This window comes from Urocitellus parryii, chromosome 7 (assembly GCF_045843805.1).
Source record: "Urocitellus parryii isolate mUroPar1 chromosome 7, mUroPar1.hap1, whole genome shotgun sequence".
Classification (NCBI taxonomy): Eukaryota; Metazoa; Chordata; class Mammalia; order Rodentia; family Sciuridae; genus Urocitellus; species Urocitellus parryii.
This window is the reverse complement of record NC_135537.1, coordinates 146,289,428-146,433,606: the sequence shown is the minus strand read 5'-3', so window position 1 is coordinate 146,433,606 and position 144,179 is coordinate 146,289,428. Positions and strand designations below refer to the sequence as shown.

The 144,179-nt window shown below is 40.4% G+C and overlaps 1 protein-coding gene and 3 pseudogenes across 1 annotated transcript; 1 reads left to right on the top strand and 3 right to left on the bottom strand.

Moving 5' to 3' along the window:
* The first annotated feature begins 61,866 nt into the window (after window positions 1-61,866).
* LOC144256202 (bifunctional 3'-5' exonuclease/ATP-dependent helicase WRN-like) lies at window positions 61,867-120,230 on the top strand. Its single transcript, XM_077801271.1, is given in 17 exon segments — window positions 61,867-62,011; window positions 63,256-63,404; window positions 64,089-64,238; window positions 65,422-65,491; window positions 70,737-70,851; window positions 78,924-79,344; window positions 84,115-84,195; window positions 85,095-85,233; window positions 87,926-88,001; window positions 92,878-92,945; window positions 93,222-93,330; window positions 95,104-95,172; window positions 100,212-100,294; window positions 104,624-104,730; window positions 114,723-114,779; window positions 114,781-114,929; window positions 120,176-120,230. Coding segments are annotated over 17 exon segments (2,043 nt in total).
* LOC144255805 (lymphoid enhancer-binding factor 1 pseudogene) lies at window positions 81,724-84,035 on the bottom strand (annotated as a pseudogene).
* Window positions 86,930-87,195, bottom strand: LOC144256263 (centromere protein W pseudogene; annotated as a pseudogene).
* An 809-nt stretch (window positions 120,231-121,039) lies between the features above and the next one.
* Window positions 121,040-137,553, bottom strand: LOC144256201 (schlafen family member 2-like; annotated as a pseudogene).
* Between the last annotated feature and the right edge of the window lie 6,626 nt (window positions 137,554-144,179).

Sequence of the window (144,179 nt, the reverse complement as noted above, 5' to 3'; positions counted from 1 at the left end):
GTGCTGTGTCTTTGGCTTGGAGGGAGCCTCTGCCCCAGTTTATTTGGTGAATTTGAAGACTCGCCAAGATTTCTTGGGAATGCAATGAACCCCAACCTAATCCAATTTCCCACAAAACCTTATGCATACATTCTGCTCTTTATTCGATTTGCTGAGACTTGTTTGTGGGTTTTTATCCACCTACACATGTTAGAAGTTCCCCTATGGAAAAGCAGGAGCTGTACTAGAAACAGGCCAGGGGGCTCCATTAAATAAAATGTCTACCAGCAAAACACATGCACATGTTTTTGCACCCAGGCTTATGGGAGAAATTGCTGTCAGAGTTACAAGACAATGCCAGTGTCTCTGATGCCATGCATGGAGACCAGGAGATCAGAAAAGGGGACTGTGCAAATCAACCATCAGTACATACACACAAAGTTGCACGGGATGGCAAATGTAAATGACTCATGGACCAAAGACTCTATGTGGGCATGAGAGTGTGAAGTCCTGAGCTGTTATATGGCAGGAAAAGGGGAGGAAGGAACCAAAAGAGCAAGTCCCTCCTAAGGGCAGGCAAGAGGGACTCTATATCATAAAGGAAACCAGTTTTCTCCAAGAAAGTGGGACCCTGCCTGGCTGACTGCTGGAAATAAAGGCCAAGACTGTCAATGGCTACTCCCATCACTTAGCCCTCTAGAATAGGGGTCCAGCTCCCTCTAAGCAACCTCATGGATCTCATGAAGTGGACGCATTTCTTGACTGATCAACCATAACTGATAACCCCCGAGGTCTGCTTCTGTTGCTGCTTTGCCTGCAAAAGTGGTATGGTCTGTGTAACACAGCTGGAATAATGGGCACACTTTTTAGACTGCACTTCTGGCGTTTTAACTCCATGCTCAAACCCATCTGGCCTTCTCTGTCATGTGGTCAGTTTCCTGTTGATGCCTTTGCAATGTCTTTCCCAGTCATACTTTGCTCTATGCTTCCATAACCCAGGGGTGGCTCAGACCCAATATACTCAAACCTGAAATCACCTTCCTTCACATCCTCAAGCTTAGACCTACTCTCCAAATTCAAAAACATAGGAAAGAGCCCTAATTTCTTCTTTCTTTCATCTACCACTCACCAGCCCTGTATAATTATAGCCACAAGGAAAAAAAAATACACACACACACACACACACACACACACATCTATATATAGATTTGTGTGTGTGAGTGTGTGTGTATGAAAGAGAGAGAGATACAGACAGAGAGATTAGGTTCAAAGCTCAAGCACATAGCAAAATCTATTGTTGAGACAGAAATGCCTTAAGAATATGATCAGAAGAACCACATTCTGCCTTTTTGACAAAATTCTAACGAATACATGTCAAGTTACTCAGTTTGTCTAAGAAGGCAACAATGTTGAGGGAAGAGCATAAGCTTTGGGATAGACAGAACATGGGTGTGCAGCCCTGCCTTGCCCTTCCCGGCTGTGTGGTCTGGAACTGAAGAAATCGTGGATTCTTGGTGGCCTCTAGAGTAAGAGTTGTGCTAATAAGCACTTCCCTGCCTTGTAGGCAGTAAGGTAGGTGCCACCATGAGCTCCCCCTCCAGGTGAAAAGGCTTCACATGACTCAATTCAGACCCAAGTTTTCTAGACTCCAACACTATAAATACAGCCCCACCCCTCCATTGACCTTATCTCCTTGGTCCCAAGTTTTTATCTATAAAGGAGTCAGGTGAGTCTTGTAGGGTGAGTGTGAAGAATAAATACTACAGTAGAAATAAGACACCTACCACACTATGATGCTGAGTGCCATTTCATCTAAATGTTAGGAGCCCTTTGCTGTTGACCAGCTGGTGGTGCTAACTCATGGAACTGAGTTTCCTGTCATTTCCCTGCCAGAGCTAGATTTGTATCTCTTTTGAAGTTTTCTAATTTTCTGTTTCCTTCTTTCTTTCCATTAGGCCTTTGATTTGGTTTATTGTAGTTACTTGATCAGAGGTCAACCTCTTCCTACCGAGCTTTAAGCCCCTCCGGGGTGCCTGTCATTGCTTAATATATCCCGTCATCAGCCTGTGCAGGACCTAGAATGAATACCTACCTCTGCCTGATGAATAAGTCAATTGACATTTTACACACCATTTATGTTTTTACCTCTTCTATGAGGCAGTGTCTTCTTAGTCATAACGTTCTGTGCATGGTAGGAAAGCACCAGAAATAGTCAAAGCCTGTTACTTCTTTTGCTCAACAATAGGCATGTCATTAACCAAAGACTAAAGCACCAATTTTGTGCATTTGCACCTCCACCAACAAACATTTCTGAGTGCCTGCTTTGTGCCAGGTGCTCTGTTAAGACTTGGAGGCTACAAATGAATGGGAAACGAAATCCATCTCTGACTTTGGAAAGTACACAGCTTTATGGGGAAAAAAAATAAGAATGAAAATGAAATCGCTTTATTACTCCCAGAGGTCTGTAAAGGACTCAGTAGAGGTGGATGGGAAGGATGGAGCCCATCTTTGGTGGGGGAAGTGGAGAGGAGAAGGGCAAGAGCACTTGTGGAAGGTGCCAGAGAGCTCATCAACAGGTTCCCTTGAGCATAACTGTAGGTCTGAGAAAGACAGGACCTGTATGTTGAGATATTTGCTATGCAAAGAGGGAGGGCCATTATATTCAATATTCATTATAGAATACCTCACCCAATTTCTGTGAAGTTTTGAGAATGCATCAAGTCATTTTAGAAAATAATTGTCAGTCTTCAAAGAAAATAAACAAGGCTCATCCACTTTGAGTAATACCTGCAGTCAGCTGCTCATAGCAATTAAGTGGTTCCATCCCATATAACTGACTTAGCACACAAGCCACCTCAAGTATTTATTTCCCGGGACTTCTGAAGCTACAGCAGTGCTGAGAATCACATTTCTATGGGAGTTCAGAGACAAGTGAGGGGGTGATTTATAAGGTGCTGGTTCCATCCACATCTTTCCAACAATGGAAATAAATAATGTTAAGACATCAAGAATAAATATCCAAAAGGCTCAGACGAGTGTCAAGACACAGGCAAGATGCTCTACTGAGAAGAGCCCTAAATTCAGAACCTAGAAACAGGAGCTCTGATCCCAAGCTGTCAGGAGCTGCTTCTGTTGACTTGGAGGTAAATCTACTAGCTCTCTGGGGCTCTGTTTTTTCTTTTATTTTAATCTGTTAATATATATTTGTAAGATGAATGAATTAATGCATGAATGTAAGATGAGGATTATAATACCTGCAACACCTACTTCATAAGAGTTTTAAACAAGGTAATTAATTATGCATTGGAAAGATAAAATGCTTCAAGACACTTACCCTCCTATTTTTAAATCAGCAGCAATAAATATCACTTCAAGGATTTCAGAGTCTGAGAATATACAGATTCTTTCATCATCCAGATTTGCCCTTGACCAGAAGAGAAAAAAATGTTAACTGGCAGAGCAGGTGTTATATTGCATTTTTATTAGATAATTAGCTGGTTAGAAACTCCAAAAAATCTAACTTCCTTTGGACCAGATTGAAAAATAAAATTTAGAACTCATAAATAATGGAAATTTTCCAAAAGCACTTTAATAATGGCAAATCATCATCATAATCTCTCATGTAGGTATCATACTTAATATATATAAAATTTCTTGCACTTTCACAGTTGATGCTATTCACACAAAAGACACAGTTTGATAAAGTCATGGTGCAGAGTCATGTCTTCGGGACAGCATTTTATAGTGGGAAGAACAAAAACTCTAGAACAAAAGAGGCCTGGATTCAAATCTTGATCCGGTCGTCAGTGGAATGGATTTAGCCTTCCACACCCAACATGAGACAGTGATCACAAGAATGAAATGGATTGTTAGTCCTCACCTTACCCCTCCTATAGAAGGCAGAGGAGGGTCTTACCTTTTTGGGTGCCATGGCACAAAAGAAGAGGTTCATATTGTCTGGAAACTCAGTTTTCAAAAAAAGAAGTTATGCAAGCCTAGTGAGGTGACACATGCCTGCAATCCCAGCAGCTAGGGAAGCCAAGGCAGGAGGATCACAAGTTCAAAGCCAGCCTCAGCAACTTAGCAAGGCCCTATCAACTTATCGAGACCCTGTCTCTAAATAAAAAGTAGAAAGGGCTGGAGATGTGGCTCAGTGGTTAAGTGCCCCTGGGTTCAATCGCTGGTACCAAAAATAAGAAAGAAAAGAAAAGAAAAGTTAGGCAAGTCCTGCTCACCAATTTTGCTTTCAATGCCTCTTTGTCGGAACTCTTCATGAAGTCTTGGCACCTAAACAGCATTAACCTGAATCTTACCACAGACTGTCTCTCCCAAGGCTTGTGTGTGTGTGTGTGTGTGTGTGTGTGTGTGTGTTCTCATACACAAACAACTGTATATGGACGGTTTCTTCTGGCTTTATAAATGTCCCTACAGAGCTCTGGATGTGGCTCAGCAGTAGAGCCTTGAGCGGCATGCATGAGGCCCTGGGTTTGATCTCCAGCACCAAATAAATATATAAATATTCACACAATATTTCCCTTTTACGTCCTTCCTCTAGCCTCACATCCCTTCCCTCCTCTGTTGCCCCTTTATGCCCTGCCAAGTGCCTTGGAGGAGCATTTCCTCTACCGATACCCCTTGCTTTTCAAATGCCATCTCCCAAATTGTCTCAATTCTTTGTGCCACTAGAGTTTCCTAACATTCAGCCCACATTACACACAATTATTCTTTATGCATTCATTTTCCTCGTACACTAGGAGAGCCTTGGACAAGGTACCTAAAGCACTTGGCCCGGGCACTTGGGCATGTGTAAGCAATGGCTGGGAGACTCTAGCCAGTCTTTTACTCGACTCTGAGTGCTTTACTCCCCAGCAGGGCTGGTGGTGGGCAGAATAGCAGGGGTTTCCCTGAGGGCTGCTGTGGAGAAGACCAGGGACATCCGTGGTGCCCTGTCCCTGCACCACCTGACCTCTGCTCTTAGATAGCTTGGCCATATCTGCCTCCATACTGTGAGCCCTAGCTGTCCCCTGACCACCTTACAAGTCCTATTTTACCAGCACATTTGGTCCTGGTTCCTTTTCCAAAGTGCTTTGACATAGAGCCTCTCACTAAATTTACAAAGAGGTCATGGCATCTTGGGGAGAAGGATCCCGGGAGGAGTGATGATATTTTTCCTTGACAGTATGTGTACCTTAGCCAGCAAGAACGGCAGCTGAGAAATGAAGAACCCACCTTCAGCCTGCAGTACAGAAAAGCATAGCTTCTTAGGCCAAGTCGACAAAGGCCATAGTGATCCTATTTATGTTCACTCACACAGCCTCTTCCCAGCTGACAGGTGAAAACATATGTTAAAACATAAACCTGCACTGAGAGGTGTGTTGGTGGTGGCTGGCATCTAACGCTCTACATCTTATTTAATTTTTTTTTCTCCTTTCTCCTTTTATCTCTCATCCACCTTCACCATCAACACCATCTCATGTCTTTATTTGTGATCTTCCTTCTTTTATGCTTTTATGTGACTAATAATCATTCATTCTCTGGCTTGAATGTCACCTCTGTGACCTTCCTTTCATGACCCTTCTTGGTGTCCCAATAGCATTCTATTATTTCCTACAGTGCTTCGCATTAGCCTTACCCATTCCGTTGGTTAAGTGTCTGGCTCCTCACCTGACATGAAGATGGATATTGGATGTTCAGTATTTTTTGTCAAATGTGTCATGTTCCTAGAGCACTAAAACTAGATCACTGTTGGGAATTGGTGGTGGAGGTGTTCACCCCTCCCACTCCTCCATGCCCAGGCACCTGGGAGGTACAGTGGAAATGCTTATTTCATCAAATTGGAAGTCACCTGCCACAAAAATGCCCTTCTTAGAAACCTTGTGTTCTCTTGCCTTAGGCTCTCTTTCTTTCAGGGCCCGTGCTGGGCCCAGGTTTAGCAGAGGAGGAAAGCCCGATTGCTGAATGGGAGCAGGAGCTATGGAGGACTAGGGTACTGTATTGTCAGCAGACCCTGCTTCCTTCCACCTCTCACATAAAATTTTAGCACACAAATATGGGCCAAGATAAAGTGGCCCCAGCCCTATGTAGAAGGGGATACTGCTGCTGTCGACGTGATGATGTAAATCTGGGCCATGATACAAGGCACAGTCACAACGGAGAGGCAAACCTCGCTGCCTTCTCCTCAAAGGACTCCATGTCCCCAGCACCTGTGACTCTCGGTGGTAGGCTGTCATCTCTTCCAGAGGCAGGGACATAGACTTCCCGCATGTTGGGGCTGGTATCAGCCCCGCGGTTCATCCCCTCTGAGTAGCTGATGTCCAGATGTAAGAGGTTAATGCGCAACCCCCTTGAGCAGCTGAAGCACAGCGCAGATTCACTTTGCACTCTTCTGAGAACCCTTTCACACTCTTCCTAGAAAAAGGTGGAGTCGTGGGAGTAGAACCCCACCCCAGAGCACAACCTCACACTCAACTTGGCCCCTGGAAAACTCTCTGTGACAGAGCGGAGAAATGGGAACTTGTCATGTGGATTCTGTGCTGATAAATTTCCCCCAACAAAGTCTGCTTTTGCATGACACCAGGATGGTTGCCACTGCCCCCCAGGCCCCATTAACTACTTTTCATTCCCTCAACGACCATACTCATTGGCCCCGCTTAGCAGCTGAGGTGCCTGGAGCTCAGGCAATTGAAACCACTTGCATAAGACCTCACAACAAGGGGAGAAGCAAAGATTCTGCACCAAAGCCACATTGCCTGTGCCACTTGCCTCACACAGCGCCTCAGGCTCCTCATGGGGACAGGAGAATGCACTGCTGATGGAAGAAGTTCTTCTTACGGCCTCTGGCCAGCCCCTGATGCACACACAGACTGCTGGTCTCTCTGAACCTTCAGTTAAAAGGGAAATGAAACATCATGGCCCAGATTTACATCATCATGTCGACAGCAGCAGTATCCCCTTCTACGTAATTGGCATTGTACAGATGATGCTTTTCAGGTGTGGGCAGAGAATCTGAGGAAGGAGTTGGCTCCATAGAGAGTATTTCTCTTCCTGTTTTTCCAGGAAGACTTGGAACGGGCTACGTGCAGTTTTGCTTTATGAATTGAAGTTTGGGGTAATCTCTGAATCATCCCCATGCATCATCTGCCACTTTTCAAAAGGAGAGAATATGCATTATAAAGATTTGTTCAATCTGAAACCTGCCTCTGAGCACCCAAGATCAATGTGGAGACTGATTAAGTTGTGCTCTATAGATTTCTGCAGTCAAGTTCATCAAGGCACCCATTTCTCTTCCCCTAATGATGCTGAACCCCCAGCTCTTTTCTGAAGTGCTTTAATTTTCACTCGGTCATTGCGGAAAGACAGTGACTTAATGAACCGCAAATGGGAAAAGAAAGTTCCATAAATCATCTTTGTATCCTTTCCTTGTGGTCTTCCTAACAGTGTTCTCTCCTCATTACGGTGTCTCCCGTGGCTTTCCTGTTCTTGGTGGTGGAAATTAAATTATAAGCCACATTTTCAGCAATGTACCACACCAATAAAAATGTAAAATCATTAGGATAAATAACAAAGATAAATTAATGTCAACACAGCACAATATCACCTTACCCTGTGTTACAAAAAAAAAAAGTTCTCCCCGCTGATTCTAGTTAGATCTCTTAGAAGATAATTGTCTTCTAATATATACATACATATTTCAGGACTACTGGCTTTCAGTGCAGATTTTACAAAACCATCTTCCAGGAAGAGAATACTATGCACTATACTTTTTTATGTTCTCTGGCCAACCGTCCTGCCTTTCAAAATGATCAGATAATGAGTTTGTGGTTTGAACATAGCTCTGTGTTTGAAAGGTAGCATTGAAAATTAAAGTGAAGTATTAATTAAAGATTAATCAAAAGTGCTGGACCTCTAGTAAGTTCAGTGCTTTTTGCTTAATTCCGAATGGCCCGCTTTGAAAGAGTATTTCAACTTAACTAGAATTTTAATCAGCCGGCTAGAAGTTGGGGCACAGGAGAGGGGGAGAAAGAAAAAGAAATAATCTTGAGGGTGAATGTTTAAAAATGCATCAAAGGCTGTTGGAAAATGAGCTCTTAATCTGTGTCATGGTAAAGGGAAGGCATGCAGCATCGAGGGCCCTATGTTGTGGTGTCTTCTGGCCTCCATGGTGGTGGCGTCTCTAGAAGGCACCAGTGAGAATGGCCAGCCAGTTGTCCCCTGGGATAAGCTACTTTTACTAATGCTCCATGCAGAAGCCTGATATCTGAAGACTCAACCGTCATCACCCAGCAGAGATGTCAAAGGAAGAGCACAGGAATCTATTGCTATGTTTGACTCCGGAGCACCTCTCGAAATCCAGCTCCTTTCCCTGCTAGAAACATAAAAGACTCCATCCATTTCAGAACCTGCCATGAGGCTAGTCCTATCTGCCCTTCTCTTTCACGCAATCTTGAGTCTCAGAACACGGGATCAGCCAGCCTGCCTTCATTGACCCTGTGCCCAGGGAAAGCAGGAGCCGAGAGCTGCTGACCGCCCCAGCCACAGGAAACACCTGTGTTCAAAGCCTCTCACCTCACCGTCGCTTAGCTCACTCTGTGCGTTCTTCTGTCTCTTGTTCAACGTTTCTCTCCAAGAATGGGATCCTTAACTTCAGCCTCTGGGAACAAAACATAGATGTGAAATGACTCTTTCACAAGCCAGCCTTGCCGGTATTTAAAGCCAGCCAGCCTGATGCTCTTGGCTTCTCTTCAGGTGAATCCTCCGTGGTCATCTAGCAATCTGCTGTTGACCTTCACATCCAGTTTGCAGGTGCCCGGGCAGAATGCAAAGCCCCCAGGTAGACCTGGACAAGTCAGTTCCTTCTGCCCTGGAATTTATTGAGTGTGTCTTCTGGTACATCAAGGCTATCTATGAGCCTTTGTCTCCTGAACTCACCTGATATGATTCATAGAACATTTTCCAACAACACACTTGTAAACACACACATGGCAAATACCTCATTTTATAAGTGGAGTCGAATGACTTCTATGCTAAAGTCCTGGGTTATATACATAGGTTATCAAGTGACCCTCCCTAGGAGACCATGTATCAGAACACCCCCAACACATACTCCTCCTCCTTCTCAACCAGTTGTCACTCATCACGTGCCAGGAACTGTGTATCATTCCAACATTCCCTCCTTGCAAAAACCAAGAGACAGGGCCACTGATATCCCTGTTCTACAGATAAAGCAAAAGGAATGAGAAAGTCCTTGCCATGTCAGAATGGGGCACCTGTCAGGGCCAGGATTCCATCCCAGGTCTCTGTGACGATGGGTTCAGCTGAAGGCTCTGAAGTGGAAGTGACCTGAGGGAAATGAGAGTGGGAATCTGCTAGGAAGGCTCCCTCATAAGGAGTATAATCCCATCACCAGCTCTGGCCAAAGGGAGAGCAAACAGCGTGTGATATTGGTGGACATCAGCTGCCCACCCCACAGTAGTCCCCTGCCTCCTTTCTTAGTAATAGGATCTGGGTTTCCCAGCCCCTGGGAGTGAGTTGAGGTTAGTAGGAGTTTTTTGTGGTTGTCACTTTGCACTTTGTCAGTTATTTTCTTTGCAACCAGAGGTGGCCTTATTAACTCTGTTTTGGTCAGTGAAAAGATCAGAGGCAGAGAGGACAAGCTTCTAGAAAATATTTTATCTTTAAAAATAAAAGAAGAAAAGAAGGAAGGGCCTTCATGCTCACTCTATCTGAAGTAACAAAATTTGAAGATGTGATATCTGGAACCATTGACACTCATCCTAGCCAGTGACGGTGACCAAGAGGCAACCCAGCTTCACGTAAAAAGTTAACACCCAAAATATGGGCAGATGGAGGCCGAATCCTTAATGTTATTCTAAAGACCACGGAATCATCAATTTCCACTCCTGCTTCTTGTCACTTGACAATTCCAGTTAAAAATCTGAGTTGCAAACTACAGTATCCACTGTAGTTTGTTCAAGTTAAAAAAAAAAAAAAACAGTTGATTTTGAAAGAAGGTTAAGGGAGCTCAGACTCTCCAGGATAACCAGAGACTCAGGCCTTGAAACTAGAGACAAAGGCAACATCCCATGATGCCTAAGGGAACTGTCTTAGTGAAAGCAGCCTTCACAGTCATTGCCACTGGGTCCCAGTGCTGCTCATACCTGGGCACTAGAAGCTCTGCCTCAGCTCCTCTGAAGCCTCCACCATGGTGAAGACCAACATGGCAAGTGCCCCTCACCTGGCCACCTCCCCATACTGCTCCCCTTTGAATCTGAGTCTTATATATGGGTACAGTCCATTCATGGAACACACATATCCAGACCTGTACCTAGCTGCAAGAGAGTCGGAAAATATCCATTTTCTAGTTTCTATCTTCACTATCCGTGGAAGATGGATTCCAGGACTCCCATGGATGCCCAAATCAACAGATGCCCAAGTTCCTTACATAAAATGGCACAGTATTTGCATGTAACCCATGTACATCTTCCTGTATACTTTAATCAGCTCTAGATTACTTGTAAGACCTCATACAATTTAAGTGCTCTGTAAATAGCTGTATATATTATTTAGGGGGATGCTGACAAGCAAAGCAGTCGGAATATGTTCAGTGAACATGTCATTTTTTTTTCTGAGAATTTTTAATCCCTGGCTGGTTGAATCTTCATATATAGAAACAGTGGGCGTGGGAGGCCAAGTGTGCAATCAAAATATAAGGAGGCTGTGGGGGATATTCCCAAGTGGCGAATATCCAGTAGAGTGAGATACACGTCACCATCCTTTAAGCCAGGGTCTGTGGGTCTCTGCTTCTTGGCTCTCTCCTCTCTATCAGGGGTGATGGAAGCAGAGAGGTTGCTTGCTGGCCCTTAGAACACCTGGGACCCAACCCCATCAGCTCAGGGATGTGAAAAAGGTCATTGAATGAGGTGAATTCCCCAAACTCTTCAAGGATGGCAACTTGCTGGGATCAACTGGGTGTAAACTCTTTGTGAATAAGAAAAACAGTAGCTACAAAACATGAGAGCATAGAATTTCAAGGCTGGAATGAAACTTGAAAATGGTTTCTTCAAAAAATAATAATTTTTCTAAAGCAGGGACATAGGACAGAGAGAGAGAAGGGCGGAGTGGGAGGTTGCAGTTCTTCTACATACAAATCTTATGCATCTTAAGAGGCTGCCTGCTCATAAGAATCTCAGCCTGCTTCTTACTCTCAGTGACCCACAGGTAAACTCTCTTTTGACTTCTTTATGTCCACTTTGACCTTTTGTCCCTGTGGGTTGGGATTACTTCTGAATGCTATGATGGAGTCCCTATCTCCTTTTGCTCTGGGAAAGAACAAAGCCCTGAAATCCAGCCTAGCCTGAATTCTAATTCTGTCTAAGACTTTGAACAGATCACTCACCCCTCCAAACCAGAGTTTCCTAGTTTGTGAAAATGGAGGTGATAACTGTAAGTACCTCTCCGGGCTAATAGAAAAATCAAAATGCTCCTGTGCCAATAAAGGCATCTTACATAATACCAGGCACCTAGTTAGTACCTGAGTACCTATTAAGAGTAGCCCTTCTGGTTAGAGGGTGCATTGCTTCTCCATTGTGTACTTCCCTCCTGGCACCTTTTCTAGAGCAAAGCATCCTGGACTTTAGCTCCCCACATTTTTAGACTCTCTCAAATAAATTGCACCCCAGAAACAAATATGAATTAAAAACTAGCCCAAGATGCTCCAAGAGCAACTGGCGTTTGAGAAAAACAAACACTGAAAGCCAAAGTATCTTTCATCCTTCCAAAGAGATGGTTTCATAGCTAAATACACTTTGTTCATGATATAACAAAGTGAAGCTTTAAATGTAGCTCCTCACGGCTGCCTTTAATTGCATGGAGCTGTCTTTGCAAGATGTCACAGGAGGGATCCTCCGATCGCCTGTTGAACACACCTCGGCCCTCTGCCCTCAGCACCTCGCCGCTCTGTTTCCCGCAGCAGCTTTGACGATCCATATATGTCATGAATCTTTACAGTCAGGGAAGCCACAGGCCCAGGGAAGATTTCAAAAGCTTTAGAAATCACAGGAGAAAAGGCTGCGAAGGGCTGTTCAGAGGATTCTGAACACATCCATGGGGAGCAGTCTTCCAGCTGTTGCCCTCAAGCACAGCCTGGCAAATGTTTTTTTATAAATGACCAGAGAGGAGAGATTTTAGGTTTTGCAGGATGCATATGGCCTGTTGCATATTATATTCTCTTTTGTTCTCTATTTTTACCCCTTAAAATGATGCAATTGCCATTCTTAGCTACAGGGAAGCACAACCACAGGCCATGGGTGGGACCTGACTTAGGAGACACAGGTGAGAACTAGACTTCTTAATGGAATAGGGAAACAAAACCCTTACCTAGGAGGTAACAAAAACAGCTGATGTTTAGTGAGCACTTACTATGTGCCAGACGATATTTTAAGCACTTCATACATGTTAATTATTTATGCACTATCTTGTTATTATTATTCACATATTACAAGTGAGAAAAAAATATTAAGCAGCTCAACGTAATCTTTGATTTATTTCCTGAAATGCTGGGAAATGCTGTTAGTTGTGTTCCCAGGAAGAAGTGGAGCTGGGCTTGGTAAATAGATCGCCAGGCTCTACCACAGAACCTACTCAACTACCAAGTACTTGGGTCTTCAGGGCTAATAATAATTACCTGTCAGCAAGACACTCGCCATCTGTTCTAGCTAAATGACAATGCACTAATAAAAGAAATGCACAGGTGTATATTGCTGGCTGATAAGAAAGAATTGGCCAAGGTAGCGCTCTATTCCTTTGAGGTGTTTCTATCCAAAAAGCATGCGTCAGTCAAGAAAACTTTTAGAAGATAATGCATACTATCAGTCCATCAATTCTAAGACCAACATCTTTTTCACATTTACACATCTTTGAAATCATTGCTCAATCCATAGCTTCTTATAATTAAGTACATTGTGTGGGGAGATCTGTCCTAGTGGTATATACATTAAATGCTTTCCAAAGTCCTGCAGATTGAAATTAAAAGGAGGAGTATGTGGTGATGTCGTCTGTTTAATTTGTGTTTCCCAGAGGTAGATGATGCATTTTTTTTAAATGTCACTTACAAATGTCTGGTAGACTGATATTTTGTCCCATGGCAAAACTGGTAAAAGAGAGCTTTGAGTTCAAGGCAAGGTGTCTTAGCTGTCTGCTGGGTTGGGGATGCTTGGAAGACCTCAGGGAGAAGGTAAAACCTTGGGGAGTTGAATCAGCAGGATCCCAAAAGGAAACAATGACACAGGTAGGACTTCAGCAGGGTTTGATGGAGAGGCTGTTGCCAAGGGCTGGGCAGGGGGTTAGAGAAGCCAGAGGGAGAGGCGGGGCCCAGCACTCCAGTGTCGCTGTCCTTGGTGCTGAAGGAGAGGGCCAGGTGTAGGGGGCTGACTGGAGGCAGACAGCAACCTCAGGTGAGGGACACACCTGGCCCAATGAGACGGGGTCTGGGGAGGGGACAATGGAGTGAATATGCTGGTCTCTTGCTCTTTCCTTACCACGGTCTCCTGCCCTGGCCCCTCTGTGGCCAAACCCAACCAAAAGCCAGAGTGAGGGGGCCAGTGCTGATCACAAAGGTCCATCTCCTGGAGCAGGAGCAGGGTGAGAGGGTGGCTGCAGGCTCTGAGGACAAAGCTCTGTACATGCAGCACAAGTGGACACTTGCTTCCTAAACTGCACCTGGCTTCTTATGTTAGAAGCCCTTCCACATCTTTCTTTTGCTGTTCCAACAACCTGGGAAGTACGCAGAGCAGGAGTGATTATCCACATTTGCCCTGGAAGAAGCTGTCTGTCACGTGTTGGGGCACTGTGCCAAAGTCACACTGGAACTTGAAGGGGGAATTTCCTGGAGCCAACCTGGTGCTACTTCCACCACGTCAGTGACCCCCGCTGCTGATGGTGTCCCAGAAGGTGATCCCCATGAAAGGATGCTGTCATTAGGCATTTCCTACTGCACTTCTCATTAGAGAGTGCCCGTCACCTCTTCCATATTTATATAGCACTTTATTCTTTCCATCTACTGTATAGAAAGGTCAGGGGGATCCACAGAAACCTCTGACTTCCCGGGAGCTGAAAGTCTGCTTCTCCTGGCAGACTCCATGCATCTGTTTCCCCCTGCAGCAAATACTTATTAACCGTGCTGTTTTGCACAATGCAAAGATGAAATCCATACAGTCGATCAAGAGCAAGCACAGAACACATGTGTGGGGTAAAGCAACCATAGAACACTTCAAGAAATTAACAAAAAAAAAATCCAGTGCTCCAGGGCATTCCAGGAAGGATGGAGTACTTCCATCTTGGTGTATTAGGGAAAGCAACACAAAAAAAGCAGCTTTTATTGGAGCCTTTGGAAAGGCTAGGGTCAGGACAAGCAAAAATGACAGAGGAGCATGGATAAGACAGTACACCCATATGCAGTGCTTATGCAATTTGTAGCAAAAATAAATATTTGCAGAATTAAAATACACAAAGCCAATAGATCTACATAGCACACAAAAGTCTTATTTTTCTGGTTAAAGACCTGAAGTCAGACTTCCAGAGTTAAGTCCTGGCTCTGATGTTCTCCCTAGCTGTGGGCCTTGGGCAAGTTCCTTAACCTCTCTGTTCCTCTGAGTCTTCATCTGTACGAGGTAAAAGGGTGGTCTCAGAAGAACTGGAGGAGAAGAAGGATGAAGAGGAAGAGAGAGACACAGAATCAAGCCTGATAAACCTCCACTTTGGGCACCAGGATCCTGCTCCTGTGTGCTCTCACCCTGTTCTGTTCTTCTGCACATGGACACAGCTCACAGGCGAGCATGGCCAGCCTCTCTGATGGACTTGGTGAAGCGCTGCTTTTGGGGCACCTGATGGCTTTCAGTTTTGCTTCAGTTTGATGAGATTTTAAAGTTTCCTTTTGCTCTCACTAGATTCAGCACCTTCATTTCTCTGTTTTCTGCTTTTGTTCATAAAATAATAACAAAAATGCACACACAAAAAAAAAAACCCATCCCCAGGTTGAACTGGCAGTTTAGACAGGAGTTTTGTCACAAAGACTTGATGGGAACAAAGTGGCCTGAAGAAGGAGAGATTCAGCACCCCACCTGGTGGATGCAGGACAGGGCTCGGGGTGTATCAGCATCTTAAGGAAAGAAAGGTTCATACATGGCTGGTGGGACTGCGAGTTGGTGCAACCACTATGGAAAGTGGTAGGGAGATTCCTCAGAACAATTGGAATGGAACCCCCATTTGACCCAGCAATCCCGCTCCTCAATTTATATCCCAAAGACTTAAAAATCAGAATATTACAGTGACACAGCTACATTAATGTTTATAGCAGCTCAATTCAAAAGAAAATGTGGTTTGTGTATGTATACATATATAGGAGGTGGGACTACACACACACACACACACACACACACACACAATGGAATATTACTCGGCCTTAAAAAAGAATGAAATTATGCCATTTGGTGGTAAATGGATGGAGCTGGAGAATATCATGCTAAGGAAAATAAGCCAATCCCCCCAAAACAAAAGCCAAATGTTTTCTCTGATACGAGTATGCTAACTCACAACAAGGGTGGGTGTGCCTAAGGAAGAATAAAGTTACTTTAGATTAGGTAGAGGGGACTGAAGGGGGGTGCATGAGGGTAGGAAGGATAGTGGAATGAATCAGACATTATTACTCCATGTGCATATATGACTATACTACTGGTGGGACTCTACATCATGTACAACCAGAAGAATGAGAAATTATACTCCATTTATTTATGATGTATCATAGTGCATTCACTGTTGTGTATAACTAATTAGAACAAAAATTTTTTAAAAAGGTTAAAATTTTTTAGAAAAGACTCAAAGCTGTTCTGAGCCATGGGACAGCCAGAGGCAAAAAGAAAACTCAGCAGAACTGATCTCATCTTTATTCAAGATGTTGAAGTTTTCTTCATTATGAATAATTTTTGGCATTCAAATTTTCTTATTTTCTAAAATTAGTGCATTAAAATACTTATTTGATTGGCGGATTTCTTTAGCCTCCTTTAAATTTTCTGTGATGACAGGTGCCTCTCTTAGATCATTGTAGATCTAGCCCTGCTGGAGTGGAGGGCACCCGAATGGACACATTAACAGAGATGTCCTTGAAGTCAGCTGGCACAAGCCCATCCCTGGCTCAGATTACTCTCAGCTGCCTCCTGAACGTGCTCTCACTGCCTCTTTCAACGCTTCCTATTTGTCTCAGAAAAAAAAAAAAAGAGCTCTGTAACCCACTCATTCATTCATTCATTCATCTATCAACAGATATTTGTTGAGAACCTATTATGTGCTGGAGGCCCAGGGGACATGAAAGTTAACAATTTAAAAGTCTCTGCTCTTAGAACTTTTTCTAAGTCGTAGCTGGAGAGAGCAGTGAGCAATTCAAATAGATGTGTGATTTTATGTAGCACTTGTGATAAATGCTTAGAAAGAAAAAAAGACACCCGCGTTAGTGACAGAGTGACGGTGGCAGGGCAGGGAAAGGAGGTAGGACTAGGGCAGAGGTCTGTTGAGAAAAGTCAGTGAGACTGTGGTCTCTGGAGTGTGCAGCAGAGCACGCAGCACCTCCCGATACTTGGGACATGGTGACTGTTCCTGTAGAGGAGGAGGAGACTGTAAAGGCAAGTGGGGACCCAGGGACATGTCTGGGAGACTGAAGCTCCAGGCTTCTGGACCATTCCACCACTGAGTGCAGAGATACAACGTCAAAGTCCTGACAGCTGACAGTGGCACCACTGAGGTCCACCCCGAGAACAGGCGGTCTCAGACCCTGTGACCTGGAAAAGGCAATGAATGGAAAAGATGCACCTCTTCTTCCTCCATAGTGAGCTCAGGTGGGTTTCATTCTCTTCCTTATGGAAATAACCGTGGAGCAAGAGCAGATGTGCAGGAGGGAGGGACACAGGGCAGAACCGGAAAGGAGCCCCTCAGTCAGTCATCAGTGTCCCAAAGGGAATGGGATTCCTTTCCAGAGCAGCCTCCAGCCGCGGGTGGAAATCTCCAGCAACTCTGCCGTCGCCCTTGGCAGGAGCTGGCAGCCGCCCCGCGCTCTGGTCTGCAGCAGACCACGGAGCGCGTCCCCCTCCCCCCCCCCCCCCCCCGCGGCTCCCAGAGGCTCAGCCGACGCCGCCTGGCCCAGCCTGCCGGGCCCTTTGCCAAGGCTCTGATATGACCGTGCTGGCCCATCCCCAGCTCATTTCATGGTGCTTGGGTTCCTGCAAAGCAGCATGTAAAGAAAGAAATGAAAGCCTCCCCCTTCTTCATATGGACTCTTTCTGCCTGTTAAAAACCAAAGAAAACCCAACAGAAACCCAACAGAAACAAAGGTAAAGAAATCAGAGTGCCTCTCAGGTTAGAAAGAGCAGGTCTCTGGAATAGATTTCAACACGTCTCTGTTAATGACACCTCTGGCAGAGGGTTCAGGGGCAAGAAAAGGTGAGGGAGAGGCGGCTGGGGAAGGCTGTCTCTTTACACCGTTGGGAGGGGATTCTAGATGTCACTTCATCCGGAAGTTCCCCAGGTGAGCCATGTCTTGTCATCCCTTTGGGTCTTTGCACACAAGATTTAGACCAGGGTTAAATACACCCATCTCTCCTTTCTAATTAAGATCTAAATCAGATCTTCAAAACTCAGAGCAGGTCATCCCTTCTCCAAGAGGAGCTTAGGAGTCCCGTCAAGTCCCGTGAGATGCCCCTTCCAGGTTCGAGATACACCAAGCTTCACGTTCATCCTGTTTACATTTATTGAATGGCTACTATGTGCCAAGTGCCGTTCAAGATACTAGGAATGTATCCGTGAGTCTGACAAGCTTCCGTTCTGTGGTGTGGAGGAGAGTTAAACAGCTAAGCAACCCATATACATCCAGTGGTGCCAAGTTCTTTGAAGAAAAATGAAACAACAGGGTCATGATACTGGGACAGTGTGGTCCAGGGTGGGGCTTTTAATATGAGATAGGAGCAAAAGCCTAAAGAAGGTTTGATCCCAGTGAAGGTTTCCAGAAGGGACTACTTGAGGCCAGGCTCAGTGTCAAAGCGTCTATGACAGCCCTATGGTGGGCATGCATCAGGGGTAGTCAGGCAGAGAAAGGCGGATATGCAGACTGAGCTAGGAAGACAGTGGCAGCGGGAAGAGAGTAGCCAGTGCCAGTCTAAAATCTCAGACTGGACTGAAAAGGTGTAAGTGGGAAGACCGGTTAGGAGGCTGTTCTTACTGCTCTGGGGAGAGTAGATAATGCTTGGACTAGGGTCAGATAAAGCGTGGTGGCGGGGTCAGATCCGTGATGCATTCTGAGGTTCAGGCTGACGTGATTGGAGGATGAACGGTGAGAAGTAAGAGAAACAGGAGTCAAGAAGATTGCAAGGCTTAGCAGACCCCATTACACACTGCCCCTTCCCATCTGTTGAAGGCACTTGACCTATGCCTAGTGGTCGGGGATCCACCTGTCTCTGTTTCCTTCTTAGTTATGGGGTCCATGAGGGGAAGGAGCTCTGTCTCATATGGTTCTGTGTATCCAGAAGGTAGCATCTAAACAACCAGTGTTTAGCATCAGGTGCCTGACATGCCATAAGTGCCCAATAAATATTTGAAGATGGAAGGAAAGAAGAATCTCAGAAGGACTCAAATAGCCACAGCCCTCTGGTTGGTAGTTTGACATGAAAAAAAAATCCTCCAGATTTCTGCAAGATTTGCTGTTCAAAATTAATCACTGCTCAATGATTCTGTGCAAAAGAAACATATCTGCCACCAGCTTGCTGTTAGTCAGAATAAAACCTGGCGTACAGGTTGATACAGTGTGTTTTCTAACTTTAAACACCCATGCAAGCCTGGGAGGGTCTGGGTGAGCAAGTGCTACTCTCCCCCATCTTACAGATAGGAGAATTGAAACACAGAAATCTTGAGCAGATTAGCAGAGATCACAGCTGATAGGTTACAGAACTGAGACTCCAACTCAGGTCTTCTGACTCTACACTCCAGGTTTGTCTTCCCTAGTAAGGTGACTTGGTGTTACAGAGTCTTCAGGTATAGGTAGAAATTTCCAAATAGGGTTCAGAGTAAAGAAAATGACTTTCAGTTTCTGTGTCAGAGATTTTATCTAGCTATGAGAGTAGATTTCCCAATAAACAGAACTACCAAGAAGAATCTAATAGGTTCAAACCTTGAGCTCAACTTTAGGCAAGGAACTCGAGGTAGGGACAGGGGGTCCCCAGATGTGTCAAGCAAGATCATCACCTTCAAGAGGATGACAACCCAGAGGCATCCAGAAAACTGCCTGAAATCCTGGTGTCCAGTTGGGGGGTCCAGGCACACACACACCAGGTAAGGACACTGAACTGAGAAACTGAGGGTGCTGGAGAAGAGCTCCTAAGAACTCCGAGGGCAAGTCTGGATTGCACGGAGTCTCAGCTTCAGCTCTGGAGGCAGCTGTTACAGGTTCAAATTCTGGCTCTGTCATTTGCAAGCTTCTGGGACTTGGGACAAATCCCCCAGCCCCTCTGCATCTCATCTGTACAGCAGCAAGGATGGCAGGAACCACCTGTGAAGGTTCTTATAGTGATGAGATGAGGGAGTGCCTGTGAGATCTTGGCACAGAGTCAATCCCCAAACCAGGAGAGACAGGCAGACAGACAGACAGACAGCCAAAGAGAGAGAAGAGGCAGAGAAATGGAGAAAAAGAGAAACGGAAAGGCAGAGACATACAGAGGGCACTGACTCCTGGTAGGGAGCAGGATTCAAGCAGAACTCTGAAGGTGGGATCCAGGTGCCAGAAAATGATGGACAGCCCACCACTGGATGGGATGGGCCTGTCAATCTACAGGAAAAGGAAGTCACCAAGACATCTGAAGCCCCTCCCATTTCCGAGCAGTCTCAGCTGGGGAGGAAGACCTCACCTGGGCCACTTTCCCCTGGTGGAAACGTGCACACAGGCTTTGGCATCTTAGAAAACGCTGGAAAGTCGCTTTATTTTTAGGTCGCAGTTCTGCTAAGTGACTTCAAAAGGTGACTGCATTTCAGTTCCATTAGCTCATCAGCAGTTTCTTAATGAGGCTAATTAGCCCTGAACAGCTCCCACCCCCACGGGGCTCCGCTGAGAGCTGGGCTGTGTGTACCCTGTGAGCCTGTGACCTCCATCCCAGGCTGGCTGAGAGGCCCAGCTTTGGGGCATCCACCCACCACAGCAAAGCTTAATGCTTAAAGACAGGCAAGCACTTGTGGTGGCCCTGGGTCCCCAGAACCACCAGGTACTGAGGACCAGCCCTGTGGCCAGGAAGAAGACTGCTCTGCAGGAAGATGAAAGCAAAGGGCCAGTGCAGACACCTGACCAGAAAGAAAGCATCCCCAGGAATTTTAATTCAGCAGGTGTGAAGCAGCTGAATTAATTCACCAGGTGATTTCCTCAGTACCCTTATTCACTGACACCAGAACTTGAAATAAATATATATCCAAACTCCTGGTTAGTGATACCAAACAAAAGGCTACAACTAGTAAGGATTTCCTGGTTTGACATTTTTTCTCAATCTCAGAACTGGGCAGATAGCAGCTAATGCCTGTTTCTTCGGCATCCTTTCTGTGGATCTCAGGATGATACGTCACAGCCTCTTTCCTGCTCCGTGAGTGGATTTTCCGAGGTGGTACTTGATGTAGGATCTTGCCTTAGGCTACTAGAGCAATAATTCTCATGACAGCCAGCATTTATCAAGTCTCACTATGTGCCTGAGGTTTTATTTCATACTTTATCTCCATCATCTTATTTAACCTCTCAACATCCTGTGAGATAAGGACTCTTAGGACCCTTCTTGTACAGTGGAGGAAACTAAGATTGCAGGAGGGTAAGAAATGAGCCCAAGGTTCCATAGTTTCTTAGTGGCAGAAGCACCATGCAAACCCAGGTCTCTCTAAAGCTGAAGCTGGTGGGTTTCATGTTGCATACCTACCCGCCCCCCCGAAAAGAAAAAAAGACACATCGATTGTGACTTCCATGCTTGCAAAACTACCATCAAAAACCCAGGTTCTGAACAGGAATCAGTCCCTACTTCAGGAACTTCAGGCGGCAATGAAGTCACATAGGGAACCCATGTCCATTAGGAATCAAAGATCAGAGTTCTCATCTCAGCTCACACTTCCCAGTTGACCTGAAGCAGATTGTGAACCCCTATTTCCTCAACTGATAAAGAAGAGTTGCTTTAGAGAGACCTCTTAAACCCCCACCCAGCTCTGGCATTATATTATTCTATAATGTGCTGATTTATGGGATGCAAATGCACTATATTTAAATAAAGAAAAGAGAGCCAGATGCTAATTTTGGCAGCTGTCAGTTTTGCAAACCTTTTTAAGGAAAAAAAAAATAACATTTTTTTTTTTAGAACGGAGACTTTTAAAAAGAAAAATCCACTCAGCTAATTTATTTCCTTTCTTCTTTGAATGAGTTCTAAATTAGTGAGGTAAAATGACAATTATAACTCTGTTTTGACAGTGGAACCGAGGCTCAGAGAGGTTAAGTGATTTACTTAGGATTATAGAGCAATTCAGCAGCGGAGGACAAACAAGGCTGGTGTGTCATCTGAAAGACGAGTCTGGACTGAGCTACTGCAGAGGCCTTGTCACAATTATAGTCGGTCCACACCTGCCGTGGCTCTTAGTGGTGATTCTCGAAGGGCCTCGAAATCATATGCAATGCTACTTTCAATTAGAAGTTATTGAAAATAAAGAGGTTGCGCTTCCCCCCTCGAATACCAGCATCTACAGATGTCTTGGAGATCCAGGAAACTAAGTCTGAGAACCCTCTGACCCATTATCTAAATGTGCCGACAAGTGATAGAAGAGGGCACAGATAGAAAGTCCCATGGACAAACTTGGGCCCAGGCCCAGAGAGTCACATGGCTTCACCTGCAGCCCACCCACCACCCACTAGGCCCCAGGGCTCTACCAATCCACAGTAAGAGGAAGGAGGGGCTCCTATGAATGTCATCTGTGTACCAGGAATGAGGGAGAACCGCATGGTGGTGAGCCCCAGAGGTCCTTCTCACGTAGCAGAGGCAGGATGCGAACCCTGACTTTCAGGCCACCGGGCAGCATTCCACTAATGTGAACTGTCTCATTCCCCAGGCACACCGCTCCGTCTCACTTCTGTTAGTCCAGCGTCCTCCACATCAGCACTTTCAACATTCAGGGCAGGAGAATTCTTCACCATGCGGGCGATCCCCGCTGGATCATAAGATATTCAGTGGCATCCCTGGCCTCTACTTACAAAAGGCCAGTAGCACCCTCCAGTTGTGACAGCTGGAAATGCCTCCAGACACTGCCACAAATCCAGTCACATGTCACAGACAGGCAGGAGCAGGGGTGGCGTGGCCCCGGTTGAGGACTACAGTTTGGGCCCCTTGACTTCATCGTCGGAATTTAGCATCTAGAGAATTGTCTCTGGAGTGTTCAGAACTCAGAGCAAAGAGCTAATGAGACCCCAGAAGTTATATTTCTCATATGAGATCCTTTGGGAATGGAAAGACCAGGACACAGATGCTCCAACACCTCTTTCCCTCCCTCCCCCACCTCCACCCTTTGGTTTGATATCTATCAAGGGAGAAGTGGGGGGAGTCTGGGCCAGCCACACCATTGAAGTCACCTGGTCCAGGCAACTCAGCACTTCCTTGGCAACAAGAAGTCAGTAGGGACTGGAATGGTTGAAAAATAGAGGCAGTCCTGTCCAGTTTGTTTTGAATAGAGGGCGGGAACATGTTTCTGCTATCACTGCAAGAGCTGGTCCTCCTGGCCACGTGACCTTGATTGAATTGCTTGTTCAGATAATACCAAAGTTCAGTTCCACAAATCACGAGGTCCAAAAAGAAATCTAGTTTAATAGGTGTTTGGAGAGGGAAGGTTCTCTTTCATGGTTATATGTTTTAGCAAACACCATTTAAATAAAATGAAGCAGATTCCATTCCTGCAGGACTTATCAGAAATTTTCATGTGTCATGTACAGAGGACACGGAATCCAGCATTCCCCACTTATCCCATCTCCAGGGACTAAAGCGCTCCCAAAACACTTTATATAAAATGATTCTGGATCCTCTCCTGGTCTCAGAGTCACCATGGAGCAGTACTATCTGCTTTGCTGGCCTTCCAGAGCTGCTGGGAGAAAAAAAAATGAGAAAACACTTGAGAAAGTGCTTTGTAAACTCTGAAGAGTTATAAAAGTTTCAGAGGTCATTATTAATGCATATGTATCAATAATTTACTTATAATAAAATTTTCCCTGCCTCACTCAGATGTTGAGTTGATGAATGTGATAATTGAAGTCACCAAGGTCCCCAAAGGTTAAGGGCTTGCCCAAGGTCACGCAGCTAGAACTAGAGTCACAGTGCAGATTAATAAAGATGACAAACCCAGAAGCAAGCAGTCTGAGCCAGAGCAAGCACGCTCCATGGGGCCGGTTTGCTTTTGCTATCAGGATGGTTGTGATTCTGACTAGTGACAAACACGGCCATAGGAAATCGGCAGGTGACATGAGCCACTCAAGAGTCAAGAAGCCAAGGGAAAAGAGCATTAGAGGTGGAGTGGGAATGCTTGAGCCTCTGCAATCTCCAATCTTCCAAGTGGGAATTTTACGTAATAACTTCCAGAATGGTTGGAAGAATGGGCACATTTCATGAGGTACCAGGATTGGTATGGGCATGGAGAGAATTTGGAGGGGAGATTGCAATGGCACCAGCTTTATGGAGAATGCTCTCTGATGGGCAGGTCCCTTCCTAGGAAGGGAAGAGAAGCAGGTGAGATGACCCTAGACCTCCAGGTAAAAAGTGCCAATGATCATGCAAAATAACACTGACTCAAGGACTGGAGGGTTCCTGGGGCTCTGAGCAGGGCCAGGTCATCTGGGAGGGCCAGATGGGGGAGGTCAAGCACGTACTGACCACCTCTCATTTCACCTGGAAGCACTGGTGCGGCCCCTCCCACACCTTGGACCTCACCTTGGCTGCCCAGGTGAGAGGTCTGGGAGCTCTGGGGGTGGGGTGACCCGTGCCTGATGGAAACCAGTGGTTTAGGCCAAGACTGCAGTGCTTCTGTCTCCCCTTTCAGATTCCCACGGTGAGTGCTTAATGAAGTCACAGGTGCCCCTGTAATGGCACAATTATGACTCAGCATTGATGCAGGACTTCATGCTTTTGAAGTATTTTACAATGATTAATTACCTGGACTATTAACGAGCCAGACACCATCACTGGAGGGCTCTGCTGGCTGAGAGTGTGTCCCTACTGCTTCCTTCCCTGTGGTGTTTTTTCTCTTCCCTCTAGTGGGGCCTGGCAGGCAGAAATGAGGGGGCTAGAGACCAGAAGCAACCCAAAGAGACTGGGATTGGAGAGACACCCAGCAGGGGAGGGAGAGCCACCCCACACAGATTGCTTCCTACATCCTGAGGGCACCTACTGGAAGAGAAGAGAAGAGAACTCTAAGAGTGCATTTTTTTTCTTTCTTTTTTCTAACTTTTTTTCTCTTTCTTCTTTTCTTTGTGCTTTTCTCCCTCCTTCTCTTCCCCTCCCAAACTCCCAAGCATTACTACTTCTACTACATATAATTTACTAAATGCAAATAGGTGAATGTTTCTAGGCTTTTTATAGTCCTCCTAAGTACTTCCCTACCCCCCAATACTCCTGTCTACTCTCCTGTTAATATCCCCCTTCATTAGAGCTCTCCTCCAAAGTAGCTAAGGCATACTAACCCCCATATCCTCACATCTTTCCCCCTAAACACAAAGTCCTACTACCAAATGTAAATGTTCTTTCCCTATTCATAAAGCTTCTGCTACTATCACCACTCATGGATTCATAGGATGCCTCAGTCATTGCCATAAAACTTTAGCTCCAAATAAGAGACTCTTCTTACTGCAATGGTACACCAAGATGCAAGTCATTAGGGTTGACAAGGGACTCCAGGAGATTGGGGAGTGGAAGCTCCAAACCTCAGTGCTTGTGTTCCAAAGAAAGAAAAATTAAAGGCAGACCCAAAAAACCATGCAGGAGAGCTTCATTATAAGTAGAGTAAGGCTCAAACAAAGAGCACTCCTGAGAGAGTGGGTCCTCTCCCAGCCGAAAACAACAAATGAAACAATGCTGTCTCCAAATGGATTGGTGTTTTAGGGGTGCCTTGAGAACTGCGGCCCACCTTCAGCACTCTTTGCCAATCAGGGTTCAACTCCTTCATGTCAGGTGGTAGAGTTTTGGGCCCTAGTTGGTCCTTTCCAAAACTGTCATGGTGTCCACCTAGGGAGGGGAGTGTTATTTACAAGTCAATCCTATGTTAATGTGAGAATTGGGACACCTGTGGCCATCAACTCTAGCTTTACAATGACCTCAATTGACCCTGTCAAGAGTTAGGAATAGCCCCCATTAAACCTTTGATGTATTTCTTAATTGGCTTCTTTTGTTCTCTTTATTTGTATACTTGTTGTTTTCCTGCATTATCTGAGTACCCACTTGCCTTAAAATTAATTTAAAGAAAACCTTAAAAGTAACTTAAGGAAAACCCATGATCATTTCATTTCTCACTACTCACTGCTACTTAACATCTCCCACTCTTTGAAACTGGCAGACTGCATGGCAGATGAACAGCAGTCCCCCTGCCTTCCACAGGGACCATACAGGAAAGCAGGTAGAGGGTGGGGGCAGTCACATAGGCAAATTTGGCAGGGTGCCCCACTCCTCAGCTATAGACCAGCCAGACTTCGTTGAACTTCATAAATTTCATCACTGATTTTCAACAGCCCCATGGCACACTGGGCAAATATTCTCACAGATGAGAGATTAAAGCAGAGCACAGCAGTCAAAGTGCCTAGTATGAGCAAGTAAGGGGGCTGGAATGCAGGTCCCACCCCCCTGGGTCAGGGCTCCTATCTACTGGGTGGCAAAGAACCAGGGACACATGGGCACTTCCCTGGTCAGGCACCACGCTGTGGCTTCACCAGACCGAGGTTCTAACAGAGTTGATGTCTGCTGCAAAGCTTTAATTCAACATGTAAACATTTAAAAACAGGAAAGCATGAATTCTAATCACCAAAATATCCCCTTTACTAACAATGTTACTGTACAAAATTCTGATGTCTTTTTCAGATTTAAAAAAAATGTAATCACATCATTAAATATTATTACAGCATAATATTAGAAACAACCCCAAATGCAAACATGACATTCAATTTCTCACAAAACATGTTTATTCAGATGTATCCTTTCTATATATTTACAGGGTATATCATAGCAATTCAATATATGTATACAAGTTTCATCATGCAACACTGAATCTGCCCCCCCCAGGAGGTCACTATAGTGTAATCTCCCTTTAGTTTTTTGTGATTAATATTTTTGGATAGAATTCACACTGTGGCAGAGTCAGAGAGACTGTCTCTGAGTATCCATCAAGAATGGGGACATTCTAGCATTTCAAGCAGGTATTGATGTAGGACAGAGGAGGCTGGACACTTGAGAAATGTGCAGGAACAAGGTTTATTTAAGCTGGTGTAATCCAGAGGGGCTAATGCCAAAAAATCCCTGGACCCCAGGAATGGAAGTTCTCTGGGATTTCTATTCAGTGAGTGGTTACACAACACAATGTTGTTAACACAATAGTTACTTTTTATTCCATGTTTTTAGATTGGACAGAGGTTTCACAATAAGAAAAGAGAAAGAGTAACTTTTGTACATCAACAAGCTTGATTGCAGACATAACTTTTGTTTTTTTAGTTGTAGATGGGCACAATACCTTATTCTATTTTTATGTGGTGTAAGAATCAAACCCAGTGCCTCACACCTGCTAGCTAAGTGTTCTACCACTGAGCCACAACCCCAGCCCTGCAGACCTAACTTTTACAAGAAAGCGAAACCTGACCTTTACAATAAAGAGGAGCTAAACTACAATGAGCTCTCTAGAAATCCTGATGACTTAAAAAAAAAAAAATCTTGTTTACTAGGAGAAAGGCTTATATACTACAATTAAGGTGGGGATCTTTTGGACACTACATCATTTGGAGTATTTGTGATACATCATTACCCCCTCTGATGCTCATTATTTAACCCTTTAAATCAAAAAACATCATCTTCTAGGCTTAAAATTTTATATAATGCCATAATCTTAATTTCTCCCTCCGTGTTTCCCTCCCCCCACCTCTCTGTCTGTCTGTCTGTCTGTCTGTCTCTCTCTCTCTCTCTCTCTCTCTCTCTCTCTCTCTAACAGCTGCTTCTGTAGTTGACCCAATGTTTCATTGTAAAGGGGAGACAAATATGAAAGCATTAAACAATAGCATAATCCATACTATGTCAATTAAACTTTTGAATCCACCAAGAATAGAAAAACCATCCTCCAAATAGTGAGCTTGGTTCCCAAGCCTTAATGCCCTTTCAGGTTTGAACTAGTACATGTGCTAGTTGGGTTTTTTTTTTTCAATTTAATTAATAAGTTTAAATTTTATATAAGAAAAGTGTACATATTTTATGACCATTAAAGTGTCTAAATTCCTTTTAAGACTTAGACCTTTATGAATTTTTTTTCAATTAGTTATATATAACAGCAGAATGCATTTTGACTATTAAACACAAATGGAGGCAACTTTTCATTTCTCTGGTTAGACACAATGCAGAGTCACCCCATTCCTGCAATCATACATGTACATAGATTAATAGAATCCACCTCATTCCACCATCCTTCCCACTCCCATATCCCCTCCCCTCCCACACACCCCTCTGGCAATCCAAAGTCCCTCCAATCTTCCCTTGCCCCCCCATTATGGGTTAGCTGTGTGTTTGGTTGTTGTCAGTCCTGTAGGAAAGACCAAGGAGAGGACTGTGTATATGACAGAAGGAAGGGGTGTCAATGCACCACAGTATGAGAGCCCTCTTACAGGATGAAACAGTCCATTCGACCTGTTGCTTAGTTTATTTTCCTCCTTTCATTGATCAGCCAGCCCTCAAGTGGCTGAAGCAGGGCTGCTGTTTCCTCAACTTTGGTGTGTGCAGGCTAGTCAGCTTCCAGAGTGACCAGAGCAGGGCTGGTGTCCTTCTGATCCTCAAGCTTCTCTGGTGTTTCCTTCTTCCTGATGGTCAGCTGAAGGGGAGCAAAAGAATGTATATGAGATTCTATTTCAGACAGTCTAAAAACAAACCAAAAAGAACAAAATATTATGTAATACACTATGTATATGTGTGTGAGTATATATATGTGTATGTGTGTGTGTGTGTGTGTGTGTGTGTGTGTGTGTGTGTGTGTGTATAATATAATCCTGGAAGATTTGAACCACATAGATTTATCTCAATGTAACTTTAAACAAATTTGAAAACAGCTTTTAATTCCATGAGCCTGACCCAACATTTCATGCTTCGGTTTATGATCTTCCATATATTATTATTTCATCTAAAAACATGATATAAATTTCAACTCCCTACCTCACAGGTCAGTTGTCATCCAAAGGTGCACTTCTAGGTGTGTCACCTTTAGTCTGAGAATATATTTCTGCATGGAAATATTGCTGAATGCCTACCTGACTCCCAAGGTGAGGTAATGCAGAACAACTTGATTTGCTCATGGTTTATTGCCAGGAGCTGCCTTGGATGCGGATGCCTTTAAGTCCTGATGCACCGGGTTCTGAACAATTATTGCATTCAGTCTGGCAGGGCAGTGCCAGGTTGCAGTAATGTGGGCATCACCCCAGCTCAGATAACAGGGCATGGCTCCAGGTGTAGGCATCACCCACTGGGGTTGAGTTACACTCATCTGTTCCCTTGTATTCCGACCCCTTTGCCCTTTTTGGGATAAAATGTTCTATGAACACTCCCCTTGTGTGTCTCCTATGTAAGAATAAAGAATTCCAGTGGCTCTATGTCTTTCCATGGGCCCTTGCGTTCACAGAGCCACCCCCAGAGATTATTGAAAAGGTACTTCTGTGTGGTTGTGGGCCTTCTTTGTCATTTTCTTAAGTTATTGGAATAGTCAGATTTATGAACCACGCATTAGGTCTCCAGCTACGACAGATGGTGATAGCTTATCATCCTCACCATCTTTGTTTTACCAGATGCAAAACCAAGGTTGTACCTAGTTCTGGACCCTGGACAAGGTCACCCAGTTAAAAGGCATGTGAATTCAGCTCTACCAACTCTGATACCTTTGCCTCTCCCCACACTACCCTTTGCAAGACAAAACTAGGTAACTTATTTTTCCTTTCTTGATAATCTCATGGAAGAAGCCAATGTCAGGCTAAGTTTGGTAGATCTAGGAGGGTATTTTCCCAAGAGGGGGCTTTTCCCCAGGTCCAGGTGGGTGGAGTCTGTCCAGTCTGGCTCATACCACTGCCAAGAGCCCAAGAGCCCAGGTGGCTTTCTCTGGAATCCAGAGTCCCCTTCAGAGAGGAGTGTGAGGGTGAGGTAGGAAGCTGCTTCCAGGCTGGGCTCCCAGAGCAGCCAGAGATCCCTCTCCAGCTTGCCCCACAGGGTCAAGGTCCAGAGGAGGCCAGTAGCTCCACCCCTGCCCCCTCACCAACAGGCTGGACCCACCTAGCCCCGCCCACTGCCTGCTCTGAGGACTGCATCCTTTGTTTAAAGTACTCACTTGTTTTCCTTGGATGAATTCCCTGAGTTAGCACAACTCCTGCTCAAGAGCCCAGAAGGACTGGTGGGTGGTCCTGGGGGAGGAAAGGCAGGCGGCAAGTGGTGGGCACTGATGAGGCGACTGGGATGGAGACTGCCCGACTTCCCAGCTTCTGTGGTCTTGGGCAGCACAGCAGCATCTTTGGGATGGAGTCGCTGAAGAGACATCATGGAGTGGGTAGCATCTGGTAGAAGCAGTGGCAACATGTAGCTGCTTCAGGCATAGGGCACCAGGCGAGGGAGGTCTGGAGTTGACAGTTGCCGTGGGGTTGGCATATGCCAAGGTGTTGGCATCCAGCTGCAGTTTGGGAGATCCCTTGCTGCATACTCACAGTGGTGGTGGCAGCAGAAGAGTCCAGAAGCAGCTGTGGTGACAACAGAGGGATGTTGCCATGATCATTTCTGTCCAGAATTGTCACAGGAGCCTGGCTGCAGTGGATGAAGTGGGCATCCAGTGCCGAGTATCGCTGTCTTGAGTCCATGATGGAGTCTGGTGGTGGCGGCAGCAACATGCTGCTTCATCCGGGATCCGGCATGGGGCACTGGAGTCAGGCATCATGGCGGGGGGTGAAGGGCATTGACGTTGGGCCCTTGGTGGGCACCATCACAGTCCAGCTGGGGTTTGAGAGTTTGGTTGCTGGACTGTGGCGGAGGCACCAGTAGAGTCCGGAAGCGGGGCTGAGGACTCAGAGGCGTCCTGTGGTGAGCATCTTCATCTTGCTGGGGTATCAGGAATCCTGCTGCAGTGGCATCTGGTGACCATGTGGGGAGTCCGGTGGCTACAGTGAGGAGCTCCAGGCTGGGGCGGCAGCGAGGGCGCAGGGCAGTGAGCCTCAGAGTGCAAGGGCGATGAGAGGCTGGAATGGCCTCTGCAGTGGCTGCTCCAGGCCCTGGGTCTTGGTCCAGGCTGAGCGGCCTGTTCAGGAAGCAGCAGGTGGGAGGTGGCAATACCCAGGCAGCTGCTGAGGACCTTAGGCTGCCCACACCGGCCTCGCCTGGCACTGGCCATGAGCCCACTGGGTGGCTGCTCGCCCCATCCCCGATGTGGCCTCTGCAGGAGAACTAGGCCATCTGCCAGGTGGGGCAGCCATGGGAGGGGACCCCCAGCTTCCCAAGAGACATCCCACCTGGGCTGTGGGGAGAGAGAGCAGAGGAACTAGGACCTCTTCATCCTCAAAGTGCATTTCTGATTGGAAGCGTTTCCTCTCAGAACTGGAACAGGACAAGGATGCCCTCTCTCACCTTCTACTCTGCATAGTCCCTGAAACTCTAGCCAGAGTTTCAACTATACTGCTGTCTAAACTCCACTACAGCTTAGACTGCACGACAGAGCTGTAGATGAAAGAAATTAAAGGGATAGGAATAGGGGAAGAAGAACTCAAACTATCCCTATTGGCTGATGATGTGATTCTACACATAGAGGATGCAAAAAAACTCCACCAGAAAACTTCTAATATTAACAAATTCAGCAGTGTCACAGGATATGAAATCAATATCCATAAATCAAATGCATTTCTATATATTAGTGATGAACCCTCTGAAAGAGAAATTAGGAAAACTATCCCATTCACAATAGCCTCAAAAATGAAATATTTGGTAATAAATTGAACAAAAGAGATGAAAGACCTATACAATGAAAACTAAAGAAACTGAAAAGAGTTTCAAGATGGAGGACCAGAGGGAAGCAGCATCTGTGTTGCTTGTGATCCAGATCTCTCCTAGTAGGAATTCTGCATCTCTGAGAGTGTTAGAGGCCCCTGTCCAGCTTCTCTCTACAGAAATGACCAGTGCTCTGACCCCGTGCAGTGCTCCGAGCCTCAGTGTCCGAGCAGGACCCAAAGCCAAAGTTCAAGTTCACTTAAGACAGAGCCTTAGCAGAACCACCTACCAACACATCTGCAGAGGGCTGAGATTCCGCTCCCCTCCCACGCAGGTCACTCAGGCTACCTCCCCACAGCACAAGGCCATAGGTTCCCCTGACATCTCCAGACACCCCGGCTCTGGAAGCACACCTACTACATCTTGGAAAGCATTCCTCACAATTTTGGGTGGGCATGGCTATCAGATCAGTCCCCTTTTGAGCAGATACCTGATTTCCAATTCCTCCCTCATGGAATAAATATTGTCAAAATGGCCACACTACCAAAAGCCTTATACAGATTTAATGCGATTCCAAATAAAATCCCAATAACATTCCTCATAGAAATAGAAAAAGTAATCATAAAATTCATTTGGAAAAATAGACACAGAGAAATCTTTATTGACAAAGCAATCCTTAGCAAGAAGAGTGAAGTAGGAGACATCACAATAGCAAACCTTAAACTATACTGCAGATCTGTAGTAACAAAAACGGCATGCTATTGGCACCAAAACAGACATGTAGACCAATGGTACAAATTAGAAGATACAGAGAAAAACCCACATAAATGTAGTTATCTCATTCTTGACAAAGGTGCTGAAAACATACATTAGCTAAACGATAGCCTCTTCAACAAATGGTGCTGGGGAAACTGTAAATCCATATGTAGCAGACTGAAATTAAACCACGACCTCTCACCTTACACAAAACTCAAACTAGATCAAGGACCTAGGAATTAGACCAGAGACCCTGTACTTAATAGAAGAAAAAGCAGGCCCAAATCTTCATGTTGGATTGGGTCTTGACTTCCTTAACAAGACTCGTAAAGAGCAAGAAATAAAATAAAGAATTAATAATGGGATGGATTCAAACTTAAAAGCTTCTTCTCAGCAAAGGAAACAATAATATGAAGAGAGAGCTCACAGAGTGGGAGAACATCTTTACTACATGCACATTAGATAAAACACTAATTTCCCGGATATATTAAAAAAACTCAAAAACTTCAACACCCAAAGAATAAATAACCCAATCAATAAACGGGCTAAGGAAATGAACAGACACTTCACAGAAGAAGATACACAGTCGATCAACAAATATATGAAAATATGTTCAACTTCACCAGAAATTAGAGAAATGCAAATCAAAACTACTCTAAGACCATCTTACTCCAGCCAGAATGGCAGTTAACAAGAATACAAGCAACAAGAAGTGTTGGTGAGGATGTGGGGGGAAGAAGTATACTCATACATTGCTAGTGGCATTGCAAATTGGTGCAACCACTCTGGAAAGAAGTATGGAGCTTCCTCAAAAAACATGCAATGGAACCTCCATTTGACCCAGCAATTCCACTCCTCAGTCTATACCTAAAAGACTTAAAATCAGCATACTAGAGTGATGCAGCCACATCAATGTTTATAGCAGCTCAAGTCACAGTAGGTAAACTGTGGAACCAACCTAGAAGTCCTTCAAGAGCTAAATCGATAAAGAAAATGTGGTATATGTACACAATGGAATCTTAGCTTTAAAAGAGAATAAAATTATGACACTTGCAGGTAAGTGGATGGAATTGGAGAATATTATGTAAGTGAAATAAGCTAATCCCCCAAAACAAGGGGCTGAATATTCTCCCTGATAAGTGGATGCTGATCCATAATGGAGGGGGGCAAGGGAAGAATGGAGGAACTTGGAGCGAAGGGGAAGGATAGGAGGGACGGGAATGGGGTAGGAAAGAGGGTGGAATGAGACGGATATCATTTCCCTAGGTACGTGCAGGACTACACATATGGTGCAGCTCTACCTCGTGTTCTACCAGAGAAATGAAAAGCTGTGCTCCATTTCTGTACAATGAACCAAAGTGAATTCTGCTGTTATGTACAACTAATTAGAGCTAATTAATTAATTTTTTTAAAGTACATTTCTGTGTCTAAGGGCGGCAGAAGACCAAGACCAAGGGCGGCACGTCTTGGGGTTCCCTCTGCCATCTCTGCCCTCCACCCTTGTCCTGCCCCAGGGATGCACTTTGAGGGGGAGGATTTGTAGCCCCACCCCCCACTGCCTCTGCTCTCAGTGGCCACAGCCCAGGGGAGATGTGGCTGGGGAGGGTGGGTGTCCTCTCCAAAGGCTGCCCCCGCTGGCAGCGGGCCTACTCCCCTGCAGAGGCCGAAACCCAGGGAGGGGCAGGGAGAACCCGGGGTGGGGCGAGCAGCCACCCGGTGGGCTCAGGGCGGGTGCCAGGCGCCGCCTGAGTGGGCACCATAAGGTCCTCAGAGGCTGTGTGGGCACCACTGCCTGCCGCGTCCTGCATCCTGAGCAGACAGGCCCTGCCAGGAGCAAGACCAGTGGCCTGGGACAGCCACAGCACAGGGCACCCCAGCCTCTGTCGCCCTCTGACTCTGAGGCCCGCTACCCTACGCTCTCGCCATCGCCACAGCCAGGGCTCCACACTGTGGCCACTGGAGTCCCGACCTGGCCACCAGATATGCTGCCAACACCTCCACTGCACTGGAAGCAGAATCCCACCACCGCCCCTGGATGAGGATGCTCCTATTTGGATGCCACTTTCCCTGCAGCCACCGATTCAACTGGACTCCACAAAGTGCCTCAGGGTGCCTGGGCTCAATGACCAACGCCCTGCCCCCAGATGGATGCCGCTGGTTGCTGGGAACCTCCAATGTGGAACCCTAATGTGGAACATTGAGGATGGCTGCTGTTCGCTTCCACCCTGCACCTGGACTCCTCCACAGGTGCGGCCTACACCTCCAGGCTTGGGGAGGGTGTGGGCACCCCATTTTATCTGTGCCACCTGATCATCCTGCCAGGGAATTAATTCACTCATTGGCTTTAGTTCTCATAACAGGATCATTTCCCCTCTCAACCTTCCTGCATTATTGTCTCACCCATGAGCTTTTGGTGGACACCAAGAAACTCAACCATATCACGTCTTCATCAGATAGCTTAGCAAGATCTTCTTCATGACTTGCTGTAGCTTCTACATCAGCACTTGCTGCTTCACCTTGCACTTGTCTTATATGGAGATGGGCCTCTTGACTCGAACATCATGAACCAAATTCTGGCACCTTCAGACTTCTTCTGGTGCTTTTTCCCTTCTCTTGGCATCAAAAAAATCTAATGTTATGGCCTTATCTGGATGCGGTTTTGGCTTAAGGGAATGTGGCTTGTTTCATCTGTTCTCCAGACTATGAAAACTTTATCCCTCCCTATCAGCTGCTTTGCTTTCTTATCATTCACATATGCCCTGGAGCAGCACTTTCATTTTCTTCATGAACATTTCCCTTGCATTCTTATTGGGACTAACTATTCAAGAGGCACAGCTTTTTTTTCCTTTTCTTTTCTTTCTTTCTTTTTTTAATAGTTTTAGATCAACAGCATGCCTTTCTTAGTTTTTTTTTTTTTTTTTTTTAGTTCCAGGGATTGAACTCAGTGCCTCATACATTCTAGGCAAGCACTCTGCCACTGAGCTACAGCCCAGCCCAAGGCACAGCTTTCTATTTGGAATGCAAAACATGGGACTCTTCCTTGTATTTCAACTGTTCAGTCCATTACAGACTTATTATCTGGTCTAACTTCAATATTGTTTCTTAGGGAATAAGAAGAAGGTGAGACATGATCTGTGGAGCAATAAGAAGACACATATTAAGTTTGCTGTCTTATATGAACAGGGTTTGTAGTGTCACATGACATCTAACCTAGTTAACATCACAGAACACAGTAGGGCATAAAATGCCCTGAAATCCTCACCACCCTTTAGGCAGTCATCTCTGCTCCATGCACAGGGGACTCTATCTCACTTCCTCTAAGATGGCCTGTGTGTGTCCTCCCCACAGGACCCATGTGCTCTAAGGGGGCTCCATCTTCAGCTACTCAGTTCTGGGGGTGGCACAGCTTGGTGAATGGATGGAGCACTATTGTGTCAACATAAATGTTTATTACTAATATACTTACAATGCCATCCCAGACATTTAAAAAAACCACCATCACAAAAAATAAAATAGACAGTTTTAGTGGGAGGAGGAGGATCGCTGTGGTGGGGCATCTGGCACAATGCGCAGGTGCTCACATGTGGGAGGTGCCCTCAAGGACTTTAGAACTAGGGCACAGAGAAAACATTCTAGGAGAAGTGGGGGCTTCTGTTCTAATCGCTTCTTGATCCCCTGCCTCTGGCATTTGTGTGTGTGTGAATTTTATGTAGCTGCCCGGGAAGGTGGCTGACTTTGAAAGAATGGGATGGCAGCTTGGGTCACCACCTGTACCAACTGGAAGATAATGTTGTAAAGGGCCTCTCCTTCAGCTGGAACCTCCCAAGGCCCCCTGCATGGGGGGCTTCCCTGAGAGTGTCCAAGCGGGTCACAAGCAGCAGAGCAAAGGGGGCAAAACTGTGAGGCACATGTGTGGGTAGGATTCTCCCCTTCACTTGCTGACCAGTCTCTATCCAAAAAAGCATGGGCAATCCAGGCTGAGATTGTCTGTGCTGGAGAGGGATCCTCACAGGGCCTGGCTCTGAGGCTCCAGCCACGCCCCTCTTCATTGGGTACCCAGAATCCCACCACAGCTTGCTTTGTTCCTTCTACAGAGTAAGCCCCAGACCTCTAAACAACAGGGTAGACCCTGAGGTCTGCCCAGCCATCCTCGACAACAGCCCCCCAAGTGACCACTCTCAAGACAGGACCCCTCCCTCTTGGCCCAAAGACCACTCACTTCTTGTCTTGAAGGTACTTCTCCTCAACATCTGCCTGGAGGCATCCATACCTAGAGAAGACCAGGAGGCTGTGACCTCTAATATCCTGTGTCCCTCATCTGTCCAGATGCCTGGTGGACTTGACTAACTTCCTGACAATAAGGGAGCTCAGGAGGGCTGGGAGAATTTGTCTGCACTGATTCCTAAATGATAGGCCAAGTGCCTGCCAAAGGTAGGTGCTTCATATATATTTGAGCCATGAATGAACCCAACCACCTGCTGCCTGGCTACCTCAGGGCCAGGACCCTCTTAGTTGACCCCAGGGGTCCCTGTTCCATCTACATTCAGGTTGGAACCCTCCCAGATGCAACCCACAGACTCCTTCCCAAATGTGGAAACTGCTTTTCCTGAGGCCTCAGAAGAGTGAGGTCTGAGGCAGAGAACTTCCTCTCAGGGAGGGAACAGGCCCCCAGGGGAAGGCCAGAGCCATCGCCAGCCTGTGTCCCAGGACCACTCTGAGGCAAACACTCCTAGGGCTCATCCTACTTGGATTTCTAAACACCCAGGCAGAGTTCTCCTCTGAAAAACCCTACTTTCCACAGAGATGACGGAGGTTCAGACTGATGCCCAGCATTCCCAACACCAGGCCAGGAGATGGCCATGGGCCAGGGCTTGGAGGTGATACACACCTTTTACACAGCAGCTCCAGAGCCTTCTGGGTACTGGCCGAATCTTAGTACAAATACAAAACCCCATGGACATAGGGGGTGTTCCCCTGCTGCAGTGCAGGCACAGGCCTTCCTGGAGCTCCCAGAGAAGTGCTGTGAGGGTTTCCACAAGATAGGACACATCCACTGATGAACCTTGGTCATCTTCTCCCTAGGATGGGCAATCAACGAGGGACAGTTCAACAGGAAAATGGTAGCCATTTGCAAAAGGAATCACTGCCATACGTCAGGAGAAAGCAAAATATTTTCCCTCCATATTCTCAGGAGACATCACACACACACGCGCACACACACACACACACAAACCTTGTGAAATCTGGCACTATTGAAAGGGGAATCTGAATGTGGGTTAAACTATGGACACCTGTGGTGCCCTGTCTTGTCTCACTTCTGGTCTCCTTGGGAAAAATTGCCAGAGTCGTTGGGACACAGCACTGACCCAGCACCTCCACACTCAGGAAAAGCCCTGAGGCTTAAGCACCCACAGATCTGTAGACAACAAGAACTCATGGCTCTGGGCTTGCTGTCTCAACACCAGTGAGCAGACTGGGACTGTTTGTGGACTGTGGGTGCCTCGCTACCAGGTAGGTTCCAAGTTCGGTGAGTTCCATGGCCAAGGAAGTGAGGTCACTGTCCCTGGAAGTCTTTTCCTGAGTCCCTTTCTCACACAAGATGGTTCCAATGGCCCACTGGGCTGCAGTCTTCCCATGACATAGGCACAGGTGGACCCAGTTACACCAACACACCCTGGATCAGGCCCTCAGACAGGCCCGGGTGTAGCCAGCTCCCTTGGTTGGCAGGGCATCAGGCAGAGACCCAAGGACCCCATGAAATGGCAAGGAGCTGGCATCTCTGTGCCTCCGTTTCTACACGCCTCCCATAGGTGAAAATGCTAGGGCTAAAAAAATCACTGATGCACAAAACATATAAGAAGCAAGGATGGTGTGGAGTGGCCAAGAATTTGTTCCATAGCATGGCCATGACCACGGGACGGACTTCTCTTTCTCCATGTCTTTAGGGAAAGGCGAAGCCACTTCCTTTTGTTTTGTGTGCAGTTTAAAGCAACAGTTTCCTCCTATTCTTCCAACTAAACTTTGGAGGCAAGATCCCAGTAGTATGAACAAGAAGCATCTCAGAAGCAATAGTACTCAATAGCTGAGGCTACTGGAGCAGAGAGAAGGACAGACAATTCAGCTTTGAGGTCTGGAAAGGGAATAGGAGACCAGTCCCTGCAGGGGACACTCACTAACCTAATGCATGTTCACTGAGCACCCTGTGCTCACTTTGAATGGAACAGGAGGAGCTGATGTCTTTCCATCTCCTAAGGAACTTCCAGATTTAGCTAGCCATCCCAGGAGACTCAGGACCATCGTCCTTGTGCACACAGAGCTAAGTGGCTGCTCATTACCTTCCCACCAAAGGTGAGAGGCAGGTGATGCTAAGTTCTTTGAACTGATACTGAATTTAAAAATATTTTAATTGTATATGCTTTCCTGAAAATACCAATGAATTCATCAGCTTCAAATTACTATAAGAAAGAGCTAAAGGGGAGAAGATATGTTAAGCAAAGTAAAGATATGACAAGAATTCAACTTCCAAATGACCTAAATGCACTTGCAGCTTCTGTGCTATTTCCTGTTGCTTCTAATACACAGCAGGTTTCATATGTGCTGATAGTGCCTTACAGGCTCCTGGCCTAACAGGAGAGGCTTTCCTCACACCACAGCAGCTTCACCAAGCATCTGGATTTACACAGCTGCAAATTTTGAATAGTAACTCTAAATGATATCTCTCAAGATAAAGATGTCTGCTCATCAGCCGCTTTTGCAAGCGGCCGGCACCCGGAGCGGCTTGGCCCGCCCCGCCCGAACCGGCAGTCGGCTTCCGCCATCCGGGCTCCCCTGGGAGGCTTAGCTCTTGCTCTGGGAGCAGCCGCCTCACCTGCCCAGCTCCTAACCACGCAGCCGAAGCTACCCGGCTCTACAGGTGGCCCCGCGGCGGGTGCAGAAATCAAGTCCTGCAGCCAGCAGCCGCTTTTGCAAGCGGCCGACACCCCAAGCAGCTTGGCCCACCCCACCCAAACCGGCAGTTGGCCTCCGCCATCCGGGCTCCCCTGGGAGGCCTAGCTCTCGCTCTGGGAGCAGCCACCTCACCTGCCCGGTTCCTAACCACGCGGCTGCAGCTACCTGGCTCTACAGGTGGCCCCCCCGGCGGGCGCAGAGGTCCAATCCCGCAGCCACCAGCAGCTTCTGAAAGTGGCGGCGGCCCGGAGTGGAGTGGCAGCCCAAATCGGCAGACGCCCCCGCCATCCCGGCTCTCCCGGGAGGCATTGCTCTCGCTCTGCAAACAGCCAAACCACCCGCCCGGATCTTAGCCACGCAGACACAGCTGCCCCGCTCTTCAGGCGGCTCCTGGTGGCCCGACTCAGCTAGAAGGGTCCCCGCATGGCCCAGCACATGGCCATGCCCTCCGGGCTATGCTAACAGCCCCGCCCACCTGGCGAACAACCGGGAAACTTCAAAATCTCTTCGTGGACATGACCGCAAGGACCAAAGGACTCTCGATCCCCAACTCCCCCTACTTCCAGAGTCAGGCAGACCTGAGACCCACCAGCGGAACAGGCCTAGAGGCTTGCCAGCATGGTAGACACGTCACTCCAGTTGGACTAGGGGCAGAGCAGAGCAGCCACCCACATCTGGATCAGGCCCAACGGCCTGAGGGGGTGGTAGTCACATCGCCACAATTGGAGTGGGGGCAGAGCAGAGCCGCCACCCACACCCGAAGGGTGGGCAGAACCGCGAACAACCAGCAGAGCAGGCCTAGCGGCCCACCAGCATGGTAGACAAGTCACCCCAATTAGAGGAGGAACACAGCCACTGCCCGCCCTGCAAGGGAGATTTTTCAACTACACAAGAGCAATATAAATAATTAGGGGGAAAACCTCATAAACACAACAGTTTCACCAAGCAGAAAGAAACGTGAGCAGCATGAAAAGACAAGGAAAGAAAGGACCACAAGCAATGCAGGTCAACTCAACTTTAGAAGAGGTAATAGCTGCAACAGAGGGAATGTCAGAGAGAGAGTTCAGGATATACATGCTACAGATGATCTGGAGTCTCAAGGAAGACATCAGACAGCAAAATCAGACAATGAAAGATCACATTGACAAACAAATCCAGGAAGTAAAAGATCAATTTCACAGGGAGATAGAGGTAATAAAAAACAAACAAATAGAAATCCTAGAAATGCAGGAAGCAATAAACCAACTTAAAAACTCAATTGAGAATACGACCAGCAGAGTAGATCACTTAGAAGATAGAACATCAGACAATGAAGACAAAATATTTCAACTTGAAAAGAACATAGACAGCTCAGCAAGACTGCTAAGAAACCATGAGCAGAACATCCAGGAATTATGGGATAACGTTAAAAGACCAAACTTAAGAATCATTGGGATACAGGAAGGCACAGAGCTCCAAACCAAAGGAATAAACAATGTATTCAGTGAAATAATACGAGAAAACTTCCCAGACTTGAAGAATGAGACAGAATCCCAAATCCTAGAAGCCTACAGGACACCGAATGTGCAAAATCATAAGAGATCCACACCTAGACACATTATAATGAAGATGTCCAACATACATTATAAGGAGAGAATTTTAAAAGCTACAAGAGAAAGGAAGCAGATTACATTTAGGGGTAAACCAATCAGGATAACAGCTGATCTCTCAACAGAGACTCTGAAAGCTAGAAGACCCTGGAATAACATATTTCAAACACTGAAAGAAAATGGGTTCCAACCAAGAATCGTGTATACAGCAAAATTAAGCTTCAGGATGGAAGATGAAATTAAAACCTTTCACGATAAACAAAAGTTAAAAGTATTCGCAGCTAGAAAACCACCTCTTCAAAAAATCCTTGGCAAAACACTACAGGAAGAGGAAATGGAAAATAACATTGAAAACCAACAGCGGGAGGTAGGACAGTAAAAGGGGGAAAGTAATCAAAGAGGAAAACAAAACAGGTTTAGTAACATTAATAAACAAATATGGCTGGAAGATCAAACCATATCTCAATAATAACTCTAAATGTTAATGGCTTAAACTCACCAATTAAGAGACACAGGCTAGTAGAATGGATCACAAAACAAGACCCAACAATATGCTGCCTACAGGAGACACATATGATAGAAAAAGATATACATAGACTGAAAGTGAAAGGTTGGGAAAAATCATACCATTCATATGGACTGCGGAAACAAGCAGGAGTATCCACACTCATATCTAATAAAATAGATTTCAAGCCAAAATTAATCAAAAGGGATAAAGAGGGACACTACATACTGCTCAAGGGAATCATACACCAATAAGACATAACAATCATAAATATATATGCTCCAAATAATGGTGCAGCTATGTTCATCAAGCAAACTCTTCTCAAGTTCAAGAGTCTAATAGACCACCATACAATAATCATGGGAGACTTCAACACACCTCTCTCACCACTGGACAAATCTTCCAAACAAAAGTTAAATAAGGAAACTATAGAACTCAATAACACAATTAATAACCTAGACTTAATTGACATATATAGAGTATACCACCCAACATCAAGCAGCTACACTTTTTTCTCAGCAGCACATGGATCCTTCTCAAAAATAGACCATATACTATGTCACAGGGTACTCTTAGACAATATAAAGGAGTAGAGATAATACCATGCATCTTATCTGATCATAATGGAATGAAACTGAAAATCAATGATAAAAGAAGGAAGGAAAAATCAAGTATCACTTGGAGAATGAACAATAGGTTACTAAATGATCAATGGGTTTTAGAAGACATCAAGGAGGAAATTAAAAACTTCTTAGAGTTAAATGAAAACACAGACACAACATATCAGAATCTATGGGACACATTGAAAGCAGTTCTAAGAGGAAAATTCAGTGCTTGGAGTTCATTCCTTAAAAAGAGAAAAAACAACAAATAAATGATCTCATTCTTCATCTCAAAATCCTAGAAAAAGAAGAGCAAAACAACAGCAAAAGAAGTAGAAGGCAAGAAATAATTAAAATCAGAGCTGAAATTAATGAAATGGAAACAAAAGAAACAATTGAAAAAACTGACAAAACTAAAAGTTGGTTCTTTGAAAAAATAAATAAAATCGACAGACCCTTAGCCATGCTAACGAAGAGAAGAAGAGAGAGAACCCAAATTACTAGCATACGGGATGAAAAAGGTAATATCACAACAGACACTTCAGAAATACAGAACATAATCAGAAATTATTTTGAATCCTTATACTCCAATAAAATAGAAGATAGTGGAGGCATAGATAAATTTCTTAAGTCTTATGATCTGCCCAGATTGAGTCAGGAGGATATAGACAACCTAAACAGACCAATGACAATAGAGGAAATAGAAGAAACCATCAACAGACTACCAACTAAGAAAAGCCCAGGACCGGATGGGTATACAGCAGAGTTTTACAAAACCTTTAAAGAGGAACTAATACCAATACTTTTCAAACTATTTCAGGAGATAGAAAAAGAGGGAGAACTTCCAAATTCATTCTACGAGGCCAATATCACTCTGATCCCTAAACCAGACAAAGACACTTCAAAGAAAGAAAACTACAGACCAATATCTCTAATGAATCTAGACGCAAAAATCCTCAATAAAATTCTGGCGAATCGGATTCAAAAACATATCAAAAAAATTGTGCACCATGATCAAGTAGGATTCATCCCTGAGATGCAAGGCTGGTTCAATATATGGAAATCAATAAATGTTATTCACCACATCAATAGACTTAAAAATAAGAACCATATGATCATCTCGATAGATGCGGAAAAAGCATTTGACAAAGTACAGCATCACTTTATGTTCAAAACTCTAGAAAAATTAGAGATAACAGGATCATACCTCAACATTGTAAAAGCAATCTATGATAAGCCACAGGCCAGCATCATTCTGAATGGAGAAAAATTGAAGGCATTCCCTCTAAGATCTGGTACAAGACAGGGATGCCCTCTCTCACCACTTCTGTTCAACATAGTCCTCGAAACACTGGCCAGAGCAATTAGACAGACGAAAGAAATTAAAGGCATAAAAATAGGAAAAGAAGAACTTAAATTATCACTATTTGCAGATGACATGATCCTTTACGTAGCAGACCCAAAAGGGTCTACAAAGAAACTATTAGAGCTAATAAATGAATTCAGCAAAGTGGCAGGATATAAGATCAACACGCATAAATCAAATGCATTCCTGTATATCAGCCATAAATCCTCTGAAATGGAAATGAGGACAACTACTCCATTCACAATATCCTCCAAAAAAATAAAATACTTGGGAATCAACCTAACAAAAGAGGTGAAAGACTTATACAATGAAAATTACAGAACCCTAAAGAAAGATATAGAAGAAGATCTTAGAAGATGGAATAATATACCCTGTTCATGGATAGGCCGAACTAACATCATCAAAATGGCGATATTACCAAAAGTTCTCTATAAGTTCAATCCAATGCCAATCAAAATCCCAACAGCATTTCTTGTAGAAATAGATAAAACAATCATGAAGTTCATATGGAATAACAAAAGACCCAGAATAGCAAAAACAATGCTAAGCAGGAAGTGTGAATCAGGTGGTATAGCGATACCAGACTTCAAACTATACTACAGAGCAATAGTAACAAAAACAGCATGGTACTGGTACCAAAACAGGCAGGTGGACCAATGGTACACAATAGAGGACACAGAAACCAATCCACAAAACTACAACTATCTTATATTTGATAAAGGGGCTAAAAGCATGCAATGGAGGAAAGATAGCATCTTCAACAAATGGTGCTGGGAAAACTGGAAATCCATTTGCATCAAAATGAAACTGAATCTCTTTCTCTCGCCATGCACAAAAGTTAACTCAAAATGGATCAAGGAGCTTGATATCAAAACAGAGACAAGGCGTCTGATAGAAGAAAAAGTTGGCTACGATCTACATACCGTGGGGTTGGGCTCCAAATTCCTCAATAGGACACCCATAGCGCAAGAGTTAACAACTAGAATTAACAAATGGGACTTACTCAAACTAAAAAGTTTTTTCTCAGCAAAAGAAACAATAAGAGAGGTAAATAGGGAGCCTACATCCTGGGAACAAATCTTTACTCCTCACACTTCAGATAGAGCCCTAATATCCAGAGTATACAAGGAACTCAAAAAATTAGACAAAAAGACAACAAATAACCCAATCAACAAATGGGCCAAGGACCTGAACAGACACTTCTCAGAGGAGGACATACAATCAATCAATAAGTACATGAAAAAATGCTCAACATCGCTAGCAGTCAGAGAAATGCAAATCAAAACCACCCTAAGATACCATCTCACTCCAGTAAGAATGGCAGCCATTATGAAGTCAAATAACAACAAGTGTTGGCGAGGATGTGGGGAAAAGGGTACACTGGTTCATTGTTGGTGGGACTGCAAATTGGTGCAGCCAATTTGGAAAGCAGTATGGAGATTTCTTGGAAAGCTGGGAATGGAACCACCATTTGACCCAGCTATTCCCCTTCTCGGTCTATTCCCCAAAGACCTAATAAGAGCATGCTACAGGGACACTGCTACATCAATGTTCATAGCAGCACAATTCACAATAGCAAGACTGTGGAACCAACCTAGATGCCCTTCAATAGACGAATGGATAAAAGAAAATGTGGCATTTATACACAATGGAGTATTACTCTGCATTAAGAAACGACAAGATCATAGAATTCGGAGGGAAATGGATGGCATTAGAGCAGATTATGCTAAGTGAAGCTAGCCAATCCTTAAAAAACAAATGCCAAATGACTTCTTTGATATAAGGGAAGTAACTAAGGACAGAGTAGGGAAGAAGAACAGGAGAAGAAGATCAACATTAATAGAGATGAGAGGGGGGAGGGAAAGGGAGAGAGAAGGGAAATTGCATGGAAAGGGATGGTGCTCCTCAGGGTTATACAAAATTACATACAAGAGGAAGTGAGGGGTAAGGAAAGAATAATACAAGAGGAAGAAGTGTTTTACAGTGGAGGGGGTTGAGAGTGGAGAGGGGAGGGGAGGGGAGGGGAGGGGGGATAGTAGAGAATATGATAGAGAGCAGAATTCATCAGACACTAGAATGGCAATATGTAAATCAATGGAAATGTAATTGATGTAACTGATGTGATTCAGCAATCTGTATACGGGGTAAAAATGGGAGTTCATAACCCTTTTGAATCAAACTGTGAAATATATCAAGATAGATGTAATGTTTTGAACTACCAACAATAAAAAAAAGATATCTGCTCAAAAACAAATATTAAAACTAGATAAAATTCTACTAGAATACAAAAATGTAGAAACTATGATGACATAACAAAATATTTATTAAACTCTAAGCATGTTATTTATTGACCCCCAAACAAATATTCCTATAGCATTTCTAAAAGACATCATCCTTATTCTTCCTTGAATTGCTTCTATCCGTCAGAAAGATGTCATGTTCTTAAGGCTGGTTGATTTATTGCCTTCAAATCTGAATCTATTCAAATGGAAATGAAATGTCTTAAAATAAAAACCCAAATCTCCAAATTCCACAAAACAATTTATAAGAAGGGAAAATGTCCTCCATCATCCAATTCACAATGGTGAAAAAAATCCCAATAAAACCAGAAACAGCCTATGAGAAGGTTTCATAAGAATTGCAATTGGCTATACAATGATATACAGAAACCAGCTTTTTAAACACTTGAAAGTGCTCCTCAGCCACATCAGAAGCAACTAAGATATTTATTTACCACCTATTAACTCAATTTCCACAAGGAAAAAAAACACCATCTTCCTCATGCTAAACATGATAGATGAAGGAAATGCAGTGTCAAAGAACAGCTCTCTTTGGTCATCAGCTCTGCGCTTTCCAGTTCACACTGAGGTTGACTTTCATCCTGCCCACATGGACCAGGACACTTAATTAACACACAGTCAGGGAGCCTGCCCTAGAAGGCTACTACTCCCCAGAGACTAGTACAGGTTCTCCTTTGGCTTTCCTGACACTAACAGGTTATGAGCATCCTTTCTTCTTAAAGAATAGGCTGATGGGGCTGGGTTTGGGTCAGTGGTAGAGTGCTTGCCTAGCATGTGTGAAGCACTGGGCTCAATCTTCAGCACCACATCTAAATAAATAAAGGTCCATTGACAACTAAAAAGCAGTATTAAAAAAAAAGAATAGGCTGGTGAACACAGCACATCAGCTGTTTCATGTGAGGACTGATATCTATTAGTTATTGATAGCTGTCCCATTCCCAGGGTTACCTGCTATTAAAAGGCAAGCTCACTGGGGAAGCACTGAGGAATCCTATCCTAGCCTCCTGCTGAAAACTTCAATTGAACTCCTGCTTCAATCCTAAGCCTGCTGCTTCCCCAAACACAGTCTATTGCATGATTTTACAAAGAGGGGGAACTGATGGAAATCACTGAGGGGCTGGAACACCTGAAGAAGGTCAGCCTGGCAAGTGACTAGGTCCTCTTCCAGTCTGACCTCTTTGAACAATTTGGAAAAAAATGATTTCTAGACAAGTCACTTGATAACAAATTTATAGTTTCCTATTTGAAAGCACCACCAATGAAAGCTTTAGTTACCAGTCAAGGTATGTAGTTCATGGGTGTGTCATTATGAGAAGTAACCAAGAAAAGGGTTGTGGCTGAACTCGGACCATAGAGAACCCTCAGTGATCCACAGTGGCATTGGTCAGGGGAGAGGTAGGGTCAATATGGGTAAATTAAATGCTCAGGACAATATTAAGAAGACTGTTAGATTAATTCAAACTATAATCCCCAGGCCTTACAATAACAAACCATCCATTTAAGATCCACTCTCCCTCCTCCTGGCCATTTCCTAACAAAAGTACTAAGAGGCTCAGATCTGGCCAAAATGAAAGGCCCAGCAGGGCTTGGAGGCACACACCTGTAGTCCAAGCATTAGGGAAGATGGGACAGGAAAATATGGAGTTCAAAACGAAGCTCAGCAAATTAGAGAGGTCTTAAGCAACTTAGCTAGACTCTGTCTCTAAATAAACATATTTTTTAAAAAAAAGTCTGAGGATGTGTCTTAGTGGTTAAGAACCCCCAGGTTCAATATCTGGTATAAAAATAAATAAATCAATGACTCATCAAATTTTCAGTCCTCCAGATGGTTCTGTATTTTCAGCAGTGCCGATCAGGAACCATGGCAATGAGGTTACTTTCTAGAAAGCCAATCACATTATATATCCCCACATCCAATACTGCTCAAAAACCTGCTCCCCTGGTTTGGATTCATCTCAATGAAATGCCTGACTGTGCCAGCAATGCTCCTGTGAAATGACTGTGAAGCACTTGAAAACTACTACCCTTCAAGGCAGGCAAGGCTGGCATCTGGCACCTTTGAATTCAAAGGCGGGAGAGTCCAGGTTCTGGCAGGGACTGCCCTGGCTTACTCTCCCCTGTGGGTCTTTTCAGTACTTGGGCACCATGGGTCCAGCTTTGGACCTGCTATGACACACTAGCTATGGGTGCTTCTAATTTTAGTGCCATCTCCAAAGTCATCCCAAGCAGAAACCCCTCAGATCAATGCAGGGGACCAACACCACCCCCCAAAGAAGGCCACCTGCACTTGAAAGTCCATGCTGTGGCATCACTGGCTTCTAGGACTACAGACTTCCCTCCAGATGTGATACTGCCCTTTGGAGCACAGAGCATCTGCTCCAAAAAAAAAGAGGGACTCCAAGCACCAGACAGCAAGCCTGGAGCATGAAAACCTGCAGCACCTCTAACCAGAGCACCTCCAGTGACCAAGGGACAAAAGACAAGCAGCAAACATGAGCAGGGAGTCATCGATGCCCCTCCATGTAGTGCTTGACACAAAGGCTACCCAAGCAGTAATCCCCAAGTTCAACTCAGGGGCCAGCACCACCCCAGAAAGACCAACTTGCATGACTATGCCCTTGGCAGTGTCCTCAGTGGAACCTGGGAGCAGAGAACCTGGGAGCAGCCTGTGTGTGGGTAATGAGCCTCTCCTTTCTAAGAGGAGGGACCCTTGAGCCCCAGACAGACTTATAAGGCAAGCTTAGGCCGGACTCTCTGTGGCCCCCACCACCAGAGTATTTCTATGGTGATCAAGTTACACAGGACAAACAGCAACCATGATCTTGGAGCCACCTAGGCCCCTCCTTTCAGTGACATCCCCAAAGGGCCCACACAAGCACAAATGCCCAAGTTCGCCTCTGGGCACCAGCACCACCATGAGCAAGGCTGCATCTAGGTGCACATCTGTGCTGGCCTCTCACCCTGGCAGCTCTGCTGGACCAGCCACCAGACCATCCTCTTCCAGGGCAGGACCCACTCCTGTGGGGTCCAAGAGAAAACTCTTTTGCTAAGATGACATCCACCTTCTCCCACATGGGACCTGGTGGCAGCCTGTTTAGATGCACAGCACAGGACTCACACTGACCTCTGTGATCCTGGGGTAAAGTGGAGGCTCAGAGACAGGACGTCCCCTTCCCTCCCACTCCCCGGCAGCTTTGCCCTCAGAGTTGGGTAGCAGGAAGCTCTCATTTTACTTGGCTCTCTGGTCAGGTCCTCACTACCACAGAGGCCCTGGCCTGCTCTCTTTGGTTTCCTTGTTGTTTGAGCACCTTGGAGTTCTCTGTCCTTAGGTCATTTGCTTGGATGGGGAAATTTGAAATTGACCTGTGGTCCAGATAATGAGAAGGGATATGCGGTGCACAGAGGAACCACAATGTTTGGAAGGTCTCCTTCATAATTTGTAAGTATGGGGAATATTAAGCCCAGACTACTCACTAGAAAGAATTTTCATGGAGTGCTCTGCTTGTAGCTATAAATCTGAGACCAAGAAAAAATGAATTTCCCACTCTAACAGAGCATGGCCTCTGTATGGGCCAGAATCAAGAGAAAAATGGCCTTTAAGGAGGTCACTGAATTATTAGTCTTATGCAAATAGAATTGTTTTGTCAAAGACCAGGAAAAAAAATGGGATGAAATACGTAATTTTTCTATTCTACATAAATAAGCCTGTTCTAGACTCCTGGTGGGAAGACCTCCAGCCCCGAAACAGAGGCCTCTGCCACCTGGTGGGGGAGACTGGAGAGTCACAGGGTGGGGTGGGTGAGCTGAGCCAGTGAGGTGCATGGGCTGCAGTCCTCCTGGGACCCTGAGTTGACCTTCACAAGAGAATCACAGAGGACAGGGTGGCTGAATCAGGAAGGCTGGAGGGATTTTGGGGTGACTTAAAAATAAATCTCACTGTGGGGAAGTGGGGCAAAGAGGAGGTGAGTCAGATGCCCCTGGGCTACCACTGGACAAAGGGGAGTGAGCAGAGGAAGGGTGTGCCACCCTGCCTGCCTCAAGGTCACCTGGGGTTATGGAGCTCAGGCAGAGGCCTTCACAGGCCCACATTCCCAGCTACCTAGACCACTGGACCCTGAACCCAGGTTCCTGAAGGTGACAGGAGTGGGGGCTCACCTCCTGCCAGGTACCATTCTGCATGTTCCAGCTGATACCAGCAACTCAGGTTTCAAGCTCAAACCAGGACATCACCCCTTATAGAAGCTTCCTAGACTTTTTATACCCCAAGTGAGGACCATGTGGTGCCCCATCCACGTTCTACTAACACCTCCTCTTGTTACTTGTCACAAGAGCCCAAACTGTCATTCAGTTGCTCAGTGTCTCTCCAGTGTCTCCTGCATGCCAAGTGAGATAGAAAGACATAAACTAATCCATGTGAAGGAATAGACAGTGGCAACCTGAGGCCAGTTCTCTACAGCAAAGATCCTGGGTCCTCTGAGAACAAATAACCCAAAACCAGGCCTGACAGGGTAGTAGAGAGTGCAGGGAGGGCTTCATGGAGGTGGTGATAGCCCAAGGCCTGAAATAGAAGTAGGAATTACTTCTCTGGGCCTCAGTTTCTCCAGCTCTAAAGCAGGGAGATCCTGTGTGTCACCCACCACTGCCCCTACAGAGCCGACCTGGAGTTCAAGTTAAGACAGATGTGGGGACAAGGTGCAGGGAAAAGAGCTACATGGAAATGACCTGCAGCTTTGAGCTTTTTGACTTGTTATGGGTGAGGCTGGGAGGAAGTGAGAGCTGGGAGGGGTGAAATAGGGCCAGTGGAGGCAGTGAGAAGGGAGGATTTGGGGAAGTTCAAGGCACAGACTCAAAGACAGTTGGAGGATGGAGCTGCGAGGGGTGGTGTCTCCCTGCCACACCTGGCTCTTTCCATGGTGTGGCCCAACCTTCTTTTCCTTCTGAATCCCGTCCCCCTCCGTCCCTGCACTCCCAGCTGCTCACAGGTCATTCCTCTGCCTGACCCACACACTCCTGCTGCCTGGCCTTGCTCGTGCAGCCCCCTCACTTGATCCCCTCCCTCTCCTATTGGTCTCCCCCTCTGGATGGATTCCCCAGCCACACCCATCTCTTCATTCTTCTCTGAGCCCCCCACCCCAATTTGATGGGTCCCCCCCCTTCCAAGCTCCCGGCATCAGGCCTCCCGTGCAGGGTTATGCACATGAGGCTCTGGAGCCAGATTTCCAGAATTCCAGTCCCAGCTCTTTCAGGCAGGACCTTGGCTAACTCATAATTCATGTCCTTTCCCAGAGCCTCACCTTTACCACCAGGGAAATGGGTGATATGATTCCCTCTGTAAATATATGCAGCCTGGTTCATGGAGGTATTGATGCTCTGAGGTGGAATTCAGGGTTCCTGTAAGGGGGCACCTTTTGGCACTTAAAGGAGTGGCCCTCATGGCTCCAAGAACAGAGTTGGTTTTTGTCCCCTGTAAAGTGATCACTATAGGGATGGTCTAGTTAGTGGCGCTGAATATGTCGGAGCCCCAGTTACCCTGTAAGTGCTGTCTCATGCTTCTCTTTCTTTCACTTGGGGAGGAGATGAACAGAACCCCAAAGACAGATATGAGACCCGGGAGCTAGTTGGGGCTCCAAGGTTCCTTGATTGCATGGGGACCAACTTACAAGTCGAGGTGGCCTTTCTGAAGGTGGTGATGGTTCCCCCCAGGAGACCTTCAGGGGTTCTGCATGGTCAGGCTTTGGGGGATGGCATGAATTGCACAAACATCAGTGGTTGCTTGCCCTGGTTTGTATTTTCCCTTCCCTCCCTGGGTCCTCATGGTGGTGCTCTGCCTAGGGGCAGGCCCTGGAGCTGTTCTGTCCCAAGCTTGCCCCATGGTGTTCTCTGGTTTTGGGGGTCCCTCTACTTTTTTAGCAGTTGCCCATTTCTGCCATGGGAGATGGAAAAACTGGGGACAAATCTGTCCTCCAAGTTGCAATTGAGGCAACTGACACTGGCAGCATTAAGGGGGATGAAACTTGGTTGTCCCATGCTGACTGGGGTTGCCTGTTCATGGGACAAACACTGTTTGAAGGCCCTGGCCTCTGAGTAGCAGCTGCAGAGGCTGATGGACTAGTTGCTGCAGTGGGCCTTGCAGCCTGGCTGCCAGCAGAATGTGTACAGGTGCTGGCACGGCCCCCACGGTGGGATTTCTATGTCTGTCAGCACAAAGGGCTGAGTGGCTTAGGCTGCCCCAGGCTGGGGGGCCTGCTATGATGGTGGGAATGGAGCTACCCCTGGACCTGGAGCTCCCAGGTGTCCAAACTACTGACAGCAGGCAGGGGGCGGGGGGGTGGCTCTGGGCTTCTTCCTGTCAGAAACCCCAGGTGGATGGTGGCTCCAGGGATGAGGGGCTGCTTCCCATGGGGAGCCTGTTTCTTTTTTTTTTTTTTATTGGACGTTCATAACATTACATAGTTCTTAATACATCATATTACACGGTTGATTCACGTGGATTATGAACTCCCGCTTTTACCCCGTATACAAATTGCTGTATCACATCAGTTTCCCTTCCATTGATTGACATATTGCCTTTCTAGTGTCTGATGTATTCTGCTGTCTGTCCAATTCTCTACTATCCCCCCTCCCTTCCCCTCCCCTCCCCTCCCCTCCCCTTTTCTCTCTCTACCCCTTCTACTGTAAATCATTTCTTCCATTTGTATTATCTTGTCTTGCCCCTCCTTTCCTCTTATATGACATTTTGTATAACCCTGAGGATCGCCTTCCATTTCCATGCAATTTCCCTTCTCACTCCCTTTCACTCCCACCTCTCATCCCTATTTAATGTAAATCTTATTCTCAAGCTCTTCGTCCCTGCCCTGTCCTTGTTTACTCCCCTTATATCAAAGGAGTCATTTGGTATTTGTTTTTTAAAGATTGACTAGCTTCACTTAGCATAATCTGCTCTAATGCCATCCATTTCCCTCCAAATTCTATGATTTTGTCATTTCTTAATGCAGAGTAATACTCCATAGTATATAAATGCCACATTTTTTTTATCCATTCATCTATTGAAGGGCATCTAGGCTGGTTCCACAGTCTTGCTATCGTGAATTGAGCTGCTATGAACATCGATGTAGCAGTGTCCCTGTAGCATGCTCTTGTTAGGGCTTTAGGGAATAGACCGAGAAGGGGAATAGCTGGGTCAAATGGTGGTTCCATTCCCAGCTTTCCAAGAAATCTCCATACTGCTTTCCAAATTGGCTGCACCAATTTGCAGTCCCACCAGCAATGAACAAGAGTGCCCTTTTCCCCGCATCCTCTCCAGCACTTATTGTTGTTTGACTTCCTAATGGCTGCCAGTCTTACTGGAGTGAGATGGTATCTTAGGGTAGTTTTGATTTGCATTTCTCTGACTGCTAGCGATGGTGAGCATTTTTTCATGTACTTATTGACTGATTGTATGTCCTCCTCTGAGAAGTGTCTGTTCAGGTCCTTTGCCCATTTATTGATTGGGTTATTTGTTATCTTATTGTCTAATTTTTTGAGTTCTTTGTATATTCTGGTTATTAGGGCTCTATCTGAAGTGTGTGGAGTAAAGATTTGTTCCCAGGATGTAGGCTCCCTGTTTATCTCTCTTATTGTTTCTTTTGCTGAGAAAAAACTTTTTAGTTTGAGTAAGTCCCATTTGTTGATTCTATTTGTTAACTCTAGCGCTATGGGTGTCCTATTGAGGAATTTGGAGCCCGATCCCACAGCGTGTAGATCATAACCAACTTTTTCTTCTATCAGATGCCATGTCTCTGATTTAATATCAAGCTCCTTGATCCATTTTGAGTTAACTTTTGTGCATGGCGAGAGATAGGGATTCAGATTCATTTTGGTGCAAATGGATTTCCAGTTTTCCCAGCACCATTTGTTGAAGGAGCCTGTTTCTGTACCTTTCAAGATGGCAGACTGAGGAATCAGACCAGAGACTCTGCGTCTAATAGAAGATACAGTTGGTCCTCATCTTCATCTCGTGGGGGCAGGCCCCAAATTCCTTAATAAGACACCTATAGCACAAGAGTTAAAACCAAGAATCAATAAATGGGACGAATTCAAACTGAAAAATATTTTCTCAGCAAGAGAAATAATATTCGAGGTGAATAGGGAGCCTACATCCTGGAAACAAATTTTTACCCCTCAAACATCAGATAGAGCTCTGATCTCTAGAGTATACAAAGAGTATACTCTAGAGTATACAAAGAATTCAAAAAATTAAACAACAAAAAAGCAGATAACCCAATCAACAAATGGGCCAAGGACTTGGATAGAAACTTCTCAGAAGAGGATATAGAATCAACAAGTACATGAAAAAATGCTCACCATCTCTAGCAGTCAGAGAAATGCAAATTAAAACCACCCTAAGATACCATCTCACTCCAGTCAGAAAGGCAGCCATTATGAAGTCAAACAACAATAAGTGCTGGCGAGGATTCGGGGGTGGGGGGGGGGTAGGTACACTCATACATTGCTGGTGGGACTGCAAATTGGTCCAGCCAATTTGGAAAGCACTATGGAGATTCCTTGGAAAGCTGGGAATGGAACCACCATTTGACCCAGCTATTCCCATTCTTGGACTATACCCAAAAGACCTAAGAAGAGCATACTACAGGGACACAGCCAAATCAATGTTTATAGCAGCACAATTCACAATAGCTAGGCTGTGGAACCAACCTAGATGCCCTTCAATAGATGAATGGATAAAAAAATGTGGCATTTATACACAATGAACTCAGCACTAAAAAATAACAAGATCATGGCATTTGCAGGGAAATGGATGGCAAAGAAGGCCCAGTGTGAGAAGGTGGCTGTAGGCAGAGCAGGACAGCCATTGCCAAGGAAGAAGTGCTCATCCATGGGGAATATGGGTAGGCCACAGAAATGAAAGTTTCCTTTGCTGTCACATCAATAGGGGGACCTCTGAGGCTGCCATCACTTCTGGAACTGGCGTGTCCAGTCACCACTGAGGACCTCAACTGGGAGAAAGAGAAAGCTCCACAGCACATCAACTGCCTTCTGATGGGTGAGTCCCAGGCCATCTGGGACAGCTGTACCTTGCCCCCCAACCCCAGCCCATGTGTGGGCCCCCTCTACCTGGGGAGGGGCCAAGCCTCTGGCATCAGTGGGCCTCAGCCAGACCTTGCCCTGCCACCCCAGCACTGCCTCCCCGCCCAATGTGGGTGGGCGCTGCTCTCTCCTCCCAGAGACACCCTCCCACCTCCAAACTCTGTGTCCCCTTCTTCCACAGCCTGCCAACTGCTGCTTGGCCCTTCCTCCCAGGCCCTCTCCCAGCACCTTGGCAGGCTTGGCTCTGCAGCCAGTGGCTCCCTTTGGGCCATCCTCATGGACACCATTATGACTTCACAGTCCCCCTTCCCCCACATCTGGGGCCTGCATCTGACTCCAGTAGGAACTTCCTACTCTCTCACCAGGGCCCAAAGCCCAACAGTACTCACAGGACCTCACCTGTAGACAGCTCCAGTCTGCCATCTTTTTTTAAAATTTTTATTTATTTTTTTTAGTCATACATGACAGTAGAATGCAATTTGATATAAAACACATACATGGAATGTACATACATCAATCATATTGTCTATTCTATTCTGCTGCCCTTCCTATCCTCCCTACTCCTCCCCTCCTCTCCCATCCTTTCTCTCTATCCAATCTAATGTGACACACTTTTTTTTCTTTTGATCATTACAACATCATATATGTATTTTGTATAACAATGAGGTTCTCCTTCCCTCTTCTGTGCAACTCCCCTTCTCCCTCTTTTTCCCTCCCACCTCTCTTCCCTATTTAGTGGTAGTCGTCTTCTTCTCATGCTCTTCCTCCCTATCCCATTTTGAGTCACCCCCCTTATATCAGGGAAGACATTTGGCATTTATTTTTTAGGGATTGGCTAACTTCACTTAGCATCATCTGCTCTAATGCCATCCATTTGCCTGCAAATGCCATGATCTTGTTATTTTTTAGTGCTGAGTAATATTCCATTGAGTGTACCTTTCCTCCCCCCCCCCCCCCCGCATCCTCGCCAGCACTTATTGTTGTTTGACTTCATAATGGCTGCCATCCCTGGGGATGAAGAGTACCCTGGGGCAGCTTGCTGTTGGGTGGGCCTGGAGCCCTCCTCTCCAGGGCTTGGAGACCTCTAGTGGAGCTCTAGGAGCTCTGATGGCCTTTCTCTTGGAGCAGGAGCTCATACAGAAGGCCCAGGATATCTCAGCTCTGATTTGGGAACTCTGGGTGTGGAGGATTCCCTGCCAGGGCACAAAGGAAGGCAGGCGGCTATGGGCCACCAGGAACCTAAAGTCCTATTGTGCTTCTCCAGTGATATGGGCTCCCCCTCTGATGTTCTCCATATGCAGGGCCTTCCACTTGCTCGTTCACCCTTGGCCACTGTCTCCAACGGCACTGAGCACAATCTTCCCTGGGCAGGGCTCTAGGGTATACCATGGTGCTACAAGCTGGCAAGGAGTGGCTCTCTGCTCCTGTGCCATACAAAGCATCTGTTTGCTGAGTGGGTGGTCTAGGCTGCTGGAGTTAGTGAAAGGTGCAGCTGACAGCATCATCTTCAGGAGACCAGGCATGTGGAGGGGGGAGGTAATGTCCAGGTCTCCCAGGATCTGGGACCAGCAGCCAAGAGGCACTTTGCTCAACTGCTGATGTGCAGTTCCAGGATGGCAGCAGGACAACCTGGGAGTTGTACCTCGGGGCTGGCCAGAGTGGCCAACCACTGTAGGTAAGGTCAGGGGACTCTGTGACTGGACTTCATTCGGGACACTTCTGGCAGGTCCGTGCCCATCAGGGCCAGGGCAGGGTTGAGGGACAAAGCTTACCCTGAGAAGTGCCCATGGCATCGGTAAGGGTCAGGGAAGACGACAGGATTCAGGGATTCCAGAGCTGAGCACAAATGGTCCTTCTTCTGCTGCCAGCACGGCTTGAGGCGAAAGGGCAATGTGAGACCCCTGGTCAGGACCCAGCTTTTAAAGGCTGAGTAGATGATGCGGGCACCTGCAGAAAACAGTCAACACAGGGTCGCATCACAAAGGGATGCAATGTCTGTGTGCGCACCCCGCCCCCCATGCAGGCGGGATAGGCACTTGAACTGTGAACTTGGTGTGTGCCTGGGTCCTGGGGTGACTGTGAAGCGCTGGCACTGGGGCTGCAGAGCCACATCCCACTGGTCCACCAGCTGACCCAGTGAGGTTGCCCAATCATCTGGGAAGGGTTGTAGACGCTGGGTTTGAGGGTCAGCAGCTATGGCAGTGGCAGGGATCCCTCCTGTCGAGCTGGTGCAGCACCCCCTCAGCCCCGCTGCTCTCCTCTCCAGAGGCGTCAGAATAGCTGCAAAGTGAGCTAGAGTCCAGTAGACCTGGGGGGCGAGGACAGTGGAGGGCTGAGCAGCCTCTGGCTGGCAGGTAGAAGGTTGCTCTTGGGGCCCGGAGCAGGTGGGGACTAGGGTACACAAGCAGTGTTCAACTGGCGGTACCTGCACCTCCAGTACAGGGACATGCTGCCCATGCCTCCTGAAGGTGGTGGGGGGGGATGTGGTAATCTCTGACCAAGGGGGCTGTGGCTTGGGCCACAATAAGAGCACCCCAGGTGCCACCAAGGGTGGAGCAGGGCAGAGGGCAGGAGCAGGGAAAGGGCAAGGCAGGGCGGGGGGGGGGTGGGAATCACCCTCAGGCCTCTGAAGGGGGAAGCAATGACAGGTGATAGGCTGTGGGCCAGCACAGGAGTGGTCCTGCAGGTGTGCAGCTGTGAGTCTTGCCAGGATCTAGCTCACTGGGCCTGGCACGGGACACTCTGTCCTCCCCTGTCACAGTGAAAGTGTGAGCTACTATTTATGTCTAGTCTTGCTTGGGTGGGGTCAGGCGGTGGAGAGTTTGACCACTAGGAGCTCCTGCAATGGCAGGAATCCCTCCGCCCCTGCCCTGCCCCAGAGCTGTCTGAGGGCTGTCTGCTGTCCTGCAGGGGCCTGGCCAGACACAAGGGGGACTACTGGGGAGCAAGTTTCTGGGCTGAGCAGCTTCTGCAGGTGGTGTCAGCTTTGGGATCCAGTCCTGTGTGTCTTACTGCACTTCCTCTGGGAACACTGGAGGGGACAGTCACCGAAAATCCAGCATCTCCCTGGTTTCAGCAGACCAGGCTGGGAGGGACAAGTACCCTGTGTACACAGTGTTTTCTCTCCATATGGAAGCCAGAAAATCCCACTGTGTGTTCACACAATCTGGTTTTATTCATGTTTGGGCTGCTTTCTTTGAATTTTGGTATCAACATTCTCCAGGTTTTTTTTTAAACCTCTAAATTTTCTTTTATCTAAAAATTCAGGTGTAAATATATATATATATATATATATATATATATATATATATATATATATATATATATATATATATATAATTCAAAGCCAAGCACAAAGTTTAGCACAGCGTTGGGTAAACATAAAATGTATGTCATCAGACACAACACAGACTCATTTTTATATACAGTCTTATTTCCGTACAAACAATCTTGATATTCCCTTTCATATATCAAAGTACAAATCTGAGTCAAAGCCTTGAAAAAGACATAATTCATCGACATTTTGCATTAGTACCCCAGATGGGGGGGAGGGGGGAACCAGAGCGCTCACCCTGAGCCCACTACCCGCATGTAAACTGGCGGAGAGTGCAAGGACCCAGAGCTGCCCCTGCCACTGACACAGTGGGTCCTGGCCATCTCCTAGCACCTTTTTCTATGTGAGATTAACAGGGATTCAGGATGAGATTCAGAACGCTCAGGGTTTGCTCCCAACTATGTTCAGGGCTTCCTCCAGGCTGCCACACCTGACAATTTCCATGGGAGAGAGACACCTTTTCCCCATCTCAAGTCTTTCTTGAGAAGAACGAACAAGTCCTCAGAGGCTGCTGGGGGGCCCCGACCTGGGTGTCCTCTCCCCTGGAGCACAGAAGAGCCCCCCACCCGCAGGTCAGGAAGGAGGGACAGTGAGCAGCTGGTACAGATGCCTCCACACCAGAGGGGCAGACGCCATGGAAACCCCATTCCTCTGCTAGACTGGCCCTGGCCACCGCACCATTTAACACAGCACAGCAGCAGACATCAGGCTGCACCGTCCCCCAAGACAACCTGGCCAGCACCTCCTGATACTGCCTGTCAGGGGGCTCCATGGAACAGCCCTGAGCTCAGGAAAACCCTGCTGGGTGCCAGGACAGGGCTCCACTGTGTCCCTCTAAGGACAGTTTCACGTGCTCTGGATTCAGGCTGAGCAGCAGACACACCACCAGGCCCCCAGCACAGGTCACCGCCAGGACTCTCTTAGCTTCCAGAAAGAGCAGCTCCTCATCCAAGAGCTGTGAGAGCTCTGAGACGGCCTGAACTCTGAGCAGCCACTGCCACCTTCGCTAAAAACCAGAGCCATCTGCCTCAGCTGCACCCTTCAACCGGACAGCCACAGGGGAAAGCTGGGCGAGGATGCTGTGGTCAGGAGCTGCGGGAGTCTGCAGGCTCAGGAGAGCACAGGTGCACTGACCACAGAGCTGCTGCCCGCCTGTCTGGCTGCAGGGTACTGACTGAGCACCACCCGCTCAGCTGAGCCTGAGCCAGAATTTCTGCAGAGGAAGAAAAATACGGGCTGGGAGGCAGAGGAATGGGGGGTAGTGAGGGGACCGATCCTGCATCCCGCAACCCAACCCAGTCTCTGGACTCTCTGACCAGGAAAGTATACCTTGAATAAAACCAGACACAACTCACCTTGTCGTTAATAACTAACACTGTTATTAAAAAGCAGAAAGCAGAATGACAATTTCTTTCAGGAAAGGAGCCCCACCCTGTAGCTGAGCAGTTAGAAAATTTTTTCCCTCATCCATTCTTCTTTCAAAAAGGACATGTTACCTCTGAACGTATCCTATAGCTGAGGGAACTAAAGGACTAATCTCCATCTGTAATTAGAAGACAGAAAATGGAAGCCAGAAAATCCAGATTGGATCATTTTTTCTGCACCTATTCTGAAGGTCAGGATAATGGGCTGAAGTTCTTTCTATTTTGAAAAATGAATTGTGTGGTAGGTAGGATCCCAGAAACTTGGCTCACAATGTGATTGTTACCTCCTGTCACCAGGGGGCAAAATTGTGACATATGCAGTCAAGAGGGGAAATGAAGAATGACCATGAGCTTCTGCCCCTTTCAATGCTTTATTCACTCAAATTACTCAATATAATTTCACTCTGTAGGTTCTTAATCAAGAAAACGACAATCCTTAATACTAGGCACTGCAATAAACATAATCCATTCACAGTAAACAATTCTAGATTAATTCATTCACAGCAAACAATTCTAGATTAATTCTAAGCACTGCAAAGCACACTTAATCATGACAGGCTAATTACGGACATTCCCTCTGCATGCTAAGTTCAAAAGTCTCAAGCCTTAGGCTTTATGTCCAGCAAATATACACTCACTTAGACCACGGTGACCAGGTACAGACCAAGGCAGGCTTTTCCTGGTGTGGAGTTGAAGACTGGTTGAGCAGAGAGTCATAGGGAGAAGTTGCGACTCTCACCAAGGTCCAGGTAGAGTTTGAGAGCAGTGAGGATCATGCAGAGAATCAGGAAATGATGACAAGTGTTGGGATGTCAGGCCAGGTCTTCATCAGGCTCTCTAGCTCCAGTGCATCCTTGTTTCTGCTGGCTGAATTCCTATTTATCAGTTCTATTATTTATACTGAATTTAGGGGCTTTTGAGCCCACTTTCAATCTTGATCAGCTACCACCGGATTTCTCCATGACATCATTTACCCTGGGGTCAGAAACATCTGGTCTGGTGGTCTCTATCCTGATCTTCTTGCCTTTCCTCTTATCAGGCGAGGACAGCCTGCCAGAGGCTTCATTCTATTTATGAGGGTGAGGGGAAGTAACTTGTTTGAGGCCATACTGGAGGGCTCTGTGGGTGTGCCTGGTGAGACTGCAGGTTTCAAACTGGAGTTTTTAAAATGGAGTTGCTTAGGCTCAGGCCTAAGTCCATCCTAATACCTCCAAAAGATTTCATGTGTATCAACTGCAAGGAACTCTATCACCTTGGCATTCAGATGTATTCATTGGGGTTTGGATTTTAATAGATTACTGCATTAATGTTTTCTATTTCTTTTCTTTGTCCTTCTCCTCCCCCCTTCCTCTTCCTCTTTCTTCTTCTTCTCTTTGGTACCAGGAATTAGACTTGGGGGCACTTAACCACTGAGCCACATCCCCAGCCCTTTTTATTTCTTATTTTCATACAGAGCCTTGCTAATTTGTGTAGAGTCTTGTTAAGTTGCTGAGGCTGGCTTTTGAATTTGCAATCTTCCTGCCTCAGCCTCCCAAGTCCCTGGGATTACAGGCATGTGCTTCTCCACCCAGATCTATTTCTTCTTTGATAATCAGTGGTCTCTACCACTTACATCTTCAACTTTCTTGGTGAAAAAGCCTACACCTAAATCAGTTTCTCTGGGGCTGGGGTTATAGCTCAATGGTGGAGCATTTGCCTAGCATGCTCATTCCAATCCTAGTGCAAAAAAAAAAAAAAAAAAAAAATCAAGTACCTTCTCTGCTTTTCCTTTTTCCCTGACCTTCACCCCTTAAGTCCTCACTGCCTCAATTGCTCCTTGATGGCTTTAAACAGATTAAATTTTGCCTACTTTTCTATATATTTTTTTCTGTTGGAAAAAAATATATAGAAATATATTGGGGCTGGGGATGTGGCTCAAGCAGCAGCGCGCTCGCCTGGCAGGTGTGCGGTCCAGGTTTGATCCTCAGCACCACATACAAACAAAGATGTTGTGTCCGCCGAAAACTAAAAAATAAATATTAAAAAATTCTCTCTCTCTCTCTCTCTCTCTCTCTCTCTCTCTCTCTTTAAAAAAAAATAAATATATATATAGTCTGCCATTGGCCATGATACTAGTTTTAGAAACAGAAGTTGTTTGCCATTCACTTTAAAAATTTTTTTTTCTTAGTTTTTTTAATTAGTTGTTCAAAACATTACAAAGCTCTTGACATATTTCATACATTTGATTCAAGTGGGTTATGAAATCCCATTTTTACCCCATATACAGATTGCAGAATTGCATCAGTTACACATCCACTGTTTTACATATTGCCATACTAGTCACTGTTGTATTCTGCTACCTTTCCTATCCTCTACTATCCCCACTGCCCTCCCCTCCCCTCCCATCTTCTTTCTCTACCCCATCTACTGTAATTCATTTCTCTCGCTTGTTTTTTTCCCTTTCCCCTCACATCCTCTTATATGTAATTTTATATAACACTGAACTAGTAGTAGTACTAGTACTAGTACTAGAACTAGTAAAATAAGTACTACTAGTATGAATTAGTAGTTGTATGTATCACAGATATCTTCTCCCATTATATGGTTTGTCTTTTAGATTTTGTTTGTCATTTAGTTTTAAAATGATGTCTTTAGTTCTGAAATTGTTTAAAATTTTAATGCAATTAACTTACACTATTCTTCCGGTCAAAACCCCCCACCCCCCCAGCATGAATCTGTCTGATGGAGATGTGATAGGATTTGATATGGAATGGCCGCCAGTATACAGTAAAGGGAAACTAAGCAGAGTTGCACTAATTCAATTGTGCGTGTCTGAAAGTAAATGGTACTTGTTTCACATTTCATCAATGGCAGGTTGGTTATCTCTTTTCTTTGTTTCATTTTTATATTGCTGATAATTGTAATATGTTAACTTTATCCCTGTAAAATTAAACTCTTTCATTACCTGGTACTTCTTTCATCATCTTACATTTATTTAACTACTTAGTTTCCATCTGATTCACTCATATTCCTGTTTAATCTTTATAGCACCCTGTGAAGCATTGATATTTTTTCTGTTTTAAAGAAGAGAGAAATGCACCATTTGACCCAGCTATTCCCCTTCTCGGTCTATTCCCTAAAGACCTAAAAAGAGCATGCTACAGGGACACTGCTACATTGATGTTCATAGCAGCACAATTCACAATAGTAAGACTGTGGAAGCAACCTAGATGCCCTTCAATAGACGAATGGATAAAAAAAATGTGGCATTTATACACAATGGAGTATTACTCTGCATTAAAAAATGACAAAATCATAGAATTTGGTGGGAAATGGATGGCATTAGAGCAGATTATGCTAAGCGAAGCTAGCCAAGCCCTAAAAAACAAATGCCAAATGTCTTCTTTGATATAAGGAGAGTAACTAAGAACAGACTAGGGAAGAAGAGCACGAGAAGAAGACCAACATTAAACTAGGATGAGAGGTGGGAGGGAAAGGGAGAGAGAAGGGAAATTGCATGGAAATGGAAGGAGACCCTCAGGGGTATACAAAATTACATACAAGAGGAAGTGAGGGGAAAGGGAAAAATAATACAAGGGGGAGGAATGAATTACAGTAGAGGGGGTAGAGAGAGAAGAGGGGAGGGGAGGGGAGGGGGGATAGTAGAGGATAGGAAAGGCAGCAGAATACAACAGACATGAGTATATCAATATGTAAATCAATGGAAGTGTAACTGATGTGATTCTGCAAGCTGTACGGGGTAAAATGGGAGTTCATAACCCGCTTGAATCAAAATGTGAAATATGATATATCAAGAACTATGTAATGTTTTGAACAACCAACAATAAAAAAAAAAAAGAAGAGAGAAATGAACTTTAGAGGATCTGGATGACCAGTAATACACTGTTGGTTCTAGCAGAGTACTTACACTCATTTTTTTCTTACCATTTATTAATCAGGAGTTTTTGATTTAGGCAAGAAAAGAAATACTTGAGGTGAATGTGTTTCCGAATTTAAACTTAACATAAGCAATTTAAAAATACAAATGGCATGTGTAAGAAATAGAGAATAAATCCATTATACTTAACAGAACTTATGGAAATAACAAAATGTTATAGTTTTTCCTCAGGGATTAAAAATGTTGCTTGAAAATAAAGCAATTAAAAAGGCAGGTGTAGGTATTGAAGGAGATCAGTGGAAACTTCTACGTGACTTTGACATCAAATTGAAGAGTTTTGTGGAGTTGACACATGTTGCCAATGAAAAGGTAGAAATAACAAGTGTATTATTTTCATAAACAAGACGATACTGTGGTTTTTCTCTGTGGATGTTATCTTGTTTTTTAAAAAATAATTTAAGATATGTACAGTTTTTGTATGAGTACAAAAGTTCTGAGTGAATGTACCATAATGAAACCTTCAATTTTAATCCATCATTTTGGCACTACTTAGTTTCTTTAAGTTTCCTGTCTTTCTTATCCCCAATTCTTGGTATTGTTTGACTTTATTTTCTATTGCAAATTTAAATATTTATTTTAAGTTTTTTTAAAAAGTATTTGTACCAATAACATTTTTTTTAAGAGAGAATATAAAGTAGCTATTGCGATATAATTCTCTGAGTGGAAGTTTGACCATTAATTCCACTTCCTGTATTTCACATATTTTATTAATGAAGTCATTAAATTCTCATATTTGGCTGGGCTGTGGAAAGCATACTAAACTATTGGGCTTTCCCCCCCATGAACAATACTTATAAAGTCCAATAATTTTAATACCTACATGGGCAAAATTCCAGAGTTAAATTCTTATACTGTAGACTACAAATGAGATTTTTAGTGACAGAAAATGTACTGAGGGTTGTTTATTTGTGGCCTGGTCATGTGGTGGTATTCAGAAATATCTGATAATAGAAGAAAGTAATTTTTCCTATGTTGCTTTCTTATTACTTCTAGCTGAAATGTATAGAGACCTGGAGCCTCAATGGTCTGATGAAACACCTCTTAGGTAAACAGCTTCTGAAAGACAAATCAATCTGCTGTAGCAATTGGAGTAATTTTCCTCTCACTGAGGACCAGAAACTATATGCAGCCACTGATGCTTATGTGCGTACTTAAAGATTTTTAGGTTGTTACCTATTTTTTACACCTTAGCATAAATTACTTTAGAATAACTTTATTGTGGAAGAGGCATAAACTCTACTAAGATTATTAATATCAGTTAGGCAGCAAGAAATGCTTTCATGAATTGAAACTTAAGTCTTGGTATTAATTAGCAAGTATCAGTCAATACATTGCTCAGTACTAGTTATTTTCATTGTCATGAAGCCAAAATAATGTGTATTTTGTATATAGAAAAAAATGTGAAACTTGCTGAAATCATGAAAGACTAATGAGCTCAGGCTTGGAACGCACAAATGGTGATGTGTTCAATAATTGCTTATAGCAATTCAGAGTAAGAATAGTTGCAAGACATTTTCTATATTGAAACTGGCCTTATTTCTTATATTTAAACTGTGGTGAAAAATTGCCTTCAAATTTAACTTGCTGCTTCTGTTAGATATATTTTTATTAGTACAAGTTTATATATAGTCAAATCTCAGCTTATCTTTACAGATAGCATTATTTGTATATATGTATTTAATATGAGGAATATATTTTGTTCCACAGTTAATTTCTTTTTCCCTAATTCATACTTTCATTTGTTGATGAATTTATTGTTTCCCATTTTGCATCTATTTTTAGGAATGTAAGCTTAATTTGTAACCAGAAAAATAATTTGATTTTTCTTATCAGGGTAATAGGGTGATACTTTTCCTTTAAAAAACATTTAAAAACTTTTCAAACTATCAAAAGTTTTGTAGCAACTTCATTTGTGAAAAAATCATTTTACTTGACTATTCCTGTTAACCATTCTTAGAAGGAGAACTGCTCATACACTAACATTCTCAGCTGATTTATTGAAATGGAAGGAAGTAGATATCTGTAATCAAAGCAGATTCTCTCACTATAATGTATTTTGTTAAATTGTATTTATAAGTTATATGATACCTGCTCATATATTGAGTGTTAATAAACGAAAACTTATATTTTAAGGCCAAGGCAGGTTACTTTCTCCATTCTTACAAATGGAATGGTGATTAAATGAAGATATTTGTATACCATTGTAGGGTTAGATTCAGTATTCTGGGTGCTTTGGAGATCATACTTTTGGATTTATCTAAAGCTGAGATGTATACCTTTATTTTGGTTATCTTTAACCTGCACCTATTTTTCTGTTTTTCTGTAGGCTGGTCTCATTATTTATCAAAAATTAGAAATTTTGGATATTGCTATGCATATGTTTGCTCCAAATAAAGGTATGTTATGATCTAAAAAGATAAAAGGTGAATTTTCTTTTTTTGTGTGAGATTTATTTCCCAAAAAAACCCCAATATTCAGATATTTGTAAAAGTATTTTTCAATATTAGAACTTCTCAAATGTCTGAGCAGTGTTGATGTGAAGGTAAGATTTATCAAGATCAAAGATTAGAGTTTTAGGTTTGTTACTTGTGGTGGAGCAGCATTTATCACTTTTGTTTTGTAGCATTGGAATTTTGTTGGAAATTTGTTGGAATTGGGACATGTAGGTTTGATAATATCACCAAAGCAAAAAACTTTCCTCCAGGCTAGAGATTATGCATCCTTGCTATAACTATTTAAAATGCTTTATATGTTTAATGCTTTAAAATGTTTAAGATGCTTTATATTTTTCTAGTTTAAATTGCCATATTCTTTCTGCTGTGTTTCTTCACTCAACTTCAGTGCCCTTGTTAGATGTTGTGATAGATCAGTGACTGCATAAAGAGTTATGTGGAGTGGATGAGCATGCTTTTGTGTTATGTAGACCAGTGGTGGAATCCCAGTCGTGTGACCTGGGGTATATCTCTTTCCCTATGTTTGGAATGTGGATAATAGTACAATATGCAGCTGTAGAGAGAGTTTTTAATACAGCTTGAGCTTCTCTAATCTGAAATATGGAAGGCTTTGAAATCCAGAACTTTTTGAGTGTAAACATGATGAACATATTTTGAGGTATTCAATAATATTTCCTAGAGAGTGATGTTTTAGGCAAGACCTTAAATATGAGCAGGCATTAGCTACCTGAAGAGAAAGGGAAAAGTGTTGTAGACCCAGGAAAGGCCAGATGCAGAGTGTTAGAGATCAGAGATATCATGCTGGTTGTGAGCAATTGAAATATATTGAGTCTAATGGGGTAATATAGGAGAAGCAGAAAAGGGAAAGAAGACAGGCTGTGTTAAGAAGTTCACGTTTCCTCCCAAGAGCAATTGAAGATTTTAAACTCAGGAGTGAAAAAACATTATATTTCAAAATAAAACGGAACAAAACAAAATTTGAACTATAGAGTACAAAGTGTAGGAGGGCAAAAGTCAAAGTGTGAATTCCCTTTGGGAGACTATGATCGTAAACCCAAATGAGAAGTAATGTTAACTTACCAGTTCTTTGTATTGAGTGATGTGGATATCGTCAAATTACATTTAGTAGATTGGTATTATCAACAGAATTTGAGATATGGATGAGAGGCCACAATTTTTTTTTATCCATTCATCCACTGAAGGGCATCTGGTTTGGCTCAGAGACCATTTTAATAGTCCAGATAACAGATGATAATTGTTTGGATTAGGCTAGTAGCAAAGAGAGTGGTGAGAAGTGGTGGATTCTGTAGATTTTTTAATATTTAGTGAAGTATTTGTAGATGAATGGTCAAAGACCATTCTTATGTTGTTGGCATAAACAACAGGAAGGAATTTGGGGATGAGGATTCATACAGTATGATTTAGGATGTTAAAGGAGAGAAACCTCTAAGACAGCAAAGGGGAGGAGGCTTGTAGGCATTTAGATATGTAGGCTGTATCAGAGGACAACATGAGTTAGAGGTAAAAAATTGGGACTAAACTCTAAAGAACTCTTAGTCTTTAATGGTTGCATGGAGGAAAGAACACCACAGGAGTTATCCCAAGTATGGAGAAATCCAAGTGAAGAACATGATTTAAACAGGAGGATGTTATCAACTGTTAAATTCTGCAGAGAGTTTGAGGGACTGGGACCTAGAATTAATCATTAGCTTTGGTAATGTGGCAATGTTTGTAAACTTTTACTGTAGTAGTTTTAGTGTACTGGGTGACAAAAGAGAGAGAGTGGTCATTTGGGACATTAAAGCAGAAAGGGGTCTAGAGGCTTTGGTAACAGGAAGGTATCATAACCATAGCAAGTGTTGAGTAGTGGAATGATGTGGGTGAAATCATATTAATGTCAATAGAGGAGTAATTAAATCTAAGGAATGGGATCTTAGATGTGTGTAAACAATCTTTTTTAGAAGCTTAGTTTGAAAAGGGAATATTCATTGATTCATATAACACACATTTGTTGAGTGCTTATTATGTGTTTTGTAAGTGCTGGAGAAAATTCTTTGAGCAAAACAGCCCAAGCTCCTTCATTTCATTTGACTGAAATGAGTGAGGAAGGCAGGTGGTTATCTGAAGGATGAGCCTTGCATAATTAGAGGAACAAGTGCAAAGCCTCTCAGGTTGAATGCTTGCACTTGATACAGTGAGTGTATCTGAAGAGAAATGAATAGGGGTAAGAATGGTGGGAAAAGAAGCTTGAGCCAGATCATTTAGGACATTGTATGCTGTGAAGCTGACTTCATGTTGTATTAATGAAAACAAGTGTGGTGCTAGGTGATGGGGAGCCCTTAGAGGGTATGGTGCAGAAGAATGGTATGATTAAAATTTTATTTTAAAAGGGTTTTCCTGGCTGCTGTAAGAGGGAAGGGAGTTAGGAGACCATTTTATTTATTTGTTTGGTTTTTTAGTTGATTTAAAAAAAAATGACAGCAGAATGCATTACAATTCTTATTACGTGTATACAGCACAATTTTTCATTTCTCTGATTGTATATAAAGTATGTTGACACCAATTGTGTCTTCATACATGTACTTTGGATGGTGATGTCTATCACATTCCACCATCCTTGCTAATCTTCTGCCCCCTCCCTTTTCCTTCCACTCCTCTGCCCTATCTAGAATTTATCTATTCCTCCCATGCTTCCTCTCCCTACCCCACTAGGAATCAGCCTCCTTAAATCAGAGAAAACATTCGGCATTTGTTTTTTTGGGATTGGCTAACTTCATTTAGCATTATCTTCTCCAACTTCATCCATTTACCCGCAAATGCCACGATTTTATTCTCTTTTATTGCTAAGTTAAATTCCATTGTGTATAAATGCTATATATATATATATATATATATATATATATATATATATATATATATTTAATCCATTCATTCACTGAAGGGGATCTAGGTTGGCTCAGAGACCATTTTAATAGTCCAGATAACAGATGATAATTGTTTGGATTAGGCTAGTAGCAAAGAGAGGTGGTGAGAAGTGGTGGATTCTGTAGATTTTTGAATATTTAGTGAAGTATTTGTAGATGAATTCTAAGAGTCAAGACTGAAAGAACAATCAAGATATTTTGGTTGAATCAGTTGATAAATGGAAAGGTCAGTTACAGTGGAAGATTATGAGAAGAACAAATTTTGGTGAAAAACATTTAGATTTCAATGTTGGACTTGATACATTTTAAATCGCTTTGATACTTATATGATATTTTAGTTGGAAATGCAATTTTGGAATTCAGGGAAAAGATTGAGGTTGGAGATGTAACTTATGAAACTGGACGAGAAAATAGGGAATGAATGAGGGCTGAGGCTGTGGGTCAGTGGCAGAGCACTTGCCTAGCATGTGTGAGGCACTGGGTTTGATCCTTAGCACCACATAAAAATAAACAAATAAAATAAATGAATTTTGTTCATCTACATCTACGATTTTTTTAAAGGGAATTAATGAAATAAAGAAGAGAAGAGGTATTGACATCAAAGGGCACTCCAACACTTAGGTGAGGAAGATAAGAGAGCAGCAAAGAGGACTGAGAAGGGGAATTAATGAAGCAGGAAGTATCAGATTGTGGTGTTTAGGGGCCAGGTGAAACTGTTTTAAGTAGGAGGAAGTTTTCAGCTGTTTTAAATTTCTGAGTTTGAGCGAGATGAGGATTCAGGGTTAACAATTAGGTTTAGTAAAGTAGAGGCCATTAGTAACATTTCCAGAGGCAGCTTTACTTTACTGATAGGGGTGAAAGATTAGTTGGAGTTAGTTTAGACAAAAATTGAGAAATTTGAGACAGTGAGTGTGGACAATTCTTTTAAGGGTATTTGTTGTAAATGAAAATAAAGATATGAATACAGATCAATATGTGGTTTGGAGAGTAGGAGGATAAAGTAGTCAGTCCTCTTATTGTTTCTATTTTCTTAGTGAAATTAGAGGTGAAGCTATTTCTTGAGTAAAAGGAAGGATAAGCGGGTGTTGGAGGCTCAAAGAGAAAGGAAAAGTTGTCAAATGGTCATCTCTCCAGTGGGAACTATAGATCTGTGCCAGGAATTTAAAGTGAACTGAGTGATTCTCTTTGTGTTTTATTTTCATCTATATTCTTCTGCTTGGGTGTAGGTAAAAAAGCTGGATTTCATTAGAATAAGGGTTTTGCCAAATAAGTACCATTGAGCAGGAGAGCAAAGATGTTGAGAGTCTATGCATCAAATGAATGATCACTAAAATGGGAGTAAGAAAAGAAAGACAATGGAGTGGGACTAGGAGAATAATGGAAAAGGTGGTAGGTTCAATAGATTTGGTTCTGAAAGTGTCAAATAATTGTATGGAAAGAAAGTCATGCTGGTGCTCATGGGGAATACTTATAATTGAATTTTTTCTTCTTTTTTATATTTTTATTGATGTGTACTTGGAGTAATGAAGTGATGATTTTATTGGCAATTACAAGGTCAAAGATATATTTAAGGGAATAGGTGGCCGAAGTCAGCTGAAATGGAGATGTCAAGGAGTGGAAATGGCCACATTTTTGGATGGACCATGTCTGTGAATGCTGAAATCACAAGGAATGATCACAGGAATAATTTTAGAGGGAAATAGAGTTAATGAACAAGGTGTTAAAATCAACACATAAAGGCATGTGATTTTGAGATGACAAGAGAATTGTAGCAATCAGGAATAACAGGTTTTATGGCCCAATGTCAGATGCTTTAGAGCTAGACTTTTTAAAGGACAAGGGAAGTTGTGATGAAAAAATGCTAAGAAAGGAAAGGTTGGGGGAAAGGAGAACAGATTTTGTGCTATTGATGGAAAATGAGATATAATGAAATTGATAATTTGGAAAATGATTACTGATTAGAAAGTCTTGCATTTGATTTTGGTTTTGACTGGTAATGAGGGCAATGAAGAATGACTGTTAGAAGAGATTATATTTACCAAACTGTATCAGCCCTCATGTTACTGTATTGATTTCTAATTTAGAAATAGTGCAGATGAGTGAAGCAAAGTGATATGATTTGGAGATGAATAGTCTTTTTTGTTGGAATTTAGTTTAAGGAAAGAATATACAAATCTGAGCCCTAATACTACTTAATGAAGTAGCTGAATAAATATTTTTGTTTTGCAGTTTGAAAATGAATATTGATTTTTATTTTTCCCTAGAGGAGAAAATCTCACCTGGTGAAGTAAAGAAACAGTTGACTTCAATCTCTGAGGAGATGATGTATTTGGCTAAGCATTTTCCTGACAGTTGCAGAAAACTGGAAAATTCACAGAGGTTAAATATGTTTTTATCAATTACATTTATTCTCATTCCTATATATGAAGAATTGACTGTTCATAAAGGTGGATTTATATATACATTCGTCCATCCAAACGTCTAAGGATTTTCTGTCTTCTTTATAGGCTATTTTATGAACAAATTATGTTTTTGAAATTACTTTCAAAACATAATTTTGAAATTACTTTCAAAACATAATTCCTGGAATAACATATTTCAAACACTGAAAGAAAATGGTTTCCAACCAAGAATCATGTATCCAGCGAAATTAAGCTTCAGGATGGAAGATGAAATTAAAACCTTCCATGATAAACAAAAGTTAAAAGAATTTGCAGCTAGAAAACCATCTCTTCAAAAAATCCTTGGCAAAACATTGCAGGAAGAGGAAATGGAAAATAACAATGAAAACCAACAGTGGGAGGTAGGACAGTAAAGGGAGGAAAATAATCAAAGAGGAAAACAAATCAGGTTTAGTAACATTAATAAACAAATACGGCTGGAAGAACAAACCATATCTCAATAATAACCCTAAATGTTAATGGCTTAAACTCACCAATTAAGAGACACAGGCTAGTTGAATGGATCACAAAACAAGACCCAACAATATGCTGCCTACAGGAGATGCATTTGATAGGAAAAGATATACATAGACTGAAGGTGAAAGGTTGGGAAAAATCATATCACTCATATGGACTGCGGAAACAAGCAGGAGTGTCCATACTCATATCAAATAAAATAGATTTCAAGCCAAAGTTAATCAAAAGGGATAAAGAGGGACACTACATACTGCTCAAGGGTACCATACACCAACAAGACATAACAATCATAAATATATATGCCCCAAACAATGGTGCAGCTATGTTCATCAAGCAAACTCTTCTCAAGTTCAAGAGTCTAATAGACCACCATACAATAATCATGGGAGACTTCAACACACCTCTCTCACCACTGGACAGATCTTCCAAACAAAAGTTGAATAAGGAAACTATAGAACTCAATAACACAATTAACAACCTAGACTTAATTGACATATATAGAATATACCACCCAACATCAAACAGTTACACTTTTTTCTCAGCAGCACATGGATCCTTCTCAAAAATAGATCATATATTATGTCACAGGGCAACTCTTAGACAATATAAAGGAGTAGAGATAATACCATGCATCTTATCTGATCATAATGGAATGAAACTGAAAATCAACGATAAAAGAAGGAAGGAAAAATCATGCATCACTTGGAGAATGAACAATAGGTAACTGAATGATCAATGGGTTTTAGAAGACATCAAGGAGGAAATTAAAAACTTCTTAGAGTTAAATGAAAACACAGACACAACATATCAGAATCTATGGGACACATTGAAAGCAGTTCTAAGAGGAAAATTCATTGCTTGGAGTTCATTCCTTAAAAAAAGAAAAAACCAACAAATAAATGATCTCATACTTCATCTCAAAATCCTAGAAAAAGAAGAGCAAAGCAACAGCAAAAGAAGTAGAAGGCAAGAAATAATTAAAATCAGAGCTGAAATTAATGAAATCGAAACAAAAGAAACAATTGAAAAAATTGACAAAACTAAAAGTTGGTTCTTTGAAAAAATAAATAAAATCGACAGACCCTTAGCCATGCTAACAAAGAGAAGAAGAGAGAGAACTCAAATTACAAGCATATGGGATGAAAAAGGCAATATCACAACAGACTCTTCAGAAATACAGAAGATAATCAGAAATTATTTTGAATCCTTACACTCCAATAAAATAGAAGATAGTGAAGGCATCGATAAATTTCTTAAGTCATATAATCTGCCCAGATTGAGTCAGGAGGATATAGACAACCTAAACAGACCAATATCAATTGAGGAAATAGAAGAAACCATCAAAAGATTACCATCTAAGAAAAGCCCAGGACCGGATGGGTATACAGCAGAGTTTTACAAAACCTTTAAAGAGGAACTAATACCAATACTTTTCAAGCTATTTCAGGAAATAGAAAAAGAGGGAGAACTTCCAAATTCATTCTACGAGGCCAACATCACCCTGATTCCTAAACCAGACAAAGACACTTCAAAGAAAGAAAACTACAGACCAATATCTCTAATGAACCTAGATGCAAAAATCCTCAATAAAATTCTGACGAATCGGATACAAAAACATATCAAAAAAATTGTGCACCATGATCAAGTAGGATTCATCCCTGGGATGCAAGGCTGGTTCAATATATGGAAATCAATAAATGTTATTCACCACATCAATAGACTTAAAAATAAGAACCATATGATCATCTTGATAGATGCGGAAAAAGCATTCGACAAAGTACAGCATCCCTTTATGTTCAAAACTCTAGAAAAACTAGGGATAACAGGATCATACCTCAACATTGTAAAAGCAATCTATGCTAAGCCTCAGGCCAGCATCATTCTGAATGGAGAAAAATTGAAGGCATTCCCTCTAAGATCTGGTACAAGACAGGGATGCCCTCTCTCACCACTTCTGTTCAACATAGTTTTCGAAACACTGGCCAGAGCAATTAGACAGACGAAAGAAATTAAAGGCATAAAAATAGGAAAAGAAGAACTTAAATTATCACTATTTGCAGATGACATGATTCTATACCTAGCAGACCCAAAAGGGTCTACAAAGAAACTATTAGAGCTAATAAATGAATTCAGCAAAGTGGCAGGATATAAAATCAACACGCATAAATCAAAGGCATTCCTGTATATCAGCGACAAATCCTCTGAAATGAAAATGAGGACAACCACTCCATTCCCAATATCCTCAAAAAAAATAAAATACTCGGGAGTCAACCTAACAAAAGAAGTGAAAGACTTATACAATGAAAGCAACAGAACCCTAAAGAGAGAAATTGAAGAAGATCTTAGAAGATGGAAAAATATACCCTGTTCATGGATAGGCCGAACTAACATCATCAAAATGGCGATATTACCAAAAGTTCTCTATAGGTTTAATGCAATGCCAATCAAAATCCCAATGGCATTTCTTGTAGAAATAGAGAAAGCAATCATGAAATTCATATGGAAAAATAAAAGACCCAGAATAGCAAAGACAATGCTAAGCAGGAAGTGTGAATCAGGTGGTATAGCGATACCAGACTTCAAACTATACTACAGAGCAATAGTAACAAAAACAGCATGGTACTGGTACCAAAACAGGTGGGTGGACCAATGGTACAGAATAGAGGACACAGAAACCAACCCACAAAACTACAACTTTCTTATATTTGATAAAGGGGCTAAAAGCATGCAATGGAGGAAGGATAGCATCTTCAACAAATGGTGCTGGGAAAACTGGAAATCCATATGCAACAAAATGAAACTGAATCCCTTTCTCTTGCCATGCACAAAAGTTAACTCAAAATGGATCAAGGAGCTTGATATCAAATCAGAGACATGGCATCTGAAAGAAAAAGTTGGCTACGACCTACATACTGTGGGGCCGGGCTCCAAATTCCTCAATAGGACACCCATAGCACAAGATATAACATCTAGAATCAACAAATGGGACTTACTCAAACTAAAAAGTTTTTTCTCAGCAAAAGAAACAATAAGAGAGGTAAATAGGGAGCCTACATCCTGGGAACAAATCTTTACTCCTCACACTTCAGATAGAGCCCTAATATCCAGAGTATATAGAGAACTCAAAAAATTAGACAATAAGATAACAAATAATCCAATCAACAAATGGGCCAAGGACCTGAACAGACACTTCTCAGAAGAGGACATACAATCAATCAACAAGTACACGAAAAAATGCTCACCATCTCTAGCAGTCAGAGAAATGCAAATCAAAACCACCCTAAGATACCATCTCACTCCAGTAAGATTGACAGCCATTATGAAGTCAAACAACAACAAGTGCTGGCGAGGATGTGGGGAAAAGAGTACACTTGTACATTGTTGGTGGGACTGCAAATTGGTGCAGCCAATTTGGAAAGCAGTATGGAGATTTCTTGGAAAGCTGGGAATGGAACCACCATTTGACCCAGCTATTCCCCTTCTCGGTCTATTCCCTAAAGACCTAAAAAGAGCATGCTACAGGGATACTGCTACATCGATGGTCATAGCAGCACAATTCACAATAGCAAGACTGTGGAAGCAACCTAGATGCCCTTCAATAGATGAATGGATAAAAAAATGTGGCATTTATACACAATGGAGTATTACTCTGCATTAAGAAACGACAAGATCATAGAATTCGGAGGGAAATGGATGGCATTAGAGCAGATTATGCTAAGTGAAGCTAGCCAAGCCCTAAAAAACAAATGCCAAATGTCTTCTTTGTTATAAGGAGAGTAACTAAGAACAGACTAGGGAAGAAGAGCACGAGAAGAAGACCAACATTAAACAAGGATGAGAGGTGGGAGGGAAAGGGAGAGAGAAGGGAAATTGCATGGAAATGGAAGGAGACCCTCAGGGGTATACAAAATTACATACAAGAGGCAGTGAGGGGAAAGGGAAAAATAACACAAGGGGGAGGAATGAATTACAGTAGAGGGGGTAGAGAGAGAAGAGGGGAGGGGAGGGGAGGGGGGATAGCAGAGGATAGGAAAGGCAGCAGAATACAACAGACATGAGTATGTCAATATGTAAATCAATGGAAGTGTAACTGATGTGATTCTGCAAGCTGTATACGGGGTAAAATGGGAGTTCATAACCCACTTGAATCAAAGTGTGAAATATGATATATCAAGAACTATGTAAGGTTTTGAACAACCAACAATAAAAAATAAATAAATAAATATAAAAAAATAAAATAAAATAAATAAATTTTCATTGTGATTCTTCTTTGATCCAATAGGGATCAAAGTATATGACCTACTCCTTAAAAATTCCCAGCATTTTAAGATTTTGTATGTTTTGTTATGTTATTGATTTCTAATTGACCCCTTTGGTCAGAGGATAACAATATCTGCATTTGTTCCAGGATATAGCTTATTTAATTAAATATACGAAGTTAATTGAAAAAAAAAAGAAATTACTTTTGTATTTTTGTTAAAGCAAAATAAAATAAGCACATGTTAAGGAAAATACTTGATGCAAAGTTGTCTTTTTTTGTTATGAGCATCTTTCATTTAATTATAGTTTGATCACTTGAAATCTTTAAATAAAATAGGTTATCATCTGGTTATTATTTAAGACTCTTATCTACTTGGCAGACTATTAAAATAGAGGGTATACAATGTTTAAAAATTGTTTTATGGTGTAACCACTAAATAACTTGAGATACTTGGATTGAATGTTCTACACCGATTAATAGACCTTAGACTCCAGGTGCTATGTAGCTAAATCTTTTTGGAACCAAACCTTGCTTTGGTTTTAATTGCTGAATGACTTTTTTCTTAAGTCTTTAAAAGCAGGAATGTTCTGAATAGTGAACAATGTAATAATGTATTTTGTGGGCAAAGATATTTGTTAGAAATGTGAAGCGGTTAGCTGAAATAGAAAATATTTGACTCTGGGAAAGTGCAGTGTTAATGTATTCTTTTTTGGATAAGATTTGTGATAGATTTTGATTAAGAGATTAAAGAATGTAGCATAGAAATTCAAATTTCTAAGTCATTTTTTCCCTTATGAAGTTGTTTTGGTGGTTTTTAGGTAACTTAGAATTTTGAAAAAATATAACTTTTGAATGAGTAAAAGGTACTAGTAAATCCATTTCTTTGTCATTTTTACATTTTTCTATAAAATTAGAAAAATCATCTTTTATCTGATTTTTATATACCTTTCAGATTTTTGTACTGGCAGTTAAAATATCTACTTAAGATAAATTTCATATGTTTAATGCTTTTCTTCATAACACCAAAGCTAAATAGATTTTCTTAAAACTTAACAATGAGAAATATTGGGTCTCATAAAATTTTAGTGTCAAAACAATAACTAATCAAATCTCTTATTTCATGTTCTTTGTTATACATCTTCAGTAAAACATAACTTATTCAGATGATACTTCAGAACTAGGAGGGAGCAAAAAAGGCCTTTTAGTAGCCAAAATACCTGCCATAAGCATGCAGTTGGACTCACTTTCTGCATTTCCAGTGGAGTGAATAGGCTGCATTCAGAGTACATTTGCTTTTTGTTTATAGATTGAGTCTGACAGGCTAGGATTTCTAGTTAAAATGACAGTGATATGAATAAAGAATGATATGTACACGACAGCAGCTAGAACTGATAGCTAGCAGTCTATGAAGGAGTAGCCAAATTTTAATAAATTTGAAATAAAACTCTTAAAGAAGTTTGAAATTTATTGCATAAGGGAACATATGTTTCAGTAGAACCTGGAAGTTCACTGAATATAGTATTGCAGAGTTATTGATTTAAATTCAATACATTATTTGTTTTATTGTTGTTATGTATTTGATATTCTGCTGGATGCCAAGGCTGTCCACAGGCAACTAATGCATGATAACAATCCCAAGAAAGAAGGGGTGTATATTATGTCCTATTAAAGAAGGCAGAATGGCCTTTGGTATTTGTTAGAGTAAATATTGAATTACCTTGTGTGAAATATTTTTTGAGATTAGTGCAGGATAAATGAGCCAATCTATTGGTTGGTTGATCTGTGCCACTTTTGCTATATTTATATTACAGCATCCTGTACATTTAATAATTAAGCTGTATCACATAACTGTTCCTACTAAATTATTATAGACAGTTCTTCAATTTGAATAACTGTGTATAATGCTAAATATTCTTCTCTCTTTCTCTCTCTATACACACACACACACACACACACACACATATTAGTTGTTGATGGACCTTTATTTTATTTATTTATATGTGGTTCTGAGAATCGAACCCAGTGCCTCATACATGCTAGGCAAGCGCGTTACCACTGAGCCACAACCGCAGACCTAAATATTTTTAATAGTTGTATATAATGCTAAATATTCTTTATAAGATTTAGAGAATTTTATAATTTTAAAATCAATGTTTTGGGGCTGGGGTTGTGCCTCAGTAGTAGAGCACTCACCTAGCATGTGCGAGGCCTTGGGTTCGATCCTCAGCCCTACATAAAAATAAATAAAATAAAGGTATTGTGTCCAACTACAACTAAAAAATAAATATTAAAAAATGTTTTTAGTTTTTGGATTTAATTTTGCTGTTGATTTTGTTTGTGTTAATGTAGAGTTTGCTTAGAAGCTTAGGCCCACTTTGAAGTGCTATTAATGATACAATTTTCAGTATAGAAATAATTCCTGGTGGGAAATTTTTCTTCTATATTTCAAAGGATATGTGTCCAGTTTTGATAATTTTGAAGATGCAAAAAGTATCATTTTTAAATTGTAGCATAAGCACTATTATGATTTGCATTTGGGACTAGTAATTAATTGATCAGTGAGTTGAAAAAGTTAGCTATAAAATGAGATCATAAAAGTTTGCTTTTAACTTAACATATTAATATATTTGTTCCCAATTTTTTGATATGTACCAAGGGTTTTTTGTTTGTTCTTGTTGTTTGTTTTAAATTATAGGCCTGCTGTTTGTAGTTCTTCAGGGTCTTTCTTGTTCAGACTATACTCAAAATATATTATCTACATTTTCTCATTTCAGTTTCTTTAAATTGGAGAGAAAAATTAAGATGCTTGAAGCCATCTGAGTGCACAGTCCTAGGAATTTTCCTTCAGATTTTCATTTTTGACTATAGTTTATCAAATAACTTTTTTCTTTTTAAAAGAAATTTGCTAGGTCTTTCCATGTGTTCAACCCAGAATTTAATGAAATAGTTTTTCTTTTATGTTTCATTGACTTACTTTATAGTTAATTGAATTAGTTACCGTGCTCCCCCCCCCAATAAGTAAAGCTGGCATAAATAAGTTGATTATCAAACACTGTTTACTCTTAGCATACAAGTCAGTTGTTAGATGCAAAAGTACCTTGTTGTGCTAGAGAGTGCCTACCACCTATCCTTACATGGGCACGAGGGACTAGGGGATGAAAAGTAACTTTATCCAGTGGGTCTTCTAGCAGAAGGTCAGTTTAAAAGCTTTAAAGCTTGCTAGTATAGTTAATGCAATTGAATTGAATAAGCTTTCTTTAAAAATTTTTTAGGGTTTCTATAATTTTGAAGGATATTTCAGAAAATCTATGTTCACTGAAGATGATATTTGGTTCTTCTAACACCGAGACTGAACTGAGGCCCAGCAGTAGCTTTGATTTATTATCATTGGAAGATTCAACTGTTGGTAGACATCAACAGAAACAAATTAGAGAACATAAAATTTTAACTAAAGATGAGCCATGGGATATAACACTTGATAATTTAGTTAAACATGATGGAAAAGATGTACTTGGAAATGAAGTCAAGCAAGAAGATGGATTTAAAGATGGAATAGAAGACAAGAAATTGAAAGAAAATACGGAAAGAACTTATTTGATGTCATTAGATATTACAGATCAAGAACTCGAAATTTTGGAACAACAGGCTCAGGAAGAATCTCCTCTTAATGATGTTTCTTACCTTTCTGCTGAGGTACTAAATAAGGAGGAAACACTTTGTTTATTCATTAGTAGGGATTGTCTTTTTTCTTTATATGGACACATAGTAAATATTTTACAGTTTATGGAACATACAGCTACTCACTTCTTCCATAGAGACAATTCTGTAGTGTGACCATAGCCACAGACAAATGTAAACAAACATGCCTTCTGTTTTTTAATAAAACTTTACATATAAACAGTGGGCTGTATTTGGTTTGTGAGCCACAGCTGTTGCCCTGGACTTAGTATAATAAATAGCACTATATGGTGGAAAAAATTTATAGTATCAATAGACATTTGTTGTAATTTTCTATTTTATAATTTCTTATGCTTTTTTTCTTTTTCTTTTTTATATAATAAGTATCTGTTTTTGTGTATTCTTTACATATCTGCTAGTGTTTACTCTTCTAAACTTGACTTTTAGGTAGTTTTTATTTCATACAGAGTTTGTTTACCTGCTAGGTAAAGTTTTTAGTAAATACCTCATGTTTTTGCTTGACATGTCTTACTATCATCTTTAAAAGTCAGGTACTTGGGGCTGGGGTTGTGGCTCAGCGGTTGATTGCTTGCCTCACACTTGCGAGACCCTGGGTTCGATCCTCAGCACCAAATAAAAATACATAAGTAAAATGTTTTTCCCCCCCTTAATTTCTCATTTGTTTTTCCTTAGTTAAGAAGTCCATATTCTCTGGAATTTTATACATTTTTTGTTAATAAGATTTTAGATTTTGAAAGCTTGCTAATAGGATTATGGCCTCATTTTTCTAATGGAAATGAAATTGGAGAAATTCTCTGCTTTGATCACTATATTAATAATCATTTCTATTATGTAGATATACTTTATTTTAAAATTGCTTTTCAGCTATTCTCATTTCAATCATTTGTTCAGAAAGCAATTTCCTCCTTTGGGAAATACCATTTTTTGCTAGCATCTGTATTACTCTTTAATTTTCTAGACATTTATTTTTAGATATATACTTTAAAGTGATATTTTTAATATATAGAATTATGATAATATTTCTTGACTATTTTTAAACCAGTTATAATTTTTATTATATAATTATTAGCATTTTTCCTTATTCATTCATTCATTCAAGTTTTTCAATTATTTATTCAAGACCTTATTTAAAAAGTAAAAGAGGGCTAGGGTTTTGGCTCAGTGGTAGAGCACTTGCCTAGTGCATGTGAGGCAGTGGGTTCAGTCCCCAGCACCACATTTTAAAAAGTAAAAGAATTTTTTTTTAAAATGACACTTTAAAAAAAATGTTTTATTACAAAGCTTCTTTTAAAAAATGCTCAGCACGTTAACTCAAACTGGAATGACAAATGTTAGATGACAATTTGGGGCAAAGGCTGTGCCTTGCTATTAAAAAAAAAAAATGGGTACATCAATGCTCATTTTAACAACTGGCATAAAATCCCACTAATTGGCTAATAAAAACAGATACAAATACAGAACATTTAAAGTAATAACAATTCAAGTGCTGGGCTTTTTACAACAAGGGAGTGAAAAGGAAAGAAATAAAAATTCACTGCAAAAGAGTCTGCTGACAGTATCTGTTAAGGTTTACCATTTAAAAAAAGAAAAAAAAAGAAAAAGTGAGTGAAATAGGATTGCCAATTGCTACCAACAGTGGATTTGGCTATTATGTTTATTTAGCTCTATCGAACACCTTACAAGGACAGAGAGGCCATTATTCATTACAGGCAATTCACAGAGAAGCCACTTGTTAGACAAGATGTCTCAGAAGAGGCTTCTTTTCATTTTGTTTTTATTTCAAACTTTTCCAGACCTTTGAATTTTTTTTAAAGCTCATAGCTAGCAAAATATACAGGAAAATTAAAACTAAGAAGTGTAATTTTTAAAAATTCAAGTTTAAAAAAAAAAGAAGCAAACATAAGATTGATCTTTTGCACTGTTAAATAAAAGCTTTAGAAGAAAGGAAGAGAAAGAAAAATGAAGACAGAAACAAAGGGGAACTCTTCCACAAATTCCTCCACTGGGGTGCTGGTGGATGTGCTGGTTGCTGGCTCCAGTTGCGCATGGCCGGCACACGCAGCCAAGTTACTGTCCTTGCCAAAAGGTACAGGTATGGACACAAGATGCTCTGGGACGTGCACTCAGAGACGAGGGGAGAAAAGCTGCTCAGCTGACCAGGGCCTGCTAGCATTCTCATGTGCTTTTTAATTTCTTTTTCTAAAAAACAACCTTTTTATGCTTTCTTTTGGAAATTGGCTCTTGCAGTAGACAAAAGGTGAGTTGGCAGTGATTGTCTCTATGGATCAGCGTCTCTAGCAATGACCTCAGGGTAACGTTGGTGTCAGTGCTCCTTTGGGGTCGACTGGGCAAGCCGTGGAGACAGTCTGGGTTTTAACAAGCTTCCATCTCCAGAAGAGGTCCTGGGGTCGCTGCCTTGGCTTTGCACGTTGGGAATGAGCTTCGTTTTCCACCTGATGCAGACTCCTGCAGCTTCTCCCTCTTCCTCTTCTTCTTCTTACCATAATTGTCTCTTGCAGACCAGCCGGGATAAAGCTGCATATGTAGCTGTCTTTCTTTCCGCGCTAATTCATAATATTTAGCCTGCTCTTCACGGGACAAGGCATGCCACCTTCTGCCGAGGGTCTGGTTGATAGCTGCACTTTCCTTTAAGGTACACTCAGCTACGACATTCGCTCTCATTTCTTTCATGTATAACATAACAGCATTCAGAGGCTTCTTAATGTGAGGTCTTTTTGGCTCCTGCTCCTTTCTCTGTTCATGCTGAGGCTTCACGTGCATTAGGTCACTGTCAGTGTGGGGATGCTCCTGTTTGACCTGAGGCGTTACAATGGCTGGATGAGGGATGCCAGTTGTGTGGGGACCAGGAGGACCAGGAATCATATGATGGGAAAACCAGCCAAGAGGTGGGGTGATCTGGCCAACACCGCCCGGAGACAGCGGGTAGAAGGTGGGGATGTCAGGAGCTGGCGGGTGTCTGGACATGCCTTGTTTGGAGCTGACATCTGATGGGATGTGTGACGGGTGCGATCCTGGAGAAAAGTGCTCCCCGCTGTAAGTGATGAGGGGAGTGAGCGGGTGGACCGCATGGGACGGCTGCACCAAGGGCACTTTATTTGATGTTCTCAGGATGGGTGGAGAAAGGGATCCATTTGACATGTATGGGTCGTTATTCATATTTGGCATCATTATGTAGCCAGAATAACTAGAGTAGGAGGGTCCCTTGTTGTAGAGGCCTCCATCTGGATGCTTTCCATCACCTGGTGTCCGTGGCTGGCGGGGATGATTTTGGACTCTTTAACCAAGGAGGACTTGATGTCAGCTAAGTCGCCTTCCTCTTCGGGGTGACTGATTCTCAGCGAAGATCTTCTCCTTCTGGGGATCGCCCTCGTCCTTGAAAGGGATCATCTCCTCCGTGGCGCAGAGTTCCGGGTCCCCCCCCCTCCCCCCGCGAGCACCCCCGGCTACAGCAGGAAAGAGAGGGGGCAAGAATTTTTATCTCCTAGTAAAATACTTCCTTTAAAGACCTTTTTTTTAAAAAAAAAAAAAAAAAAAGCTTAAAATTGGCAGGTCAATTAAGGCTATACTTATCCCACTTCTAGCTTAAATATGCATTTTGGAGGCAGATTCTCTTCCTTCCTTCCTCCCTCCCTCCCTCCCTTCTTTCTTTCTTTCTTTCTTCCTGGGGATTGAACTCAGGGCCACTCAACCACTGAGTCACATCTCCAGCCCTATTTTGTATTTTATTTAGAGACAAGTTCTCACAGAGTTGCTTAATGCCTTGTTTTTGCTGAGGCTGGCTTTGAAATCACAATCCTCCTGCCGCAGCCTCCTGAGCCACTGGGATTACAGGTGTGCACAAGTGCGCCCGGCTTTTTAAAATTTCTTTTGTGAGTTTTTGATCACTTGATGTACTGGGATTGCCAAATTATTATAAAGATTCCTCCTATCCAAACTTCAGCAGCAGACCAAGTAAATAACACCTTTTCAAACATATATAGATTTTCTTGGAAAATCACTGATTTATTTAGAGATACCACAGTCATAGTGTATTAGCTTTATATCCTTTTTTTTTAATATTTTACTTTTTAGTTGTAGTTGGACACAATACCTTTATTTTATTTATTTTTATGTGGTGCAGAGGATCCAACCCAGGGTCTCACACGTGCTAGGTGAGCGCTCTACCGCTGAGCTACAACCCCAGCCCCAGATTTTGTATCTTTTTAAAAAAATCAGTAGATTTAATAAAAGAATAATTACTGTTCTTGGCTTATATGGTTTTTTAGCCCTGTGAAGAGTTTCTTGTACTTAAAATGTTTGGGAGACACAGTTTGATGTTGTTTAACCACAGTTGAACTTTGTACTCTTATTTAGAGCAGGAATTTTATTTTATGTATGTTTATCTAACTTGTCTATCTTGCTGTATTTCTTTTTTTTCCTTTTATTCATTTATCCTTCTTCCTCTCCCTTTTTTTTTAGATATTTATTTTTTTAGTTGTAGTTGGATACAATACCTTTATTTTGTTTACACTTTTTTATGTGGTGCTGAGAATTGAACCCAAGGCAGGGCCTTGCACGTGCTAGGCGAGTGTTCTACCACTGAGCCACAACCCCAGCCCACCTTCTCCCCTTTTTAATACATTTGTTGAATAGAGAAGAGGAAGATATCTGCAGTTATCTAGCATATGGAAACATTATTTTGTAGGAAAGAGGATATAGATCGATTATACTGGAAATTAATGTTTGAAATACTTTCTTTTAAAGCATTTGTCTCCCACTGATAATGAAAAAGATTCATCTTACTTAATTGAAAGTGATGAAGATTTAGAAATGGAGATGCTTAAGGTATGTTTAAAATTTTGGAAAAGTTACCTATTCTTTCTAAAGGACACTTAATTAAGTAAACTATTATCTGATTCTAAACCAGTTTCCACAGTAATGAAGTTGCTACCAATTATGCAACATTCTAAGTACAAGAAACTCTTCACAGGGCTAAAAAACCATACAAGCCAAGAACAGATTTAGTGTTTTTCAATTCATACTTCTGTGTGTGTTTATATGGTCTATAAATAAAGTCCTTTAGTTAAAATTATAAAAAATAATAATAAATGGAAGTTTTAATGGTTTCATGAAATCTTCCATATCACTTCTTTGTAAAAAGTTTCATAGGTGAAATAATTTTGAAATAGATAATCCTAATATTGTGGAACCAGAATAAAGCCAAATAATTTTTTTCACATACATAATATTCTTTCCTAAAATTATTTCCATCTTGTTTTTTGTTTCAATAATTGCAAAAAATTTCCATTGTTTGCTTATGGTTTAAATCTTATCCTTATTCAGTAAGAATGACTGACATGATATAGAGAAACTTATTACAAAAATAGCATTGGAATCTATATTTATCAATTTGGAATTGCAAACATTTAAATACAAGAAAGAAAAAAATGTTTAAAATTATCCAAATTCAAAATTTATAATAGATTTCCCCAGAGGCAGTTTATTGTATGCTATTAATGAACCTTGTTTATGCTGGATGTATTCCATCTTTGGCCTTGTGCCTTGGAAACCATTCTTAAGCACATACTTATAGAGGAGCACACATGTTCTTTTGTGGTATTGCTTGCACATCTGCCAGCTTTGAACAAAATTGTAGGCTCTATTAATAATACTTCTTTGTGCTTGACGAAAAAGATTTGATACTGTCAGTGGTTTTGCTTTTAAATTTTCTTTTAAACTTTCAGTCTTTAGAAAATCTAAATAGTGGCATGGTAGAACCAATTCATTCTAAATGCTTAGAAATGGAAAGAAATCTGAGACTTTCTACTGAAGAAGAAGATGATGATAAAAATGAAGCTGTTGAAGAGGAAGAAGAAGATGAGGGTAAGCACCGAAGTGTGTTTTACTTAAGTCTCTTGATCCGCACCACTGTCTTTAATTTAGAGTACACGTGTTCTGGAGGTCAGGGACTTTGTGACATATAATTATTAGTTCCTTTAAACTTGCTATGAAATTCCTTAGTGCTCTTGTCTCCATAAAGCAGAGTCTTACTATTTATAAAAATGTGTACTAGAAGTGTTGTGTCATTCAGTGGATGTGGTGAATTATATATTTACTTTTTTCATACTGAATTATATGTTTTATCTGGATCTTAATGATGGTCAAAATCATTTGCCAATTACTTATATTAAAGATCTTTGTGAGTGACATGTATGGATATGTAGCATTATTCTTCAGGATCTTATTATTTAAATAAGTAGGACAATATAAAGGAACAAAATGGACTTATTTTTATTTATTTTATTTATTTATTTTGTTGTTCATAACAATTTTATTTTTAAAAGCCCAAAACCTGAGGTGGGGGGACAGAATACCAATCAATAAGTAAACAGTTAAATTGTGATAAACTCACACCATGAAAAAAATCACTTGGGAACACAGAGGAACCACCAAAACGTGACAACTTGAATGAATCACTATACTGAGTTTAAAAAAAACCTCTCCAAAGATCATATCTTATGTAATTTCATTTATATGACAGTCTCAAAACTACAAAATTGCAGAGATAGAGAACAGTTAGTACTTGCCAGGAGTTAGGGATGTTTGCCAGGGTGGAAGACATTGTGGGCCAGGTGTAACTATAAAAGAACAGCATCAGGAAGATTTTGTGGTAATGACATAATTCTATATATTGATTATGGTAGTAATTATATGAATCTACACATGATAAAATGGTGTATAACTTATAAACACACTACTTGTAAAAAAATTCCTGGTTGTGATATACAATATTCTATTGTGAATAGAATACATGGGTCCTCTTTGTACTACCTTTGTAACTTCAAGTTGGAATCTATAATGAGCTCAAAAAGTTAAATAATAATAATAATAATAATAATAACAACAACAACAACAATAACAACAACCACTATTGGATATATGCAATAAACTTCTAAATGATTTTAGGGGAGAAAATATCCCACCTACTAAATCCACACAATTTGAAGAAAATAACTCAATTTGATCCAGAATTTCTATTTTTTGGTTTGGAGAAGGAGATGTGTTTTGAAAAAACCCAAGTGATGTTTACAATCTTTCAGATAATTATATTGTTACTATTGACATAACAAAAAAGTAGATTGTATTGCTTTGTGAAAGCACTGTGGGGGGGGGCGGGAACACATTTAAAATGTACCTAGACCTGATTCCATATTGTCCTTCTGTAGAAATTAAATTTGTTGCACAGCTGTGGTTAAATCTAAATATATAAACTTAATTGTATAAAGTACATCTCTTCAAGCCATTTAAAACAGTCAGATTTCGTGTTTGATATTTAAAACATTTATAAGAACAAAACAAGTAAAAAGAACTAGAGTTCTCTTAAAATAGATTTTTAAAAAATGTAAAATAGTCTTTTGTGTTTGAGATATTTCAATGCCAGCAAAAAAATTAAGACATTCCTCATCTAGCCAATATTTTAATAACCCACAGAATAAATCCAAAATAAAAAACATGTTAATGACTTGTTACCACCTAAAACAGCATATCATATAATTTTCAAGAACACGTTCCTTGACTTTTAACCTGTGCTCTTCTTTAGAATTACCTTTGCTGCAGCCAGTACGTGATCCTTGTTAATGACTCCACCTTTATTCTCACAGGCATTTGCCCTGGACTCTTCTGCTAACCGATGAACAAAGAGTAAACGGTTCAAATGAACCAGTAAATCTCCACGCGACTCCAGACGAAGGGGAGGCTTCCGTTGTTTGAAGAGGCGCTGGAGAAAGCCTCGGGAGCCTTCCGCTTGATCTGCTTCCTCTGGGAGACCCTGGTCGAAAGCGCCATTCTCCCGCTGGGCACCAGGCTGCCCAGATGCTCTGGATGTCTGCTCCAGCACCGACACTGAGGAGGGAAGGAGAACCCAACGCTCTAACGCTCCTGGGTCCCCTACGTAGACTGCGTTCGGCCATTTGAATCCGCCGCCAACTCTGGACTCATTTTGAGCCTGTATGTTAACAAAGAATTTATTAAATGAACTTTCTGTGTCAGTGCAAAGAAGCATATTAGGGAAAGTTTGGGTTATTCTCATCAAGTAGCACTCTTACTAAACCCAGACTTCATCATTGACAAATGAAAATTTTAAAGCCATTTTATAGGTGGAAAGTATATATGAATATGTTGATAGATGTTTTCCTCTTTGTTTTCTTATAATTTGCCCAAATATGTTTGGTTTTCTCTCTATAAATTATAAATTATGGATTGTTATTTTGCTTATTATGGTGGATTCCAGATGTTAGATCTTAAAAACTTAGCGGATTTCCAAAACATTAGTTTTTTTGCAGTGCTGGTAAAGTCTGAACCACAACAAAATTTTAATAATTTAGTAAAATCAAGGTATTTACCTGAAGTCATTACTTATACTCTGAGAACCAAATTAAGTTGGAATTAAAACAGTAACCTCTGAAACCTACCACTATATTTATTCTTTAAAACAAGCCAATGAAATAAACTCCTTCCTCCTCTTATTTAGTGTATTTCTATTTGAACAGAAATGCCTATTTTGTTTTATTTTAAGATCTTTTACTGCCAGAACCCAATGAAAAGCATATTGTTTGCCTCAAGACCTACTTTGGCCATAACAATTTGAAACCGTGAGTATAATTTCAGTTAATTAAATAAAATACTTAGTGTTTTCTTCACAAAGAACCAAAAGGTAAATAACCCATTTTTTAACAGTAGCATACAACTTCTCTGCAATCATGCATGCCACACTGTATTTCTTATGTGTGACTATAAAATTATTTCTGAAAATTGTTTTTATCAGTAAGGAAAAATGATTTTCATTTTAATTGAATGCTTCTGTTTAGAAACTAGCTTAAATATATTAAAAATGAATTTTTATTTAATGCTGATTTTTTTTCCATTAAGTATCTATGTGCTTTTTTTGTGCATCATTTTTCCATTGTATGCTAAGAAGTTCATAAGGCAATAGTTTAAAGAATAGTGGTAATTTTATCTGTTTTAATATACTCAAATGTATTCACATCTAACAGGCACATTTATACATAAAAAGGATGAATAAAAGTAGGAAGAACAAGAAGTAAATTTGAATAAAACTGTTAAGAATGTAGACTGTTTTCCAGCTTTTCGAACTTGCAGAAGAATATATTGAAGCATTGTTTTCTGTTTTAAGATATTTTGATTTAAATATATCCTACATACAGAAAAATATACATATGATACAGATCAATGAATTTTGATGAACTGAGCACCCTGTGTAACCAGCACTTAGGTAAGAATAGGTCATTATCAGCATAGCAGAGGATCACCTTTCCAATTGATTTTACTTTGACATTTTATTAAGAAAAATTTCTAAGATACAATAAGTTGAAAGGATTACTACTGCTACTACTGCTGTGGACTTGGGCATATTCACCACCTACATTCTGTTATTAACACTTTATTTTACTTGTTTTATCACATCCATTTATACATATCTCTATCCATCCATTACTACAGTTTTTGGTATAAAATTTGCATATAAGGAAGAGTACAAACCTTAAATATATGTTTGCAAATCTCAAGTGTATACACACACACATCTATATAACCTAAGTCATCATAAAGGTATAGAATATTATCACCACAAAGTTCTGTTATTTTTTTCATTTTTTAAAATTTTAATTTGTTATATATGACTCCAGAATGCATTACAATTTCTATTACACATATAGAGCACAATTTTTCATATCTCTGATTGTACACAAAGTACAGTCAAACCATTCGTGTCTTCATTCATGTACTTAGGGTAATGATGTCCATCTCATTCCACTGTGTTTCCTATTGCCATTCCCCTTCTCTTCACCTCCCTCCCCCTTTCCCCTGTGTCTTATCATCTAATCCTCCCATGCCATGCCCCCCACCTCCATTATGAATCAGCAGCCTTAAATCAGAGAAAACATTTGGCATTGTTTTTTGGGATGAGCTAACTTTACTTAGCATTGTATTCTCCATCTCCATCCATTTACCTGCAAATGCCATGATTTTATTCTCTTTTATTGCTGAATAATATTCCATTGTGTACATATATCACATTTTGTTTATCCATTCATCTACTGAAGGGCATCTAGGTTGGTTTTATAGGTTAGCTATTGTGAATTGTGCTGCTATAAACATTGATGTGGCTGTGTTCCTGTAGTATGTATGCTGTTTTTAAATCCTTTGGGTATTGACTGAGGAGAAGGATAGCTGGGTCAAATGGTGGTTCCATTTCAAGTCTTCCAAGGATTCTCCATACTGCTTTCCATATTGGCTGCACCAGTTTGCAGTCCCACCAGCAATGTATGAGTGTGCCTTTACCCCCCACATCCTCACCAACACTTATTGTTTGTATTCTTAGTAGCTGCCATTCTGACTAAGCCAGATGAAATCTTAGAATAGTTTTGATTTGCGTTTCTCTATTTCCTAGGGATGTTGAACACTTTTTCATATATTTGTTGACTGATTGTATGTCTTCTTCTGAGAGGTGTCTGTTCAGTTCCTTGGCCCATTTATTGATTAGGTTATTTGTTTTTTGGTGTTTTTTTTTTTAGTTGATTTTTGAGTTCTTTATATATCCTAGAGATTAGAGCTCTATCTGGTGTGTGAGGGGTAACAATTTGCTCCTATTTTGTAGGCTCTCTATTCACCTCACTGTTTCTTTTGCGGAGAAGAAGCTTTTTAGTTTGAATTCACCCCATTTATTGATTCTTGATATAGGATTCTTATTAAGGAGGTTGGGGCCTAATCCAACATGCTGGAGATTTGGGTCTACTTTTTCTAATAGATGCAGTATCTTTAGTTTAATTCCTAGGTCTTTGGGAATTAAACTTTGAGTTGAATTTTGTGCATGTGAGAGATAGGGCTAATTTTGTGCATGGTGAGAGATAGATAATTTCATTTTGTTCCCTATGGATTTCCGGTTTTCCCAGCACCATTTGTTGAAGACATTATCTTTTCTAAAATGTACATTTTTGGCATTTTTGCCTAATATAATTGTAATTATGTGGGTTAGTCTCTGTGACTTCTATTCTGTACCATTGGTCTACAAGTCTGTTTTGCTGCCAATACCATGTTGTTTTTGTTACTATTTCTCTGTATATAGTAATATAGTTTAATGTCTTGCATAGTGATGCTACTTGCTTCATTCTTCTTGCTAAGGATGCTTTAGCTATTCTGGTTTTTCCAGATGAATTTCATAACTGGTTTTTCTATCTATGAGGAATGTCAATGGGATTTTGATTGGAATTGTATTAAATCTGTATAATGCTTTTGGTAGTGTGGTCATTTTGACAATATTAAGTCTGCCTATCCAAGAACAAGGTAGATCTTTTCATCTTCTAAGGTCTTTTAAAATTTCTTTCTTTAGCATTTTGTAGTTATAATTGTAGGCATCTTTCACCTGTTTCATTAAGTTGATTCCCAAGTATTTTATTTTATTTTATTTAGGCTGTTGTAAATGGGGTAGTTTTCCTTGTTTCCCTTTCAGAGGATTTGTCACTAACTTACAGAAATGCCTTTGATTTATGGGTATTGATTTTGTATCCTGTTCCTTTGCTGAAGTCATTTATTAGTTCTAGAAGTTTTCTGGTGAAATTTTTGGGGTCTTCTATGTATAGAATCATATTGTTGGCAGATAGTGCTAAGTTGAGTTCTTTTATATCTGTCCATATCTCTTTAATTTCTTTTTTCTTTCTGATTGCTCTGGTTAGAGTTTCAAGAACTATGTTAAGTAGAAGTGGTGAAAGAGGGCATCCCTGTCTTGTTCCAGTTTATAGAGGGAATGCTTTCAATTTTTCTCCATTTAGAATGATGTTGGCCTGGGGCTTAGTGTAGATAGCTTTTATGATGTTGAGATATGTTCCTGTTATCTTTAGTTTTTCTAGTGTTTTGAACATGAAGGGGTGCTGTAATTTGCTGAATGCTTTTTTCTGCATCTATTGAGATGATCATATGATTCTTATCTTTTAAGTTTATTGATGTGATGAATTACGTTTATTGATTTGCACATGTGGAACCAAACTTGCATCCCTGGGATGAACCCCACTTGATTGTGGTGTACTATCTTTTTGATATGTTTTTGTATTTGATTTGGCAAAATTTTATTGAGAATTTTTGCATTTATGTTCATTAGAGATTGGTCTGAAGTTTTTTTTTATGTGTCTTTGTCTGGTTTTGAAATCAGGGTGATATTGGCTTCATAGAATGATTTTGGAAGTGCTCCCTCTTTTTCGATTTCCTGAAATAAATTGAGGAGTATTGGTATTAGTTCTACTTTAAAGGTCTTGAAGAACTTGGCTGTGTATCCATCTGGTCTTGGGCTTTTCTTGGTTGATAGGCTTCTGATGGTGTCTTGTATTTCATTGCTTGAAATTGATCTGTTTAAATTGTGTATATCATCCTGATTTAATTTGGGCAAATCATGACTAGAAATTTGTCGATGCCTTCAATATTGTGTATTTTATTGGAGTACAAGTTTTCAAAAATAATCTCTCATTATCTTTTGTATTTTTGTAGTGTCTGTTGTGATATTTCCTTTTTCATCATGTATGTTAGTGATTTGAGTTTTCTCTCTTCTTCTCTTCGTTAGCATGGCTAAGGGTTTGTCAGTTTTATTTATTTTTTCAAAGAACCAACTTTTTATTTTGTTAATTTTTTCAGTTTCAATTTCATTGATTTCTGCTCTAATTTTATTTATTATTTCTCTGTAGCTTGTAATTCAAGGCTCTAATTTTAATTATTTCCTGTCTTCTACTGCTTTTAATGTTTATTTGTTCTTCTTTTTCTAGGGCTTTGAGATGTAATGTTAAGTCATTTATTTGTTGACTTTTTCTTTGTTTAAGGAATGAACTCCAGGCAGTGAGGTTTCCTCTGAGAACTGCCTTTGTAGTGTCCCAGAGATTTTGATATGTTGTATCTGTGTTCTCATTCACCTCTAAGAATTTTTTAATCTCCTCCTTGATGTCTTTTGCAACCCATTATTCATTCAGTAGCATATTATTTAATCTCCAGGTATTGGAATAGCTTTTATTTTTTAATTTATCATTAATTTTGATTTCATTCCATTATGATCTGATAGAATGCAGGGTAGTATCTTGACTTTTTTTATATTTGCTAAGAGTTCCTTTGTGGCATAATATATGGTCTCAAAGTTCTTTCATTTTAAACCTAAACATTTCTTTTGTTTAAAGCATTGTTCTTTTGCATATCTAGTATAAAGCTTGAAATTCATTTTATGTTTTGTATATATGTAACAACATTTAATACATATACCAAATGGAAACTCCTAGTTTTTCAGTCAACCTGAATGGGAAGTTGATCAAATGAAGTTCTTTGTTTTAAAGATCTAGGTTATGAACATATTTGTACATGAAGCTCAAAAGTATAAAAGAAATTTTTTAACAGAAGTAAAAAGATTAAATAGGTTTTAACTTTATCCATTTAGTGTCATCTTATTAATAAAATAGCTTTATGCTTTTTACCTTCAAGGGTTCAGTGGAAAGTTATTTATTCTGTATTGGAAGAAAGAAGAGATAATGTTGTTGTCATGGCAACTGGTAAGTTATACTAAGCAAGTAACCTGTCTTTTGAAAAATAAAACTTGAAGATTTAAAAATGTTTAATTTCTCATTAAATTCTCAAAATACAAATAGAATTGCTATAAAATATGTAAGACGTGATATAGGGGATGAGTGCACAAATTTATGCATGAATTATCTTTGAGGAAGATGAAATGTTAATATGATAATTCAGCTATGCAAGTGCCTTTTAAGAAGAAGATTAAAATATCAAGGATTAATTTTTTTCTATGCGTATTTTTTTTTAATTTCAAGGATATGGAAAAAGTTTGTGTTTCCAGTACCCACCTGTTTATATAGGCAAGATTGGCATTGTCATTTCACCTCTTACTTCTTTGATGGAAGACCAAGTGCTCCAGCTGGAGTAAGTAATGTTTGCATTGCCACATCTTTCCCTCTTCTTTTATTCTATGAGTGAAACATTGATGTATCATGTATGTTAAACTTTAGTTCACACTAATGCTTTTCTAAAAGTAAATGACACCTTGGAGGAAGGGCTTATGTTTTAAGGCTCCACCACCACTGTGCTACATGTCCAACCTTGATTTTCTGTATTGAGTTCTCTGTGATTCAAGGCTATCAGGTGGCCTTGTGAAAATTTTCTGAAAAAGCATTATTATATTATGCCAGTTATATTGACTGTTTCAAAATTATCTTCTAGTTCTGTTACCCATATTATTTTTTTAAATAATAGTATGTTTTTATTGAATTTTCAAATCTGCTTGTTGATGCTATTGATATTTGGATTCTATTAAGAAAATCAAATCCAGGATGGATAAGCCAATTCTGGAAGATTACTGATGTGGGCACTTATCCATTTGGAACACCACCTATTTTTATTTTTATTTTTTAATTTATTTCATTTTTTCTTTTTTATTGATTTTAAAAATGACAGTGGAATGCATTACAATTCTTATTACACATATATATCACAATTTTTCATATCTCTGTATATAAGGTATGTTGACACCTAATTCCTGTCTTCATATATGTATTTTGGATAATGATGTCTATCACATTCCACCATCCTTGCTAATCCCCTGCCCCCTCCATATTCTTGTTTTAAAAAATATTTATTTCTTTTAGTTGTATACAATACCTTTGTTTTTGTTTATTTATTTTTATGTGGTGCTGAGGATTGAACCCAGGGACTTGCACCCGCTAGGCGAGCGTTCTACCTCTGAGTCACAACCCCAGCTCTGTTACTCATATTCTTTAGCTTGGTATGAAGTATATATGTAAAAGTGCATTTTTTAATCTGTGAAAACCTTTCCAACTTCTTCAACCTGAGCTTTCAAATCTTTTTTTAAAGACTCTCTTTAACAACTACTTTCTGATATAGCCCTTGAAAAAATTTATCAAGTTAGTGAGATATAAAAAGAGAATTTCTTTTTGGTTTTTAAGTTTTAAAATGCTTAATATGTCTCTTTTTCCACATTTTTATTGATGCATTATAGTTGTCATAATGATGAGATTTGTTACATATTTGTACATGCACACAATATAACAATATGATTTGCCCAATATCACTCCGTAGCACTTCTCCCCTCACTCTTCTCCTCCCAACCCTGTCCTTTTCCCCTACTGATCTTTATTCTGATTTCATGAGATCTGCCCCCACCTTTCTATTCCTTTTTCTTCTGTAGTTTCTACATTTGAAAGAAAACATATGACCCTTGACATAATGGTCTTTATTTCTATTCATTTTCCTGCAAATAACATAAGTTCATTTTTCTTTATGGTTTAATGAAACGCCATTTGTATGAATGCCACATTTTCTTTATCTATTCATCTATTGATGGACACCTAGGCTGGTTCCACAATTTGGCTACTGTGAATTGCCTGCTATAAACATGGGTATGTTTATATCACTGTAGTATGATGACTTTAATTCCTAAAGAATTAAATGCTGAGGAGTAGTATAGCTGGGTCATATGGTGATTCCATGCCTAGTCTTTTGAGGAGCCTCTATTCTGATTTCCATAGTGGTTGTATTAATTTAGTTCACCACAAAAAGTGAGATTTCAAAGACAAGGAGTAACACATTATCATGTTTTTTTATTCCTTCTCAATTAAGAATGATGTTAATATTTGTACTATAGACATTGCTCTAGAATATTTGTCTTTCTTCTCATAGAGTGTCCAAAGTTCCATCCTGTTTTCTTGGATCAGCACAATCAAAAAATGTTCTCGAAGATGTTAAATTGTGAGTAATTTATATGATTTCATGTGGTCAGTTGTCTGTGTGGGACAATTTTGTACACACAAAAAATTTACTGAATCCATGAATAAAATGGCCATGATTTTAAACATGCTTTCTTTTTATAGTTTATTTGAGAATTATTAATTTAAAAATCTTCAAAACTTAAGATATCCATTATTTTTAGTTCTTAGATTAGCATTGAATTATAAAATTTTGATTTTGAAAGAGAATTTGGAGAATATCTAGATTTGTTTCATTTTATAGGTGAGAAAATTGAGGCCCAGAGGTAAATCATTTCCCAAAAACCACTCAATTAATTTGTGGCTGAGAAGGGACTGTATTCTGGGTCTCTTGTCCCACCATTTCTATCATGATTCATTTTTAAGAAGAATATCATTTCAGATATGCACAAAAACGTGCATGTATTTTTAATATATGTATATATGAATTTACATATGTATATTTACTGAGTAACCCAAACCCCATCAAGATAATTGAATATTACTGTTATTTCGGAAGATTTCTTCATGTCCTTCCTAGTCTATCTTCCAATCTTATATCCTGAGGCAAAGCACTGTTCTAATTTTCCCTACCACAGTTTAATTTTGTCTTCTTTGAGTTTCATGTAATTGGAATCAGACAATATGAACTCTTTTGTGTAAGATTTCTTTTCATTCAGCATAATCTTCTTGTGATTTCCTTTATGTTGTTGCATGTGGCAATAGTGTTTGTTTAAAATTTCTGAGTTATATTTCATTATATAAAAACGTTTGTTTTTACATTTCTTCATTGATGGATATCTAAGCTATTTCTGGTTTTGGGCTATGAATAATAAAGCTAATTAAAACATTATTATAATAGTCATTTGTGAACATCTGTTTTGTTTTTAAAAACATTTTTATTCCTTTTATTGAGATATAATTCATATATAATAATTTTTACCTATTGAAAAATATATAACTAAATAAGTTTTGATGTATACATATACCTAGAAAAATCATCATCATAGTCCATATAATGAACATATCCATTACATGCAAAGTTTACTCATACCGTACCTTTCTTCCTGTCTCTGCCTTTCCCACCCTAGTCATCAAGTAACTGTTGATCTACTGTCACTATTAACTAGTTTGCATTTTCTAAAATTGTATGTAAACAGAATCATCCATGAATTATATGCTCTTTTTTGTCTGGTTTAAATAATAGAGCATATTTGTTTTGAGATTTGTTTATGCATTAACATTTATTAATAGCTAATTACAATCAAGTAGATTACAGTATATGGATATATTGTAGTTTTTCCAATCACCTGTTGATATTTGTATTGTTTTCATTTTTGAGCTATTACAAATAAAGCTTATGAACTTTTGTACATCAGTCTTTGTTTGAACATAAAATGTTTTCATTTTATTGATATATACCAAGGAATGAACTGATGGGATGAGAGGTAGATATATATTTAAACTTTCTTTTTTCTAATTGAGATTAAGTTCATATAACATAAATTTAGCCATTTTAACCATTGTTAAAGTCTGGTAGATTTTAGTGTTCATATCTCTTTCCAGAACATTTTAGCACCCCCAATGGTACTGACAAACTGATTATGTAGTTCCTTCCAATTGTCTCCTTTTCTACTTCATTCCAATTACTAATCTACTTTGTGTCTCTATTTAATTTGCCTGTTCTGGACATTTTGTGTAGTGAACTCATAGAGTTTTGTGGTCTTTTGTACCTGGCTTTTTTAATTTAGTTTAATATTTTCAGTACTTCATTTCTTTTTATGTCTAAATAATATTCTATTGTATACTCATTCCACATTTTGTTTATCCATTCATCACTGATGGCCATTGGGTTGTTTCTGCTTTTTGGCTAACTAATAATGGTGCTATGAACATTTATTTACAATTTTTGAGAGAGAGAGAGAGAGAGAGAGAAATTTTTAATATTTATTTTTTAGTTTTTGGCGGACACAACATCTTTATTTTATTTGTATGTGGTGCTGAGGATCGAACCCAGTGCCACGCACATGTCAGGCGAGTGCTATACCGCTTGAGCCACATCCCGAGCCTATTTGCAAATTTTTGTATGAAAGTGTGTTTGTAAGTATTTCTTGTATATGCTTAGGAGTGGATCTGGAATATATGGTAAATCTATGTTTAACTTTTTAAGAAACTATCAACCTTTTTGAGATTGGTATACCATTTTATATTCCCACCAGAGAGATCCAGCCTCCTATCCTTACCATTTCTTGATGTTACAGTCTTTAATTTTAGCTATTTTAATTGGATCTCATTGTGTTTTCAATTTGATTTTCCCTAATGACTAATTATGCATTCTTTCATATCTACCTGTATGTCTTCTTAGGGAAAACATCTAATCATTCTTTTTGCCCATTCTTATTTTTTTCTTATTTTATTGGTGCATTATAATTATACATATTGGAGGAATCCATTGTTATATATTCATGTACACAACATAATTTAGTCAATTTTATTGTTTCACTCTGCTTTTCTTATTGAGTTTTGATAGTCATTTATATATTCTGTATTCAGATCCTTTATTATCCTTTATTTTGTTTATATTTTGCACACATATACCCCTAGTTTATGACTTTTCTTCATTGTCTTCACAGTTCTTTTGAATAGCTGCAATTTTACATTTTGATGAAGTCCAGTTTGTCAATTTAGTCTTTTTATGGAATTTACTTTTAGTGTTTCATCCAAGAAATCTTTGCTTAGTCTAGGGTCACAAAGATTTTATGTTTCTCCTAAAAGTTTTAGAGTTTTAAATTTCACATTTAGATGTGTGATCTATATTTTAGTAATTTTTGAATATTGTATGAAGTATTGATTGCAGTTTATTTTTCACACAAGTATATCCAATTGTTCTAGTCTACTTCTTGAAAAGACTATCCTTCCTTTACTAATTGACTTTGCACCTGCGTCAAAAATAGGTTGAGTACATACATGTGGGTCTGTTGCTGCTCTATTCTTTGTTTTGTAATCTATTTTGTCTTGATGATTGTTTAGATTACTTCATTACATTGAAATCAGGTTGTGCAAGTCCCTCCAGTTTTTTTTTTAAAGAGAGAGAGAGGAAGGGAGAGAGAATTTTAATATTTATTTTTTAGTTTTCGGCGGACACAACATCTTTCTTTGTATGTGGTGCTGAGGATCGAACCCGGGCCGCACGCATGCCAGGCGAGCGCGCTACCACTTGAACCACATCCCCAGCCCCAGTCCCTCCAGTTTTGTTCTTTTCCTTCAAAGTTTTTTTTGGGTATTCTGGGTTCTTTATAATTCCCTAAGTATTTCAACATCACCTTTTCAACCAAAATACCTGCTGGGATTTTTATGTTTTATTTTACCTTGAATCTAGAGATCTAAAGAATTAGCTATCTTGATAATTATTTTTACTGTTTTATACTGAAAAAACTGGGGCAAACTAAAGCTAACCTGCTAAAGATCACTCAGTTTGTAAGAAATAGAACTGCAGGGGCTGAGATTGTGGCTCAGTGGTAGAGCACCTGCCATGCATGTGTGCATGTGTGAGACACTGGGTTTGATCCTCAGTGCCACCTAAAAATAAATAAATAAATAAATAAAGATATTGTGTCTACCTACAACTAAAAAATAAAAAATTTAAAAAAAGAAATAGAACTACAATTCAAACCTGGGCAGTATGATATTAGAGCTTATTATTTCTATTGTGTCTTATGCTAATTAGAATACTATATTAATTTCATGAAAGTAAAGATATTTGTTGTGTTCCTAATGAAAGTGCAATGCCTAGCCTGGAATAGACACTCAAATACTTGTTGGATGAATGAATTAAATATTGTAAAGTTATTTTTATGTAGAATAAGTTTTATTTTATTGAACTCCATCTCTGGCTTCACTTGCTGGAATGGGGAAAACATTCTAGAACTATTTTGCTTAAGACCTAGCCTTCATTACAGACATAGTCTTATTATGATCCTTTCTGCCTAGAAAAAGAAATTAACTGCAACTAGTGTAAGCAAATATTGAGTTTTATATTAGGGATAATGTCTCATATGGATCCAGCTAAAAAGAAATCAGCCAGCCCCACTTAGGACGACTATAATTTGGTATGGAAAATACAGAAGGGCTTTCTTTTTATTTGCATATGTGTCCTCATCATTTTTCTTTCTGAAGAGTTTAAGTATTCTCAACTTGTCTTGTTACAAAATAGAAAATGGCTGCTCTGCAACTCTCTTCTTTTTACAATTGCAGTGACTAGTTATTTCTTTCCTTTTTGGGTGGGAGAGGGTACTAGGGATTGAACTCAAGGGCACTTGGCCACAGAGCCACATCCCCAGCCCTATTTATATTTTATTTAGAGACAGGGTTTCACTGAATTGCTTAGTGTCTCGATTTTGCTGAGGCTAACTTTGAATTTGCAATCCTCCTGCCTTGGCCTCCTGAGCCGCTGGGATTACGTACTGGTGTGTGCCACCTCACCTGGCTGGTTGTTTCTTGATCAGAACTCCAGATTCCAAGATAGAAACCTTTTGGCTTGGCTTGGATACACTGTCTTTCCAATGCCCAATAAGGTTTAAACAAGAAAGCATAATACATAGAGTAAACATGAAGACTGAGGATTTAATCATAGGAGAGCAAGGATACTGGGCTGTAGTTCTCAGAGAAGGGGGTGGTATGTGGCTGGGATTACATTGTGAAGAGTTTATTAAGGCTTGATCATTTAATTGGAACACTTTAATTTGGGGACTCGAATGCTGGAAATCAGGATCTGGCTTTTAATGTCATCTTAGTACTAAATAGTCTGTGATAAGAGTTTTGACACATTTTATTTTGATATGTTGAATAGAAATCAAAGAATTAATGTATATCATATATCCTCACATGAATAGCATTCATGTAGTTTTTCATAAGTGGCATAATATAGTGTTAAAAATCTATTAGGTATTTTGATTTCAAGTATAACTTATTGAGGTGGTTATTTTCTTTATTGTATGTTTCCTTTTCTGGTTTTTATTTATTTGTTTGTTTGTTTGTTTTTAGAGGCAAATATCAGATTGTATACATGACTCCAGAATTCTGTTTAGGTAATTTGGACCTACTCCGGCAACTTGAGGCAAATATTGGTAAGTGACAAATAGATCTTTGTAAATACTTCCTGAATTGTTACCCATTGAAGTTAAACCTGTGGGTACTGGATTTCAAATATTTCCTCCAAGGAAACTCTGATTCTCTAACTTGGTGTTTTTCTTGTCTTATCCCTTAGAACATTGTAATTCTTTTTGCCATAGAAATTGGGTCCCTGTTTTATAACTGTCTATTTATGTATCTGTTTTGCTTTTCAAGAGACTACAAACTTTTTGAGTGAAAAATACCATTCTTGTTTGTTAATATTCCCTGAGTGTGTTGCTTGAAATGTTACTGAAATGTACCATTGAATGAATGTGGAATACTAGATTCTCTGAAATTATGATTTACCTTTTTTCACATTCTGATCTAACAGGCCTAGCATGGGGCCTGGCACCTCTAGCTGTTCATAGGTGATTTTTATGAGTAGCCAAAGTTGGAAATTATATTTAATTATAAATGAGTATGACTGATTACAGAACAACTAAACCTAAAACCTTGATATTCTAAGTCAGAGCTCATTTACTAGGAAATGTAAATATAGAATTAATCAAAACCTGATGCCATTTTTTGTTTTATACTTAAAATTTTTGGAGGCTGTGGTTGTAGCTTAGTGGTAGAGTGCTTGCTTAGCAAGTGTGAGGCACTGGGTTTCAATCTTTAGCACCACATAAAAATAAATAAATAGAATAAAGGAACTGTGTCCATCTACAGATTAAAAATATTTAAAAAATTGTTTTTGCCTGGGTGCAGTGATGCATGCCTGTAAATCCCAGGGGCTCAGGAGGCTGAAGCAGAAGGATTGCAAGCAAGTTCAAGGCCAACCTCAACAACTTATCAAGGCCCTATGCAATTTAGAGAGGCCTTGTCTCAAAATAAAAAAAAAAAAAAAAGAAAGTCTGGGGATATAGCTTAGTAGTAAAGAGCTCCCGAGTTAAAGCCACAGTACCAAAACAAATAAACAAACATAAATAAAATAAAACTAAATAAAATTTGTTGTTTTTTTGATGATGAGGCTCAGCCACCTGTGAATTGTATCATGGCTTCTATTGCAAATGATTATATTTCAAATTTTCAATTGAACTAAAGTTTTCCCAGATTGTATGATCTATTTGAATAATTATTTATTGAAATAATTCCAAATAGGTTAGGTTAATAATATCACAACTGTCAGTTAATATCACACATAGGGAAAGTAACAGTTTTCTAGCAATATAATGAAAACAAAGTTGTATCTTTTAGTATGTGATAAAACCAAGAATGAGAATAGATATTAATATTTGAGTTAAATATATTACCAAAGAGTATGCCCATCATCTGCTAAGCTCCCTTATTGGTATATTCTATTTTTGCCTTTAATGTGAATTTGAAATGTCTCCTTTTAGGTTGTATGAAATTTCTTGTTAATATTTCACTTTGGTTTAAGCTTAGCTACTTCATATGTTTCTTGGTTTTATTGCAGAAGTTAGTATCTGTGTCCATAGTGGTCTGGATATTTTTGTTCCACTTTAATATTTGTTTTATATCTCTGATACTGTTACAATGAATTAATAGTTTAATTATTTAAGTAAATATTTATTTAATTAAGAGTTGCAAATTCCTAGTTTTTGTAATGTATAAATTATGAACCCTCATTCATTAGAGTAGAGCATAGAACATTTTGCTTATGAAGGATGAAAATGGTTTTTTTGAGTGACTCAGTGTTGAATTAAAAGGGACAAATTAAATGAGTTTGTTTTGAAATATTTTCCTTTGGCTTTTGTTTGTAGGAAATTGTGAAATGCTTGCAAAAAAGAACATACTCAGTGTGTTATATATACAGTAATCTGACATTTAGCTAATCAGATTTATCAGTTTTAGGTAAATGTTAAATTATTTAAGTAGTCTAAATTTATAACAAATAGCAAGTATGCTTGTGTGTGGAGAATCCTTACCAACCATACTTGTAAATTGTCTTTTAACTTTAGAAATAAGGCTTAAAAGGCCAGTATGCCAAAATGAAATATGTCTAGGACCTGGCAAGACACTTAAACTTGTACATTTAAAGTGTATTTTAGCTGCGTGTGGTGGTTCATGCCTGTAGTCCCAGTGACTCAGGAGGCCAAGGCAGAAGGATTGTGAGTTCAAAGCTAGCCATAGCAACTTAGTGAGACCCTGTCTCTAAGTAAAGTATAAAACAGTTGGGGATGTAGTTAAGCATCCCTGGGTTCAATCCCTGGCACCAAAAACATCAAAAATAAAATAAAGTGTATGTTGATAAAGTTTGCCTAAACTGATTGTAATGTACAAGGTTCAACTCCACTATAAGCTACTTTAACAATACTGCAACTAAAACTTTTAAAATACAGGAGGACATCGTCTTTGTTTTAACCTATTTAAAGTCTGGTTGATTTAGCTTCTAAAGCCAAAATAAGTATAGTGGTAACACTGAAAATTTCCCAGTCAGTAACCAGAGAATTTTTTTGCATTTTTTTTTTTTTTTTGGCACCAGGGATTGAACTTAGGGGCACTCAACCACTGAGCCATATCCCCAGCCCTGTTTTGTATTTTATTTAGAGACAGAGTCTCACTGAGTTGCTTAGCACCATGCCATTGCTGAGGCTGTCTTTGAACTCGCGATCCTCCTGCCTCAGCCTCTGGAGCTGCTGGGATTACAGGTGTGAGCCACCATGCCCACTCTTTTTTATTTTTTTTAAATTATTTATTATTTTTAGATATGCATGACGGTATATTTTGACATTATTCATACATAGAGTATAACTTATTCTAATTAGGATCCCATTCTTGTGGTTGTAGATGATGTTGAGTTTCACTGGTGGTGTATTTATATATGAATATAGGCAAGTTATGTTCAATTGGTAACCAAAGAATTTGCTAATCAACCTACTTTGCTTATTTGCTTTCTTTTTCTTTCATGCTCTGTTCAGATTATCATAGCTAGTACAATCTCAGCGAATTGCCATTGTTTATTTTTATGTCCATTTCCTTTTTTAGAATTGTGAACTCTTTGAGATCAGTGTTTCTTGTTGATATTTCACTTTTTATTCCTAGAAAAGGATTTAAATTAAAATGACCATATAATAACTAAAATAACAATAGTTTTTTTATTAAACTCTTTTTTTGCATCAGGCCCTATTTTAGCCTTTTATGTTAATGATTTTATTTAATCTTTAGAGTTACAAGAAATGTTAGGTACTATTACTATCCACAGTTTATTCGTAAGGAAACCAAGACTTGGAAAGCTTGAGTAACTTGTTCAAGGAAATACACATGGTAAGTGGTGGATCCACATTTTACATCTATGCAGTCTGATTCCAGAGCACATATTTTTAATCACCACCCTGGCAGAACATTATTAGTACTCCCATAAAGGGAAGTTAACTTTGTCTCTAACTTGGAAATTGAAGGCAAAACCAATATTAGTCATTACTTTGAAATGTCTGAAGACATTTTATTGGATGGTTTGCAGTGACATGTAATACTACACACTATCAACTCTGTTTTAGTGTATGTCTACAGTGTGGGAAGAGTAGAGAGAATGCTGGGAGGCGGGGGGAACCAAATTATACTTTTTCTTACCTGCTTTGTATGTAATGAGATTTAGTTCTTCCCATACCCTTTTACATTAGACAATGTGGATTTCATCTTGTCTTCTATGACGTATTAGAGAAACTTTCTGCAATATGATATGTGATCAATTTTGGATACTGATGCACTTAATCTCAGTGGAAATATACCCTTTCTGTTTCTTTTGAAAGCTAATCCATGAGATAAGATTTAAGGTGTTGCCACAGAAAAATAGAACAGGCCACTTTTAAAAAACATTGTTGTGAGATGGTTCATAAGTGATAGTTTAAGTCACTCATTTTCCCAAGGAATAACAATAAAAGCTGAAATTTAATAAATATGTTATAATGCATACTTTTTCTTTCTTTTTTTATCCTAATGCCTTTAAAAAATTTTTTTGTAGCTGTAAATGGACAATACCTTTATTTTATTTGTCTACTTTTATGTGGTGCTAAGGATCGAACCCAGTGCCTTACGCGTGCAAAGCAAGCGCTCTGCCGCTGAGCTACTGCCCCAGCCCTATCCTAATGCCTTTTATCCATATTTCTTTCCTTCTCCTTTTTCTAATAGTGTTTTTTAATGTTATCTGGTACTATTTATACTTATGTTTTCGTATGAAACAAATATTTTGATTTGGGTTATTTTGGGGTTTTTGGGGTAATATTTATATAGTCTTAAGTGAAAAAAACGATGTTGATTTAGATGAATTTTTTTTCTTTTTGAACTTTTATTTTTCTCATTTTTGTTTTTATGTTTTGTAGGTATCACACTTATTGCTGTGGATGAGGCTCATTGTATTTCTGAGTGGGGGCATGATTTTAGAAGTTCATTCAGGATGTTGAGCTCTCTAAAGGCAACACTCCCAATGGTAAGCTTTGCCAAGTCTAATGTTTTTTAATGACATTTTCACCAAGTGGAGCATTCAGATCTGGGCAATGGCCAAAAAGTGAAGACTTCTTTATCAAAGGGCAAACGGATGATGTAATCAGGGGAAAGGTTTTAAAAAATTCTAACCTTGGCTTCTTTATAAGGTTGGTCTATAATATATGGAGAAATACCATAGAATAAGGCTTGGCAAACCTTTTCTCAAAGAATCAGATAATAGTTAAAGTAATCCCCCCTTATTGATAGGGTATATGTTCCAAGAGCCTCAGTGGTATAATACCCGAAGCAGCATATAGTACTAAACCCTATATATTTATAAATTAGGCCCAGTAGGAGATTAACAAACATAACTAATAGTAAAAGAGAATAATTATAACAGTATTCTGTAATAAAATTGCCAGTACTAGTACTCTTGCTTTCTGGAGCAGTGACTAAGTAATATAAGTGGTATTTGAATATAAGCACTGCCGTATAATTTTTATTTTTAATTTTTTATTAAAGCATCATAATAATACATAGTAATTACGTTCATTTTGACAAAATCATACATGCAAGGAGTTCAATTTCAAGCTTCATCCCCTTCTTTTCCAATCCTCCTCCTTCCCTGATTTTCTCTCCTCTACTCTATTAAATTTCCTTTCTTCTATATATACCTAAATGTGAAGTTCTCTTTGGTATATTGATATATGAATATAACATGATTTTGTTAGATTCATCCCATTTATCTTCTTCCTTCCCTTTCTCCCTCCATCTTATTCTTTTAACTCCATTGCTATTCCCTAGGTCTTTGTGATATCTGATCTGCCTTCTTTCCCTGATTTTGTTTTAGTTTTTGCATATGAGAAAACATTTGACCTTTGATATTCTGAGTCTGGCTTATTTCACTTAGCATGATTTTTTTCTCCTTTCCATCTGTTTACTGGCAAATGCCATTATTTCATTCCTCTTTATGGCTGAGTAAAACTCCATTGCAAGTATTGCCATATCTTGACTGTTGGTCTCATAACCAAGATAGCTACTAAATGACAAACCAGCAATAGCATATACAGTATCGATGTACTGGACAACTCACTTTCTAGGGAAAATGGAGCTGATTGGAATGATTTTATCACATTGCACAGAATGGTATATAATTTAAAACTTACAAATTATTTAATTCTGGAATTTTCCATTTAATATTTTTGGACCATGGGTAACTGAAACCACAGACAGCCACACTGCAGATAATAGGAGTAGTATGTATGTGTTTGTCACATGTTGCTCTCTTTCTCTCTTGTTTTAAATACCCTTTTAAAAATGTAGAACTACACTATATTCTTCACTTGTGGGCAAAACCAGGTTGTGGGCCATATTGTCCTATAGGCCATAGTTGTAGACTGTTGCTTTAGAAACATGGTTAGATTACCATGCTCCTCAGTGATGTTTCACTTGTAAGTTGTTTTGTGATAGGATGTAGTAAAGCATAGTTATCCCTCTTGTATCACATTAGAAATCTGGAAATTCAAGTATTCTAATGGTATTTTTTAAAAGAAACTTTTAAGGGGCTGGAGTCGTGGCTCACTGGTAGAGCACTTGCCTAACATGTATGAGGCACAGGGTTTGATTCTCAGCACTGCATATAAATAAGTAAAGATCCATTAACAACTAAAAAATATTTTTAAAAAGGAAAAGCTTTTAGAACTGGAATTCCACTTTATTCCCTTTCATAGAAAATTGTAGAAAACCACAATTTTTTCAATTTTTTTACATGAGTGTTCTACATGAAGGGCATGTGTTACATGAATGGCTTGAAACACAGTATTGACCTTATTTTCTATTTTGAAAACCTAAAGATCACATGAAGTTGTAAAACAAAAATATGTAAGGAGATCCTGTGTACCTTTCACCCAATTTCCCCAGTAATTGCTTGCATGACTGTAATATAATATCAAAACTAGGAGTATGACACTATATAATACCAGAGTTTATTCATATTTCATTATTTTTGTAAGTTCTCATTTGTGTATGTATATGTGGAGTATTGTACACCATTTTTTCTCAAATAGATTTTGAGTTACTACCATTGCAATCAAGATATAGAATTGTTTCGTTCCCACAAGGCTTCCTGGTACTGTCCTTTATAACTACACCCACAGTCCTCTTCACCCCAACCTTCAGTTCCTGCTAATAATTCTCTAATCTTGTTTTTTGAAAAATGTTGTATAAGTGGAATCACAGTTTATTGCATTTTGCAATTTTTTTCTCATTCTCTTGATATCTATCCAAATTATCATATATTTCAAAAGTTTGTTCCTATTTATGGCTACACAGTATTCCATAGTATGGACATACCAAATTTTATCAGACCACTTACCTATATTAAAGAACTTTGGGGTTATTTTTCAGTTTGGGGCTATTATGAATAAATTTACTATGAATATTTGTGTGTACCTTAAAGGTCCTTCATTAAGCCAGTGGTTAAACAACCAATGAACATGAGTTTTTCTTTTTCTGGGGTAAATGCCCGCAGAGTAGTTGCTGGGTCCTTTGGTAAGTGCACGTTTTTTTAAGGAACTGCCTTACTGTTTTCCAGAGTGGCTGTACCATTTTCACTTTCCACCAGCAATGCATGAGAGATGCAGTTTCTTCTCATCCTTGCCACCCTTTGGTGTTAACACTATTTTTTAAATTTTAGCCATTTTGATAGATATGGAATGATATCTTGTATTTTAAATTTGTATTTGTCTAATGGTGAATGATTTTGAGATTTTTGTTTAAGTTGCCTCTTTGAAGAAATACCTGATTTAATTGGATTGTGTTTAAATTTTTTTTCTGTCAAGTATTAGGAGTTTTAAAAATAAATAAATATATATGTATATATGTATGTGTATATATACATATAACATAAGTGTGTGATATTATGTTATATATATATTAGATCTGAGTCCTTGGTAAGACATGTGGTTTGCAAATACTTCCTTCCAGTTTTAGCTTATCTTTTCATCATTTTCACAGTGTCTAAAAGAGCAAGCATTTAAAATTTTGGTGAAATTCAATTTATCAATTTTTTCACTTAGGGACTAGGCTCTGCACCTAGCCATAGATGGTAAAGATTTTCTTATATCGTTGTTTTTCCTTAACTTTATGATTTTATTTTTTAAATTTAGGTCTGTGATCCATTTTGAGTTCAATTATATAGGTGTGAAGTTTAGGTTGAGGTTCATTGTTTTCCCATATAATGCTCCAAACCATTTGTTGAAAAGGCTGTCCTTCTTCTGTTGAATATCTTTATACTGTTTCTTGATACAGTTCTTGTCACAGAACAGCATACTATCCTGGTTTTCTTCCTTGGTTTTGCCTTAGTCTCCTTTGTTCCTTCTCATCTCTTTATCCTTTTAATGTTGGCAAGCTTGAAACCTTAGTCCTTGGACTTATTCTTTTGTACTCAAATTCCTTATCATCTTATCTAACAGATAGGGCTTTTTCTTTTTGCAGTACTAGGAATTGAACCAGGGACTGCTGTAGGCTAGGCATGCACTCTAACAGAGTTTATATTCCCCAGCCCTTGTCTCCCCCCATCCCCCATGCCTCCTGCCCCATGCTAGGCATTGAACCCAGGGTTGTTCTACCATTGAGCTACATTCCCAGCCCTTTCTATTTTTCTGTTTTTAAATAGAGTCTTGCTAAGTGGTCAAGGTTGGCCTTGAACTTGAAATCCTTTTGCCTCAGCTTCCTGAATCTCAGGGATTATAATCATGCACCCCACCATGCCTGGCCCAACATATAGTTTTAATACTATCTATATCCTGAGAACCTCCATGTTTATATTACAGCTTTGGACTAATATTAGCAATATGTGAGTGATTCCGTTTCTCTGCCTCCATGTCAGCACTTGGTATTATCATTATTTTTTGTTACATTTTATAGAATATCAATATAATATTCCAAAGAATATTTATAGAATATGTATATATGTGTGTATACTTGTGTGTATGTGGTGTACATACACATATAAACACTCATGTAGATATATAATTACCTTCTGAAGATTTTTCTACTTAGATGTCTAATAGGTATCTCAAACTGGTTCAGAATGACTTCTTGATAGTCTCACCACTCTAGACCTTCCCTTCCCAAGAATCTCCAAAATCTTATTTAATAACAGCTTCATCCTTCTGGTGTTGAGGTCAAAATTTTTTAGAATTTCATTCAACTCTACTCTTTTTCTCACTCTCTACAATACATTTAAACAATAAGGAAATCTTGTGAGGTCTTTAGGATCTAATCAGTTGATCCCTGCCATTTCCCTGGTACAAATCTCCAGCTTTCACCTGCACTGTTACAGTAATCTCCTGCTTTCACTTTTCCCCTTCTCTTATCTATTTAAGTACAACATTTGAACTAATACTTTTTAAATATGTCTGATATATTCCCCTCCAAACCCTCTGGTAGTGGCATGCAGACATTGATACCATGTCTTACTGAGTCTTAAATGATCTAGTCTTCCAGTTTTGCTTTGACCTTATCCTGTCCTAAATGCCTCTTCATTCACTGCATTCCAGCCACTCCACCTTCCTAGGGCTTTACATATACAGTCATACATACATTACTGGATAACGATCTGAGGAGGTCCCCTTTTAGAGAGAAGGAATCTCAGTTTGGCCCTGGCAGGTTCTTGACTTATGCCACAGAAAGGAAGGAAATTTCAGGGTACATCAAAAGAGGCACAAAGGAAATAGGCTGAGGTGTAATAATTACAATCACCAAAGGTGGGCTGGGTGTGGTGGCACATGCTTATAATCCCAGCAACTCAGGAGGCTGAGATAGTAGGATCACAAGTTTCAGGGCAGCTTTGGCAACTTAGTGACACCCTGTCTCAAAATAAAAAATGAAAGGGCTGGGGTTGGGGGTGTGCTCAGTGGTAAATGCCCTGAGTTCAAGTCCTAGTACCAAAAAGAAAAAAGAAAAGAAGAGGCACAAAGGAAACTTTGTAAATACAGAACACTGGAAGTGCGTGTGTAGATGGTTTGGCATCAGCCTGGTGAGTTTCTTCTATCCTACCTTACTTCTGCATCTGAGCTTTGCCTCTGATATTCCTTCTTCCTGAATACTTTTCACCCAGTTAATTTATGCTCCCTTATTTCTGTCAAATATCCACTGAAATATTGCCATCTCATTTAGGTCTCTTGGGCTACCATATTTGAAATATCACATTAATCCTCCTTCCCCAACATTAAATCTTCCTCAGATATCTTTGCTATTTTTAGAAATAGTGTTTATCTCTATTATTATCTCTATTTTTTTAAACTTCCTATATTTTGTCTGTTTTCTGTGACTACCTACTAGAATATTTTTTTTGTGAGGAGGGATTTTTGATTGGTTAAAAAATCTGTAACAGTTCCTGGATCATGGTAGATGCTCAGTAAATAATTGGGTGATTGAATGAATGAATTCTGATCAGAAAGCTGATAATCAGTAACTCTCCTCACAGATAGCTGTGAAAGAGTTGGGTAATAAATAGTTACACCAAAGGACTCTGCTAATTTCTATAGTAAATGATTTGGAAGAGGCATAAAACATAGTTTCTGCTTTCAGATAGTAAAAGAATTTAGATTCATACCTATAAAAATAAAATCAGTACTAGCATGCATGAGACTTTGAGTTTGACGCAGCAACATCACACACACACACACACACACACACACACACACACAAACATATACCCACACACAAATGAATAATACCTAACAATATAAAGTATGTGGACTGGTACAAATAATACAGAAAGATTAATAGTGATAGTGTTAATAGTACATGTAATAGATAGAGAAGGGATTTGATGGTGAAATCCCATAGGCACAGTGCCCTAGAGAACTTATTTTCATTAATATAGAATGGTTTAAAGCAACCTTTTGGAAACTAGGAAGATTGCTTTCTGTAATCTTTTCCTAGGCCTTTGATACTGGAAGGATTGTTTAAAAGGAATTTTAAATATTTTATGTAGTTCTTAAACACTTTTCAGGTGGAATTAAATCTTTTATTATGTCCAGCTATTGACGCCACTGTATCATTTTCATTTCTTGGGATGATTTAAATATTGCGTGTTCCTTCTATTGAACCTCTGGGACAGGGTGTTTGTCAAGCAGTGGCTGAGAAAATGCTGTTCTCCTGGTGTTTTCAAGAATCCTCTTCATTAGCTAACTGGTGAGAAATGCCACCTGGTGGTTGTAGCCCAATCATTTTTCTCATTGTTCTTGGTGCTGTTTTTTTAATTCCAGTGTCACTAGGACACCTGTTATAAACCTGGATTTCTTATTGTATTATTTCAGTAAGTCTAAAAAATAGCAAAAATATCACTAAACCATTTGGCACAAAGATTTCTATTTGGAAGAAATTATTAAAGGGAGCCTTGAGAAAGAGCAGCCAGGCATAAAACTCTACAGAAGTCTTAAAATTCTGTAACATTAATGGGGGAACTGTGAAATCCATGAGACATATTGGTCCTTTGTGTGACTTTCTTCCTAGTACCTATTGGAAAAAAGATAAGCATGCAGCAGACACTCAGTAACCATTTGAAATGAAGGAATAAATTCTCTTGTGTATTATAGAATATAGAGTTAAAATAAACATGACCCAAATTTAGAAGCAAATGGAATAGTTATAGTTTTCTAAATCTTTGGGTGTTGCACTATGGAAATATATGCTAAATATCTTCTTAGATTTATAAAATCACATGATTATTTTATATTTTGTTGCTTGTTTTGGCAAAAATTGATGCCTGAAACCTAGACTTAATAAACTCAAATAATTAATTTTAAGACTTAGTAACTTATTACAACTAGGTGGCAGTATAATTTAGCATCTATCCAGTTTGCTTCTCAAAATTTAAGGGTTCAAATTCTTAATTATGCTGTGACTACAAATATAAACTGAGAGTAGCCCAGTAAAATGAGCATGTATGATCACCCTTCTCATAACCTGCCTGTATATTATTTTTTAGTTTGCTTATAAATTATGCATGGTACCTGGGGTTGAACCCGTGGCCTCACTGGTGACATGCTAGGCAAGTACTCTACCACTGAGCTACATTCCCAACCTTCTTTGTAAAATCGTAGCATCATAAAGTACCCAAAACAGAATTCTAAGAATAGGTTCTATTTACTTTTGAAGTGAATCTTTATTGTTTCTTCAATTTTATTATGTTACTTTATTTTCTAGTTGCAGGAGCAGCATTCCCTTTTTTAATAACTTCAGTTTTCATGTGATGCTGAGAATTGAATCCAGTGCCTGTGCGTGCTAGGCAAACACTCTACACTGAGCCACAACCCCAGCCCAGAAGCAACATTCTTAACTGTGACTTTTAGAATGTTGGAGGCAAAAGAGTAACTATTTATATTATAATCATTTTCACTGTTAGCTGGTCACTGGAATTGGGAATTTCTAAGCAAATGGGGATTTTTAAATTTCAGGGGTCTAACAGCCCACTTTGCCAAAGCCAGTGGCAAATCTGGGACTACTGCCCATATCTGTGAAATTTCCATACACGAACCTTTTTAATTATTGCAGTAACAATGGTGGTTACAGTTGAAAACTTTTGAGTGTTCTGTGCTGTCCTGTATATTTGGCATTTTATATATTTTGTCTCATTTAATGTTCATAAGAACTCGATGATACTGGTTCTGTTATTGTAGCCATTTTTTTATAGGACAAAACCAAAGCTCAGAGAGATAAACACACAGCTAAAGGTAGACATTAAACCAAGTAGTTGATTCCAAGCCAGGTTTGTTTCACTGCTGTGCTGCTCTTTTGCCTGATGTTTCCATTAACTTTTTGGAGATGTGACATTTAATTTCCATATTTTCGTAAATGCATTTTCTGTCTACTGATACATTATCTCTCTTAGAAACATATCCAGCCCCCCACTCTCTTTTTTTTAATGGTCCCTTCCCTCCCCTTTTATTTTTACTTATTTATTTTTATGTGATACTGAGGATTGAACACAGGGCCTCATGCATGTGAGGCAAGTGCTCTACCACTGAACTATAATCCCAGCCCTAACCTTCTCTTCTTATGAGCTATATCCTAAAAAACTTCCCTTTTTAATCTGCATATGCAGATAAACAAGTATTTATTAGTGCATTTATAAATAAGTTGATTGAAGCACTTAAGGGAAATGCTTTATTGTCAGGGTGAGAATGTGTATGTCCTAGTAATTTCTATTTTAAAAAAATATTTTATTTAGACATTGATGGACCTTTATTTTATTCATTCATTTATATGTGGTGCTGAGAATCAAACACAGTGCCTTACACATGCTAGGCAAGCACTCTATCACTCAGCCACAACCCCAGCCCAAAACTTCTAATTTTTCAACTTCCCTATTCTCAGCCATATATTTGTTAGTACCTATATATTAACACAGAAATGTATCTATATTAAGGCTTGGTTAGAGAAATTAACTTCTTTAAATTAGCCTATTTATCTCTACTTCCTTATGGAGGCATTCAAAATTCAGAGAAGAGTCTGATTGGAAGCCAGAGATCAATTAAATTAGTTTTGGGGTTAAGTTTTTAAAAAGTTTTACAGAATTTAAGGATAGAGAATATAAAAATGATGCAATTAATTGGTCATGTTGGTTTTATTTTTTTTTCATTAATAAAACCTCCCAAGATGAGATAGTTTTGTTTTTTTTTTTTTTAAAGAGAGAGTGAGAGAGGAGAGAGAGAGAGAGAGAATTTTTAATTATTTATTTTTTAGTTCTCGGCAGACACAACATCTTTGTTGGTATGTGGTGCTGAGGATCGAACCCGGGCCGCACGCATGCCAGGCAAGCGCGCTACCGCTGAGCCACATCTCCAGCCCCAAGATGAGATAGTTTTTAATTCAGTAAATCTATATTAATTGCAAATGTAACAAAAAAGTTTGTAATTTGTATCTCATTTTAATTTTGAGTCAGACTCTACACTTCTTTGCGAATTGGTAAATTGTATGTAAATTTTTACATACAAAAGATAATTATTTAAGCTGGTTTGTGAGATAGCTACAGCACATCCAAAAAAAAAAAAAACCATTTTATTGAGACATTGTTTCCTCTGTCTGTAATAAGCCAAAACGTATTTTTAGGAAAATTGTATTCTGGTAATGGAACAGCTAATTATTTAGGAACAACCTTAAGATGTAACCCATTTTTTTTCCTGATTGTGAAATATAGCATAATTGGGTATGATTCCCTTATATAATAGGAACAAAAATATGAAGTGTAGTTTTATGGGAGATATTTTGTTATCGTGCCTTTGAATTCCTGAAAGATTGTATGTTTTTCCTCATGCCTGCTATGTTCCTTTTTGGTTGATTATATAATTCAGAGTCTTTGCTAGACTGAAAATAGAGTATGGTTTCATTGCTTTAGGAAGCAATTAATAATACACATTTAATACTATATATACCATGCAATTGATTCACTTTAGTAAGACTGGAAAGAGGTTATCCAGGTCAGGGGAAGCTTTGCTTTTAGATATGAAAAGCTGTAAACTGATATATTTCACAAGAGACAAAAAAAACAAAACAAAACACTAAAACACCAATCTGCCAAAAAAAAAACCCCACAGAAAACACCTCATTGATTTATACAGTTAGATTTTCCAAAAAAAAAAAAAAAAAGTAAGTAATGCACCCTTACTTATATGGGTACTATTTATAGATGTAATAGTTCAAAATAATAACTGGAAAGATAGCGAGCTAATAAATACATTTAATTTAATAAAACAAAGTAAATTGTATTTAGTGCTTATAAATGATTTCTGGTTTTTTTTTTAAGAAGCAATGTTATGTTTAGAAGACTGAAAAACAGTTAAGGAGCTTCTTTTTCTTTTATTAAAAAGTGTAATTTTAAGGTATTTTTGACAGTGTACCTCCTGTAACACTCTTTTTGTAAGAAGGCAGTAGAAATATTCAGAATTAGTGAACATTTTTAAAAAATCATGTTTATTCACTCAGGTTCCAATCATTGCCCTCACTGCAACTGCAAGTTCTTCATTCCGGGAAGACATTGTACGTCCGGGAAGACATTGTACGTTGCTTAAAACTGAACAATCCTCAGATTACCTGTACTAGTTTTGATCGACCAAATCTATATTTAGAAGTTGGACGGAAAACAGGGAACATTCTTCAAGATCTAAAGCCATTTCTTGTTAAAAAGACAAGGTAAGGATTAATGGTTGATGGATTTTTGTAGCTATTTCTTTTTTTATAGAAAAATTTATTTATTTTTTTACTATTTCTTTCTAATACATGTTTGACTTATTTCAGATTTTACCTAGCTGTGGTTCAAGTTAAGTGTGGTATTAAATACATAATCAGTTCAGTAACTTGAGAAAAAGTATATTTTTGAAGTTAGGGACTAATTCTTCCTTTATTTTTATTCCCTGTTGATGCTTGAATAGGAGTATTTGTAATCTTTATCATTCTCTTTGCCTTTTTGGGCAGGGGTAACATTTTTTTCCTCAATTTTTTTTAAATTTTTTTATTAGTTGCTCAAAACATTACAATGATCTTGACATATCATACATTTGATTCAAATGGGGTACGTAATCTTAATCTTATTTTTCCACGTGTACAGATTGCAGGATCACATTTGTTATATAGCCACGTTTATACATAGGGTCATACTAGTGTCTATTGTATTGTGCTGCCCTTCCTATCCCCCCTCCCCTCCCCTTCCCTCTTCTCTTTCTACCCAATCTACTGTGACATGTTTTTCTCTCTCTCTTTTTTCTTCCCCCTCACACCATCTTATATGTAATTTTGCATAACAATGAGGGTCTCCTATCATCTTCTATGCAATTCCCCTTCTCTCTCCCATTCCCATGCACCTCTTGTCCCTATTTAATGGTAATCTTCTTCTCATGCTCTTCCTCCCTGCTGTGTTTTGAGTCACCCTCCTTATATCAAAGAAGACATTCTGCATTTGTTTTTTAGGGATTGGCTAGCTTCACTTAGCATAATCTGCTCTGATGCCATCCATTTCCCTGCAAATGCCATGATTTTGTTGTTTTTTAGTGCTGAGTAATATTCCATTGTGTATAAATTCCACATTTTTTTTTATCCATTCATCTATTGAAGGGCACCTGGGTTGGTTCCACAGTCTAGCTATTGTGAATTGTGCTGCTATGAACATTGATGTAGCTGTGTCCCTGTTGTATGCTCTTTTTAGTTAGGTCTTTTGGGTATAGTCCGAGAAGGGGAATAGCTGGGTCAAATGGTGGTTCCATTCCAGCTTTCCAAGGAATCTCCATATTGTTTTCCAAATTGGCTGAACCAATTTGCAGTCCCACCAGCAATGTACAAGTGTACCCTTTTCCCCACATCCTCCCTAGCACTTGTTATTGTTTGACTTCATAATGGCTGCCAATCTTACTGGAGTGAGATGGTATCTTAGAGTGGTTTTAATTTGCATTTCTCTGATTGCTAGAGATGGTGAGCATTTTTTCGTGTATTTGTTGATTGATTGTATATCCTCCTCTGAGAAGTGTCTGTTCAGATCCTTGGCCCATTTGTTGATTGGGTTGTTTTCTTGTTGTTTAATTTTTTGAGTTCTTAGAGCTCTATCTGAAGTGTACAACCATAGAAATGTAAAATTGGGCTGCAATTGTGTACAATGAATCAAAGTGCATTCTGCTGTCTTATATACCTAATTTAAATACATAAATAATAATAAAAGACGAAGTCTCCCTGTATTGCTCAGGCTGATCTTGAACTCCTGTGCTCAAGTAATCCTCCTCAGCTTCCTGAGTAGCTGTGATTATAGGCATGGGCTACCCCATTTATTTCTATAATAATTTTATTTCATTGTACAAGATTTACACAATTACTCTGTAAAGGTTTTTTTTCTTTAAGCGATGCAGTCATGTAGTTTATTACGGTTACTTCTCTCTCTCTCTCTCTCTCTCTCTCTCTCTCTCTCTCTCTCTCTTTTGTAGTGGGGATTGACCCCAGAGGTGCTTAGCTACTGAGCCGAATCTCCAGCCCTTTTTGTATTTTTTATTTTGAATTATATTAAATTTTACTAAATTTATTAGTAAGTTGGTTACAGCCTTGCTAAGTTGCTGAGGCTGCTTTTGAATCTATGATCCTCTTGCCTCAGACTCCTGAACAGATAGGATTACAGGGGTGAGCCACCATGCCCAGCTCTTTTTGTATTCTGTTTGTTGTTGTTCTTACATGACAGTAGAATGCATGTATAAGTCATACATAAATGAAGTATAACTTCTCATTCTTGTAGTTGTACCTGATGTAGAATTATACTGGTTGTGTAATCATATATGTACAGAGGGTCATAATGTTCTATTCATTCACTCCCTTCTGCCTAATACAGAATACCTCTATTCTTCCCTAGCCCCCCACCCCCTTATTGTGGATTAGCATCCACATATCAGAGAAAACATTTGGCCTTTGATTCTTTGGGATTGGCTTATTCCACTTATCATGATAGTCTCCAGCCCCATCCATTTACTGGTATTCTTATTGTTAATACTTGTTAAGATTTCTTAGCATATACATGCATATTAGGTATTCTGTCATTTCCTCTCAAGGATGTAGAGAAAATTAAGGATGAAGTGAAAATTATGTTTCACTTCACCGTCTTTAATGAGACGTTTCTGTCTTAGAATCATGTTAGGATAAGATCCTTTGCTATGTAGTAAGATACTTGAATACTTCATAATATAAACATTTTATTTAATACAATAAATATTTTTAAGACCCTCTTTTGTGTCTCACACTCACAGATGTTCAGAGAACCCACTTATTTTATGATTTTTATAGAGAATGAACAGAAATCCCATTTTATAGTTACCAATCTTTTTATTGGTTGTTCAAAACATTACACAGCTCTTGACATATCATATTTCATACATTAGAGTCAAGTGGGTTATGAACTCCCATTTTTACCCCATAGCGCCATGGAGCCATTAAGTGTGGAGATTCCTTATTGGTTGACTGCTGTATCTAGTTTATGTTAATTAAGATAAGCTGTGTGGAATGTATATATACCTCTCCTGTCCTACAATAAATGGCTCCCACTCCTACTATATCAATGTACACAATTTGATCGTCACCCCCGGGTTATTTTGCTGCAGCTGGACTGCGGCACCTCTTCCTGATTCCACAGTGTAAGAAGTGTTCACCTCTGACCAGTTCAACCCAACACAGACACCTTACTGACCTAGAGATCCCCTTAGCCCGTTCACTCTTGGGAGATTCGAGCTGTCATTAATATTGGCTTTATCTGGATGCAAGGGCATCATCAACCTGAAAACAGTCTTTATTTATTTATTTTTTGCATGTTTGTTTCCAGAGATTGGATGAAGGGACACTTAACCACTGAGCCACATACCCAGCCTCTTTTTATTCTGAGACAGGGTCTTGCTCAGGTGTCACTTCCTCATGACAAAAACACTCAGGGTCACTCCAGGTGAACTGAGCTGCATGAAATAACCACATAAGAGACAGAGATACCTTCTTCTTTGGGGGTCCTGTGCCGGCTCCTTTGACTTTAAGAAAGTTGACTGACATCTAGGAAGGCTACACCCAAAGTCAGAGTAAGAGAAGGGGACACACAAAGGGCGTATCCATGCAACATTCTATCCCAAACAGGGCAAAGGGTAATACCACAAAAGAACAGGTAAGAGTAATTTGATCCCTGGGGCTGCAGGAAGACACTCCTACACCTTAAGACACATTCTGCTACTTGTAGGATCTGGGCAATACCCAAGGTCACTATAAGTGACAGACAGAGCCTCTTCCCATCACAGAAGGAGAATGCCAGTCATTCCACTGAGACTACCTCCCACACTGAGGGCATTACTGAATTGCTGAGGCTGGCTCTGAAGTTGCAATCCTCCTGCATCAGCTTCCTGAGCACTGGGATTACAGGTGTGCACCACTATGCACAGCAGTGAAAAGAAACTTTATTTATCTGTCAACATTATCTCACCTGTCCTGGTCCTAACAACCTCTAATCTAGTTTTTCTTTTTTGATTTTCTTATTCTAGACATTTCATGTAAATAGATTGACATAATCTATAGCTTTGGGGATCTGGCTTCTTTCAGTAAGCAAAACGTAACCATAGTCCATCCACGTTGCAACATGTGTCAGTATTTCAGGACCTTTTTATGGGTAATAATATCCACTGGGTTATTTTTCCATTCATCAGTTGCTGGACAAATGGATTATTTCCACTTGTTGGCTGTTAGGAATGGGGCTAACCAGGAACACTTGTGTACATGAGAACATAGGACTTTTATTTCCCTCACTATATGAATCACTGGGACAGAGTGTAAATCTTAACTCTTAGAGGAACTGGCAAACTATATTCTTCCTTATATTTATATAAACAATGTATGAAGGTTCCAATTTCCCCACATCATTGGCATTTTTTAAAATTAGGGTCATACTAGTGTTAATCTTATCAAGGGTCTTTGTACATGGTATTTCCCTTCTGCTGCTCTCGTGATTCTCTCTTATGTCAATTTATGATGATGAGTTAATGCAATTTGGAGTTCATTGAACTTCTCACATTTTGATTATTATTTTTTTAATCTGGATAGTTTGGGGCTCTTGCTGTTCCACCTCTTCTTTCTGCCCTTCCTCTCCTCTCCCACTGGCTCCGTCCCATGCAGGAATGCTGGAGAGTGTCTCTCAGCTCTCTGAGGCTCAGTTCATTCATTCTTTTTTACTCACTATGCATCAGACGGCGTCATCTCAATTGACTGGATCTTCAAGTTCATATAATTTGGCCACTATCACTCCCCAGAACTTCCTGGGGGCACTTTTTAATACTCCCTTGCTCAACAGAATTGGCTGTAAAAATGTGCCATTTCTCTAAAAAACAAGACCATCAAGACACACATCTTGAGGACTCCCAACTAAGTGTTAAACACATCACTCTACTCATGCACCTTTGACCAGAATTTGATCCTATTGAAAACAAAACAAAACAAAAACAAACAAAAATCCACCATGACATCAGTTAAAATTTACAATGTATTTGAGCATGATTAGGTCCTAAAGGAGACAGTATTGTTGACACAACGTGGCACTTGGTTTGGATATGGTTTCTCTCCTTGGGTAATACATTCTATGTATTGCCATGGTAGGTGCAATGTGCATATTATTTTGTCCTCCTCGTCCCCAACTTTGTTTTTAATCTCACATCTACAGTTCATCATAGTCGGTGTTCATTGATAATTCTTTTCCAACATCCTACAATCAATGTTTGGTTGCATGAAGCTCATGCTCTAAGAAGTCCATCAGGAAAAGGTCAGGAGATTAATGGGCCCTGAGTTCCTACATATGCATGTGCTGTGCATAATGGCATTGGCTCACAAACCCATGGCTCACAACTTGCTTTCCAGGTCTCTCTTGTTGCTGTATCTCTGCTGTTTTCTAGTATGGATCATTGTGCACAGAAGGCCAAGGCCAACCTGGTTCTCCTTTTCTCATAAATCACTGAGTCATTTGTGTGGCTGTCAATGGACTCTCTATTTTCACAGCCCAACAAGTGTTTGGGATTCTGTCTCAGTGTTGACTATCTGGTGTGAATTTGCCAGACACAGTGTAGGCCTCTATGGTATGCAGACTCCAGTGTTCTTCCATTTCAGAAACATTTTATGGAATTATAATTTTAAACTTTTGATCGGTTTTAGTTTTCTATTTTAGTTCTCCTTGCTACTTTTTAGAAATCTAATTCTTTGTTACTGTTTACACTTTTGGCTTTCCGTATTAATATTTTAGGCTTATTATTCTGCTTTCTGTTGTGCATATTATCCCGTGTGCATTTCATAATCTGTTCTTCACTTCTCAAATTGTGTGTGCTTCCTTTCTCGATTGGGTTGGTGGATGTTTCACATTCTCTTTTTGTTGGATCATAACACATCTAGATTCCTTTACCTCTTGGTTTTGACATTCTTTGTAGTTGCAACTACTCTGTATTAATTTTTTTGAAAATTTTTTCAGTTGTAGATGGACAAAAGACTTCTATTTTATATATTTTTATACAGTGCTGATGATCGAACCCAGTGCCTCACACGTGCTAGGCAAGCACCCTACCATGGAGCCATGACCCCGGCCCTCCACATTAACTTTTGAATTTCATGTTCAACTGGTATGCAGCAACATTCCTGTTTCACGGCCATAATTTTCTGGTGAGCTTTATTCTTTTTGCTAATATATTATTCAATATTTTAAATCAGTGGTAGAAATTAGTCTTCCAAAGAACAAATATCAAGGGTTTTCTACTTGGAAAGTTTGCCCTTCAAGATAACCCAACTGAGGGGCTGGGGTTGTGGTTACTCAGAGGCTGGTTTTCACAAACGTAGAGAATTCTATTTGCCGCACAAGTGAAACATATTTCTGATCTTCTCTATGATCTTCATGGCCATGATTCTACTGCCTGTGCCAGGCAGGCTAAAGTCAAAGCAGTGTCTCTTCTTGCAGAGGTGTGTTGATAATATCTCATACTATTGGGCTGTGAGCAAATTTAACATCTCACAGCCAAGCTGGTCACCCAAGAAAAGATCTGCAGCCGAGCAAGACAATCACGAGGACCAGCAGCAAGGTTTTCATTTGCTGGGTATCTGCAAGGTCATAGGAGCAGGGTAACCTACCAGAGCCTGACCCCTCCACGGACTCTGCATTGCTCTGGGGATTCAGGCAGAGGGCCTTGATCACCACACACACCTTCCTGAGGTAGCCTCCATGTTCACCAGCTTCTGCTTCAAAGTAAAGGCACGCGTGTGTCATAGTCTCTCTGCTCTGCACCCTGCTCCCCTAAAACAGTGTACCTGATGGCAGGGATGTTCAGTGTGATTGGCAGAGTATCACAGATGACTTCCTGCTTCTATTGCAAATCCAGGTCCACAGCCCAGCTTCTAGAGAAGATAAGAATTCCTAGGAGAAATGATGCGTTGCTAATTTATTAATCCCTCCAGTCTTTCATGTTGTGAGGATACCACCTTTTGGAGGAATTCAGCAGTATATTGGAAACATCCTGGTGCCACTAGAATTGAAAACATTAGAGAAAGTTTAAGCAATGCATTGGCATTATTTTGTATGAATCACACATTACATTTAAAAGGGAGATGAAAGTTTTCATAATTTACGACAGTTTAATAGAAATTCCTTCTGATTCATCTTTTTTTTTTTAATCACAATACCTTTATTTATTTATTTTATGTGGTGCTGAGGATTGAACCCGGGTCCCACCCATGCTAAACAAATGCTCTACGGCTGAACCACAATCCCAGCCCCCTGACCCATCTTTTAATGACTGGTATCCTACATATCTGGTGAAAATGAGGCTGCTCTTCTCTTATCCCATGCAGAACAGAGTGTGCCAACTAAAATGAAATTCACTGAGCCCCAGGAAGCGGAAAACATGTAAGGAATTACTCTTGCACCTCAAGTTCTTATTTGAAATGTTTAAAACTTTTCTGATAATTAATGACTAGAAAGATCTCAGGTAAATAAATTATTTGATTGAAAATGAACCTATAACAGTGCTTATATGTTAATTACCTGACCCTTATATGTATTGGGACATACATGGGACATTTGAATGTCATATTCTACTGTCAGGTCTCTCATTTAATGTGTTCAATATATGAAGTTAAAACAGCCATTTTTAGGTATGTGGAAACCAATCCCACATGCACTCCTGGGCAGACCATGGATTTGGCAGAAACAATACAGTGACTGAACAGCAACCTGATAGTATAGTGTCACCTTATCAGACGGCGCCGGTAACCATGTTACACTAGTCAGTAACCTCGCCGGCTCCTTCAGGCAATCATGACTTGAGCTCATCACAAGCTCCTGGAATTTCATCAGCAGGAGGGAATGTCAGTGCACACCATGACACATTTACATTGAAGTTGTCCCTGTTGCCTTGACACACAGACTTGAGATGTGGCCAATCACTTCCCCAGAATTCAGCTTCCTGTCCCTCTAAAAGGCCTCTTTTTTTTTTCATGGGGCTTGTGGTTTGGGGAATTGGAAGTTTTTAGAATTTCAATATTGGAGATTTGAGCCTTTGGGGATTATGATTTGGGAGATTTTAGAATTCAAGTGTTCCAGGCTCAGCATTTTGATCTTTGGGGATTTAAACATTTGCAATGACGGAGTTCGGGATTACGTCTTTCAGGATAATGACCAGCACAGGTCATTAGCTTTTACATTCAAATGGCAACGTGGCTTGTAAATTTGGTCTGTGTAACGTTTGCTTGTTCTCAGAATACTGAAGGCATTGCTCCTCTCCTCTCGACTGCGCCTTGCGGGCTCCCAGCTCTATTCTCTGTTCCAAGGTCCCACTGAGCCTCCTGGACGTGGACTCAGAACACCCCAGCCAGGATGTATGTGGCTCCCTTGGCTTCATGTTAGTCCTCAGCTCATCTTTGATGAGGGAGAAACGCCAAACCCTGGTGCTCCTCTTCTTACGAAAACTCTCCATATCTACCTCTATCTCAGATGCTTTCCTCCAGAAATGAGCGAGAGAGGTTTTTCAGGACTTGCTCAACTCAGATTCCTATTCAGAACTGTTTGTAGAAAAACAACCTTTCTCGTGAGTATTTACAGGGGCTACGTGAGTGCTTAGGATAGCTTCAGTTCCTCCCAGTGAGCAGACCTAAAGAATTCCTGGGGTTTTTCTTTGGGGGTAATGACATTTCTCTTCTTTTCATTCCCATTGGGGAAATTATGGCCTTCATCAATGATGTTCTTTTCAAAATCACAAAGATTGTCTGACTAGATCCTGGGCAGTTTTTCATTGCTGTTAAAGGAACAGCAAACTGTCTTGATTTTAAAATGAAACAAAGTCCATCCATGAACAAGAAAAGAGTAAATAAAATTTGTGCACAGAATAGGTAACTAATTAATTTTTCTAATTGCTCTTAAGCAACATATGTTAAGGCTATTCAGGAAGAAGTGAACAGAAGCTAAACTGAAGTTCTCCAACATCAGGTGGAGCTGCTTAACCTGCAGCATCTCAAAGAAACATTTTTGAAAATTAGAGAACAGCATCATCTTTATAATGAAAAATATCTTTGTAGCCCAGTCCACCTTCCATTATCCAGGTAAGGCTTTGTCAAGTGTTATAGTTTGTGTATAAGGTTTCACACAAAACCTCCTGTCTTAATTCAGGAACGTTCAGAGGTAAAGTGATTGGATTGTGAGAGACTGAGAGAGCAACATGAAGATCAAAGAGGGAGGGCTGCCCAAGCCCTTGGGAGAGCACATGGCACAGCCTTGTATCTAGATGAGCCATCAGGGATGGAGTTCCAGGAACTCAGCTGGATTTTGGTCTTTCTTTGGCCCCTTATTTCTCTGTGCCTATTTCTCCCCTTTGGAGTCACAGTGTTTACTCTGTGCCATTGTATATTAGAGATTGTGACTTGGCTTTTGATTTTACAGGGCCTCACAACCAAGAGTTTTCAGATGAGACTTTGGACTTGGACTTTGGGGTGATTCTTACAATGTTAAGAAAGGGAAACTCTTGGAAATAAATTAAAAATTTTGCACTGTGAGATGGACATGAGCGTTGGGGGTCAGGTACAGAATGTTATGGTTTGGATGTGATGTATCCCACAAAAGTTCTTGTGCCAATGCAGTAATACTCAGAGGTAAAGTGACTGATCAGGGAGAGCTGTGGCCTAACCAGTCCCTCCTCATGTGAATGACACTGGGAGGTGACTGTCAGTGGCTGAAGGAAGTTGGTAACTGGGTACCTGACTTGGAAGGGTGCATCTTCCCCACATTCCCTTACCCTCTCCTCTATCTCTCTCTCTGCTTCCTGAATCTGTCATAAGCTAAACAGCTTCACTCTACTGAGACATTCTCCCATGATATGCTACCTCATCTTGGGCCCAGAGTAATGGGGTCAGATGTCTATGGACTGAGACCTCCAAAACCCCGAGCCCCAAATAAACTTCTCCTCTTCTAAGTTGCTCTTGTTGGGTAATTTTATCACAGTGACACAAAAGTTGACTAAAACACCAAGTTTTTAACATCTGTATGGCATTTTATTAAAAACAATCTATATTGATTATCTGGTAGACATTTGAAAATCCCAAGGGCATGCAGCTCCCTCAGAGAGCCAATCTCCTTCAGACTACAAATATGGCTTCAGCTGGTCTCTCGTGGCTTCAAAGATTGTAAACCAGTAGGTAGGATAGTTTCAATCTTGAATCATAAAGGAGATTATTTTGGCATCAAGACTCACACAGATGACACCAGGGGAAAAAATAATTCAATCAACAAATGGGCAAAGGAACAAAACACTTCACAGAAAAAGAAATACAACTGGTCAACAAATATAAGAAAAAATATTCAACATCTCTAGCAATTAGATAAGTGTGAATCAAAACTACACTGAGATTTCATCTGACTCCAGTCACAATGGCAATTATCAAGAATACAAGTAACAATAAATGTTGGCAAGGATGTGGAGAGAAAGGTATGATGCAACCACTATGGAAAGCAGTATGGAGATTCCTCAGAAGACTTGGAATAGAACCACTATTTGACCTTGTTATCCCACTCCTCCTCAGTCTATACCCAAGGGACTTAAAAACATGCTACAGTGACTAAGCCACATCCATGTTTATAGCAGTTCAATTCACAATAGCCAAGCTATGGAAACAACTGAGGTGTCCTTCAACAGATGAATAGAAAAAGAAAATGTAGGACATATACACAGTGGAATATTACTCAGCCTTAAAGAAGAATGAAATAATGGCATTTGCTGGTAAATGGAAGGAACTGGAAAATATTATGTGAAATAAGCCAATAAGTGAAATAAGCCAATCCCAAAAAACCAATATCTGAATGTTCTCTCTGATTTGTGGATGCTGAATCACAACAAGGGAGGGTGGGGAGGAAAAGAATAAAGTCCATTGGATTAGATAAATGGAAATTAAGGGAAGGGAATGGGGGAATAGAAAAGACAGTCAAATTAATTGGTCATAACTTTCCTAACCTGGTATTTGAATACATGGCTAGGGTAACTCTACATTATGTACAACCACAAGAGTGGGAACCTAAATAGAATAAGTTACATTCTATGTATATATATATTCCTCCCAAATATATTATATTGCTATGTATAACTAAAAGTAATTGAAACAAAAAAAGACTCAAGCAGAATATCTTCCTCATGATGGTGAGTCTCATAGGGAAACCACCAAATTTTGCCAGTTCTGCTTTAAAGTTGGGCAGTTTGGGAAGAATAGCCTTTAAGCTTATATCTAGTTCCCTGAGAAAGAGGGGAATCATCTTCTAAATTCTAACGACCCTGAGGAAAGTGTCCAGGACTGGTGGATTTTCCTGGGAAATCAGAAGCACATCACAGGTGACTTCCCCATTCTTTGGCAGGTGCAGATCCAAAGACCAGCTATTAGAGAAGACCAGCGGACAGTGCTCATCGAAGTCCATGTCATTCTGTTCATTGTTCAAGTGCTTCCTCTTGAAGAAGAGTTCCCGGCAGAGGCTTTCTGGAATAGATCTCATCTTTTTCTGTAAGCACTAGATATGGAAATAATGATAACAAAATATAAAGAAGAAAACCCTGGGAACATGCCCTGGAAACTGTGTCTACTGTCGCACCAACCCTCCCACCCGAAACAGCTACGAAGGCTGTACAAAACAGAGCCAACCGTGGCGTCCGGAACTGGAGGGCCAGTGGGACAAGCAGGACGACAAGGCCAACACATGTGATAGGAGCACAGGAAGCCGCTGCACACTCCAGCCTGCTTCTCCCTCAGATATTTTCTGGGCTGTAGCATGGGTCACTAGAGCCCCGATAGCCATCAACAGGTCACTGACATGAGGAGAAAGGAAGGGGTCCAAATCCTAGAGGGGCTAGAATTTGAGAAAAAAACCTCAGAAAGGATGAGACTGCAGAGGAGGAGCCTAAGGCAACTTACAAATTCCCCTCAACTCACCGACTGATCCAGGATGAGAGGCTGGGAACCCAGTAGAAAGCAGGAACTGGGAGCCTGAGGAACTGGACTAAAATGTCACCAGCCTCCTGAGCTGAGCAGACACAGGCAAGAATTAAAGTCCCAGCAAAGAGGAGGCCCTGGGTGAACACCCTGACTTCAGCTTAGACTCCAGAACAGCCTCAACTAGTAGTAAGAGCAAAACCTTAGCTAGAAAAGCATAAAACTAAACTTCAATTAGAGCAAGACAATCACTGACGCCCATCTACCTGCCAGAAGAAAGTACAACCCTATATGAAAGGATAGAACCTCTTTCAAAGTTTCCCTAATCCATAATCCCTGATATAATAAGAAATTAGGAAACATGATAAAGTCGGACAATTTGCAAAAAAAAAAAAAAAACCATGAGAAAAAAGAAATGAGAAAAGGAAAAGACTGCTGAGTGCCAACTGTAATTAAAATCTACCCCCAAATGAAGAAGAAATGAAAAGACAAAAATTTCCTGATTCTTACAGGCTCATAAATTTGAAATCAATAGATAAAAGTCGTGTCAACATCCTATCACTCTAAAAGGCAGTATCTGATATTGAGGGCCTTGTTACTACGTGTGAGAGCAGACCAACAGCAGAAACCAAGATTAACTGACATGATACAAGGTAGCAAAAAGTTCCAACTGACACAAAGAAAAAGAATGGACAATCAGAACACAGGAGCCATGTCAGAGGTACTCCAAAGGCCTAACACAGCCTGAGTCACAAGAGGAGAGGAAAAGACAAAAGCATGATCATGGTTTGGTACTGAACTGTTACCCAGAGATTCCTGTGTTAAAGGATTACTTCCCAGAGTAAGTGCTATTGGGAGTTGGTGAAGCCATCTAAAGGTGGGGCCTAGTAAAAGTCTCATAAAGAGCCCCAAGTGCTATAATCAGAGCTTAACAAGCAATTCAAGTGGAAGTTTAGAAGACCCTTAAAGTGGATTATGATAGCCTGATCCCTCCTCCTTACTCCCTTTGCCCTTGATGGGAATTGTAGAACCCCTGACCAGTCTTTGTCCTCACCTTCACTCCCTGGCCATCACGTGAGCAACTTTCTTCCACCACACATTCCCTGTCATAATGGGCTGTTTCAAAAAGAAATGCAGCCAAAACATATTGGAATCGCCAAAACTGTGAGCCAAATTATTAGAAGAAAAAAAAGAGAAACATTTCCATTCCTAAGTTGATTATCTCAGAAATTTGTCATTGTGATGGAAAGCTGACCAAAGCATGGGGCTAGTTGTAATATGTCTCTTCTAAGTGGGCAGAGGAAAACAAGAGGTGGTGAACTCCCGGTAGGATCCACTAGAGACTGTTAAATGGAGCATTGACATTTCAGGACTACTGATCTTGCTCCAGTCACACCTTCCCAACCACCCTGGCCAAATGTATGCTCATTGCTAATCCCCCTTCCTTAACCAGCCTCACCATCCACCATGCACTTGATCCATTCCTCCACAGTAAACCGCGTCACGTGATTCCCTTTCACATGCCAGGAATCAGGCTCCTCAACAAATACGGCACAGCAAAATCTGTCTACATGGAGTGCACAGACATAGCCACGATGTCTTTCTTCATCATGGACTTCAATTAGTTTGCAGGAGTAATTAATCATCTTCTTCTCTTTACAGAAATGATGGACAGGAAGCTCCCTAATTATCTTTTCTATCTCAGAAAGATACCAAGGCTGTCCTTCAAAGCCAATTATTTCTTTTGTTTTGCTATCTATACCAAAGAACAAATATCCCCCATTAGTATTTGCAAATGCGGAAACATATTGAGGTACCTCTTTTTTCATGAACTCCAACACATCTTCGCTTTCACTTTTTTCTTTTTTTCCAAACACATCTGGGACTAATTTAGTAGCAACAAATGTTGATTCAGAAAAGTTGACTTTACTTCTGTATGTAAGTTTTGTCTTGCTAAAAAACTCTGAAGGTGAGTCCACCACACTACTTTCTTCATGAACATCAGTAGAGACCTTCATTGCATTCGTTTTTGGTGTTGAAAATAATCTGGATCCAGTTTTCTTCTCTTGGAGGAAAGCCAGTGCATGGGGACCATCCATGACAATTGTAGATGTTGTACTTTTGCTATACAGATTGGTTCTCAACGTGACAATCTGCTGACCAGAGCTATCCAAGCTCCAGGATTTCACAAAAATCAAAAATGTGTTAGCATTCTGCATGAAGTCAAGGTAATTTAGAACACGAGGCAGCATATCTCTGAAAGATATTTCCAAATCTTCTCCTATTCCGTCTTCCTTATACTTATACTCTGTATTCTCGATTTCAGCCTTGATAACTCCTCCTCCAGAATTCAGCAAAGCACACATGGCTCTTGAGACAGCCTCTTTCTGCTTTTTTCTACTTTTTTTGTCCTTCATGCTGTTCCTATTCTTCTCTCCAAGAGTGACTTTTCCTACATCTAAAACCAGCTCATTATAATCAGTTTCAAAATCAATTCTGATGTTTAGGTCCACAGTGGCCATTTGGTTTCCAAGCTGAAATTCTTTCCTGTAAAACCGACAGAGCCATTATAATGGGACCCAGGCAGGAGTAAGCAAATTCTGAATTCTGAGGGAAACAGAGTGAAACCCTTAGTAGAAGTCGCCCTGGACTGGGAAGTACACAGCTAGAAAGTGACAGGTTTGGGGGCAGATTATCACAAAAGACCCACAACTTACACTCTTACTGGTATTTTGATTTTGCTGCCATAGATTTCCATCATGCTCTTCTAATTCCTTAAATCTTCCCTTACTCTGTGCTTATATCATTCTTTCTGATCATTCATTTTGTATAGATTGTGTTTTCTCTTCTTTCCTTATACAAACCCCAGAAGGGAATCTACATTTTTGACCTTGTCCTTGAGTCAAGTTTTATATTATACAATTGTATCAAATTTCCATCGTGATTTTAACGATTTCAACGTTTACAGCCTTTACCTTCCTTATCTCCTTTTGTAGGGAGTTTTGGGGTTTGTTTGTGTGTTTGTTTTGGTACCAGGGATAGAACCCAGGAGTGCTCAACCCCTGAGCCACATGCCCAGCCTTTTTCATATTTTATTTACAGACAGGGTCTCACTGATTTGCTTAGGTCCTCAGTAAGTTGCTGAGGCTGGCTTTGAACCTTGATTCTTCCTGCCTCAGCCTCCTGAGCCACTGGGAGACAGGTATGTGCCACCACACCAGGCTATTGTAGGAAGTCCTTTGGGAAAATTGTCACTTGGAATTCTAGGGGCAATCAGCAATATGACATGTTAGTTATTTTTTTCTTCCTGTTAACAATAATAAATGTGATTCAAAATATTTGGCCCTTGCTCTTAAGCAAAGTGGGCCATGTCACTGTGTCCTTTTCCTATTAGAAAACCACAGTATCTTCAATGAGGGAAAATCCTTACACTCAACCCTTCTGCATTATGGTCTGATTGTTTGTGTCCCCTCAACATTAATATGTTGAAAACTTTACCCCCAAGATGATTAGGCCTTTGGGAGGTGGGGTCATGAAGACACAGCCCTTGACCATAGGATTCGTGTTTTTACAAAAGAACCCAAAAAGCTGGCTCAGCCCTTCTGTGATGGGAAGACACAGAGAGAAGCTGGGAATCACCCTGGGAGAAGAGGCCTCACCAGAACCCAACCATGCTGGCACCTTGATCTTGGACTTGCCAGCCTCCAGGACAGAGAGAGAAATACATTTCAGCAGTTTATAAGCCGCCCAGCTCCCAATCAATGATGATTTGTTACAGCATCCTGCATGTCCTAAGGCAGTCTGCCTTAGTCTGGGTACTTCTAATCCATTAGCTTGTGCCTCTGAGGCCACTGGGATTACTGCTTGGCTTTAGGTTGAAAACTAAAAGATCTTTGGGTTCATCAATAGGTATAGAGACAGTTGATAGAAAAGTCCATCCCAGGTCGTCATCACTACCCAGAAAATGTTATCAGGAGTCATAATCTTCCTGGCCACTGCTGGATCAGTAGTAGGCACAAGTGCAAGATATTCCTCTTGTCTCTATGATTTCCTCATCTTGTGACCCAGACCCCAGAACACCTGAGAATCCTACGTGAATGATGAGCACTCCATACAGAAAGAGAGTCATAAATCCATGTGACAACAGTTTACAGGGCCCAGACACGCCTTTCAATACATGCCACCCCTCGACAGCATCAGAGTGATCACCATTCAACATAGAACAGGGGGCTCTGTGCTTTGGCCCAGGTGTGCCGTGTGACACTAATGCCTTCCTCCCACAGACCTCCCGTGTTCTTCCTTCTCCCCGTGGAATCTGCACTGCACTGAAATGTGCAGAGAATGGTTTTCAAACTACAGGAAATCTGTATTTTGAAAGTCACTTAAGATACCAGAAGGAAAGGCTCTGGGGCTTGCTTCGTGGTGTGGACACTGACCCTTGGGAGGTTCTGAGCCCTCTCCATGCTCTGGAATGCCCACCTGGAAATTTCCCAGGCCCCTTCCATGGCCTGAGGTCAACCGGGACTAGCAGTGTCCTCCTGGGAAGCTGCCCAAACCCAGAGAAGATGGCCCGTGTCCCATTTCTCTCATTTGGGATACACCACGACCTTCTATCCAAGGAACCCTGGGCCTATTGGGTTGTCTGGGACCCTGTGGCTGGCTGTGGATCCCAGGAGAACACCCCACAGGACTATTTCTTTCACAGGATCAAGCCAGGTTGCACTTCCAGGACGGTGTCAATAGGCTCTTAATCATTGACTCCAGTTATTTACGTTGACAAGGGAGCCCAACACGTTTGCTGGTAGAATTCACCACTGAAAACTTCTGATTCGAGGGTTTTCTTTTGGGGGATTGTTGGCTTGTTTTCATTATTAATTCAGTCTCCCTACAAGGTATTGACCTGTTTAGGTTTTCTATTTCTTCCTGATTCAGTGTACGTAGGTTGTGTTTCTAAGATTTTCTCCATTCCATCTCTATTTTCTAATTTGATGACATACTCTTGCTCGTAGTTCTCACTGATAATCTTTTATTTCTGAGAAAACCACTAGTAAATTTGTTTCTTTCCTTTCTGATTTTAGTACTTTCATTTTCTTTTTCTTTCTTATCAATCTAACTAAAGATTTTCTGGATTTTGTTAAAAAAAAACTTTCGTTTATTGTTTTCTACTTTCTACTCCATTATTTCACTTATTTCTGCTCTAATATTTATAATTTCCCATCTTCTGCTGACTTGTGATTAGTTCTTTCTTTTTTTCTTCCCTGTGTCTCTGAGGTCTAGTGTCAGGCTGTTGACTTGAGATCTTTCTTCACTTTCACTGTAGGTGTTTACCACTATTCAAAGCCTCCCTGTAGAACTACTCTTACTAGATCTCTAAATTTTGGTATATTGTGTTTCGTTTTCATTTATCTCAAGATATTTACTAATTTTTCTTGTGGTTTCTCATTTCTCGTTTTGTCATTTCAGGAGTGTGCTATTTAATTTCTGTATATTTGTGATTTTTCCAGCTTTTTGCTTCTATTGGTTGCTCTCCCCCGCCCCAAGAAGGTAGTGAAGATGGGAATAGGAAAGCAATAAAAGGAATTAGACTAATTTTCCTATGTTCATATATGCATATGCAACCAGTGAACTCCACCTCATGTACAACCACAAGAACAGGATCCTAATTAGAGTAAGTTATACTCATGTCTCCATAATATATCAAAATATACTATACTGTCATGTATATCTAAAGGACAAATGTTTTAAAAGTTATTATATTTTAAAAATTCTTGCATTTAATTTCACAGATCTTTTCCCCTTTCCGATTTCTTCTCAAATTGGCTCCTGAACCCTTCTTATAGACGTTTCAACTCAATTATTGCATTTTTTAGCTCTATTTCTTCTTTGAGTTTCTTTTCATAATTTCTAACATTGTTGACATGGTCATTTTACTTATATGTTTTTTCCTGAAATCCTTTAGTTCTTAATATACATTTCCTTTAGCTCTCTGGACAAATTTAAGACAGTTGTGGGATTTTGTTTGTATCTTTTTTCAACAGATGACTAAAATTTATGTGTATATAATGTAGGAAAGGTTGTTTTAAAATATGTGTATGTTGTGGGATGATTCAATTGAGGTAATTAACGTATTGTTTATTTTCCTGATGTGCCTTTTTGTGGTGAGAACACTTAAAACCTACTCTCTGAGTAATTGTTCAAGAACACAATATGCTGCTATGACATGGAGTCACTGTTGTACATGAAGACATGGGGGGAAAGACAATAATCATGCTATTAAACTATGGAGAATGCTCAGCATGGCAGGAATACACAGCTTTCTCTGCTTTTTTGTATAAAGATGTCACATTAAAACAATTACTGTTTGAAATTTCAACTGAAACGATTGTGCTTACCTAGCTTCTTGGTTATTCATCTATACCAGGAGTCAAGACTTCTCCTGTAGCCTCAGTTCTTCTGGGACCTGTCAGAGTTTTAAGTACTTGTTGGCCCTTTTTATGTCTTCATTTGAGAAATGTCTATTATGTTCATTTTATAACGAGGTTATTTGATGTTCGCAATGTGTTGAGTTCTTTATATATTTTGGATAGTAGGCCCTTATCAGGAGTGTGGCTGCCAAGTACTTCCTCCCACCCTGTAGGTTATCTCAGTCTTTTGATTGTTTTCTTTCCCGTAGATAAACATTTCAATTTGATGTAGTCCCATTGTCTAGCTTAGGTTTTGTTATCTGCACTTTGGGGAACATATTTTAAAAAAATCATTGCCCAAACTTAAGTCATAGAGCTTTTTTTCCTTTGTTTTCATGTGCTAGTTTTCAGTTTCTGGTCTTGCACAAGTTTTTCATCTATTTTGAGTTGATTTGTGTCTCTGGTGCAAGAAAAAGGGTCTTATTTTACTCTTCTCCATGTGGATATAAAGACACTTGTTTTTTGCAGCCTTTTTTTAAAAATATGTCCAGGGGTCTTACCTTCCTCAGGGATAGGTTCTGCCAAATTACTTTCTTCTTAAGCATGAGCTATGTTCCCCTGGTTTCCATGCCTTCAGAGCTTCTGCTGAAAATCAGGCATTTAAAACAAACTACCATGTCTCCCAATCTTTGCAGACCAGCTCTATGCCAGGACAGCTCTTTACAGATGAGCTGATCCTATTCTGATCCCAGGGACCAGCTTGAGGTCAAAGTTTAAAGTCTTCTCAGGTATATCCTAAGCATTCACTCTGCCTATTCTGCATGGACTTTTCTCAATTCCTCCTAATAAATAGCTACTTTTGAATATCTTGATTACCCCCCAAATCTTCACCACCCTCTGCTCCTCTCCTGGGCCTTGGATTGCTCATACATATCCGCAGCTGTAATCTCTTGCCCCAGGCATCCACAGGTATGTAGTCTCCCTACAACCTTCACATGCAGTGGCAGTCACATTTCCCCATGAAATGAGATCCAAGTTGGGTGGTCCAGAGACCTATCCTTCAGCCAGTTTTCAGGCAGGTTAGGACCCTGCCAATCAGGTTTGCTCTGGCCCCTGCACTTAAAAGGAAGGGACTGCAAACAGTGCTGCTGCCCCCTGCAGCCTGAGACTTTGCCATGCCAGGGAGAGAAAAGGCAGGGGCAAGAAAAAACATCCTGACCTTCTCTACAGGTTTGAATGTGGCTGCTTCTTGATTGGGCATCTGCGTGGTTGCTGTAAACCTCTGACTTTGTCTTCAGTCAGTTTCTGTTGCTTTGGATGTTTCCACAAGGGGGAAGCTTCCTAGTCTCCACTTTGCTGACATGAGCCCTCTCATTATTCTTTTCTTTCATTCTTTTTTCTGTTTCTTTGTTTTCTTTTGTTTTTATTTTTTCATTTTGTTTTTTCAAGATGAGGCCTCACTATGTTGCCCTGACGGGCCTTGCCCTTCTTGGCACAAGCCACCATTTGGTCTCAGCCTCCCTAGGAGCTGGGACTCCAGGTTTGTAACATCCTGCTGGCTCTATCCTCATTTCTAAATAATTCAGTTTGTTAATAATTTCCTTTTATGATATTCCTCCCTTTTTTCACATTCTACTTTCACATCATTGCTAGATTTTGTTCACATCAACTTTTATGGTGACTTTATAAAATCAGTTGGGGATCGATCCTCGTTTTCTATCCTCTAACATCATACCCAACATGGTAGCTTTCAGTGGCAGAGTTTACCAAGGTCTGTCACACTTGCAGAAACTAAAATAGAAAGTTTTGAATCTTCCTATGTTATATAATCACTTTTGGAAAATAATGATTACCTGTGTTTATAAACCCTTACAAACTGCTGCATAATTTTATAGTATAAAAGTACTGTTATGTAATTATTCCTGTATACCTGAGAATTGAAGTTGCTTTCCAATGTTTATTTTAATAATTCTAAGACCTTGGCTCTGTTAGATTGAGACTCGGGTATTCAAATGACCTCATCAAATTTTCATGGAGCCCAAGAGTCCCCTGGCTAAGTACTTCAATTCTACATACAGATGTGGTTCACATCTGTATGATGTGGTTCCCCAGGTTGGAAGGCCACAGCAGACGGAAAGAAATGAAACCAGAGTGCAGAAAATAAGAATTGAAACCCTGGCTCAGAAGAAAAAAAAAAACTCATATAGGGGATGAAACAGTCTGGACATGGAGCAATCAAGATTCAAGCTAAAACAAGAGGTTTTACCTGATCTTGTACATTTGGAATTAAATTAAGTGTACAAAGTATATATACACACTGTGAGTGGTTGATGGAGTTTGAATTACTGGAGCAGCTGATGAAATACTAACAATTGGAGATGTATTATCAAATGATTTCCCAAAGGATTGCATCAGATTTTCACTAGCAAGCTTCTCTTGGGCAGAAGGATTACAGGGCTCCACCCTGGGCCTATGCAGGCTGCTGGTTCTCAGTCTATAACAAAGTAACCACCTGCCCTCTGAGGGGCCTGGAAAATCAGAGCTGTGTCCTGAGACATCCTGGGACCTGGGCATTCATTCAGATGGGTCCCCTAGGCCTGGGCCCCTCCAGGAAAGCATTGGAACAGAACTCTGACAGCTCCCCAAACAGTGAGGCTGCAGGGAAGTGTTGACTCCTGGGAGAGGAACAATGGAGAAGCCAAGTAAGCAAAACTGTTTCAGTTTAAATTTATAAGAAATATTGTTTTAATGGGACATCATTATCCAAAAAAGCAGAGAAACGTGTCTATTCCTGCCATGCTGACCTTTCTCCACAATATTAGGGCACAATTGGGGTCCTTTACCTCATTTCTTCGTATTTCTTACACAACAGGGCAGCTGAAATATGAGTCACCTTCCTGTCCACCAGACAGAAAAGATCCTCCAACTCTATTTCAAGAAGGGCAAGAGAGTAGGTTTCACTTCTGCTCAGTGACGCATTTGAATTTCTCCATCTTAGGTTCATGCCCTTCCAGGAGGAATATGGTTCCTCATTTCATACTGTAGCCTCTGGAAGTAGACTGCTGTCACCTTTCCTCCCAGCCCCCATTCCAACACCCTCTGCATCTGGCCCTGCTATTAGGGACACTTCTGGTTCATCCACAATAAGCAAAAGGAGCAGCAGTCAATCACACCAGCCTCCCCACCCCCAACATGCCTAAGGAGCCTTCTCATACCACCGGGGAACTCGAAACTAGTGGCAGCTGTAGAAGAGGCTCCTTTAGGGGAACTTGTGGGCTGGGCTGGGTCCTTGGCCATCTCAGTCCAACACTCATGACTAGGTACAATTTTCACCATCCAAAATCAGTCTTCAGGCATATATCTGGGACACAATCCTTTAAAAAAAAAAATAAGCTGGAGACTGGACTCCACCAAGTCCCTAGTACCTTAACCTCAATGGCCTCCATGAACCCTTGGGTCTGGGTTCACAAGTTAGTGGTTTCCTCTAAATTCCTTTATTCCCTTGATGGTGGGAGAATTCTGTGAGGTGTGAAGTCGGGTAGAACTGCACAAAAGTGGCACCCAACTGACAGGAGAGACTAAGGAACATTCCTGGCCCCTCCTTGCTTACCAGTCCCACGTTCCATGGCATCTGGGAGGACAATGTGGTCATCTTTCTCTTCTTCTAGTTTATGAACTTTGGGCAGGGAACTCCTGTGCTTGCTTTTTCTTTCTGGACCTAGACTGCAGTTCTTCAGTGACACCCCCACATTTCCTCAACTCCACTCAAGTGCAGATCTCTAGGAGGACCCGAGGTGCCCTGGAGACCACAGGAGCCTGACCTGCACACTCGGCCAGTGCCTCTCTAACCCCGTCTCCTAAACCACAGACCCCGACTCCCTGTCCCAGAGCTGTTTAAGGTCTCCCCTGTCCAAGCAGGGACCAAAGTCCTTCTGGCACACCATACCCCGTGGTCCAGAGTTCAAGGAGCCAAGTCCTCAATGTCCTGTTAAGGTTTGGGAGAAGGTGATATGAACACTCCAACAAAGGAGCCAAGTTTCCCACAAAAGAGAGACCCCAGTCAGTCTGGAGACCAGGGTTGGAGTGAGGGTCTTCCAGAAAGAGGTGGAGTTGGGCTGCTGGTGCCCCACCTTGCCCCAGAGCCAGATGCCTAGACCTGGGGGTGGGAGTAGAGTAGAAAACTAAGGCTGGAAAATGTGGCTAAAGAGCCCGCCTCACTTTCCAGTGCATTGCCCCCTGAAACAAGACCCCTTGCAAACACCAGTGCACCCAGTGCATGCACTGGCCCTTGCATAGCAGGTGAAGGCAGGTGCCGGAAAAACCCAGCCAGAAAAGAGAGCACCCTGCCTCAGAAACTTTCTTCCCCAGGCAAAGTGGAGAGGGAAACCTACCGAGCCCTTCTAAGGGTGGAGACAGGGTAGTTGCCCGTAGATCCTTCCAGCTCTTCTGCTTTCTGTTTCCTGCACCCTGGTACCTTGCACTCTCAGCGCGACTCTCACGCAGAATTTTCTAGATCCCGCCTTCTATTGGGCTCATGACGTTCCAGGAAGTGAGGGCACTATGCTCAATTGCACAATTGTCATTTGATTTGTCAAATTCGAAGAAGTATCTCCCTGTAGCGGGGTAACTCAGTTTTTCCAAACTTCACTTGCATTCGCAGGTCACTTGCTGTCACGTTGCTTAAAATCCCAGGTACCTCCAGCAACAGGGAGGACAGCTGTCAATGCCTCAACCAAGGGGCAAGGAGAGGCTGCTCCACAGAAGGCAGAGTCCAATGCCTAGAGCTTGTAGAACAAGGAGCATCATGGGGACATCCTTTCACTCAGAGTCTACTGTGGCTCCTGTGGTGCGACACAGCCTACCTGCCTCTTGTTTCCCCTGGCTCTGGTCGACATTATGGGGGTACGTTTCTCTAGCTTAGCACTTCTCAAACCGATACCAGAAATCACAAGTCATCGGAGACCACAGCTTTCAAATGCTCAGAGGTACAAATGGCAGTGAAGAGTGTACAAGTCTGAGTTGCTCTCACTGGGGAGCTCCTCCCCACAGCCCACTGGGACCCAGCTGCAGACTGTTGGAGATAGTCTCTGCTGCACATCTACCCAGGAGTCAAGGCGGACCACCTGTTCACACTCACAACACAGATCCTGAGAGCGCAGAGCTGGGCCTCATCTCAGTTCTTCCTCACGTCAGTGAGAAGAAATGGTTTCACTGAGGCAAAGAAACTCCTCTTCAGGAATTGACTTAAAAAATAGTAGAGCAGGAACTTTCCCAGAGCTAACTTCCAAGATGTAAGCTGACAAATAATAAGTGTATCCTTAACAAAGTGGGTGGGAGGCACATCATCTCCCTAGGGGCTCCCCAAGTACACAAAATTCATGCAACTTTTAAATCCTGTTACAATGACCTCTGGAGTATTGAGGGGACAGGACACATGGAGTACATTTAAGGCCTAAGTAGAACAGAAGTAATAGTGTGTGCACACTCCTACCTACTCAGAGAATGCTAACAGGAGCGTACAAACCCCTGCGTGCTGCTCCCAAAACATACTTCATTCTTTCTCCCCTCAGAGGTAAGACACCTCACAAATTTCACATTTAACATTCCCCTGTTTTTCTGTATAGTTTCACCATATTTTAAAACACATGAGGTTTGATTTCACATGATTTTAAATGGCAGCTCATAAAAATGAAATTGTACTTTGCGTTGGTTGTAAACTCTCCGTTGTTCCTTGACATTCTTCTCACAAAGGCTGCATCTAAAACCTTGTGTGCCAATCTTGGTATCCTGCTTGTAACCAAGAGAGTCAGGCATCAGCCATGCTGTGTCACTTCCAAGGGTTGATTTGAAAAGACAGTAGAGCTACCCCCAAGGCCTCTGCAGGATTGTGTGTGGGGTGTTTGTTGTGCATGTGTGTTGGCAAGGAGGACAACTAAGGACCCCCCAGCTGTGGATGTCTCTCCATCATCAACCACACAAAGGTAAAGGAGTCTTTGGATGATTCCAGCCCCATTGGTCAAGCTGCTCCCACCAAAAGTGAAGGCAGCAGAAACAAGGGTCCCCCACTGTGCTCTGCATCTTTTCCAGACCCTCAGGATCCCTGAGTATAATAAATGTTTATTTTATACTGGCTAAGTCCCAGGGGAATTTGTTACACACCCGTAGTAACTGGAGCAATACTATGTGCATCTTCTGCAATCTTCCTACCTTTTTCCACCAACATTATGTTCCTGATGCATAGTCCTCAGTAGAAAATGGTGGCTCACATGTGAAGCCCAAGTGTAATCTACCAGATGCCACAATGCAGCACTGTCTTCACATTCTCCTTGATCTAAGTACTTTCCAACCCTTGGCATTTTTGCACTTACTCATTTTTCTCAACCATGAAAGTTTCAGTTTACTTCTCTCTGAGCAACAATCATTGATTGGCATGTAACAATAAATTGTGCTGAAAATATCTATAGATCAATTAGGAAGCAATTGACATCTTTATGAGATTACAATTTGCAATCCAAGAACACAACACAGCTCTGTCATTTACACTGTCTTCAGTGCCTTACAATTTAGTTATATACAATTTTCTGTGATATTCTTGCACAACTTTTGCTGCATTTATTCGGATGCCCTTTATTTTGAGGCAGTTTAAATGATATATTTAAAAATATTTTCTACTGTTTTCAAAATAATATAGTTGTTTCTCATTCTTTGATATCTAGATCTAACAAATTCACATGCTATTCTAATTCTAATGAGATTTCTTTTTTCTGCATAGTCAATGAAATTACTTTCTTCCCAGAATCTTATCACCTTTCCTTTTTCTTACTCAAATGCATGACTAGGACCTCTAGTGCAACACTGAACAGAAGTGATGATGTAGCCACTAATAGGACCGCCCCTATCTTCAGGGCACATCTCAACAGTTCCTCATTAGGAAAAATGATTGCTGTATGTCCTTCTAGTAAATGCCTTTGCCCATTTCCAAAAGCTTCTTTGTGTTTCTAATTTGTTAAGAGTCCTGAATGGATATTGAACTTTATCAAAAACTTTTTCCTCATCTACTCAACTTTCATGATTTTTCTCTTTTAATCTGAGGTGAGTTACAGTGATTTTCTGATGCTAATATCAACACTGAATTTACTCACCTTAAACGTGATCTGTTATCATTTTTCCATTCTGTTGGATATGGTTTGCTAATCTATTGGGGATTTTTCATGTACATATTTGAGTGATGATGATGTGTGATGTTCCTCTTGTACTGTAACTAACTTGTCATCTATAATGTTAGCCTCATACAAAAAGGAAGTGGGTTCTCTTTTTCTATAACTGGAAGACGTTGTGTAAGGTTCATGTTCTCTTTTTCTCCCTGCCCCCATTCCGGGAATTGAACCCAAGCTCTGTACCTCTGAGCTATATCCTTGGCCGTTTCACTTTAGTTTGAGACAGAGACTCCCTAAGGGCCCAGGCTGGTCTGGAACTTTCAATTCTCCTGCCTCAGTCTGGTGATGGAACTGTAATTACAGGAGTGGGCCACCACATCTGGCAAAACTCTCTCTTCCTTAAACCTATTAAAACTTCCTTTGATGATTGTGGGCAAATGTTTTACTACTAATTCATTGACTATGGTGACTATAGAATTTCTATTTTAATCCATGAGTTAAAACTATTTTTAAATTCTGGCACATATGAAAACTTTGTATTTACCATTCCATTAACTAGTTTCTAAGGTATTTCCGTTGGTGGGTCTAAGAATAGAGCTGGTATAAGATCTGTCCTGGGAACTCTGTTGAATATTTTGTAATTAGAGAAATTCCCAAATATCAGTGCTATGAAGCAAAACCTCCCCTACAAGATTATCATAATTACAAATGGGATACTATTAATTTGCCAGTGGGTACACAAACCATAGATCATCTTACCAAAGTAATCAAAGTTAATATCAGTAATTGAATGAATGAAAATCATATTCATTCTGATATGATACACTGAGGTGCGTGGTATTCTTGCTAAGCATGCATAAGCTGAATATAAACATGAGATGACCCACAGAAATTGATAAATTGCAAAACAATGGACCCATGCCCTCAACACTATTTATATATTATGAGAGATAAAGACTGAAGGAGGATTCCACATTAAGTCAGACTAAAAGGAATGAAAGGCTAAAAAGTCAGGTGTAATCCTAGGTAGAATCTTAGAGAAAAATCTGTTCTGCTTCTTGCCGTGACGACAATTTGGGGACAATCAATACAATTCACCAAAGGTACTTTAGGTAGTAGTACTGGATCAGTGTTAACATCCTGATATTGATCATTGTCCTGTGAACACCCTTAATTTTCGAAACAACCACTAAAGTACTGTTGCTAAGTTGCTTAGGGCCTTGTTAAGTTGCTGAGTCTGGCTCTGATTGCAATCCTCCTGCCTCAGCCTCCTGGGTGGCTGGGATTACAGGCCTGAACCACCACCAGGCTGAATCTCTTACCTCTTTATCAGCACCAGGACCACACTCCCAAAAACATGTTCCCATTTCTCAAACCCAAAACACTTTTAGAGAGAAAAATGGCTTATATTTGAGAGATGAAATGTTATTTACATTTAATTAGATTGTCATGTTTATATCTTTTTCTACTCTGATTTTGCATTTACTTTTGAGTAAAGATTTTCTCTTTTGCAATGTTTTTAACCAGAAAGCATCATGAGATTCAGAGTTCTGAAGAGATTTTTCAGACCAAACAACTCATTTCAGAAACTTGTGCAAGTTTTGGAGACTTGTGTCTTTTTCATAACCACTCAGCTTATATATTCTGATTTTCTTCATGCCTGGAATGTTTCTTAAAGAGTTAGGATGTTTACAGAATAAGAGGTGGTGTTTTAGTTTTTAGTTTTTTTCCCATGGGAATCTTGGAAACACCCACTACTAGATTTATATAAGCACTTAGTAATATGTCAACTGATCAATATACATCCATAGAATTGAAGACAAGCTAAGACCTCTGAAGATAGGCTGTTGTTCAAAGGACACTGTTCCTATACTTCACCTTGGTGTTCTCTACACTGCACAAGGAATAAACAGCCTTTGCAACGGTGTTACTTCACCATCTTAGAAAGTTTAGGATCCCTATTGGAGGCACAGGTTACCCCTGGTCTCTTCATTCAACCGACCAGCCCACTAGCAGTACAGAAGAGGAAGTTATTGGATGCTTAGCAGCAAACCTGGCTTTAACCCATCAGGTACCATTAACACTCCCTGTAGTTGTGACAACTAAAAACAACTCTATAGACATTATGTACCTTAAAAGGCAAAATACCCTCCCCCTCTAACTTGTCGAGAACCTCTGCTCTAGTGAAGCATTGAACATTTACTATTATTATTATTAATGTTGTTGTTTATACCAAGGATTGAACCCAGGGCACTTCTCCACTGCCACATTTCCAGCACTTTTAAGAAATATTTTATTTAGGGCCTTGCTAAATTGCTGAGGCTGGCATTGAACTCACAATCCTCCTGCCTCAGCCTCCCCGACCACTAGGATTATGGGCGAGTGCTACCACATCTAACCACACTCATTTTAATAATGAGAACACCATGGCTGCTCTACAGAAGTATAATGCAAGAAACTTACATCGTTTAAAATTTTCCAGTAACCACATTTTTTAAAGAGTATATATAATGATTCGGAAATATAATGATTATAAAATATAACGAAATGGTTATAAAATATAATAATTATAAAAACATGATGAAGGGGATATTTTCATTCTCCATACCAAATTATTGAATCCAGTGCAGATTCATGCTCACACCAGATCCCAATTTGGACCAACCACACTGCAAGTATTCATCTGCCACCTGTGGTCAGTATGTGCCAGGATGGACAGTACAGCCACATTCAGGGACAGATGACAAAAGCTTCAAAGTCAGCAGCAACAAAGTAAGCTAACAAGTAGCAACCAGCACAGCCAGTGTCCAGATCCTGGTTTCTGTTACCATTCTCCACTGAAGGACGCAGAGCTCCACGGAGAAATGGATGACCCCGGGGCTGAGGCAGGACCTAGGAGATGGGCCTCAGTTGTATCTGATTTAATGCACTCAGAAAGAAATAAGAAATATTTTCCTCCCTATTTTGCTGAAACTGGAGGAGCCTAGGATTTCAAGGAGAGCTCCTAGAATTCCTTGAGTAAACACAGATGGGAGAACAACAGGCAGAGAAGCTCAAAGCATAGAACATGGGAATACATTCACAGTAAGTGAAATATTAGCCCCGTAATATTCCAGATTCCCATCAGTTATCCAGATATTTTCTGGCTAGTGCTTAGAACAACCTTTCAGAATGTTTGGACCAGAATAAAGCAAATAAATAATTGCATTAACATTGTCAATGATTTTTGTTGTTATTGTGGTTTTTGTTGTCTTTTTCTGGTGCTGGAGCTTTACATTGGGTCTCACAAATGCTAAGCATGATCTCTGCCCCTGAGCTACAATCCCATCCTGTGCTAAAATTTAGTGCCAGTAATTTTAGACAGAAGGCTAACTATATGACTGTAATGATGTTCTTGGTCTGCAATAAGGAAATACCACTGACGGAGTGGCTTCAACTTCAGAAATTCATTTCCCATAGTTCTGGTGGCTGGGAAGTCCAAGAGCAAGGTGGGTTTCACCCTGTGCTTCCTCTCTTGGCCTGCAGGTTTCTGCCCTCTGTGTGCTCAGAGGACCTCTTGTCTGTGCACACAGGAAGAAGAAGCAAGTTCTCTGGCATCTCTTCTTCTAAGGACACTATCCTATAGATCAGGGTCTTGCCCACATGGTATCTTTAACCTGATTTAATCCCATAACGGCCCCATCTGCACACTGGGCACTAGGGCTGTCATGTGTGAATGTGAGAGTGAGGACATACAAACATTCAGCTCATAACATTCAGCTCACTATGCTATGAAAGAGAAGGAGGACAATCACAGTTGAAGGATGAGTTAATACTTTTATTCTTCCCTCCCTACTTATGTATAATATGTCAAAATACACTCTACTGTCCTATACAACTAAAAATAACAAATGAAAAAT